This window comes from Scomber japonicus, chromosome 4, assembly GCF_027409825.1.
Source record: "Scomber japonicus isolate fScoJap1 chromosome 4, fScoJap1.pri, whole genome shotgun sequence".
Taxonomy (NCBI): Eukaryota; Metazoa; Chordata; class Actinopteri; order Scombriformes; family Scombridae; genus Scomber; species Scomber japonicus.
Window position 1 is genome coordinate 8647377 of NC_070581.1, and position 144179 is coordinate 8791555.

At 39.6% G+C, this 144179-nt stretch overlaps 3 protein-coding genes and 1 non-coding gene across 8 annotated transcripts in view; 2 read left to right on the forward strand and 2 right to left on the reverse strand.

Annotated features, from left to right (window-relative positions):
• Positions 1 to 3487: 3487 nt before the first annotated feature.
• Positions 3488 to 75216, reverse strand: LOC128357858 (vitamin D3 receptor A). Of its 2 annotated transcripts, XM_053318253.1 has the most exons (10): positions 75135 to 75216; positions 73980 to 74145; positions 25592 to 25739; positions 23005 to 23135; positions 12904 to 13088; positions 10184 to 10283; positions 9228 to 9405; positions 6681 to 6832; positions 5907 to 6023; positions 3488 to 4917 (listed from the first exon to the last, which is right to left on the reverse strand). In XM_053318253.1, the coding sequence occupies exons 3-10, from the start codon at positions 25735 to 25737 to the stop codon at positions 4664 to 4666; spliced, it is 1263 nt and encodes a 420-aa protein (XP_053174228.1). In that variant the 5' UTR covers positions 25738 to 25739; positions 73980 to 74145; positions 75135 to 75216; the 3' UTR covers positions 3488 to 4663. The 2 variants fall into 2 exon arrangements, with proteins under 2 accessions (XP_053174228.1, XP_053174229.1); XM_053318254.1 differs by lacking the exons at positions 73980 to 74145; positions 75135 to 75216 and adding an exon at positions 41117 to 41630.
• A 25034-nt stretch (positions 75217 to 100250) lies between these two features.
• trnaq-uug (transfer RNA glutamine (anticodon UUG)) lies at positions 100251 to 100322 on the forward strand. The gene has a single exon. It is a non-coding gene; the product is annotated as a tRNA-Gln (tRNA).
• Positions 100323 to 101010: 688 nt separating this feature from the next.
• On the reverse strand, positions 101011 to 127948 carry calcrl2 (calcitonin receptor-like 2). 3 transcript variants are annotated; one of them, XM_053318252.1, is made up of 13 exons: positions 127863 to 127948; positions 112670 to 112727; positions 112326 to 112500; positions 110100 to 110207; positions 109833 to 109945; positions 108066 to 108157; positions 107770 to 107890; positions 107418 to 107571; positions 106072 to 106132; positions 105113 to 105179; positions 104746 to 104964; positions 104160 to 104201; positions 101011 to 103988 (listed from the first exon to the last, which is right to left on the reverse strand). In XM_053318252.1, exons 1-13 carry the CDS (start codon positions 127910 to 127912, stop codon positions 103692 to 103694), a joined length of 1557 nt encoding a protein of 518 aa, XP_053174227.1. In that variant the 5' UTR covers positions 127913 to 127948; the 3' UTR covers positions 101011 to 103691. The 3 variants fall into 3 exon arrangements, with proteins under 3 accessions (XP_053174227.1, XP_053174226.1, XP_053174225.1); XM_053318251.1 differs by having other exon boundaries at positions 107770 to 107896; XM_053318250.1 differs by having other exon boundaries at positions 107770 to 107899.
• A 1700-nt stretch (positions 127949 to 129648) lies between these two features.
• itchb (itchy E3 ubiquitin protein ligase b) overlaps positions 129649 to 144179 on the forward strand; it is a 23332-nt gene continuing 8801 nt past the window's right edge. The window contains exons 1-13 of one of the 2 annotated variants that reach the window (XM_053317240.1): positions 129649 to 129784; positions 133157 to 133248; positions 134363 to 134504; positions 136849 to 136973; positions 138062 to 138193; positions 138906 to 138945; positions 139060 to 139241; positions 139527 to 139764; positions 140662 to 140757; positions 141915 to 142089; positions 142186 to 142255; positions 142647 to 142731; positions 142936 to 143064. In XM_053317240.1, coding sequence (XP_053173215.1) covers positions 133179 to 133248; positions 134363 to 134504; positions 136849 to 136973; positions 138062 to 138193; positions 138906 to 138945; positions 139060 to 139241; positions 139527 to 139764; positions 140662 to 140757; positions 141915 to 142089; positions 142186 to 142255; positions 142647 to 142731; positions 142936 to 143064 — 1484 coding nt within the window. In that variant the 5' untranslated portion in view covers positions 129649 to 129784; positions 133157 to 133178. Of the gene's footprint in view, positions 129785 to 131521; positions 131585 to 133156; positions 133249 to 134362; positions 134505 to 136848; positions 136974 to 138061; positions 138194 to 138905; positions 138946 to 139059; positions 139242 to 139526; positions 139765 to 140661; positions 140758 to 141914; positions 142090 to 142185; positions 142256 to 142646; positions 142732 to 142935; positions 143065 to 144179 lie in introns of those variants that run through there. The other variant, XM_053317241.1, reaches the window with a different exon arrangement.

Below are 144179 nucleotides of genomic sequence, written 5' to 3' on the forward strand. Positions count from 1 at the left end.
AAGGCTACTGAGGTGGAGCTGCTGAAACCTGGGTTGATGAGGAGGAGGGGTCGAGGTCGTGTGAGACCAAGGGGGGGGTGTCTTGTTCGGGTTCGGGTGAGCGCCGATGGTAAATCGACTTCACGCCCGAGAGATACACAGTTAGAAGAACTGATCTATTCGCTGTCAGAACCCTTTAAGAACCAAGCACAATCTCACCCCGTCACCCTGTTCCCCATTCCTTTTTAAAACTGATGATGTAGATAGATGCTGATGTTGCATGTAAAAAGTCCAGTTTTTTTTTTTATATACGTCTTTCAACTTTAACAAACGGTTAAAAATCTGATTTTTTTTTTAAGAGCTGCGATGGGAGACAGAGTAGAGTGAGAAAAAGAGTAATGTCACGCTTTGGGTTTTTTTAGGAGGCGACATCTTGTCAGTCACTGCACACACTTGCCCTGTACGGCTCTACGTCTGCCTGTGGAAATGTGAAAAATACTTCCTTTCCTTTAAAGATCTTCTGTACAGATTCTACGCAGTCTTCCGGAGGTCCGATACAAGGAAAAAAAAAAAAAGAAGATTTTTCTGGGTCAAAACGGGACAAAAAGGAGCCATTTCATTTCTGCATTGTCTTTTTTTTTTTTTTTTTTTTTCACAGTAAAGTGACACGTCCAATTCCACAGCAGCTGTCCCACTAAATCTCAGAATGCCATCAGCCCTTGGTGCACCACAGTTTTTTTTTTTTTCTTTTTCTTCTTTTTCCGAAAGCAGAGCCAAGACCGGCTGCTGAGTTAAAGCTATGAAGAGTAATCCTGCTGTAATTGGCTATTGTAGAAGAAGTACAAGTAGAAGAAGAGGCGGTTAGATGGTTGTTGGCTGATGAATGAAGAGGCACGCCCATGCTGTTGCTGTGACAGTTTGCCATTGGCTAATTCCTGTGTCAGTCAGTTGAGGCAGTGTTAGTTCACGATCACTTCATTGTGTTTGACATCCTGCTTCTTGGCAAAGCAGATGTAGCTTCTTTTTTTTTTCTCTCTCTACACAGAGCTCAGGGACTGCCTTTCCACTGACAAAAGAGTTTTGCTCCGCTTGTGTTCCTTCCGCTCAGGTTACAGCTCCAGGTGTGATACAGCTGCACCGACGAGTCTTTTCTATTCCGTTAGAGAAAAAGGGAAGGAAAGTAGAACCGCGTCCCTTCCCCTGTCCGAGCATAAAAAGTGAAGCATACATGAGATTGAAAAAAAAAAATTAAAATAAAATAAAAAAGGGCTATTCCGCATTCACTTGTTGAAATCAGGGTGACAAGGGGAAGGGGAGCTTATTCGTTTGCACTGGAAAAGCCTTCCAGGACTCCACTTTTGCTCATCTCTGCTTCATTAAAAATGATGTTCCAGCGCAGTAAGCCAAGCGCTAGCTAGACAGCGAACTCTGACACACATCAACATTGACAATCTTGAAAAGAACAAAATGAAAATAGAGAAAAAAAAACAACAACAAAAAAAAAAAACAACAGATTTTCACCAAAATGAAAATATTATGGATATACTGTATAATTGTCAAAAGCTTATCGATTGACTTACTATGAGAGAGAGAGAGAGAGAGAGAGAGAGAGAGAGAGAGAGAGAGAGAGAGAGAGAGAGAGAGAGAGAGAAAAGACATACATCCATAAGCTTGGAATGGAAAGAGAGCACACTTCCTGGTGTTAAACATACTGAGTTGTTGGGGGCGCTGAAAAACAGCCGCCAGGGAGTCGAGGATGTTCGAATTGGTGTTTTCTTTTTCTTTCTTTCTTTCTTTTAATGTGTAGATCGTGCATGAGACTCAAGCCGGTTGGAATGCTCAACACAACCACCACTGGGAATGTTCAGTGACATGAAGCCTTTGCAATTTTTAAAAACACATCAGATTAATGAATCCCATCACTGTACTAATAAATGTTGGCTTCGATAAAGAGCCTCATCCAAGAACAGGGGCAGGGCACCAATGCTGGCCCGTTTACTAGGTGTTATATTAGCCAGTAAAAACACCTGGAATCAGGATTTTGTTGTCTTCAAATTGGGGAAAATATTTGAATTTGCCAAATATTGGAAATCAAAACTTTCAGCCAAAAAATATCAGCTTTCAAAAAAGCTGAGTTGGCCAAACCTGATTCCTTCTCTAACACAACTCAGTCATGTGAACTCCACCAGGATTGCAAACTCTTTCCATTCTACTTGAATACAACATAAGAGTCCATCTCCTAATTTGCATATAGTGCTGCATCTCCAGAGCATCTTGCCGTCAACATTTGAATTCTCTTAGTATTTTGCCTACATTAACCTCTAACTATGTACAGACTTAGCAAGTGGTATTTACAAAGTTTGTCCACAAGGGGGTGATCCAGGCCTGCGTGAGGGGGTGAGCATGCACTGTGTCGACAGAAAAAAGTGATATGATATGTAGTGATGTTGGAAAAGTAACATCCTAAACCTCGCTTATGTGGCTGGTGTTGAAATGATATAAATGTGATAAAAATGTATGAGGCTTGAGTTTTAGATTTAATATAAAAAAGTTCTTTCTCATGTTTTTAGCATTCTTCCCCGCTGTTCAGAGCATCTGAAGGATTTCATACCAAAAAAAAAAAAATTACTATAGGCTATATATTGTTTATCTATATTGCTACCATCTGTAGAATATTCACTTTGCCCTGAAAAAAACCTTAAGGCTGATAAAAATCAATCTTTTTTTTTTGTTATTTTTTTTTAAACACAGCGATGACTGTCTTTTAAAATGTAGCCATTTCATGGGTATGTTAACTTTAATGATGATCTCTAATGGATTGTACGATCATGCAAACTGTTTCATAAGAGGAGCTTTTAAGGAGTTTTAATAGGAATGAAAATCTTGTAATTGTTATTTCAAAAAGTTTCACTTTTAGCTTACTTATACTGTTACTGTATTAAGTATGATTAGAAATCACAGTGATGCCTAGAGCTTCAAAAACAATCTCCGTCTTATGATTGTAAGCTTACGCCACACACACCATGAACACCAAGTACACAATATCATCAGACAAACGTTTCCCTGAGGCAACAGCAGGTAGTTGGCTTCTGTCCAACTATCTAGCTCTAACTGTCTTAGCAGCAATCTAACCAGCCGAACAAATATTTTGGATAATCACTATCCACGAAACATGACGATGTGTTTGCTTATGTCAGTCTACAAGCTTCACAGGTCCAAAAAACGAGAAAATCCAACAGAGAAGTGCTTCCCTGCACTAAACCCTCAGTCAGAGCCTGTACACACACCCCCTTGTGGTCCATCAATATTCTCATATACTGTACACACATCACAAAAATACAAGGACTCCTCACACACTTCTCAGCGCTTTCTTATGTGTGTGTGTCTGTGTGTTTGTGGGTGTGTGTGTGCATCTGTCTTTTAAAGGATGACACATACACGTGTGCACACACACACACACACACACACACACACACACACACACACACACACAAACTGAGGAGGGACCTTCAAATCCTCTACATTATACAACACTCAGAACTATTTGCTTCCATGGAAGCAACCATGTTTCGCTCTCTTAAATATATATATATATATAAATGTGTGTGTGTGTGTATATATATATGTATATATATATCAGCTTATACGTATCATTTAATATTCATATAGCATTATACATACATTCTTGATTCATGAAATACCCTTTTGTCATGTGAACAAATAAGGAATTTCAACTGTAGCAACTCTCTCCATCCATCCAACCTCCTTTTCTCACTCCAGAGGTATTTCTTCCCACCATTCCCATACTGAAACGTTTCCTACTTTAAACTTGCTTTCCTCACTTCAGCTAACCATCTGACACCTCTCCTTGATCATACAGATACAGAGAGCTAAGCAGGAGAACACACCTGCTAGACTCTGATCTTAATGAAGTACTTTTAAACCAGTAGGCCAAGTATTTCAATTACATTATTGTAAGCTTAGCCATGTTGATGTTAAATATATTTGGATATCTTTGCTGTCAACAAACTGTAAAATCAACAATAGCTTATAGCTATTTAACACTAATGAAGTAGCTGTACCTCACAAGTGCCAGCATTGTTAATAACTGTAAATCTGTGTATCTATTCCAATCTGACGTTGCAATGATGTGAACATGGAGCAATGTAATAAGGACGATCATAAAAAAGGGATGTGGCTGTCACATCCGTCCGTCACGCTGGGAAAACAATGTAAGGAATCTAGCAGTGATGCCCGGTAAGGTGGTGATGAGGAGTTTGTGGATGTGGAGAGATCCGCCCGTTCCAGATGTCAATGAGTCAGGATATCTGCGTGATATAATGAAATGTAACACGCTACTGTGTTTGCAAATCCAGCGGTCAAAATATATATATATCTTGTTATCCAAGTGCCGCAGAAATCCACAGCATATTCAGGTGTCATATCCATAAATCCAGAGGTCCAGGCATCTGACTCTTGCTGCTTGGAGGTGAGGAGGAAGAGAAGGAGTATGGCAGATGACAAAGAGGTGAACTGTCTAGCTATTTCATAATCCATCTTTCTCCCACATGTCCAGGGTTGTATCAAGGCCGGGGGTTTTCTGGGGGGGAAAGGCGGTACGGGTTGGTTAATCATCTTGTGTGTGTTGAGTGTGTGTATGTATGCACACGCGCCTCCGTCTCTGCTATGACACCTCGCTGCCGAACACTTCCAAAACCAGCGGGGTGAGCTGCATGCTGTGCTCCGGCTGGAAGGAGAGCGAGCGGTACTGCTTGGAGTGCTCCTCGTTCAGGCTGCGCAGGTCGGCCAGCTTCTGGATCATCTTGGCGTAGAGGAGGCGTCCGCCCGGATGGTTGACTCGGATGTAGGCCTGCAGCGCCTCCGACAGACGGTCCTGAAGCTGCTCGATGCGGGCGTGGTCTTGGACGCCGGGACGATCTGTCGTTGTAGGGCCGGATGGGATGGAGCGGAGGGCGGAGGCAGGAAATGGAGGACCATTATCAGTGAGGTCACAGAGTAGATAAGGGTGAGGTTGAGATGGGGAGGTGAACGGATGGAGAAGGAAAGAGAATGTCAGTCAGAGAAGGATATATTTTAATATTTACGATATACAATTGTGGTGTATGAACAATCACCTTCTTTTACTCCCAACTCCTCTTACTCCCTCATGTCATAAAAAGGAGGTGATTCATCAGCTACACTATTACAAGGTTACATAACATGTGCTTTATCACCCCCCTATTGACTTGTAATATACATTTTCTACAGTTTTTAAGGTTTTAAGAACACAAATAAGCACTTTGACATTGTTTTGAGTTTTCACTGTATGTCCACAGGCCTGGAACGCACCACAAATATTAGTTTATGATAGCACAGAGTGTCAGTGTTTGAGGGGTAAAGGTCACATGTTGTTGGGACACTCTGAGCTTTACAGTACTGTCAGCAAATGACTGACAGTGTAAAGCAAAAACAAAAAGACATGCCTGACATTTTATGTATTCCAACAGGTTTCTCCACATGCTTTGGGAGATTTAAATAGGGGGTATAAGTGTACTTTTCATACCTAAGACAGCTTCTGAACAAAATATAGTACCAAGTAGGATTTTGTTTGCATGTTATGTTTTGGTTTTGAGACTGATTCACATTGCTAGGTTGAAATGGGTACAGACACCAGTGCTTCAGTTGATGGTGTTTTTGCAAATAATCTCTTCTCTACTTTGGAGCAACTTTTCATTTAATTTCTCTTCAAAGGTTATAACTAGATAGAATAATGGAATAATGTTCCTAGGCACAGTTTGGCCTTGCTGCTGGATGGCCTCATTGTGATGAAGTTAATTCACCATCACTGAAAGCTCACAAACATCCATTTCTGAAGCTGCATTGCTATTTAACACCTTAATGTGCTGAAGGTGGCATTAGCGGTTTACCTGGGGAGAGCAGGCAGATGGCCATGAGCAGTACGTGTTCTTCCTCGTGCAGGTTGAGTTTCTTGAGACCAACCTGGAACTTCACCAGTGGCTCCAGCAGCTCCAAAGTGTGACCAGCTACATAGGCATAGACATAGACATAAGACAGAAAGGCACCGTTAAACACATTGCACACATTTTTCCTGTATTTACGCTACACTTTATAAACGAAAAATGCACTTTATACAGCGGCGGGCTTGAAAAATTGTTTCTCTCCGCGTGTATTTATGCACTGCGGACAGAGAGCATTACTTCCTGTCCTGCACGTGCGAGCGAATAAGAACTGGATGTTTGTTTGTGGCTGCTTTATTGCCTCCATGAAAATACCTGATGTTGAAACCTCATAGTAATGTGCAAGTGTGCGTAGAAAAGCAGTGTGTGGGTGATCCTTGTTATATATACTGGTTAGGGGAAAAAAAAAAAAAATCACAGCTGTGTCATCAGCTGCCTTGTGTGTCACTGTATGTTTGTGTGTGTGCGCGCTTGTGTTCACAGTCACTTTTTATTGTCGTGGCACTTTAAATTTAATGGAAACTTCCAGAGCATCATGTACGCTTGGGAGACGGGGAGCGTGTGAATTGAGAGCATGTGTAATCAATAAGCAAGGGCCTCTTAAGTGCTGTGTGTGTAGTCATGTGTATCAGAGTCTGCTCATGTGTTAATGCCTAGGAGTTAAAAACACATGACATCGAGCCACCAATCGTGTATTTATTATAGTTCAGAGATGCAACCGACCCTTCGTAACGTCATTGATGCAGTATTTGAAGTCAGGTCCTCCGCAGCTCCAGGACATGTCCTCCAGACTGAACGACTGGTTGGAACGCAGCATGATGATCTCGATGGCGCTCGACTTGAGCAGGGCGATCTGATCTTCTGCTGTCAGCTCTCTGGAACACACACATGCAGTTGGAGTATGAGATACAAGAGCAAACCAGATGGACACTGCAGAAAAATGAGAGTTCCATAAAAAGGGGAGTCTGTGCTAACTTTTGAAATCAATCTTGACTGTTCGCGCATATGATGGTGGGTGTGTGTCGTTGGCTCGCTACGACAAATGTCTGTCAAGTTGTCTCCCTTGGCTGTGTGTGGCAAGTAAACACAATCTGTGAAAACACTCAGCGGCTGAAGTGGTGCAAAATAAGTGGGATAAAAATTCACTCGACACACCGGTAAAATGACCACTCCAGATAAAATGTCCCCCCCCCCCCCACACACACACCCAGAACATTCTCATTCTCGACACACACACACCGCATTGTTCCATCCTACAACCAGATCCATTTAACAGATAACAGGTATTTATCTGTCAGAAAGTTCTACTTACCCACCTACACATGCAAATGTGTGTGTGTGCCTGCGTGTGAGCGTGTGTGTGTGCCTGCGTGTGAGCGTGTGTGTGTGTGCCTGCGTGTGAGCATGCGTGCGTGCGTGAGGGGAGCCTGATAAGCGCAGTGTGCACAATGAATGTATTATTTGGTTACTGTGGCAACAGAGTTTCCAACCCCGGGCTTTGTGTGGCCACAAAAGCACGCACAAACACACACTCACACACAATGCATGCAGACATCGCGTGTCTTCAGCAAACCCCTCCTCACAACACTCAAGACCCCTATGTTACAGCAAATATTTATCGTCTAAACAGAGTGAAAGAAGTGGCGGCAACTTAAACCAAAAGTCTCATTTCAAGCACTTATCCACTTGTTTGATCTTGATCATTTGGTAGCTGTTGTGCTAAACAGAGTGTCATATCATTCATGATTTCAGCGTCAGTGTTTTTCCGGGGGGGGGGGGGGGGGGGATTCATATAGCTTGAATGACTGCAGTGTTACACCATGTGACTTACAGATGGAAAGTAGTAGTAGTTTTCCAAACACTAATACCTAAGGAATGGCTTAGAAACTAGATAGGAGCAGTGTTGACAATTTTCTGTGAGCAAACTTTTGGTGATGCCAAGGTCTGAATCTCCTGCTGAAAAGCCTGCTGAATGAAGAAATATCCACAGCTTCTATTCACAGAGAAAGTAAGGTGGAAATCAATTGAAGTTAAAACTCAAGGACACCATGGAGAATGGACATCATGTCCCAGTTTATCTAAAGGACAACAATGAGAAAAATGTGAAACCTTCTAGTTCATGCTTAGATGTGTATAAAGGCTCTAGATTGTCATGTTTTTAGAGTCTATTCTAGAAAAACAATGCAATCTCAGACTCATGTTCCCGTAGAAAAACGACACACACCCGAGACTCGCCTCTAAATATTTGAACAATATACCCATGACGCACTGCAACAAGGCCAGCAGGAGGAATAAATGTATACAATAATAAAGCTGCCTGGACATCAACAGTTATTATGCATGTTCATTTCTGTGTCTCAAAACATGAATCCAAATAACACTTGTATGCGTTACGGCCATATGGCGGATACGTCTTCTCTATTCTTTTATTATGTGATCTCTGTGTGTGCATACATTTATAAACTTATTTCTCAGCCGGCTCAGCGTGTGTTTATGAAGCTACAGCCTGTTCCGGCTTATTCTTGGAAGAGCTTGTTTGTTTGGGAGTGATAATAGCATCTCGCCTCACCCAATAACATCCAGCGTACACGTAGGCTGCAAATCAATGTGCCCTGAGTGTTGGGGGGGGGGGGGGGGGGGGGGGGGGCTCGTTCAGGCAGCTAGCCTTTGTGTCTGTACGTGCTACTGGTTGGACGCGACTACATTTTTGCCAGTCAACAAATTATTACTAGATGCAAGGGTAATACAGCTTACTTTTCAACATGGCTACAATATTAGTTAGGACACTAGAGGAATATAACATATATTGCAGCTCTTCCAAGGGAATTAAAAAGGTCTTTCTGCTGACCTACAGGTACGAGTCAGTCTAAGCTGCTATGTGTCTGAAGGAAGTAAAATTACAGTGTAAGTACACTAACAGCAAACCATTAGAACTATTCATTAAATTACATTTGGAACTAGCAATTACTATACTTTCCTTATCCATCAATCTGAAAAATATTCTCTTGACAACCAAATGACAAGTTAAATGTGACATAACGGTTTATAGTCTTTTTATTGTATTTGTTTTGATGTTTTCAAATTTTGTTTGACTTTATTTTGTTATTATCAGCTTGTCAATCAACTGTGAAGCACTTTGAACTATATTAACCTGTAATGAAAGGTGCTATATAAATAAAGTTTGATTGGTTGATAGGCATTGATCATCCCGTCCTGAAACCCCAAACTCTACCTATACTTGACTATTATTGCAGTGCATCTAATTTGTACCTGAAGCCGGGGATCATCTTGGCAAAGCCTATGACTTTCTGAATGCTGTAGGAAACCAAGTCAGCCAGGTGGGGCAGCATGGAAAGCTTTGTGTCCTCCTCACTAGAGTCTGGACTACTAGCGCCATCCTGGTACATCATTAACAGGTTGCTGAAGTTCATCTTGGTGTCCACCGACTCTGTTTGACGAGGGGATTAAGGAGACAAGACAAGGACGGGGGAGAAAAACAAGTAGAGGGGAGGGGCAGAGTAAGGAAGTGATTACAAGGAAGCATTTTAAACGTACGGAAATAGCAAAGAGCCGGTGAAAGGTTAACGGGCCTCTCGCAGGCGGCCCTGAACTGGCTGCGAGAGGTCGTTGTTTGCATAATCCTGTTTAAATTGTTCTAAAATAAAAAGAGTAATAGCTAGAAGACATCCAAAAGGCATTTTCAAACTCTTGAAGACCTGAGGATATGCGGCTATGCTCCACAATGAGCAGCTGTTAAAGGAAGGCACAAAAGCTTTTTTCTATTTCAAGTGACACTCGTCACTCTCCTCACCTTCACACTTAAAGTTGGACATTTGACCTTTTTAGTAACAAAGAGCAGCAACAAGGACATGCAAAAGATAAATACACATATATCTTAGCAATGAATACAGTATGAAAAAGCAATGCATTTTATGTCATAGGTTCAACAATTATACATGCATGTGTGCATGTTTCTGAATGGAAGGAATTGAGGAGCCTTACAGGGTAAAGAGTAGTGGTTGTATAAGTGTGAGTGTTGAATGGGTTTTCAACTGATACGCTGAATTGACAGCAGAGGCAGATAGTGAGCGTAGAGTTACTGCTTATTTTTGTTAGTGTGTTTAAATTTAATAGCTCTCTTCAAGGCTATATCTTTTGTAAAGACAAGCTCGATGCCTGAAAGGGAACAAGGATGAGAGGAGAAGAGTCTTGTTTGTGTATCTCACCAGGTGAGTGGTTGAATGAGTCAGAGGAGGCATCAGACAAAGAGTGAAGGGAGGCGGCTCTGCTGGCACTGCGTGTTACTGGGCCTTCACGCACTGGAGGCTGTGAACACACACACACACACACACACACACACACACACACACACACACACACACACACACACACACACACACACACACACACACACACACAAAAATCAGACATTAATATCCTCCTCACTGTAGTACATTCACATCTCTGTGCACTGCTGGGTTCCTCTGTGGTGCCTCCTGGTGAAGAATCAAATAACGTACAAGTGCAAATAATCACCACACACCGGGGGGACTGTTTCACCAAGCAGAGTTAGCTAATTACCTGGAAATCTCTGCTGAGGAAAACCTGGAACTGGTCTTTATTACTTTCATTTTTTCTTTGAGTGGGTTCTGGGTCTTTACTCAGTGACCTGGCTTTGTGAAACAAGGCTCTAGGATTAAGAACATCTCTTACTTTTTTTAGTAGGCTACATAAAAGGTTTTCAGCAAACCTGATGATGTGCACAAAAGTGCTGGTTAAACACTTGTAACCTTCTAGAAAAGTCAAATAAACTCTCTAATCCTAATGTGTGCTGGTTTATTTGTATGTTTGCACAAAGATTAATGTTAAATGACATCATTGTTTTTAAATGTCCTCTATGACCTTATTAAGTCTGCATCCATGTTATTTATCTTACAGACAATCATTGCTGATCATTTCAAACGCTTGTTTTTTAAGGACTAATTGACTTGTTCATTTTAAAAAAGGTTCTCATTCAGTTCAGAGTGACAGCTACAACTCAATATCCGAGGGGGAAAGAAAGAAAAAAAAAAGAAGCTGTTTTTTGAGTGTGGTTGTGGCTGTCTGCACAGTGTGTGCTAGAATCCCACTTGACACCAATAAATCAAGGACAGAGAGAGAGGGAGAAACGTCGGGAGACTTTCATTCCAATCTGTATCCTCCGTCTCATTCGCTGGACGACCCGATTGTTGTGGCCGTTTGCGAGGAGCGCCGTCTAAAAGTATCAGGTTCGTGACATGAAGGGAGAAAATACGACGCCTCTGGCTGGTGGTTAAATGCCTTTGGTGACTCGTGTTACTGGTGTCGAGTATATTAAAAACACACACACACACACACACACACAGGCGGTGGTAGCTGACGTGTTGGTCTGAAGTAAATATGACTGTGGTTGCAGACATTATTTACAGCTATCTCAAGATCAAAAGGCGTGGTGCTGACTCTCATTACTTGTACATACATAGTGAAGTTCCCACTCTTCCCCACAAACGCACTACACATATGCTCAAATACCACCCATTCATAAATCTGGCTGTCACCACCAATTCTAGCAGCATGTGTATGAAAAACTCATGTGATCGGAATAAAAATTAACACGTGGTGGTTTTTCCGGTGTTTTTAAAAATATATACATTTTTATGTATTCATGTTCCTCAGTTTTTGACTTTTCCTAAAATAATGTTGTGAAGCACCCCCTGTTGTGGTGAATCCAGATTTAAAAAGTGCAGCCAGGTAAAAATTGACCTGTAAATGAAATGCATTTATTTTCACACAGCTCACGTTTAAAATAAGTTGCTAGGTAACAGCATTATTTGGAGTGTGTAATCTGAAAGCTACGTCAAGTCATAATAAATCAGAAAAAAATAGAAGGAGGAGGATAGCGGAAGTGTAGGAAAGCTGTGTGTTTGAAGGACACATGTGTTCTAATGAAGATGATTTAACCTCTATACAAACATTCATTGTGTGTTAAACCAATTGATAGTTCATTGATTATTCATTTGATCATCCTTTTATCTGTTTTTATGAATGGAACCAAAAGAGAAATATATATTTGTTTATGATGTTTGTTATGATGTAAATTTAAAAAAAGAAAGAAAAAAAAAAAAAAAAAAAAAGCTTATATGCCTAAATGAATAATTGATGAGGTGAAATTGTGCAGTTGTCTTTGTTGATTTTGTTGCAACATTAAATCACACATAAGTGCAGTGGTTGTTTATTGTTATTAGGGCTCATTATTGTCCATTTAGGCTACTTTGGTAATTTAAATAAATGAGTCATCTCATTATGTGATGAATGTCGTTTTATGTTGATCTCACACCACCCAATTATGCATGTGTTTACTTGTAACGCCCATTTTCAGTGTAATTTTACCCTCATTTATACTGATGGCCAAAAAAGCAATCAAATACGATACTTAGATTATAAACAAAGCAATAGAAATGCAGTAGCCAGGTGAATGAGTTAATATTAACAATTGGTGGTTTTAGTTTTATAGAGCCCCCTGGCTGTTCTAGCGTTAACTGACATGAGGACACAAGATACTACACCAGAGAGCATATTGAAGCCTTTTATGGTGTTCGAGCTGTAATTGTAGTCTACTTTGACCAATTACAGTCATGGGTACAAACTAAAAGAGAGAATGGTGTTGTGGTAAACCAGAGCAGATGTTATCCTCATCCTATTATTACGTTTTTTGGTTAAACACCAGTTGTTTAGGACACAGAAACCCATCAGATTTTTACTGGAAAACGTAGCACTATTGCTTGATACCATACCCACCACCCCACCTCCCCACCTAAACATCAAAACCTGCTCCAGCCATATTCTTAACAAACAACAAAGTGATTCTGTGCCAATGATAATGAGAGTGTGGATTTGGTAAAAGGAAGAAACTTTGTAGTGGACTAACCCTGAAGCGAGAGAAGTCAGAATAGGAGGCATCGTAGGTCTTGTGGTGAGCTTCCACCAGGCTGGAGATGATGCGAGCCTGCTCATCATTCAGCCGCGGCCTCATCGCCTCCCTGGCTGCCTCCTCCTCCTTCCTCTTCAATATCATTTCTTTCTTTCTCTGAACCTCCTCATCTGTCAGGATGACTGGAATATAGAACAAGAGAGACAATTTGTTAAAATATCTGTCAGGAATAAACATTCACAAATACTAACAGAAAGTGATGAAAGGATGAAAGATACAAACACAAGGAAATCATCATTTGTGTTTTCAATCAACACAACAAACCACATGCATAAACTGTTGAATCGTCACTGTCAATCAAACATTAAAAATCTGGATTGTGGAATGAGAATTTTTCCTAGTTCGAATCCATCAAAAGGAAAAATGAAAAAGAGCCACGGAAAGGAAAGTTGCAAAAGAGTCTTGGATTTAATCAAGTGGTAACTCCATTATCAGCAAGCATCACTCGATTGTAATTGATCTGGGCTCTTCCCACCGTTTGTAACTCTCACAGCTCCACACACACACACGTCACATAACCTAGTGACACCAAACTCTCTTTTGTACCATCTGCATTACAATGTTGGTACACAGGAGATCATTTTCAACCATTCCTGAAGTGACACTGGAGGAGCTTTAAGTGTGTTAGCAGGTCATAAATAAAACTGTTTTCTATGAAGCTGAAACAACTGTGTGTGTATGCCTGAAAGTATGGAAACCAATACTGCCTAAGCATCAAAATAAAAGCCTGTATGTAATCTTTAAAAAAATAAGTATATCTGCATCAAGACATTTTAAAAAGAGATATAAGTTAAGGATATTTATGTCCCAAAAGTATTGCCTGAACTGTTTAAGATCACAGCAATAATGATCCAGATTGAATTGTGACTTTAACTGTGAGACACGGAGAGTAAAAGAAGTGCTACTAGTCAGCAATTAAACTAAAGTTTGCTTGTCAAAACTAGTTGAAGGAGCTGTAATTAAAGCTACAAATATTTCCATCCTGGGTTACATGAAACATACATTTCCTCAGGCTGGCACACAGAAAAAGACCTGTCATGTCTGCTGCCCTTTCATACAGCTGATGCAGCGGGTGTTGGATGTTTAAGTGCCTTCTGCTTTATTCATGACTGCATGGGAGGAGTGGAGGAGACTGTAGAATGGATTAGACACACTGTTTATAGTGACTCTCTTAGGGTTGGATGACATGGGTGGATCTTTTGGGAATTGTTGGGGTTTGCATGCTGCGTGTCCCACATGTCTTGGTGCATCACAGTACTTCATGGTTTTAATATTCCCTACACTCATTATTCATCACAGATCCTAACAGATTTACATCAATTATATTCAAGTACTTGCTGATATGCTCTGCTACTATTAAAATAAAACGGTTACAATGTCATTCTTTTTGCAACTTTAGCTAACCTGACTTGGCTTTGCTACCATTTCTTGCAGTGGCATTACAGTAAAAGTTGACAACCACTGCCTTCATGTCAAAATGCTGGAATTGTGAAGTTTATCCTGAAGGTACTGTCAATCACTCCTATAGCTTCACACATCAATATGAGCATGTTGCTGCAAATAACAAAGCAGAACCCTGCAGTCAAAACACAGTGTGGATGACAGAATGACTGCAGCCGAGCGATAAATAAGGCACTCTTATGCACCCGAGTAGTTCTGGAAGGGCTGTGTTGGGGTGCCACGCGTGAATGACTCGAGCAGATGCACTCACACGTTGGCTACAGCATCTCAGTCTATTGCCTTTTTAAAATTTTAATTCTAACTCATAGTTCAGGCCTGCTCTTTGGAAGAAGGCTTTAATAGCTGGTATGTCAGAGCCCTCTGAGATCTACCAAAACCTTCACTGAGCAGCTGATGTAGAAAGGCCACTTTCAACAGTCAAGCAGGTATCACATCCTTTGGGGTTTTTCTGTATGCATTTTAATTCAGTTAAGCGTGAGAACACACAATATTTTTTCTCTTTGAAGTTAGACATCAGTCAGGAAAGGTCTAATATCTCAATGTGTGCTGCAGAGTGGAAAGTGTGAAACAGGAAACTTTAGATCATGAAAAAAAAAAGAGATTTTAGAAAATGAGAAGCAGGCGGCATAAAGTTTCACTGTGTGGTTATGACAAGTACAATATGTGTCAGGAAATGCTCAACCTGAAGTAAACAACCCCACCGACATACACAGTGTATGTGAACCTTTCACATACTGTACGTGTGCAGTAGTTAGTTATGCATGCAGTGTACCATATTCAGGTGTGTGTTTATTATATATACTACAGTGTTAATGCTAGAGAGAGAAGCAGTGAGTGTGTTATGTCATCAGCATTACCCTGCTGACAACAATAGGAACACACTGCAAGCTTCCCAGCACACACAGACAAATTATACAGAGAATAGAGATAATAACACACCAGGCACACACAAGTGAATATTTTTAGAGCAAATACTTACAACTGAAACCATTTTTTTTTTTTTTTAAATAAAAAATTTGCCACACATTTCACATCATGACCGCAACGCATTAATTACACGTGGCTTTTCATCTTCAGACTGTGGCACTCTAATAATAGCGCACACAAAGGGAACAAAGAAATTGCCCAATTCAAAAACATTACAGATAATTAACTACTTCACTGGTTATTTACAGTTATTCTTGTCATGCAGGTCTAGAGCCCGGCTCTGTCGCTCGCCCCATAGTCGCTGCTGGAGTAAAGCGCTGACCCCTGAATGCCTCGGCCCGTATTATCGTTTTTGACTCTGCCACAGTGACCGATTACCCGTGAAGCGCTCGACTGTGCAGGCCCCGACTGACAGACGGCAAGACTGCCAGACAGACCGCGGTTGCCAAAAAGAGACAGGCCCCGAGCCATGAGGTCACAAAGCATGCGGATACGATGGGAAAACTGTCTAACTATTCATATTTTATAGACATTAAATTTAGCTTCATAAAATGATGCTATTTGTTTAGGGTTTATGGGTCTGGGTGTACCATTTTTACAGAGATAGAGACCTTGCTCATGCAGTCTAAGTGCTCTCTTATGTCCTTACACTATTACTTTTTCATATTCTGAATAGCCTGCTCTCAATTAGCTGTTTTTATGAAGTTATAATAGCTTAAACAGCAAATTCTGGTTTCCCTGAGACCTCCGAGAGCGCCTCGTCTGTAAATAAAATAAAATATGTCATCAGGTGGCAAGCAACGTCTACGTAGCCAGGTTTTTTGTGTGTGTGTGTGACGGTCAGCACATACTGCATTTGGATTAAAAGGAATAAATAAACCAAACTGCTCATTTAAATAGACAGATGAGTTACCGTGGATGAATAAATAAAATCATTCTCTTCATACTAAACACCGGTTGTTTTCCTGGAGGCCGTAAGCTGTAAACAACTATATTTAAAGTAGATTTGCAGTGATTGCACCCTGGATTGCAACCACAGAAGTGGCGTTACATAACCGCATGATGTGGTGATGCAGGCAAACAAACAAAAACGACAACAACAACAACAACAACAACAACAAGAGTTTGGCTACACGGGCTTAAAAAGGCAGCTGAATGAATCGGACTGCTTAGCTAACCAAAAGGATTTGCTTGGCTTTCATCTCCTTTAACCCCACCGTCATTAATTAGGCTTTGGCAGCTCTCCAATGTCCATCCAGTCCCCGATGCCAGGAGCAGACTGCCTAGAACCACTCCTTGCGGTGAGGACATCCAAGTATGTGGCACGAAAAAACCCAATCATGAATAGGCGCAGTTTGGTCAAAGTTTGGCACGGGGCGTCAAAGCGACTATTCTAAGGCTGGGGACATGATTGAACCAGTCAGCCTCAAGCCAAGTTAGAGCCCTTGGATGGCATCATTAAGGCAAGAGTCCACGAAAAAAAGAAAAAAGAACACACAAGAGACCATCAAAGGAACATCTTTGACCACCCCACTGCGTTTGGCAGGCGCTGAGTAGTTCACCAAAAAAAGAGTTTGCTGTTTTGGATGTGGTGATGTGGTGCTCCTGTATGGCAGAGAGGAGTAATGAGAGAAAAGAAACAGGAGAAACAGTGAGAGGTGGTGAGAGGGTGTTGATAAAAAAAAAAAAAAAGAAAAGTTCGGTCAGCACCGGTAGTGCCAGAGAGTCGCTGGCAAAGAGGGAGAGTTACAGAGGGCCCCCCCTTGAGTTTAACAGCAGGCTTACTCATTAACCGGTCGGCCAACCAGCTAAATACATGAGACGCTCAGATTTGTGTGTGATAGATGTCAAGCTGGGTTTGGTGTGTGGCCAAATATTTCTCCACTATTGCCCCTGAGGTGTGATCTTCCTGGAGTAAATTTTAAGTTTCAATCACGTGTCAGGGTGCCCACATAGCTGAGTGTGATGCAAAATGGCTTATCAACAGATCACGATGGAAGTGTTGTACTGCTGCCAGGCAGACGTGGGCTGTGTAAACATTAGGTGACACTAGATTGTATCTACTCTGGAATTTAACCGGTAACACACCTGCTTCTTATGAATGAATACATCAAGATCCTTTCCTCATTTGCTAAAAAGCTTTGTTTCACCTACCTCTAATGTGATTTTGGTCTGTCCCGACTACAATTTGAACATCTGGCACTTATGGTAATCAGGTGTAAAAAGGTTGTTAGAGAGGCAGAATACAAAAAGACTGGAGAAAGAGAGAGAATGGAGAATACAAATGAGGGAGGCAAGTGGAGGGCATCGCCGCGGGAGAAGCTTTGCCACCGACAGACACCGAGTGCGGGAATTCAATGGTCTGAAGGCAAAAACGTTTCAGAAACCCGCCTTGTGATTCTAATCCTGTTAGATACTCGCCTGTGCAAATATACAAACATGGCAGGCATGCAAACACACTCACAACACACATATAAGGGCTATTCTCTTGGCTTCTCTCTAACTTCAAACAGGGACAGCACAGCAGTGTTTACTCTGCAATCAGCTGGCACTGCTCACTCACAGAGGACACACACACACACACACACACACAAACACACACACCTCTAATCTGAATGCTTATTAAACTTAGATTATGCTACAAATGTAAAGACAGGGCAGCATAAGGAGAGTCAAACACAAACATACAGAGTGCCTCAGTTGTAATTAATATTCTGTGATGCATTCATGAACACTACGACTAATAGCTATTGATTTTTTTTTGTTTACCCTCATCAACTGTACATTAGGGAATTTTAATTACAAAATAATTAAAATCTCTTTCAAGAAGCCACTGAGTAACGAGGACATAAATCTCATTCTAATTATTTTATTTTAAAGTAGTTTCAGAGTAGAAGTTTCTGGCACACCACCTTTTTTCTGATTTTTAACTAAGTGCTGTTTGTAATGTGTTGGTCTAACAATAACAATTAAGATGTTCTGTATACTACAAGTGATGCTAGAGCTTTGACTTAAAAAAAGTTATCCTGAGAAATATGTCATATTTTCTGCATACAAACATACTGTACTGCAATTGAATTAGACTGTACATTACTTCAGGATACAGTCAAGGACTGACTGTTTTTACTGTACACACAAATAAGAGACTGTTGGGATCATTGTCAGTAGTTTGTCATATGAGCAACTTAAACAAGTCACAGGACCAAAAGGCAGACTCCCCAATGATAAACCCAGACAACAACAACAACAACAACAACAACAACAACAATATACATACAGACAAGTGTCTGCTTTATCAATATCACATGCTTCTATGTATGTGTATGTGATCCTTGGTCAGACCCAAAAAAAAAAACCCACTGCTATTACTGTGAGGCTTTCAATTCTCCACTCACTGCTACACCTTTATCCTGGCTTAAGCATATATTTTAATTATTATTAGCTCATATAATGATCAAACTGGCTCACAGAACAAAACAAGGACACACACACACACACACAGTGACATGGATACACTGTTTTTTTCCTGGTTCAACCATGACCTACTTAACCTGAACTTGATTTATATATTTTTCATAGGAGAAAAAGAATAACCTGGGTCAGGTCATGAGCCTTTTGCACAACATCACGTCTGTAGAGTGAAAGGAAGTGAACTTTTAGTACTTTTGTGACTTGTGACTTACTTCTGATCTCTTTCTGATTATCTTTGTGGTTTCCTTTTCTTTATGTTGTCCTCAGTTACACCATGACTCATGACTTTTGATGTTTTTTTGTGTCTAATGTTGATTAAAACATTGTACAACATTTGTAGTTAACGTTATACAACAAAATAAAACATTTTAGAAACAATTTGTTTTTCAAGTTGTCTATTTTTTAAAATTATTTTACATTCTTTGTATTTAAAGTTGTCTGATGTTTGTGGACAATAATATAAGATATGGACATATTTGAAAATTCATCACGTACAATACTTTTATACAACACACATGCCCATTCTTCATAAATCAAACCATATATTCTATACAGTATGCCTGTAGCTCTTGTTAATCACTGTATATTATTTATAGTAACATTATCCATTCAGTACAGTTTAATGTAGGTGGAGAATATGAGCGACTTGTTCTATAGACTTTTAGAAGCGGTGATCCTCTATAGCTGTAATTCTTCTGTATTTTCCAGTTCATTAAGACTGTGTGTTTAACAGCTGCATGCAGATGTAATGAGGCGCTGTGTTTGATTTTACATTCTCAAGTTGTTTTCGAAGTAAACACACTGCTGGCTGAAGATAATGTGTACATTTAATGAAAGTAAGGATGGAAGTAAAAAGGATTACATCTTTAAGACGCACTTTATATCAGGGCGATGCTGTAAGTAGTGCTTAAGTGTGCCAGCATCACCTCAACCATACCAGCAAATTTCTAAATAGTCTGATTGATTTCCTTTACTCTAGTAGGAGGAGTCTGCATGCATCCACTGTCTCCAAAACTGACAAGTGCTACATAAACCGAAGCTGTTTAGAGTACCGGGATGTAAACAACCAGTTTAATGCAAACAAGAGCGCAGAAGTATGCGTGGGTTATTTTAAATCTGCCTTGTGTATGTCGCACTATATTAAATAGATATAACCAGAGTGGATATGTTGCCCATAACAACTTTTTCACTCAAATTAAGACACCAAACACATGCAGTAACTGCTGCCTTCAGATGACTATGACAGGAGTTCATAAATGATGCTTTTAATGTTTGCTGTTTCTTCTCAGCTCAGACTGACTCAACCTTTGGAATGGCAGAGAGCATCGATGCCACATTGTTTATTTTAAGTTTACTATTATAGATAATGCTCCGATTTTGTATAAGCAGTACAAAATACACAGACGCATAGAAGAGATATTAGGCAGCTGTGATACTCCAACAAACCACTTTACACTGATAAGAATCTCACTCCTCCAACTTGTTTTTTGCTCATCTTCTCTCAGTGAAGTACAGACACTCCAGCCTGTCATGTGGCTATTTCTTGGTTGTTTTCAGCCTGGACCCTGCCCTTCATCATCTCTGTTTCACACAAACACACACACACACACACACACACACACATACACACACACACACAGTCTATTTATGAATGAAATGTGGGCCAGGCCATTGTGTGTCTCTTTGAAGACAGGGAGCTATTGTTGAAAAGGATTTTAACCCCCCACCCCCCGCCCCCCGCCCCCCGCTTCCTTCCCTCTCTCTCTCTCTCTCTCTCTCTCATTCCCTTCTTGTCATCTAAAGCTTGTCATGGCTCTGTGGATGCAGTGCTCCTACTGCTGGGTGAGTTTGCAGAAAATTGACTTGCAATCCAGCTATAAGAGAAAAGTGGTACTTCCTCTATATTTTACAATGAAATAAGAGGCGTGCATGGCCGCTGATGTAATAACTACTGGATAATGTGATTTGTCCCCATACAAAAGAAAGTTCCCCCCTCGATGTTGGTTATTATGAACCAGTTGTGACAACGTGTCATTTTGCATTAACAAAGGGTGAGGTGATGTCTCATTCTCCCTTCAGAGGCCTTTCTACTTGTATTACACCCTGGTACTATATGCATAACCAACAGGATTAAGAGAAAGGGATTGTCAGATATCCATTCAAATATATTACACAATTTCAACTGAATGTTTTCAATGAACTCATCTAAACTGCAGTGCTAATAGAGCCATCTTCCAAGATAAAGGCAGGATTAAGCACACTGCCGATTATTTGCAGCATCTATTTGAACCCAAGCCTCAGTTTGCCATATGGTTCGACCTTCCCTATGCATATTCAACATTGTCTGTCTCCTTGTTGCAAATCAGATCAATTTACACCCTGACACTGATTCTATTGGCTGCAGTTCCTTCTGAATGTTGTTAAATATTTGATTAAATGCTATGCAAGCAGGAAACCAGTTTACTGTCAGCAGCAGCCAACTTGATGCTAATTTCTCCAGGCAGTTCCTACATCTAAACGTTATAGAGCTTTAGGTTAGTTAAATCCAGTTGTCAGAGTATGAGTGAGTTGTCTCATTATGGAAACATGCCTCCGTGCCTATTCCTTAAGAAGAAGGCAGGGCACAAAATTAGCAGCAGCCACCAGCTAAATGCTGATAAATATGTAAGTGGCTGGCTACTATAAGAACTGACTGTAGTATCTTGGGTGCTTCCATGTCTCCATCACCAGTAAATCAGCATTGGTGCGATTAGATGAATGCTGCTGAGGAATACACAGGGGTGCATATGCAATAGGGAGACATCAAATCTAATACCATGAATGAGAACTTATTGAGAATTTATGGAGCATTCTGTATTCACACAGATCACTGGAAAAAAGATCATGTAATCAATTATATATACACACACAATTGTAATAATGATGATGACAGCCTAATAAAAAGCATCAATTAAACAATAACAGTTCTATACAACTAGTAAAGTAACTTGCAATAGAATATTATTATCTGAATGTATTTACAATACAGTACTTAGATGAGACTCCAGAGACAATGAAGTGATATTTTGGGTTGAGTATTGCATCAATTTAAATACTGAATAACATTGGAAGCTTTTTTTTTTTTTTTACTTTGCTGTCCTAATTGGAAGCTGAAATGCCAGAAATATATAAAAAGAAGGGGGGAAAAAAGCCCTTAGGTGAGCCAGCCTCTATACGCTCATTAAATATGCTGCTATAACACCAGCTACAGATATGTTTCCATTTGTACTGTGGGCTGCTTTCCTCTCGTTGCCGTTGCCTTTGCCTTTGCATGTAAACACAAGAAGAGGTTGAAATTTTGCTTTACCTAAAATACCTTTTGAGTACAAAAACATAAGAATTAAAAGAGGTAGTTAACTGTACTAAATTCATTATTAGCTGTGCTTTTCAGGGCTTAACCATTTTCCTGAAGCAGCATCAGACGCAGCTGCTCTACATCGGCTGCATTAATATTAATATTACATCAAAGGGACATCGAGAGGAGGCAAACATTTTACATCCTGCATTAATATCATCCTCAGTGTCTACCTTTAGTCTCATCTGTGTCAGTTTTATAATATTCTTATCTTCTTAATGTCTTTGTGGAGGCCTCTAATATACACAAACGTTTAGCAACTAATTTTCATTTTAAAATAGATCAAGAATTTTTTTTTTTTATCGTGTTCATCATGTGATATGAGTTAGACAGTACTAGATTCATCTCAGGTACAGTCGCTTGCTTCAGAAAACTGTCCAAATGAAATTGCATTGAAAATAAATTAAATGATCTTATTAGCAGGGTTCAAGCTCATTCTGTTTGTCAGAACAGTGTTAAAGCACAGCTAGAAAATTCAGGATGTTTGCAGCTAAACTTATGTTACCATCTCAAACTATACTACAGTTAATTATATTATACACATGTGTTAATTGCCTTGGATGCAAGAACCCCATACAGACACAACACACATGCACACACACACACACACACACACACACACAAACAAAGCAAAACCAGGGTTATTTACTGTTTTTGCCTCATGATCCATAGAAATGAAATACAAATCACTGCTTAGGTTTTGCCACTCTGCATACATTTTCTCCGTGTTTGCTTGCTGGTGCATTGCTTTAGTACAATATCAGAGGTCAGAGAGGTTAACTCACACTCTTTCATCATGCCGATGTCAATGCAGCGTTTGAGACGACAGGCCTGGCAGTGACGCCGGTTGTCCTTGGTGATGGTGCAGCTTCCGTTAAATGGGCAGGTGAAGGAGGCTTTACGCTTCATACTGCGCCTGCAGGAGTGAAAAAATGAAGACTGTTTAAAAATCATTTTCTGTCTGAGGTGGTTAAAATATATTACAAGGACAGAAGGAGGTGGCTTTTCCTGTGTCTTTCCTGTGGCACATTAAAAGGGATGTTGACAAAAATTCAGATACAAGTATTTTTAACATCCAGATGCATTGTAACCACACATTTTATCCATTTCAATGTGAAGCAGTTGAGATGAAATGAATACACAATGTGATGTCTTTATTCTTCTCCCTTTAGCTGATGGGATAAAAATGTATTTCAATATTTCATCAGTGAATCCAATGGAGAAATCCTGTGAGAGTAAGCAAAAAAGGAATAGAAAAAACAGAAGTATTATGAACACCACTGAATAATGGATATTGTTCTGAAAACATTGCAAGCATCTTCATGTAGAGAACATACCGTTTTATAACCGTAACCCCAGTGTATACTAACGTCTCTAAAACAAGTAGTTAAAATCTCACAGTCTGATTGGTTGATGGCCTTGGTGTAATGATACTAGGGCTATAAAGTTTAATGTCTTAATTTCAACTAACACTCAATGGCTGCTGTTAAAATGTTGCCTGTAATCTGTAAGGAAGCAGGAACGACGTGGAGCTTCTCCAACCAGCGACTTTGATGCAAAAGCTTTCGGATGTGGATCTCCAAGCAAGGGAGATAGTGTCCATAAGCAGCAAGAGAGATAAAGCCTGTAAGCCAGACAGATAATGTCTGTAAGAAAGAGAGATAATGTCTGCAAGCAGAGTCTGAAAGTGACAAGAGAGACAATACCTGTACTCAAGAGAGATTATGTCCGAAAGCAAGAGAGACAATGTCCAAAAGCAAGGGAGATAATGTCCGTAAGCAGCAAGAGAGATAATGCCTGTAAGCATGAGAGATAATGTCCATAAGAAAGAGGGATAATGTCAGTAAGAAAGAGGGATAATGTCCTTATGAAAGAGGGATAATGTCCTTATGAAAGAGGGATAATGTCCTTATGAAAGAGGGATAATGTCCGAAAGCAAGACAGACAAATGTCCGTAAATAAGAGATAACGTCCGAAAGCAAAAGAGATAATGTCTGTAAGCAAGAGACACGATGTCCGAAAACAAGACAGACAATGTCCGAAAACAAGAGAGATAACATCCCAAAGCAAAAGAGATAATGTCCATAAGAAAAAGGGGAAATGTCCATAAGAAAGAGCTCTCTCCAGAACCACTGGGGACTGAAGCTTGCTGTCCGGAGAAGGTGGAGCAGCATCGTCGCCACACCAAGTGATCCATCTCCTGACAAAATAAATACATCTAACGTGATTGCAAACATATTGCAACATGACCCCTGTGATGTGGGACTGATTTGCCATAATGGTGCATAGAAACTACAGGCTTTTTTGTAAATGTCTCTCGTCATAAAGTTTGATTGTGTCTATTAGAACTTGACCGATACATTAGTCAGCTGATATTATCTGTATTGGTGAATATGTTGTCTGATATGTGCTGATTTTTTAACACAGTTAATTAGTTTTTATACAATATGTTTAATAGTTTATTGTTAAACTGTAAAATATCATACTATCATTATATCAGTTGAGGGATCATTGCAAAAAAAAGTGTGTTTATGTTTATATTATGTGTATGTAATATCATCAGCCAATATATCAGTATTGGAATTATTTTACTCCCTAATATCAGCATCGGCCCCAAAAATCCAGTGTGGGTCAGACCGAAGCGTCTATATCATTTCTATATTGTCCTGTTAGGTAACCATCTTATAATAGCAATACACTATTATGTCATAACTAGCCGAGGTATATTGTGATATCAGAGTGAAGGGGGTTGTCAGAAAAACAATTCCCCTGAGCCTTAATATACAACAGCCAGTCATGAGATATTGCTTATTGAACATGCATGCACACTCCACTGAATGTTAATTTGCTGTTAGGCAAGAGTAACATGTTAAACAGGGGCATAGCAGCCCATGTACTAAAACATTTGCATGTATTCATATTGGCAATATCAAACAAAAACATGTTTCTCATGAATACATCAATGTTTTAGGAAGTAAGAAAATAGTAGGTGACTATTTATTCATAAGTGCATTACAGTTTTAAATCTATGTGGAACCTAAAATGTAAAAAAACATAAGCCTCATTTTTCTAACCTAAATATACAAAACAACTGAACAAAAATGGACTATTTAGTAACTGAATGTAAATGAAGACAGTGGTGAAATGTGAAAAGTAATGAAAGGTTGGCAGAAAAATCACTGCTGAAGCACAGAATGCTCTAATTAAAGCATGTAGAACTGCATACTGAGAACACCTCTCTGCATGGAAAGCCTGCTAATTACACCTCATCTCCTCCTATTATCCCACCGCCTGACGCAGTAACACACAGACTCCAAAGATACACAGAGACAACTAAATAGTTGACATGAGTATGCACAGGCTGACACCGACCTGAAGAACCCCTTGCAGCCCTCGCAGGTCATGGCGTTGAAGTGGAAGCCGGTGGCCTTGTCGCCGCACACGCCACAGATCCGCGGGGCGTTGCGGTCGAACTCGTCCGGTCCGACCACCGACGTCGTCACCGTCATGGGCTCCATCACTGAAGAGACAAAGAAAGAAAGAAAAAGAAAGAGTGGAGATTAGAGCCACTTTCTGACACGGTGATGCCTGAAAAAATGATGCTGCTTGTCCCGAGTGAACGACATAAACACAAAAAAGATAAGTTTACTTTGTGCATCCATCATTTTCACCAGCTGCGAATGAAACTTAAAAAATCAGTTTGTTTCCTCTCGTCGTGTGTTGTGTGGAAGTGTCTGACTTTGTGCTTGTTGGGGAGGTGTGTGTTTTCCTCTTATACCAACAGGTGTTGGGCTATTAGCATATTTAGCAAAAGGCATTGACAGCCACACTCTCCATCTCGCAGCTATTGGCTGAGTGACTCAGCAGAGATGGGCGCACACACACACACACGCACACACACACACACACACACACACACACATCAGAATGCATACACATACACCGTTTTAAGAATCGTGAAAATACAGTGTTAATGGGAAAGAGAATTAATGGCAGAAAGAGGGCTGTTTGCCAGAGTCTAAGAAATGACGGATACATTTAATACTGCCAAGATGAAATATTCTCTACACCGCTCATTTTTCCACACTAACACACACACACACACACACACACACACACACACTCACACGGACCATCTGGCCGTCCCTTATGAAATAAACAGCAGTAGAGTAACACACACCGACAGGCCGACTGTGAGCAAACTAATCCATATTAATCTGTACAGAAAGTGCCTCTGTCTAAAGTCAAATTGAAGAGGTGAGAATACTTTAAGGAAGTCAAAACAGGAGAAGAGAGGAGAGGAGAGAAGAGAGGAGAGGAGAGAAGAGAGGAGAGGAGAGGAGATGACGGAGGATGAAAGGAAGACTGCAGCGAGCAGGCAGGTTTATGAGTGGATTCAGGTGTGACGCATGTGTAGAATATGTTATAGTAAGAGTCTCCAATCATATATCATATCTTAATGCATGTACTGATGTGAACTGACTGGACTGCATAAAACCCTGGAGGGACACACACAGAAAAATATGTTAATCAAGTAGTTTTAGTTGCCTAAAGTTGGTTTTTGATCATACTGACAAATGACATTTTTTTATTAAGGTATTTATTATGTCTTAAGATTTCATTTCTGGCTGGATAAAGCTCATTAAAGTTTCAAACGAATAACGATGGAGCATAAGATGAAGGAGGTTACAAAATTTGGAAGATTACTGTACATTAAAGATGACAATTGGTGTTTTTGCATATGTATAAAAAGGTGTTAAAAACTCTATTAATATGTCATTTCTGTTACACAACTGTTCAAGAAATTTAAAAAAAAACACGAGGGATAGTAAAGCTGATTGATTTGATGAAAGAAGTAGAAGCATCACTTAAATAATTAGTGATGGCTTTATTATTGCCTTCTAGTATAGGATGTGGTTTCTCATTTGGTTGAATGTATTTCTCATTAAGACAACAAGCAGGAAACAGTGAGCACAATGTAATCGTATATTAATGGTACTCGTGTGTTGTGGCTTACATGTCGAGCCAGTACTAACAACTGAAACATGCTGAGCAGAAATGTGTTTGGAAAGAAAAATGGAGAGGGAGAAATAAAGAGTTAAAAGAAAAGAGGAAACAAAGAAAAGATTGAAAATGTAGGAACTCCTCAGTGCTGTTATGCTTTTAGAGATCTGGGCCTGTAAGCAAACAACACTATGAAGATACTGTATGTGCAAGAGAGAGAGGAGGGGGGGGGGGGGGATAGTGAGGTCATGTGAGGGGAAGACGACCAATTGAGAACAAAGAGAGAGGGGAGGGGGTTCACGCGGTGAACTTAGGCACAGCGGAGAAAGCTGTCACGTGGCTGCGAAGTACGGCCGGTGGAGGGATTTGATGTGCGTGGAAGTAGGTCTCCGATAATGTCAAACCAGGACAGAGTGACGGGAGGAAACGGCCGCGGGAGGATGGTGGGGGTGGGGGGATGGGGGGGGGGGGGGGGGGGGGGGGGGGGTTGGGTGCTCGTGGTTTGGTAAGGAGAGGCAGGTGAGAGTGTTAAGTGAAAGATGGGAGACAAATATAGCTGGACTCCATTATCTCTCATTACATCTTGGCTTAAAGCTTCAGACACACGTACGCATGAGCCAGGAAGCATCAGTAGCGTTACCGAGTACACACACACACACACACACACACACACACACACACACACACACACACTTCAACGTGGGTGGAGTATCACCTTAATGCACACCATTTGTATGTGTGTGTGGGGAGCTCACATGTAAGCACGGGGTGGGGGTGGGGGGTGGGGGGTGTGGAGGTGGGGGATCCTCATTCATAAACATAGCAGTGATTTCAGGTTACAGTGTGTGTTGTGGGGGCAGGTGATGTGCATGTTGACAGGACACACAAAAACAAGACATGGACCATTATTCATAGGGTCATACACCAAAAAAAAAAAACAACAACAAACAACAATAAATAAAACAGGCTTTTGAATAATGAAAAAAATTGGAGAGGTTGTTGTCCAACTACGCGACAGACCTGCGTGCGACCGACAAGCTGCCGTTTCATTAGTGGTGCTGATTAACAGCGCTGCGATCAGTGCTCCGGGTCTGTAATTAACATGTCTGATAATATTTCTGTTTTAATCACTACTTTGTCACTTGTTTTCCCTCTTTATGTGTTTTCTCTCTCTCTCTCTCTCTCTCTGTTGTTTCTCATTTGTAACACTGCTTAATAATTAGCGCTTTTATTTATTCATAGTCCGCGTGATTAATTGGTCGCTGCCAGGCTGACGGGTTAATTTCATCTCTCTCCCTCTCTGCTTTTTTTTTTCTCTCTCCATCCCTCTCTACTGACTGCATTAGTTCCACTTTAAAAAGAGAAAAAAAAAAGCCATTAGTATCTTTTTCCTCACGCAGAATGAGTACGTGTGATTATAAGAGAGACAGAGGGTGTTCTGGTTCTAGTGACTGATTTCTTTTTTTAATATCATATTTTTATTAAAATTCCTGATTATGCAAGTGTAAACATGATGGTTGAGACAAGGAGGTTAGTTTATCCAAGTGATCCAATTTGTCTTAATCCAAGCTGTTGCGATTTATTTGTACTCGTTTATTCAGTTTTTAAGTTTTAAAGACGCTTGGGCAGCTCTTAATACGACATCTGTGCCAACAAAACAAATTGAATTGAACTGAACTGTAGAGACAGGAGAGGTAATGTTGTTGGACAAAACAGAGCTCAGCTGTGCATAATGGATTCTTCGTGGATCCATTTTCATAAAAATCAAGTGTGAGTATCGACACTGGAGACTGATTTATTCAGTGTGTTGCACGGCGAAGGTCAGATCATCTCTATCTGTAGAGGACACAGATATATTGTATGCACACAGGAGTGTGTGTACTAAGCAAAGAACTGGCAGCAATAACTAGAATAAATTACAATCACTGCTGCTTTATAGTAAACTTCATGGTTTATATTATAGTTGCATTATTGTGAAAATGTACCTATTACTTTACATCTGAGCTGTGTCATAATCTAGAGAGAACTACAGGTAATCCAAATGCCACATGTATAGCACAGTAAACTAAATATTATCTGTACTTTCTCAAATAATGATACCAATATGTGATATTGATATCATGACCTCAAACTTACCTTGTCATATCTGCCCTGTAGTATAGTAGAGAGTTGTTTATTGGTCATTATAAACACAGATACCAATATATCTGCAATAAGATTACATCAGATAATATATCACCAGGGCTTATTTATCTGACTAGCTTGAGCAGTATGTCATAGGGGTTAAAGGTACACAAAATCCACAATTAGGTATGAAGCTTGGTTTTAGGGTCAGGGTTCAGTACATGTAGAGAATAACATTTTGGTCCTTTATTTTGGAAATTGTAAACATCCAACGCTGGCTTATTGGCTTCAGTATTACTGAAACAGTTAAGCTGTGCTGCAGTTGAGAAGGAGGACACTTGTTGACAGCTGTTTATGATCTAACTGTATATAAAAGTAGTTGAAACTATCCACATCCAGCAGCTACAACAGTAACATGCTGCTCTACCAAACAGTTCCGGACGAATACACAAACTGTTGCTAGCATGTCCGTGAAGAGGGTTGACCAGCTGACTGCACAGTGTAGAAGTGGAACTGTGTTGTTTTTGTCGCATGAACCCAGCACTGTTTACCTTGTACCCCCCCCACCCCCCCCACCCCCCATTACAGCCTTGTGACTCCTATCACTCGCTGCACCTACAGTCCTCGCTGGCGTTGACCAAATAACAAAATTCAATGTCATGTCAATAATGTTGCACAACACTGACTTTTGCAAACTTTCAGAAGTTTTTGACCAGCTTTAACTGAATGCAATCAACAGGATGAATTTCCCATGTCGAATTTCTGGTGTCATGGCAACACCAGTCCTTGGCATCCTTACTTGTGTCTCATTTCTACAATTTTCTCTTTCACTGCTTTTTCTTTGCTGTTTGTTGCTCCCTTCCTTTTTCTCATCTCTCTCTATCCATCCTCTGCTGTAAACACACTCATCTGTGGTGTTTCAGAGAGCTTTGCAGAGTAGGCTACAAGACAAGTGACATCTAATGTCAACAGATGAAACATTTAGTGAGAGAGATAATCAGGTTGGATTACGGCGGTCGCTCTTGTCTGTTTTGGCTGATGCTGATGTTATTTTCCCCTCTCTGAAGCGGTGAGCGATGCAACTGAGTGCCATCTCATCAAGTTAAAATTCACAACACCCACTCACCCCCAACCCCATCCCCTCCCCATAGCATGTAAACAGGTCAGTGAAGGATATTTGGCATTCCTTCTTGAATCACTGAGAATAGTTTATTTTTCTGTTTCCACAAAAAATGACGCAAGTACTTAATTCATAAAATGTAACAAAATCTGTTTTTTTAAAGCAGGGGTTTCAAAGCAGCAAAGCAACGCTCTCCAGTATAATAACATCCACTGTAGGTCTCGCCAGTAATGGCTAATATAACACTGCATCTGGTACATCTGTAAAAGTTATTGAAGGGGTGCTTGTTGCCCACAGTAAAAACATGTTCTTAGTTATTTTGGGCTCTTTTTTAAAAATTGAGTAATGCGTCATACACTTGAAAAATTATATGAAAAACAAGCTCTGCACTTACACACTGTACATTAATGATTTTAACAGAGGATTTAGCTTGATTGTTGAACTATAGCTGCATAATTAATGGCAGTTAAAAGTATATGATTAGAGCTAATTGGATAAGTAACACCTTCAAAGTGCTAAATATATCTTAGAATCTGCTTTAGAATATTTTAAAGGCTTTAAAAAGGGAAAATAAACACCAAATCTGTTACATTAGTGCTTTACAACATATTTCAAAGATATAAAACTATTTTTTAGAATATCAGCTACTGTCCTAGCAGCTCTCTTACAACCAATAATGACTATATTGATATCCAATAAACACTTCTTTGGTAATCACTACACTGGAAACATAAAGGAAGCTCACCCGGTCCCTCCTTGAAAAGCTCCATGTATTTCTCTTGTTGTGCTTTCTTGTCTGCTTTACTTTTCTCTTTCGCTCCAGCCCCTCCTGTGCCCCTTGGAGGCCAGTCAAACTACTGTGCTGCGTTTGTCTTCATGCTTTCCTGCTATCATAAATCTGATGTTGCAGTTTGCAAAAACCTACGCAGCCTGAGAGCCGCTAAAACAACAAAGTCAGAGGAGGAGGAACATGCAGCGTGCTATGTATGTACTGTAAATACTGTAATGGAATATCTACCAGCCTGTCTGTGTGTGTGTCTGTGTGTGTGTGTGTGTGTGTGTGTGTGGCTTTTCGTTAAAAGTGGAGCACGAAGGTGGATTTTTCGATGTATAGATTCATCTGTGGCAGTACCTTTAAATACCATCATCATGATGATTGAGCATTTTGCCACTACAACACTGAGACCCAACTCTGATGATTAATAGAGATCTGCTGGCTCTTAACCAACAGTACGTGCTGTTTTCGCAAATCGGAGGAATGCTTTCTGGAAACAAGAGGGCCGACCGAACTGATTGTAGTGGATTTTTGTTGAGACGGAAAGAGCTGCAGTGGCCGAACAACAAATTGGATCAAATTACCACGGCTTGGGCCACAGTTCAGTGGATAAAAAGCTTTTTGACCATTTCTACTTTGTCTCAATAACTGCTCTAATAGAAGAAAATTGGCCATAATGTAGAAGGGAAGTTTGTCAAGAGAAAAATAAGCCCCGGGTTCCCTTTTTTATAATACATTGTCTATATTGGCCCATATAGGAAAATGTAAATCATTGATTTAGTATTGAACTGTACTACATTAATGTTTTCTGGAGGTTGGTGAAGTCCCACATTTAACTAAAACACCACTTGTATCCTTGGAGAGTCATTTGAAACACTCACCTAAATATCCCGTATCATAAAATAGCACTAAAGGAATGTTTGGGGCGTCCTTGTTTGCCTTGTCTTTTCCTCACATGTTTACAGAGTGGCCTCGTGCTTGCTGAAGTGGTTTGAACTTGGCGACAGGGCTAGCCTAGAGGTCAGAGAGAGATTGTCTCTAAAATTGAAGACCCTGAGTGCCCGCCGGCCTTATCAGCGAGCATGTGCAATGCCGCAAAGTGTCTCATGCTGCCAAGCTACAGGGCTGCTGCTGCTGCTGCTGCTCCGTGGATGACCCTGACCTCTGACCTCCCGGTGGAGCTGGCGAGAGAAAAGACAGCTTTTCCCCAGCAGGGCTCAAATGAGTATCACACCATTGTTTGAAAGAAAAAGGCTCCTAATTTTGCTTTTTTGGGACATTTGCTGAGAAGATGCAAAAACAACATGCTGTAGGTAGTCCTTTCTGAGCTTTGTTTTGTGAAATTCAACCACTGTAGCTGCAGTATGAATCAGATGAATGTCCTCACTCCTGGAATATTGAATTACAATGTAAGCCGATTTAAAATTAGTAGGCAATTTATATGTTTGACAACTAAAAGCCTGTTTGAACGGACTTGATTGTACTGTAGAAGGATTATCTCTGCTGGACAAGCCTCCTCATCCTCCTTTCTATCTTTGTTACTACAGTTAATAAGTCGAGTCAACACAACATTTCTCGCTCTCCGGTTCCACTCTCTTCCAGGCTCAGCAGTAATCTGGTACTGCTCGGGTCCTGTGTGAGGCTCAGTATAGGAGGGTACCACAGGAAATGGAATCTGTTGCGTACAGAGGGGTTCGCTCTATAGGCGGCACAACAGGGAGCATGGCCTACTTTTACCACCAGCTGCCTCACAGTGGGCCTCACTAACAGCTAAGCACCACACACACACACACACACACACACACACACACACACATCCCAGTCCTGTACAATACAACAAAGCAACGGCCCCAACCGGAGCTTAACATGTGTTCTCACACACACACACACACACACACACACACACACACACAGTATCCCACCATTCAAAAAAAAAAAGAAAAGCCAACGGCAGCTTCTTATGTTTCCTCTGATCAGACTTTCACACGTGTCATCTTCTGCTTTGACTTCTTCATTCACTTGTTCCAAATCATAGTAGACAGGTAAAAGTTGTTTTGAGGATGGATTTTCTCTTTTAAAAACCGCTGTGGGTTCGTCCTCAGGTATTTGAGTCCTGTTCGGCCGCATAAATCCTGGACATCAAAGGTAAGGTAAGAAATCACTGAGGACTAGTAGCATGTGAACCCCAACAACCTACTCTGGGTCCAAACCTCAACGTGGGATGCAAACATCAAAGCCAGAGGTTTTTGGGTGATTTTTTTTCCCCGGCTCAGTTTGTACCCAACAGTGGGTTATGGGAGAGATTAAAGCGGGTCCACAGGTATGCTCCGAAAGCCATGCTAAATCCCTCTAATCTCAGGTAGGCTCAACAAAATACTCTAATTTGGTTTTAGTGCAGTGGAAAGGTCACTTGCAGCATGTTGTAAACAATATGAAAATGAGAGATGTTTAAAACACAAGGGCGTGAGTGAGTGCATATAGCATTTTCTTTTTTTTCTTCACTGGTGGAAAAAAAGTGCTGGCTCTGTGCTTTAGTGCTGTGAGGAAAAAAATGGCAACTTAACGCTACGTTAACAGACGCAGCTAGCGACGAGCTGACTCATAAAAGCACATCACTCACCAGCAACATTCAGTGTCCGGCCAATCTGCTCCCACAAATGGGCTTTTCTGTCCTTGTTATGATAGTTCCTGTCTGACATGTAAAGCACAGGAGAGACCGACACGGACAGAACAAGTTTCTCCTCCATGTTCTCGTTTGCAATGGTAAACGGTCCTGTGACATCTCATGTGTGATTGGTTGGAGTAGTTACACAAAAAAGTAGGAGGGCTCGGAAAAAAAAAAAAAAAAAAAAAAAAGCTACTGGGTTGTAACATACTGGAGCAATATGGACACGAGCGCTGAGGAAAAGCAACAAGTAAAAATGTAAGGAATGTAAGGAAGACATATACGCTAAAGAGTGAAACATGAGATTAAGTGAGAAAGTTATACACACCCACAACGTAGTTTAGTAGTGTATGAAGACAGACACATAGCTGTAATCTAGTAAATTGTCATCTGTGAGGCAGTGAAACAAGACTTCCATGAATGTCGGTATCAATAGGCCACACTGTGCTTCATTCAGTACAGTGTGATATAATACACGGAGGAGGGTCATAAGGCGTCCAACATGAACAAGAGAGAAGGGAACGTTCCGATTTTTTTATCCAACCAGACCAGATGCCTGCACAATCGAACAAATGAGCCCGGGGCCATTAATAAAAAGGAAGAGGGGGGTCCTGAGTTCATTTACAGTGTGGTGGGATTTGTGGGAGTCTTTGTGCATGCGTTATGTCTCTCTCTCTGTGTGTGTGTGTGTGTTTGTGTGGCGTATCATAGGCTACTTTTGGGGACAAATTTCAGACTTGGGACGAGTTAATTGGGGACGGCTTGTCCAGTTCGGGACAAAAGCCGTGTCCCCAATTGGTGAAACACTGATTTTTGGGTCAGTGATTGAGGTTAAGGTTAGGGTAAGGCAAGTAAATGAATGTAAGTCTATGTAATGTTTGTGTCTGTGTGTGTGTGTGTGTGTGTGAGAAAGACACTAATGGGTTGTCCCATTTGGCTACAGAAGCATGCTACACAGATGGGACTGCTGTGATTGGTGGGTATGCGGCACACACACACACACACACACACACACACACACACACACACTATAATTCTTAACAATCCCAAATGTATTGTACCATATCAAACAAACATGCACTATCTTCATGCAATCCATCCCTGGGAATCAGACTACAGCGAGATCTTTGTCAAAGTCAACACAAAATACTTCAAATCAAAAAGATGGTTTTATGTTTTGATTCTAAACAACATGACTACAGAAATATATCTCTTAAATTCTGTAGAGAGTCATATCCTGACTTGTAGACGCATGTTTGTGATTACAGCTTTCAGACTCTGACTCATAAAATATCCAGATGGTTGAAACATTTGCTGTATATTCAGTCAATGCTAATTTTAAATCATTTCCTCAATTTATCGTCTACTTCTGAACGTTTTCATTTATTATTTTAGCTGTGGCAACAAAGTCATAGCTTTGCTGAACCAGCTGCTCTTATCAACACACTAACTATGTAATTGTGATATTAAGTAATGCTTTAGAAGGATGTCATTATGAAATAATCAATTCTATTTTAAAAATGGCCCTTCTCTTGTTTTGTCCAGACCAACAGTCTGCTACCATAGTACATTTAGTTCACTATCACAGGACTAAACACTGTGATTGAGAAGCTGAAGCAAGAGAACTTTTTTTTGTGCTATATGAAAAATGACTCCAAATTATTGATCAATTACCAATATAGTAGCAGCTTTAACTTACATACTGTAATATTAAGAACATATCTCCATGATAAGAGGTGAGAGAGTATGCACACCTGCTGAAAACACAGATATGGATAAAAGTGATGTTATAGCAGGCCTCTGCTGGGCCCAAGCATAGGGGTCACCAAAAAAACAAAAATAGAAAGAATTTTAACATGTTTTCTAAACTGTGGCATACATCCTTTAAATAACAGCCCAGTATAGTAGCATAAGATATTAAGAGGAGCGGCTGCTACACTGTACTGCCACTTTGAGTTTGTAATTTTAGAGTCTGTTGCTTAATACTTAAACTGACCCAAATTGATGAACATGGACGCTGATACATGAATATGAACTCAATTTTGCGCACTGTCAGGAAACACACTTTCAATCAATTAAATCACTCAAAATTCATCTTTTAAAATCACTTATCCATATATTATTAACACCCTGACTATTCTCTAATGCACATATAACATTAAGCCCCTCAGCAGTTCATTGGTTATAAATACAGGCTCTACTTGAAGGTGCTGACCCTTCATTTTTTCCTCAAACATACAACCACATTCATCACATACACACACACACACACACACACACACACACACACACACACAGCAAAACCAGAGCAGGTTTTTATCTCCTTCACACGCCCACTCACCAGCAGGAAAAGTGCTGAAGATGCTGCCAATTGTGTGTGTGGTGTGTCAATGTAAGTTAGTGGGAGGGGGGTTGTTTTATATAGGTACCGCAATGATAGAGCCTGAGGGAAGCTCAGCTGGGATAAATACAGGTGGACACAATGGGTAAAGACTCTCTTCTCTTTCTGTTAATGGTACAAGCTCAGTCACACACACACACCTCTGCCTTTTACATAAAACACGCACACGCAGGTTTTAAAATGAGAATGAGAACAGTCTGTACAAATTGATAATATGTTAATGAAATGAAATGGGGCACCCGCATATACACAGGCCTTGTGGGTGTACAGTGTGGGTATACAGTGAGCGCTTGCAGAACGTGGGAACGAGCCCATCAAAATATAATGTACCTCACTTATCAGACTCAAAGTACCAAGAGAAATAGTTTGTGGTCACAGGGAAAGAACTGGGGCATTTCATTGAGGCTTCAGGTGTGAGACAAGCTCTTTCCTTTCCCATCACTTCAACCCGCTCTGACGGCATCTGTCTACTCAGCCTGTTTACTGTAACATCTGAATGTGTCCAGCATACACACACACACACACACAAAGATATCAACATCAGGTATTCCCTGGACTGATTATGAAGAGGAATGCTGAGGTTAGACCAATTCGCTTCTTGGCATCGTCGAAAAATTACGCTAATGATATAAGTGTGTAACTTTGTTCTTAAGGTGTAAATTCTCTGTGTTTAGTCACTGAAACCAAAACCGCAAGTCACTTTAATCCTTTCTGTCGTGAGGTAATCAGCCCTAAATTTTTTCTTTTTTTTTTTTTATGTTATTCACAAGTGATTACATGAACCGCAATTGAAGCGTGGCGTCTGATTAGATTGAAATTCCATCTATTCGAGACGATATTCAAATGTGTTTTGACCCGGGCCTGGCCCCTCCTTCTGTGCCCCCCCCCACCTCCCTCTCCCTGCCGCCAATCCACAACAGCAGCTTTGAACTTTAGACCTTGTTTTCTAGGCAGAGGATGAAAACGAACAGGCCGTCGGGCTGTTGGCAGACTGACAGGGAGACGGGGAGGGAGGAGCGAGAGGGAGAGACAGAGAGTAGCTTGTAAAGAAAGGAATGAAGTAATGAAAAAAAAATTAAGGCGGGAAGGAAGGAATGAAAGGAGAGGGAGAGAGGGAGAGAGGGAGAGAGAGAGAGAGAGAGAGAGAGAGAGAGAGAGAGAGAGAGAGAGAGAGAGAGAGAGAGAGAGAGAGAGAGGAGAGAGAGAGAGAGAGAGAGAGAGAGAGAAAAAAAAACGGGGAGAAGGATTTTAAAAAAAAAAGAGTGAAGGAGGAAAGAAAAGAAGGCAGACTGGGGAGAGAAAGAGAGAAAGAAAAAAAAGGCAGGTGAAGAAAAGAAAAAAAGCACAAGGAATCTAAGTGGAAAGGAACAAGATTGAAGAAAATATTAAAAGAGGAAAGAAAGCGCGAAAGAGAATAAACTTTCCATTACACATTACATGAGCTTCCCTCAAGTGCCACCCTCAGGCAAGAGTGTCAGCTTTTTGCACACAGCGTACCATCGTTTTTGCAAGTGTGTGTGTGTGTGTGTGTGTGTGTGTGTGTGTGTGTGTGTGTGTGTGTGTGTGTGTGTGTGTGATTGTCAGGAAACTGTCTTCATAGTTTACAGCTGCTCCTCGGTGATAGATTTGTACGGTAGAAAGTCTCTCTCTCTCTCTCTCTCCCTCTCTTTCCCCCCTCTGGAGGGTGTCACGTGCTCTGTTCCCGGCATCTTAATTGTGACGGCTTATACGGAGAACTGAAGCTGTAATAAGCAGAGTACAAAGTATAGACACTGGAAGATGGACGACATATTTCTAGGACGTTTTGTTGTGTCTTTGTAGTATTAAAAAAGGAACGTAGAGGGATGTGTTCCTGGCACAAATCCAATCACACATCTAGTAGTATAGTACAGAGATCAACTGTTTACATTCTATGTAGTGGAGTTCATACTTCCCTTATGTTAACACTCTCTTTAATTATGCTTTATGTAACAGCCTGAGGAGCTTTTTTTTTTTTTTGCTTCAGTGAAACAGCAACAATTCTCTCTGTTTTCACACACACACACAGTCAATCAATACATTGTCGTTGATTGCTGACCTAGAATATGTGTGCAAGGTCAACAGGACACCAGCTGATTGAGTGGACGTCATGTCGCGCGAGGTCGAAGCGGGTCGAGGAAGAAGCGATCCGGATGCGAACAGGCTGATAATGATGAGAGCCTGGAGTCTGAAGCTAGGTTTTCTGCTTTCTGTATTTACCGTTGAATTGAAGACTGGAATAAACACATGCAATAAAAATGCCATCTTCTGTTTACAAGTGGAAGTCCGACTGTTTTTATTATCTAAGGGTAATTTTGATATGTAACCCCTTATGTCACAATGCCAGCTTGCCACACACCCCAAAATAATACGCTGAATGTTCACCGTTTTACTTTTAAACCACACAGAGAGGAGCCGTCATCCTGCTGTCGACTGACTCTTAAATGATGATACACCACTTAAAAATTGCCTGATTGTCCTGTATAAGACCATTATGTCTCTCAGATTCTACCATAGAAAGAATGTCTGTCTCTCCACCCTCCCTGAGAGGTGAAGCCACATAAAACAAACAGATAAATGCAGGCCAGATTTCTGATGACGTCAAATGTGATCTGGTGGACAGCAGACGGCTACACGCATGGAGCGCGGCGGTCATTTTCATGTATGATTTCACGAGCCTCGAAAAAAACAAAAACTCCACATTCAATTAGTTAATTTTCCAGCTGTTTCCAGTTAATTACATAACAAAACGACATCAAATATGACCTTCTCCTACCTAACAAAACGAAGAAGAAAAAAAAGAAAAAGCCCACCCACTAACTTCATCTGAGAAACATTTCCATCACGTAAAAACGTCGCTCAAGTGCGCACTCAAAACTGACTCATGATTCAAACTCCCGAGATTATTTTAATTACATTAAGATAAACTATTAGTTATTTTTCTCCCGAGGATTTGTACAAGCCTTCGTTTCTTCTGTTTCTTGCTCCGGCTTATAAACAACCCCCGAAAGGAAAAGGCGAGGGTCGTGGCGGTATATTCGGGGCGAGAGGAGAAGCTGTCTGAGCATTCATCCAGTGAAGCTGTCAGGACAGAGAGTTTCTGTGTGGTCCAAGTGTGCGCGTGTGTGTGTGTGTGTGAGTGTGTGTTACAACAGCAGCCTGCAACGAGCGGGCCCGGCGAAAGCAGCTGGATGTGTGTATTCGTCTTTTCATGGAGCGACAACTGAATACCAAACCACCTAGAGTAATGAAATTCCTATAACGACACTCTTATTACTCTAATTGCGCTCCGGGGATAATCAGGAGGAGGAAAAATAGAAAAGAAGCTTTTCTATTTTCACAGCTATAATCTTGCAGTCATTTACGGATAAACGCACTAAAAACTGCGAAGAAAAATGCTTTCTATTACCATTTGATGTAGGCCTGATGAAACATTAGGCAACAGCCGCATAATGTAACACTGCCAAACACGCCACAATAAAACAAAACAATGTTCAATCACTTTCATCGTTCACATTCTGTGTTACTACAGCTCAGGTTCTACTCCATACATTGGCTTGTATTCATACAGCCAAAAAGGATTCATTTCCAAGTATTGTTTTGCATTGCTTTTCTTAGGGTCTGGCAATTTATCATCATTTTCTGCTACAAGCTACCATTAGCTTGATTTTTTTTAAACGCTACCTTCCGAGGAAGCATTTGATTCTTTTATTATTTAAAATAACAGTTATCGATGTTGACCTTTTAGCTGGAACATTATTTATTGCTTGTGTTTCCATTGCTGTTTACAGAATGGCAAAGTCCAAAACCAGTAATGATTTCAGAAAAAAAAAAAAAAAAAAAAAAAAAGGTCAGTCTCCTACCCACCATGTCTTGGACCTGCAGACTGAGTGACGCCCTAGTCCTGGCCAACGCAGCCAATATGATGTAGGCCACGGACCTCATTGGCTGGATCCGATTGCTTTTTTCCTGCTGAAACCCCTCTCGGCTCTGTCATGGCTATGAAGAGTATGAATACTGTTTACAGAGATAATGTTACCTTCTTGAAACCTTTTTGTATGCCACTATGCATCTTCTTAGATCGGTACATATTAGGTAAAAAGTGTACAACTAAAGAATGCTATTAATTTATCATCGACTCCATAAAAAAACATCCTTAAAAACTACTAAATATTGCACCATCACTCAAAGTTAGCAGCTTAAAGTCAACACTTTAAATAACATGAAATGGAAAGTGTCACAGTAAATATGTAGTTGTGATTGATACTTCCAACATGAGGTGAAAAACTGAAGTAAATAAGTTGTTTGTTTCAGTTGTGCTCCTGTTTGCTTTTGCTTAATGATGTCTGCTTCCCCGACACCGGCATGCCGATTTAATTGCAATCATAACAGACGACGGTCCTATTAAAGTGCTCAAAATTCCTTTGCTGGCACATCCCATCATGAGTCACACATGACTCGTGAAGCACAGGTTTATTACTCCACTATTAAAAAAACACACATACAAATCAACAACACCACCATATCAGTATCTTTTTTTTTTTTTTTGCATATTCTGTATATTTTTGCTGGTTTCCTTCCTGAAATTAAATATGTATTTGTAACATTATTAAATAATTAAATGTAATGGCCTAAAGCAAAAAAAAGAAAAAAAACACACTGCTGCTGATTGAGATGAAACCTTTAGGGTCAACTCTCAACAGAGTAAACAGGCTTGAAAAAACTAAGACAAATAATTAATATCTCCTATAAAAACAACAATGTGACACATGGCTTAACCCGGCACTGACCTTATAGTACTATGAGAGCTCCTTCCATTTTTTCCTCCCAGTACAGTAGTGTACAGTCAACACTCCTCCAGTAAAAATAGTGTTGGGTCCAAAGGTATAAATCCCACTTCACGCTCTTCCTCTACCTTTTCTCTCTCCTCTGGGTTTAAGTCTCGAGCTGTTTCCGATGATCCCTGTATTTACTGATACTCCCTGCGCTCCCACGCTTTGCCTTCTTCCTTTACACCTTGACTATTTCCTCCCTGCTACTCCCACAATACAAATAATTTCCTTTTATTTCCCTTCCGCTCTCTCTCCCCCACTCTCACCAGAAGCTTCCATGTTCTGTGTGGCGAAAGCTCATGTCGCCTGTAGCTATGTCACTGCTGACATGGATAGTGTGGGGTGGGTCGGGGGGGTGGAGGGGGTGAAAGGGGCAAAGGGCCATGGAGGTGAAACCTGAAGGTAAATGGTTAACCTGATAATTGGGGTCAGCAGGATGAGGGCAAACTCCACAAATATAGCACAAGCTGTCGCTAACATGAGGAAAGAGTTTTTTTTGTTTTTTTAAAGGGAGAGAATGAGAAGAAAGAGAGGGTGGGGGGGGGGGTGGAAGTGGTGACGGACGATGTAGGAGGTTAAGCGGAAGAGAAGGATGAAGATGAAAATTTAATAAAAGAGATATAAAAGAAAAAAAATGGAGGGAGGCAGTCAGAGGCAGAGACAGTAAAGAGCAAATGAGGACACGAAGGAGGGATGTGCATGAGGCTCAAAATTGGGGGAAAAACAGCAGATTAAAGTCAGATATCAGGCTGGGAAGATGGACAGAGAGAGGCACGAGTAAAGAAAGGAAGGAAGGAATAGAAGGAAGTGAAAGAAGGTAGAAATAAGGAAGTAATGAAAAACAAAACAAAAAAAAACAAAAAAAGAAAGAAAGGATTCCCTGAACTCAGCGTGAAACCTGACAACATTCCTATACCTCCTACTGCACAATAGCCATAATCTCATCCAATGTACCACGGCTCTGTGTGATGTCATCGAGGGAGTGTGATAAAAAGGTTACACAAGTTCAATGACACTGTTGACAACCCACAATTCAATTAATTTTTCCAAGCGTGTGGAATTAGAAAAAAAAACAATGCAGTAGATAACACAATGGTTTGATTCACATGCTTAAAAGCTTGCGGATGTTTTGATGTTGCATCAATTACAAGCTTTTTGAATCATTTTGAATACAGAAAAAACAAATACAAAAAAAAAGACTTATGTGTTAACCTATAGTCACCTGTTTACACGTTCACTTTACCTGCTAATGAGCCATAAACTAATAGCAATAAAGATACCGATAACACGTCAGCAAGAGGTGAAGTTAGTATCACACATTCCCTTTGGAGCCACCTTTGGAGCCATATGACCTAAATAATAAAAGTGGATGACAGGTCTGGTGACTCCTTAATGTTTCAGAAAATTGGCCTTATAAGCTAAAGGGTGCAAGCCACATGACATTGGAATGCTGTAGGGCCAGTGAGCTTTAGGTATTGGGAATTTCCTAAGCCTCAAATAGCCTAAGGAAGTAGCTGAGATTAGCCATTTTAAATTAAGACATACTGAAGATAAAAGGGGGTGTATGGAGTATGGCGTGGTTGAAAGCTGAGCCTCTGTATGTATGTAGCACTTATCGCAATGGAAAAATTCCGACCGATCCGACAAGTACCTCATTTACTTTGTTTGGATTCAATTCAATCAGTATTATGTTAGTAATGTGAGGTTTTTCCACTCTCAAACATCTCATCTGACATGGCTTTTATCTGAATATTAGAAGATTTTTTCTATATAATGACAATATTTAGACAGCTTGCTCAGGAAAACATCACATCATATAACTGTATGAATTAATGCCAGATACAGTAATATACTAAGATAATAGTCAAACATTTCTTGTCAATTATAGAAACATTTATAAATATTGTATAATAAGGTTACTGTAGAGTTTTACACCAGCAAAGGCTACAGATTCAGTTAATGAAAGGGTTAAATACTCAACAGCAAAATCAGTAGACATCAGTGTGTTGCTTCTGAAGTTAATCTAATGTGCTATACATTATACATTAAAGTGGCTTTTGACAGAGAAAATGAGACAGCGTGAAAGATTTAAAGTTGAATTAAAAGGAAAGCTGACACCTAAAATGCGTCAATATAAATGGTTATTTCATTTATTGACTTTTTTCACACGCTTTTCCTTCAATGTGCTCATGTTTTAGTGGATGAAATCATCACTAGTTTTTTTTTCTTTCTTTTTAAAATATTATAGTAACATTTTCCCTACACAGACGTACATAACGCTGTTGTGAAATGAAACCCCATGGCAGCAGAGTCCCTGTGATTTCATCACCTCTTTGCGGTCAAGAAAGTGAAGCCCTTTTTTCTGCCCTCTGCCAAAATCTCCATGTCCAAGTTAAAAAGAAAAAAAAAAAAAAAGGCAACAGGCCAAAACTAACATATTAGCTCATTGAAATGTAAAGTGCTTAATGTGGCCAGACAGCACTCAGAGGGAACCTTCTCTCACTTAAACTGGCACAACAACCTGCTTTTTTAGCATCCAAAACAAACTCATCAGAAAAACAGTCGCCTTTGACTAATATCAAATGGTTATTGGACAATTGCTCCATTAGCTAAGCTCTGTGTGGCATATCTTAAAATGCTATAAAAGTTAATGCAGCCTGTTGCTCTGCTGAGAAGAAGGCCTACAGCATGTTAGATAAAATAGACATCTTGCTAAGGCCATTTCTTGCTATAAGTTTCCATTTAATACTTAAGAAAAAAAAAGAAAAGATGTACGTGGATGTGAGTCAGATATTTCATTGAATTACAGCACACATTGTCAGTTGATGCTAGAGCAGGTGCCAGTTACATTAATTGACTGTAATGAGAAAGCTTTTTGTCCAAAGGTAGCACATTCTTATGACCACTGTTATTCTAGAGCGTGTTCATTTATTTTTTTCCTGGCACAAAACTGATCATGTTCATGCGGCCTTCTTCTACCTGATTGTACGTAATTGATGACCACAACTCGTCTTGCTGTCTGATTAAAATAGATTGATGCTGTGACTTGGTTTGCTGCAATTGAATTGAATATTAGAATCACCTGATCACCCCCCCCCCCCCCTCCAAAGTTTTAAGATTACATTTCGTATTAAGACTTAATAGAAAGATTCTTTAATGTCCCGCTTTTGAGTTGGACTTTGAAAGCTTAGTGCGCTGTGCTTTTGTGTGTGTTTGTGTCTGTGGTGGTGGTGGTAGTGGTGGTGGTGGGGGCATTTGTGTAGGAACCGCTAACAGCAAAAAGGACAGGATAAGCCCACCCCGGTATGCAACATTAGTCTGTAGATGCCTTCATCCTCTCTAGAAGAGGCATAGAGGTGATTTCCTTTGTGTATTATTTCCATGTGTTATTGGGAGTGGGTGGTGGGTGGTGAGTGGTGGGTTGAGGACAAAGAGTTCAATGGTAAACATACTCACACATAAACAATGAGGGTAATTCATACCACCGCCGTGCCAAAACCTCATTCTATAACTCTGTGCTAGGGGTGTAATGGTATGTGTATTTGAAGTATCGATGTTATGGTTCACTGCACTTAGTAGTAGGAAGGATACGCTCCATAAACCAAACAACTACTGTCAAACTAGCTTATTAGTCCACCAACTCCGACATGCAAAACAACAATAATCCTATAGTGAACGTTTTACCCAGATCGCTGTAGCTTAGCCAAGGTAGCCTGGTTACCCTGGTTACCGTGGTTAGTGTCGCTGCCGTCAGAATGACAAACACCAACAGAATGCACCACTATTTCTAAAATGTGTATGTTTTCCTGATGGAGAAAAACTTACAAAGCTATGCAAAGTAGTATAAAACAATAAATAGAAAAATCTTTAAAATGAACACAAAAGTCAAACATTGGATGTAATGTCCCCCTGCGTCCCTCCCCCGTCTGTGACAGCCAGTTCATCAGTCCACCTTTGAGTAAAGCTGTTCGGAACAATAAAAAATAAAAAAGTGATTCCTGTTTTTAGAACCAGATCTGAGAGAGAAAAATGTAGTTAAAAGTATAGAAGTAAAAGTAGTGGTTTGCTCACTGATGTATTATTAATATATATATGACATAAGTAGATTATTAATACTGAAGCATCAATGTATAAGCAGTATGTTACTGTTGTAGCTACTGAAGGTGGAGCTACTTTCAACTACTTTATATACAGCCACAGTGTTAGTGCTTTTAGTGTGGCTGTGGCACAACTAAACTGTTTCAGTAAAAGTTTCCATTGCAGCAACAACTCCACTGTTTAACTTACAGCCAATGAGCCATTGTTGGATGTTTACATTTTTCAAAATGACAGACCAAAAATGTTATTTTCTGCCTCTCTTTTTTTTTTCTTTAAATTCTGCTGTACCAAAAATTGTACTGGACCGTGACCCCCAAAACCGAGGCGCATACTGAACAGTGAACAGTGTGTCTTGTTACCCCCCTACTTTGTGTTATGACACAACATAACAACAGACCTCCCGAAAAAACACACACATAACTCGATGAAAAGGCACGTTGAAAAACACACGTGTACATGCCTAACTAACATATGCCTCCATTATTTTCCCCTGCTGCTGATTCCACTTTCCTGTCATTGACACACTGGGCACGGCGGTGCTTCTGTGTACAGCTGCCAGCACCTTTGTTGAGCAGGTAATAATAGTTATAATGGCTACATTAAGCCAAGTATCAGTTTATCTTCCACAGGCTGTATTGTGTGTTTGAGGGGGGGGGAGCGGACTCCTCCCAGCTTGTCTAGACTGCCAAGTATGCAGGTGTAAATCAATACACTTCATCCGACCAAACAGAACCACGCACACACACAGTTCACATTTAAACTTCAGTGGAATCTGAAGTATATTTAACGGCATGCTCTCAGAGCTCTTTACAACAGTTAAACAAACATTCAGTTTAACTAGAAAATAAACAAACAGAGAACACAGGCCAGACACAAACCTAATAGATATAAGAGCACCGCCTTGTAAAAAAAAAAAAAAAAGCAGGTGATAGCGATAGCGGACAAGGGTCAGGGTCAGAGAAGGGGGTTCGGATATAATAAACTGAAGTGATGGATCTTGAGTCCCGCGCTTGAAAAACAGACTCTTTCACATTCCCTGATGTGGCTTGGCAAGCTGTTAAAAGGAGAGGAGCTCTGAAGGAGAAGAGCCTGGCACTCAGCAGAGCAGAAGGGCCTCTTACTGAAGGAGAAGAGCCCGACTTTTTCAAGATAATAGGGGGTGTTAAAAATCCAGCTGCTGCTGCTCATAAATTTAGGTTTAAACTTGCAGCATCGGACCAGAGTTTTTCTTTTGTGTGTGTGTATGGGGGGGGGGGGGGGGGGTCATGTATTTGTTTCCAGTTTGCTGACTAAATTCTCATGTACTGGCTGACACTGTAGGCACGGTGGATTTATAAGCCCCTTTGAAAAATATAGGCTCCAAATAACTGACGTCACAGGACAGAAGAAGGTGGCTGTAAACATCACATGTACAGTTACATATACTCAAGGCTATATGTAGGCTTAATGCAGAATGTAGGGCATGGACAACAGAGGCTGGGTGTGACATGTATGATGAATGACAGTGGACTGTGGGATGTAGGACACAGCATTTGTAATGTTATGTAATTCAGAGAGATATGCACTTGATATCTATCTAATACTTTATCTAATGAATATGAATTGATAAAAGGGAGCACCCTTACTATCAACCACAAACCTTTTAGCCTGTTTACTTAAGTAAAACAGTGTCAATCTGAATCTGATGGAATGAATGACTTGTTACAATCAATTCAAATACCTGCTGTGCTCATATTCTTTCACTACATTTACAGCTAGGCTATATACAGTATGGATGCAATTCTGCACTAAAAAGTAATACTTAAAGTGTTTGCTATCAGTTCAAGTCAAAACATGCATTTTTTAATTAAGGGTGTCATATTTTTTTGGCTTATCCAAAACCAGTAGTGTTTCTGTTCTGTTCTCTGGAGTCTGAAAATTGCCATGTTTGTTAAGTTACAACGTTTTTATTTAGTTAGTTATTAATTTATTTAGTGAGTCAGAAGTGAGAGGGCACAGAAAATGCAGCATGAGCTTAACAAGAGGTCAAGGTAAATTGAAATAAATTGAAAAATAGCATACCAAAACAATAAAGCAATTTCAATTGCGAGAAACTGAATTAAGATGAGATGAGAAGCCAGCTGGTTTCCATCTATTAAAATAAAAAAAAACCTTTTAATCAGACCTCCATATTCTCCACGAACAGGTGAGAGCAGAAATATTAAACAGGATAATACAATATAAGCTGCTGGAGTATGTGGGTGTTTCGTTAATGAACACAGAAGGAGCTGATGGGTAATATCTGCCGAGCCACATTATCTGCTCGGTAGAAGATTAGATGTGTGTTCAGATGGCGCGTTGATCGTTTAGAGGATTCATGCTCCCGAAACAGGCTGGCGGGAAAATTCATTGGAGTTCTTAAACAGGTTGTAGTCACAAGTGACGATGACACAGAGCCTGCTCATGTTTATTTGTTTGAAACCTTATGACTGTTTGCTCGGGTAATCCTGAATAATTGATGGTTGTAACTCCGCAATCAGAAATGTATTACTATAGATAAAAGGATGAATGTCATGTTTCACAATAGCTCCCACTGTGAACCGCCGGTACGTAATCTTCTATGAGTCAGGGCAGCAGAGAAGTGGTTACAGTGCAGCGGCCGGTCAAGAGATAAGCTAGTGAGATATTAAAAAAAGAAAAAAAACTCTCACAGGCGGCTTAACGGAGTGCAAATGGCCTCTTGAAAGAGCTCCTGCGGACCCAAACACAGACATAAGCTTCCATTCAAGCCCCTATTATCCAATTCAGTTCCATTCCATCTTTCTTTTGATTCAGTTCAATACGTTCTGCCTCTAATCTAATACCATTCTTTCCTATTCCGTATCATAGAGCACTAATCAAAACAAACCAAAAAATTTAACGATCAAGCGTGGACCCAGCAGAGGTTCCTGTAAAATGAATTATTCACTGTTTTCTAGAGATCAGGAACTTTTCTGGTGTTACTGCTGCAGAGCTCGGTTTTAACTGAAGACTGTGAATTATATTTTTGACAGCATCCTCAGGAGACATGTCACTCTATCAAGCAGCATACTTAGTCTTATCTTCAGATTGATGGGCATTCATTCTCTAATAATTCTCATAAATTGTGAAGAGGTTTTATGGCTTTGACAGTTATGAAATAAGCATGTATGTGTCACGATAGCTACTTTTATTGGACGATATATAGTCTCAAAAAGAATCGCGATAAACGATATTATCGTCATTTTATACCACTGACATAATGATAATATAATAGCATAAAAATGCAAGGGGGGCGGGGGGTGGGATTGGAGAGTGGGCACTACGTTTCAGTTTACTACCTTTAAATTCCATGTAAGTCAATATATAGACATGATGATGCTGATAATTACGTTATTATATAAGTTGATGTTATTATTGTGACAGGCCTAGTTAATAATGAAGGGTTAGGGTTAGAAAAAAAGGAGAGAGAGAGAGAGAGAGAGATGGGTATGACATGCAGCAAATCTCTCCAGCTAGAATACAACCAGTTATGTTGAGGTTAAAGTGACCTGCATTTGCGCACAACTTTAAATAAATATAAATAAACACATGGTTTGTCATAGCCGACACCAAATGGATAAAAAGGTTCTGTAGTGCTTTGGCTAATGCTTTAAATGCTGTGAAGTCCACCGCAACCTTCTGTTGTTTGACTTGAGATTTAGCATCAAACCTGTGACACGCTGGCAAAGAGAAACAAAGCTCAGCCACAGGTAACTCCCCACCCAGCTCCGCCCAACCTCAACAGAAGCAGAGGTTGAATTAACTAGATTTGGTAGAGCCTTTGAAAAATCTCCGATGCCTCTTTATGGGACGTGGAACCTGCGCAGTGTTTGCATTTTTCCACATTGTACAAGAGTTCAAGAAGAAAAATAAAACATAAGTCATAACGGGACAGACAGGGAATTTGTCTTGTAAAACTATGAGCATTTCCGCAAACCAAATATTTTAAATCTGGTGCCAAGTCGTTTCACAATACATTTTTTGGGTCTATATGGAAGGAGGGAGAGAGGAGGGTTAAACAGGGACAAGTCCATGCAAATGTTTCAAGTTTTAACCACAGTCTGCCCCCATTATAAAATTACACCAAATGTGAAAACAAAAAAGAGACTCTTTTCCACCCACTACCTGGCATCCATTTATGAGAGAAAATAACAGGGCTTAGTGGAAAACAACAGTGTCTAACAGAGAAAATGACTCATCTCTCGCTCCATCTCTCTCCCTCTCTCTCTCTCTCTCCCTTCCTCTTTTCTAGTTAGCGGCTCCAGCACATCCTGTACATAAAAACATAACTTAACTTGAACGAGAACATAAACACTGATGCCGTGCACAACATGTTCGCCCCTGTGTTCCAAGAACTGATGGGGCGCGGGCCGACAAAAAAAGTTGAAGAAATAAACACGGCGTACCGATGTTAATGTAATGTACTATACATGTGGCGCAAAACTAAATGTCCTTAATGACATTTTTTTGGAGTTTGTTGAAAATTCAGGAGAAAGGGGTAGAAAGGGAAAAGAGAAAGAGAAAGAAAGGACACTCATTTCATTTTCAAGCCTATGTCCATGTATTAGTCATAGGAGCGGGGATGTATAGTGTCCACATTACTCGCCAAGGTTGCTGACGTCAATAATGGAAGGTATAGAAGAACTATAGGCACAGTTTGACTGATATAAGATCAGTTTCCTCTTCCCTCACAGGAGCCTTTAGAGTTCAGCCTTGATGCTACAGAAGTTCAACCTCAGCTTGAACTGCAAAAAAAAAAAAAAAAGATGCACAGAGAATATTGTGGAAATCACAACATGTCAGTTGTCACTGCTGAGGAGTGGCAGCAAAGAAAGAGGCCAGAGGCTCAGGCTGCTCTGGGGGAAGCTTGGAACTTAGTTAAATGGTCTAGTCAAAGAAACAATGGTGACTGGTAAAAATAGATTACTTAACTACTGAGTAGACTTTGGCTGTGTTCATTTATGGCCAGTGAAGTAATAACGCAGCAGCAGTAAAATGATTTATGTTGTGGCTTATGTCGAGTGTTAAAAGTGGCCGTCAGCTATCGAGTTAGAGGACGAGCATCTCCATTAACGAACGATGTTGTGGTGTGCGTGTTGTTTTCGCATGTGACAGACGAGCACAAATGCCTGAAGAAAAGAGCTCAGGCTGACTGGACTGGGGAACCTCTTGCACAATGCGTACTGGTGACATGTAGTCCCAAGTGAGCAGGAAACTAACATATATCTGTTACTCTGGCACCAAAGTGGCTGTGGCTCTGAAGACCACCAGCACAAGAATGGACTCTACAAAATAAGAGCCAACTGTCACTAAAGCTGGTTCACACAAGTTTTCATTGTAAGCTCATTGGGCTGAGCTCAGAAGGCAGATTTTAGTTTAATTTAGTATGACATGAAAGAAACATCTGCCTATGTATCACAGTAAGAAATAAGACAGGACAACTGTTTAAGCTGAGTAATATTATCAGTTATTTGGCTAATGTGCCAGCTATTGCATGAGGAAAGGTATAAACTATTATTTTACAATTTGAAATATTTGCTTTTCCAATCATCAAATGTCTCATCTCATAAATCCTACTCCAGAAAACAGACCTTGAAGGCAGCATATAAGCCACTGTAACTCTATGACTGGTATTTTCAAATCACAACGTAATACTAAAAGGAAGGTTGACAGGCTTGAAAGTGTGTGTGTGTGTGTGTGTGTGTGTGAGTGTGTGTGTATCTGTGAGTTTGTGAAAGAAAAAAAAAAAAAGAGGCTTGTGAGATGCTTGTTTATGCTGATACACTACTTAGATTAGAGAAGTTCCTGCAGATTGCAAACAGCGGGACATCGCTGCGTGTGCGTGCATGTGTGTTTACAAGTGCATGTATGTGTTAGAGGCCCCTGCAGAGAAAGCCGCTCAGCAACACGACTCCAACCTCGGCTTGGTTTGATAACTGCGACTTTGTCCTTGTCGGCATCCTTGCCTCTTGGCCAGCAAACAAGCGGGGTTTTTGGTTGTTTGTGTTCTCAGTTTGAAAAAAAAAGGGAGGGAAATGATACTTTTTCCACTATATAGAAAAAGAGAGAATCTGCAAAACAGAGCAGGAAGAAACAGGATTTGGTTTCCTTTAGGGTTGCATGAATTTCGAGACGCAGGTTTTTCAATCACTCGAGCGTCGCGTCGTATTTTGTGCGAGAGGGATGAATGGGCGACGTGATAAAAAAGAAGAAAGGAAAGGAAAGGAAACATGAAAAGGGATTGTTTTGCCAGATTAGAAAAGCACATCCTTGAGTAATCCTGTCATCCCTCAACCAGAGAAATAAGAAACCTCACACTTAACGCACTGTAAATTTGGATTTGTACTGTGACAGCCATGCCTTTCAAGGATTTAACCGCTAACTTGATCCAAAGATAATCTGTTCAAATCATCATGTTCTACTTACATTTTCACACATCAACTTTGTTTTTTTAAATGTGAAAAAGTGTGAAATCCTATAATTTTATATCAGTTAACACCAGCGTGCTTTGCCAACAAGTCTAAAAACATCATGATCATGTCCTTTAAATCGCTCCTATTCTTACTCTACTTCTCTATATCCCTTATTTTATTTGAAGAGTGCCAAAAGAAATAAGAGTGTCAAAATCATGCTGTCCTGTGTGTGAGCAGTCTCAAGCATTACTGGTAACTAGAACTTCTTCTGATGTTCAGCTGATGTTGTTTTGATTGAAAATGAAGTTCACTTTTTGCAAACACAACTTTCTTCTAGTGGTCGATTGATTCACCGGTTTGATATTGGTGGATTATTCGGTGTGGATAGGATGTCTCACGAACTATTGGAAATGGTGGAACTTGGCTCCAATAGTGGCCGATGGCTTCTAACATTTTGCATGGAGGATCCATACATGAAAGTTAAGGTAGTCAGATTTTTTATCAAGCTTCTCAAAACTATGTTGAGAATTCTCTACCACTGACATTTATGGTCACTAGTGAAAGCAACTGTACACTTACACAAAAAACGTAAGCTGCCTTCCATTTACCTCAGAATTTGGAGCCAGGAATAATGTCACGCCCAAATTTGAATCGTTCCAGTTCATGAAGTCAGTAAACCAGTTCTAGCCAGGTTAGCCAGTGATGTCAATACCCAGCTGATAAAAACGCATTTCGCTATATTTTGCGTTCATAATCACCGTAGCAACATGTCTACAGATAGAAGTTGGACCGTCCTGTTACGGTGGTGTCATCTTGGATTTTGACGTCAGGGCTGGTGAGGTTCTTCCGATCTCGGAGAACAGACATCAGGGAGCATTCCAGTTCAAAAATTCCGGCCGGGAACATGGAAATTCCGACTTCCGAGAACAAATGAAACGCACCATTAGCCGCTGCTCCTGAGTCACTCCGTTGCTTCCACCAATGGCGGGACACACGGACACACACACAGACACACAGACACACACACACACCGAGAGAGAGAGAGCGCAAACAGAACAGCAGAAAGGGGAACCAAGTGAAGTTGACAACAACTACTTTAACTCTAAGTGCAATAAAACCTGTGGGAGTAAAAAGCCAATAAGTAATTTATCCAACCACCTGATCAACAAGCAAACATGTAGAAAAGTGAGATGTTCAACTGTTTCCTCCACAGTAACGAAAGCTGTCTGAACGTAGTCTGTTTATCGGAGTTTCCCGTAAATCTTAAAAAGTGGCAAATTCTTGTAAAGTGGCTGAGACGGCAGCCCCTCCTCCCCAAAGCAGCAGCAGGGGGAGGAGGACAGAGGACAGAGGACAGGAGGAATGACTGACATTGACTGATATCTGTCTTTATCATTCTTTTTAAACTTCATTCAGTATTCGGATGTCAGGATTATTCATTTTATTGTTTTTTTTTGTGTGTGTTTCCAGTGAGATATTATGACGTTTATATAGTGATTTTACTGTTGTAAACATTACTGTTGCTGCTGTAGAAACAGTATTTAGTTGTGTTTATAATATAAATCAACCCTGTCCTGAATGTTTAATTTAAAATGATAGTTTAAAAAAAATAGTAATGAAAAAGAGTTGGTAAGAGTACTGAAAGAAGGGCTGACATGAACATGGATAAAGTTTTTAATAAAATCAAAAGATTATTTATTTCCAAATGTCGGAAACTTTATATTGGAAATTAGAAACGGAAATTACTCGAGTTAAAAGTGGCTTTTTCCTGCTCCAAACTGTCATTATTATACAATTCGCCCTCTACTTTCTTTTTAGGAGATGTCGTTCAAGTTGAAATGTCTGCTGCTGCCTTTGTGGATTATTTTCCTTGACATTTTCTGCTACCTAAAAACAAGGAAGTGGAGAGAGGGGGAAAAAACAAAAAGCAACTACAGAGAAAGAAGATGGCATTAGAGATAATGACAAACCCTTTTTAAGTTACACAATAACCTCACCAGCCAAAACCTCCAAATTTTCCGCTATTAGAACAGAAATACATAAAGACAAGTACAAGCAACTGTCAAAATAGGATTTGTGAATCAAGTCTCTGGCAAAGCCATCGCGAGTCCACATCTGTCAAACATGTGAGCCGTTTCTCAAAACAGGCAGTTTGAATCACCACATATGAAAGCGGGATCTGATTCTGAGTGACAGTCTCAACTCCGCAGTGACCAGCACAACTGTAAACAAGTGGGGATGAGAGAGAGCGTAGCGCGACAGACAAAGAGAAAGTGCGTGTGTGCAGACGTTTAAGTCGTATTCCGATCTGTTTTCTTCATTCGTGGACTCCTGTCGGGTGTGTGATCGCATGTGTGTGTACGTGCGTCTTTATACAAACAACAAAAAAAAAAAAAGAGAGAGAGAGAGAGGAGATGAACGCTCTTTATTTCCCAGCCAGGCATAAGATCTTCACCAAATCTCTACATACACACAGAGCAGCAGAATGCAAAAACCACAACCCACCGACACCATGTGGAGAGGAGGGAGAGAGAAATGAGGGAGGAAACTGAGGGAGTACAAATCATTACTGTACCTCTGTTTAGACTTGTTGTGGCTGTTGTTTGTTGCCTGGTTTTTTCCTCTCTGGGTAAACTAGCATACATCCTCGGAAAACAAAACCACTGTGTGTATACATGCACACACATACACACACACACGCACAAACTTTGGAATGAAGCTGTACGTTTTCTTAGGCAGACAAACAAAACACTCCGGCTGGATCCGGCTCAGAATTTTGTCAGTTGAATCAGATTTGGCTGTCTGATATGAAGATTCCTCTATTAGTTTCTTTTTTGTTGTTATTGTTTTTTTGGGTGTTTTTTTTTTTTAACACGCAGACTATGTGGCAATCAGAAAATCCGTTGGCGTTAGTTTCAGCAATGATTTCAACCACATTAACATAGACAAATGCAAGTGGGGGTCATGGGAACATATTTTTGAGCATTGAAAGAAAAAAAAAAATCAATAAAAAGGAGACAGCTGCATATGATGCAAGATTTGAATTACTGTCATAATATGGGGCTACTATATGGACTTGTCAGCATAATGAGACTGATAGCACACATGTATTTCTGCTCATTAAAACATTAAACAAATAAAACTGTTTAAAAGGAAATCTCTTGTTCAGACTAGTCCTACTTCTTTATTTTCCTTTTAAAAAGACATACAAACTAATATATATATATTTTTTTAAATACATTAACAAATGAAATGTCTTAAATATTTTCAGGCCTACAGTTTTCATTTTCCTCTAAAACATAATTAAAATCTTATCTACTTTGACGTAATAACTTGTCGCCTTCAACATGATATGTTCTTTAGTCTACTCTTTTTCCCTTTAAACATAAAATAAATAACTCTTAAGTGGTATATAAACAAACAAATTAAACAAGATTTGACTGCCAGAAAAAAAACAACAAACAAAAAAAGACATAAGATTCAGATATTTCATCACTAGCCAAAAGTTACCAGGTTGGGACATGAAATGATACATGATAAATATAGCTCTGGGTGCTAAGCAACACCACTGTTTGACAAAGCAGTGTTTATCATAATGATTCCCTCTAATTAGTATGAAATTTTGAATGATTCATGGTGAGGACAACACCCCAACAGAGTTGATCTCGAGGACACTCCCTTTGATTAATCTCTTAGTGAAAAGCAAGGCTAACAATCTAAAAAGATAACAGTCCGTCATTTTTATACATTCACATGAGGACTGAAAGAGAACTGATCCTTCAAGTCCATTCATTAGTGCGTCAACACATTTAATACCAAGACTCTCCTCAAATAAAAGAATAACTCAATTCAAAGAAAAATGTGTAGGAAAAAAAAAGTTACATGGTATTCATGGAATGACAAGGTTATGTAACTGACGCTGGATCTAGTCAAAGCTGCCAGCAGGGAGGCTGGATAGAAAAGAAATGTGAGGCTGAGCGGGGTTTGGGGGTCTTGAGAGGGTTTATTTTTTAATTCTGTTGACTTTGCTTCTGACTGTGGGACCACTTTTTTTTTTCTTTTTTTTTTTTTAAAGAAGTTCAAGTTAAGTCATCAACATCATACTGGTACACGTGATGATAAAAAGAATGCTCACAAGACAAACATTTCCATTGAAAAATAGTTTCCCCTCTTTCCTACAGTAGAGTACAGTAGAGTAAAGTGGTATTTTGTGTGCAGCTTTTGGCCATATTCACCAACGCATCAGTTATAACATTCTCTAAACTTTTCCGATCTGATGACACATTTATGCCACATAATGGAACAATACAGTAGTCTCTCCTTGCATCATTAAGTCTCTGCTCTTTTCATTACCTTCCGTACAGTACAGTCGATGTAAACCTTGAATGGCCTGATCATCATATCATATTTCTCTTCCTCTAGTCGGAAAGCCATTGTACAATATGCTGTTATGTCAGCACTTCATTATGGTGATATATATATATATATATATATATATATGCTTCTCCCTTCACCGTTAAGCCTATCGATTGTGTGTATTATAGAGTGTTGCACTTCATCACAGCTGGTGGATTTCTCCCACGTCGTTGCATCTTATATATGAAATAAGGTGGGATTGGGTGGGATTAGGTGGGATGGTTGTATGCTTTTCATCTATGCTCCACTGCTGTTTGGTCACATATATAGATACAGTACTTGCAATGTCAGGTTACAAGATATTTTAACATTAGCTGTAGCTCTTCTTCACACTGAATTTGGAAAGAAGTGGGTTCAAATGCTCTGTCTCTGAACTGTGGAATCAAATGTGGAAGTGCAACATAGAACTAAAACAACCAATAACTATTTGGTTAATTGGTATTTTTGAAGCATAGTTGCTATTCTCAGACTCCAGGTCTTCATTTGGGAGGCTTTGCTACTTTTCTCTGTGTTATGTGAAGGGATCAGGATACCGGAAATGAACATTGTGATTGTGCTATCAATCGATTAAAATACTTAATTGCGATTAATTGCATGACTGGCCGTAGTTAATCATAATTAACAACAATTACAGCAAACTCAAGCTCAACAGGCGTGAGTGGGCGCGTTGGCCGGCTAAATTTTGACTTCAGTAGTGATTAAAGATCATTCCGTGGATCCCTCATTTCAAAAAGTAAATCACACAAGGTAATTATGTCCAACCTCACATGGGCAAAACAAAGGCTCATAAAAAAACATCCCCTTGTGCTATGAGATTAGAAAAAAATACGGTGGTGGCTCTCGATGGCAATTCAAGTGCAGTCATTGGATGCTACACGCGGATCCTCGTCCTCCACAATGTTAATTGGCCTCCATGCTGTAGCCACTCATGTAGTTATTGCTGGTGAATGCTTGCTGTTGGTAGGTTTGTCCATCAAGATTTCCCCTCGTACACAAGCATGGTTTGCTGTAGGATGGTTTGGTGCTAACAAGGCTGACTGCATTAGCAAAAGCTGTGTGCTTCATTAACAAATAGTATTAAACACTATATGTACTCCAGTGGAATCACATCACACAGTGACTATTAGTAACACTGGTCTTATTAACAGACCCATCTGATAGCTTTCCCATTCAAAATACCCTTTTCTTTATCCGTTGCTCCTTGTTAGTTACCCTGCGACTTAATGCTATAGGGCTAAACTACAGGTGAGGAAAGGGGTTGAAACCAACCCTGCAAATCTCTCTCATGACTGTTGGCATCCAGATTACTGGTGCATTACAGAGTGTGGATCAGACAACTGACTTACAATCTAAATCCCCACAGCAGAATCTACGTTAATGGCAAAATGACTGACATTATAATGGATTTGTGTTATTGTATTAACGTAACTTATATAAACAACCTATAGGTTGGTTATATGACAATGTAGTCCACAGCATCTTAGTTGGCAAAATAGGATTATATGCTGGATTTTATACATGCAACACCTTGCACTAACTACACATGTGCTTGGTGTGAAAACACTGCTGTCATGTTGCTGCCCCATAGCATCTGTTATTTCAGACTAAATCAAGTTTTTCCTGTGCACACACAACTTCCACATTGTGCAGCTTTGTTTCTGTTCTGTTGAAACTTCATATCAGTAGGTGTTCTTGCGGCTTCTCATGCCACAGGTTTTATTACACATCCGGGACTGTTTTTGCTTATTCTTTGTTAGATTAGCTCTGTCCAATGGCATCCGTGTTGTCACTAAAGTTATTTTCATTGTTTGCTTCACTCTGGTGCAAACAATTTCCTTTCCTGGCTAAGGTGAATTAAAATACCTCACCTCCCTGCTGCCCCTGGCTTCCAGCCAGCTGAGGGGCCTCTCAGCCTGACTGATGGGGACTGAAAGCCTCTATCTTTTACTCTAGCTGAGTATCACTGGGCTGCCTTCAAAGGATCTTTGTGCAATTTCTGGTGCATTACAAAAAGAAAAAAAAACAGTAGACACTTTTACAAACCATACATGACAGCATTTTTATGCTTGCTTAATGTCTTGCTTTTTTTGTTAAGACCATTTAGTCAAGTTGTTTTTTTTGTAGTCTGTGTAATACATCCCCTCAGAAATGTATTAATCCTTCCAGGTGATTTCTCTGCCAGGCATCTTCGCTCCCTGCTCGCTTCAGGACTTTTTGTCTCCATTCTGTTTTTCAGCGAGTGAAAAACATGTTCAGTTGGACTGAGGACAGGCGACCTAACTTGACCAGTCAAAAACATTCCACTGTTTGGCCACAATAGAAAAAAAAAGACTCATTGGTTGTTTTTGCCGTGTGTTGAGTATCACTGTACTGCTGCTTTGTCATAAAATTCAGAACTATGCATAATTAAAGGGCTTCAAGCAGGGCTGTGACAACAACTGCATTACCGCAATACCGCGGGCATGTGAGCTCGTTACCGTCGTCACCGCAACACGAATGGATGAAGATGCATTAGAGAGTCGGTGTTGTGTCGGCTTGCTCCGGGCACCAGGCGGCAAGACCTCGGCGTCGCCCCGCGAGAACGACCACGCGGGGGCATCCCGAAACGCAGCAGGCGCGTCGGCTTCGACCAGCTCCGACTCCACTATCCAGTCAGCCAGGCTAACCGCTCTCCATTGGACAGGACTGCTACGATGACAAACGCAGCCGTCGTTCTCTGCACAACGCTTACCATTAGTGGAGGCTCTAGCAGTCAAATGTTGACCTTTTTAAACCATTTTTAGACTTCTATTGAAATTCTTTTTGGACTGTAAAGCCCAAAAATAACCGTGAGAACAATGTTCACCCAACATGAAACACTATTAAAAAAAAGAGAGGGGCTGAGCCTTTTCTGTCCAGGCAGTATCTTAAGCAACCAGAATCAGTTTCATCTTTTAAAAATCACTGCTTTAGACTCACTTTTATACAAATGCTAAAACACACTACTCTTTTTATTAGTTGTTTTAAATTTGATATTTTAACTAACTATTTTCATGGTTTGACTGTTCTATGATGTGATGTTTTAAAATGATGATTGCTCTTTTCATGTTTTCATTTTACAGAAAGCACTTTGTAACATTGTTTTGAAAATGATTATATTATAAAACTGAAAGCTCATAGCTGTTGTATTATTTCAATGTGCTGGAGCACAAAGCCGAAACTATGAAAACATGTCGCCGTCCTGCTAATTTTTTCCTTATTGCCAGCTGACTGAAACAAATGGATTTCATTCTTGCTTTTGTAACATTTCTAATGTTTGCTAAAGAAATTCACAGCTGGATGAGAGAGGGGGGTTTTTTAGCCAACATTATTATTCCATGGATTTGTTGACTTCTTCAGACTCAAGTGTGATGTTTCACAGGGTAACAGTTCATCAGCGAACTGGGAGTTGATGACTTCCATATCATTGTCACTCCCACAGAATCACTCTCACAATGTACGCTCTTTGTGGTGCCCGCCAGTTCAACCCACTTGGTTCTAACGCTGCTTCGAATTATGAATGGTCGGAGAAGGACATTAGAAATTCATGGAATTGTTTATTACATTTTTGTGTTGCCACCACACACACACACACACACACACACACACCTGCAGCTCTTAAAAACATCGATAAACAGAAAATGGCTGCGGTCTTCCTGGGCAATGACGTTAAAGAAATTCTCCATCACTACAGCCCTTTAGAAGAACTTAACTATCCAGGGAAAAGCACTGAAACAAACTATCATTATATCCTACTCACTAGGTTTTAAAATTAATTTTGCTCACTGGGTCTCATGTGTTTCTATGGCTTGTGTTACCCATTTAAGCAAGCCTCCTGACAGCAAGGCATCTGACATAGGTGATATTTAATCCTGAAGCTGTAATACCGCAACTCATTTGCGTGCTTTACATGCAGGAGGAATCGTGTATTAAGACAATAAAAACAACTAGTGGATCGATAACTACGGAACACCTCTGAAGTGGTTCAAGTTCGACAGTTTCCATCCAGTTTAAGAACAAAAAAGGAACCCCTATTGACCAAAAAGGACAACACATATCTGGCCGGAAAGAGAGAGAGTGTGGGGAGGATGGACAGAAAGAGAGAAAAAAAAAAAAAATCAGAGAAGGGGAGAAAAGCGGTGATAGAGGTAAGTGGCAGGAGTATGATTGGATGAAAGCCAGGGAGTGAAACTGTAGATAGTGTGGAGAAACAGTGCGGTTACTGTGAAACAGCTGTGTCAGCTTTCAGCGTACACACTGGACCGGACACCTCGCACGCACGCGCACACACACACAGCATGGACAAAAATCAAACACGTATGCATTCCCTGTGATAAAAGTTATGGACATGGACACACACACACACACACACACACACACACACACACAGTCACGCTCGCAATGTTGCACGGCTGCCAGATACATGCGTGCGACATCTTGCGCACCCCCCACAACCACCAACACTGACATAAGTGTCATCCCCACACAGTTTTATCTGACAGCTCTGAAAAAAATACGACACACACACACACACACACACACACACAGATTTGCGCAATATACACAATACACATCCAACAAATCTGACAGAATACTTTGAATGTGCAATGTAAACAAAAAGAGAGGGATGAAGGGTGGATGAGTGAAAATGAGAGGCCCGGCCCGGTAAATAGGCCAACTGCGCTGCTCCGGGTCTAATTTTGGAAAGGCAGGGAATGAGCTGAAACGACCGGGGTCAAAACTCCCGTGAGTAGCCGGAGGAGACGAGCACGAGTCTGTACAGTAGAGATGTGACCTGACATGAATAGTGGGCGCTCTACCAGTCACATTCGATACAAAAAAATAGACTTTTTCTGCTTCAAATATCAACACAAACAGTTAACGTTGAGCAAATATCAGTGTTTATGCACCCATTCAGAATGTTCTAGATTTTTTACTGCCTCGTGGCGTAAAGCGAGGTAAACCAGTAATGCCGCTGTGCTTGCCAAATCATGAAACAGTAGCATTGCTTTAGAGACATGTGGGTTGGGTGATTGTAGAGCTTCTGGGCTGGGGTCAAACCTGAAATGTAATCTTATTTGTTGGTGGGGTGGTAGCCAGGTTAACAAAGAGAAAAAAAGCAAAAAAAAAAGATATTTATAGATGATATAAATGATTTAATCGTCTGTGGTAGTGGCTTTTTTTAAATGTCTTTGCTTAGTTTTTTTTGTTGTCTCTGTTTGTGTGGGCTGGGAGAGGATCCCTGCTTATGACCATGCTCAGTCGCAGCTGCAAGTAATAAGTAATTAGGAATGATGACAGTTTATTTCCTTTCGGTGTGGCTGGAGTCACAAGACTGCCAACTACACACACACACACACACGCACACACACACACACGCACACACGCACACAAGCCTGTCAGGAAAGACAGCATTTTGCAGAGAGAGCTTAGCAGAGGTGGGTCAAACGGTCTTAAAATAGCATCACAACATTGCATCAATACTTAAGTTTAAACTAGCAGACTGTGTTGAGTAAAAAAAGAAAAAAAAAAAAAAAAAAAAAAAACGTGTCCAGCAGCTGGTGATTATCAAACTAACTTCGGCGCTGTCTGCTCTCCTGTGAGCTCTCTAACTGACAGTGACTGACTGCACAGTTAAGTCTCAACTCTTCCAAACTTGTTAAGAATAAGAATGTTGTATTTTTTTTTCTTTATAGAACGGCGTGTGGCTTTTATTACCGTAATATGAGCGTACGGTGTCACGATCAATCAATCGTTGTCACCTGAGCTGAATCACCACTTGTGGTCGGTTTGTTTCACGGTGTAGTCAGTAAATGACGCAGTGCATCTCTGGAGGATCATCCATCAAAGTGTCCACTGCCGCTGAAGTTGCTCCGTATTACTGACTACGCAGCAGCTGCCACGCATAGTGACTACGTGAAAAAAACAATAATAATACGGCACACCCCTGCTCAGTTTTTATGATGCCGATCGCTCCCGAGATCTGTCGAGATTGCCCAAACTTTCTTTTTATTCTTCATGTTAATAACACGGGCTAGCTGCTCACTGCCAATGCTCTCTCTGTGTGTGTGTGTGTGTGTGTGTGTGTGTGTGTGTGTGTGTGTGTGTGTGTGTGTGTGTGTGTGTGTGAGTGTGAGAGTGTGTGCTTCTGTGACTGTGCTCTCTATCCAACAAACAAACAAAATATCCAATCAGATAATGTAAAATGAGGGGAAAGCCTACCAACTGAATAAAGGGTTTCACTGTTTTCATAAGCATGTTGATCCACATTAAATATGTGAAAAACAAAGTACTTGCTCTGCAACATTAAAATAACCTCACTTTCACTCCAGAGAAGGAGTAAAATATCTAAACTAATTACCAGCAATTCACATAGTACATCAAACTATCTCAACAAAAAGGAAAAGCAACACTCTAATAGCAGCACTAACATCAGTTTTAACACTCAGCCAATTTCAATTTTCATATGACATCTAAAACGTTCAATATATTATTAAAAAGCTTCCTTTTCTGTCCTATTCCTTTGCTGTGTGCACAATCTGAAGAAGGGAAAGCATGTACACACACAAACAATACACATGTGATACAATGTAGATTTTATGGTATTCAGGTTGCGTCATTTTCCTGAATGATTCAGGCTAAAAGGCCGGGCAACATGCATACATTAGAGAGCGAGAGAGGGACCATCTACCAGAGTGTTTTTCCTCTCCTTGCTCCTTGCTGCAAACACACACACATACATACTACAGCCACGATCAATGTAGCACTAAGAGCAAATCTGACCGAAGCAGACACCAGCTCCTGCCAAAGGCCAACAGAGTCTTAAACGCTACATAATAAAGCACACACTGGGAAGAGAAGAAAAAAAAAGGGGGAGAAAAAAAAAAAAGGGACTAAAAAACCATAACAAGAACACACAAAAAAAGCTGTACGTAAAAAAAAAAAAGGAAGAGGACAGAGAGAAGGAGAGAGTGTGGCCAAAGAGAGAATAACAAGCGTAAAAATGCTGGCAGTGGAGGAGAGAAAGAAGGGCAAAGAGACAACATGTGGAAATGAGGCAGAGACAGACTGCGAGGGGAAGGAACGAGACGCAGCATGTTTAAAAAGGAAACCGAGACGTTTACGGAGTTTTAATGCTACCAGGAATCTGATTTAAGACCAATTTAGGGGGCTGGACCGAAAATACTAAACAGGGAGAACTGTGTTGCATTAACCCCATCCTGTATTTCAAGCGTGCAACAAGAACTTAGCAAGACCGTAGTAATAAAGTAATGAAAGACTAAATCAGCACAAGAAAATACAAATAACAGTCACATAAAATAAAGGTTTTAAAAATAAATCTGTGTTAACCCTCACATACTGTTCATATTCTGGCATTTCTAAATATCCCCTCATAATTAGTCTCTATACATAATGTCTGAACTAAAATCATTCATCATTCATTAATTCAATTGGTGATTTATCCTTAATGAAGCTTTTAGAGAGAAGAGAGTTTATTATTTGGTTTTTATGCTTTTTTATTGATGAACAAACTAAGATAAATTGGACCAAGGTTACATAACATACACCACAAAAGCATGAGCTGCACAGAAATGGTTTTAAAAAGTTGAAATATTTCCATTTGTTTGTATATTCTGGGTCACATTAGAAGAAGTCTAAGTCTAGCTAAAGTTTAAAGTTTCTTCTCTCAAATTAGACCCTGAACAGTAAGTTAAGGGTTAATTTATTTGCCTTTAATTCCAAATAAATATTAATTGATTGAGAGTTTTCCACTGACTTCTATGATTCATTACAATATAATTGACTTGTTTATATTAGTGACTTTAACATTACCATGACCTTAATGTAACAGTACTGTAAACACCACAGTATGTACAGCATGTTCAGACCACAGAAACAAATCACGGATCCAAAAGATTCATTGAGTAAAGCTTCATATTCTGTCTTCTTTTTTTTTTAACATACTGTTTCTGTGCTGCGTGATACGAAAATGAAAGTGATGCAAAATGAAGGTGGGTATGACAATCTGGACGGGAGACGACGACACTGAAACAAAAAAAAACACAAAAAAAAAAGAGGAGCAGGTGGTTGGATTCTGTTTTAATGATCATACAACCCACACACGCACGCAGAGCTTGGCTTTTAGAAGGAAAAAGTAAAGAGCAGGTAAAGAGAAGAAAAGGGAAACGGACAATTATTGGAAAAAAGATGGGTGTGTCCCACAGAGTGGAGGAGGTAAAATAAATAAATAAATAAATAAATAAATAAAATACATAAAAGTATAAATGGAGATATGAAGAGTGAGCTCCAGCTTCCTCCTCATTTCACAGATTTACAGAGGAGGATAAAGAAAGCTGCTTTCAGGACAAGAACCATTTTAAGACTTTCCGAGACATTTGTAATTCTGCCCGGGGACCTGACTTTAAGACCAATTACAAATCTAAAACCGGACATAAAGCTGTCAGATCTGGCTCGTCTCTGGTAAATACAGAACATGATGAAACTATAAAACGGACGGTAAGAAAAAGAAGGAAAAAAAGACCATAGGTTGTAAACAGGCCTCTGGACTGCCACCGTTTAGTCCAATTTATATGCATCCTAGAGACAGCTCTGCGTGTTTATAAGTGGTGACCAGACATTTGTACATTGAGTAAATGTCAAATGTAATTTAAAGTTTGTAAAGTTAGATTTCTCTCCATTGGTAGTCATGGTGACAGACAGTTTGGAGCTCCATGTTAAGAGACATGATGTCCTGAAGTGTTTAGTTACACAGACTGCATGCAGACTCTCTGTTCTGGATTTATTTAGTATGTAGCAGTCCAATGATACTTGTGATTAAATGGGACACCTCAAGTTTGTATCCAATGCTTACGGACTTATAAAAATAAATTAAAAACACAGGAATATTGCTTGACAACTAAAATTAGTTATAGCTCCTAATTTAAACATGCTTCATCCTGTCCTGCTGGCTTTGGCCTGCTGCTCTGCATTAACACTGCATCTACACTGTGTATGTACACATGTCAAAAGGATGCAGGAGGACACAAGTGAGAGAAACACAATTGGAATAAATGATATTGACTTGAGCTGCATCAGAGTGTGTGTGTGTGTGTGTGTGTGTGTACACGCAGCACAATGCCCGGTCATCCACAATACTTTTGGGTGGCCGACAGTTCCCAGAAAGAGATGGGTGGAGCCTTCTGTGGGGGGCCTGTTGAGTTACAACCAATCCCCCCTTAGTGGGCTTGTCTCTTCTCTCTGCCTTCTCTCTGTGCTACAGTAGCATCAGGAAAGAGAAAATGAGGAATGGAAAGGAGGGGGAGGGAGGGGGGGGATTGGAAGCTGGGAAGAGGAGGGTTAGCTTCTCACTGAAACCCCCCCTTTCACTGGGCCTCCACAGACAGACACAGAAAGAGTGAGTAAGAAGGAGACAGAAGCTGAATCTCATTTAAGAGTGTTTTATGTTTCCTGCTCACTCCGGGGCAATTCGCTTGCAATATCCAGACATGTTAACACCCCGTTTTTGCAGAATATTAGCACACAATAAGGTTCATTTCTTCCTATGTTATTATATATTGTTAAAAAAAAAAAAAAAACACTCAAATTGCCTGTGAATTTAAAACCTCCAACTAATGCAGGTGTATGTTGTAGCCTTCCATTAGTTCTTTTATTTTTTGGCCGCTCCGGGGGAAGAGAAACAAGCATTAACTTAACTTTGACATATTATCGCCTTATAAAGTTGTTGTGGTGAACGTGTTAGCGAAACAACCTCCCCTATTCGCCACAACCAGCAGACCAATTTCGCAGCGCCGACTCCTGGGGGAAATATCTGGATCTTTAGCCACTAAACGCTCTGCAATTTTCATTAAATAGTCACTACCTTTTTGTCTGTCTGCCTCACGGTGGGTTTATCAGAGAGGGAAGTAAAAGAGAGGGCTGTAAAACTGCAACAATGAGCTAAAAGCCCCCCCCCCCCCCCCCCTCGAAAAAAAGTGCAGAAACAAGCTACAGCTTTTACATTACACAGATAAGACATTTGATCCGATGTTAATAGGAAAATATTGATTAGTGCAGCTTTAAGTCATATTATGGAGTTAAAATGCTGACTTTCTTGCAATTTAACATTACGCAGACCCTATTCCACTCACACTGGACTTAATCCTTGGAGGCAATGTCAGCCTGTCACTCACTGTTCTCTCAGATCATCCACAGAGCAAAGACACATACTGCATGGACAGACTTTAATTTACTTCTTATTATAAAGATCTGTGTTTGTGTGATACAGGACATTCTGTAGTTTCTGCTCCTTTTTGACAACAACATAAAGGCTTTTTCTCTTGACTTTTTTTTTTATCATGGCATACAGCAGAACCTGCCTGAATAATGTGTGACTGGATTATTGCTTAAATGTATTTATTAATTATTTGCTACTGAATGTCTCATTTGAAATTGTTAAAGTCTTATTTAATGGAAGAAAAAAAAAATTCTGCCAATTTGTAGTCAAACTTCTCATTTCACTTCTCTGTCTGATTTTTTACAAGAGCTTTTATTTATTTTGTAATACTTTTTAAAAACAGCTCCAGGAATAAGGTTGGTTTAAATAACTAAAATACATACAAACACGCCTTTATACGACAGCCTCATTATTCAAGCCTCGTTCAAAGCATCAAAAGGTGATGCGAATAATTAAGCTCTAAAAGGGTAATTTGTGTGGCATGAGCGGTGGCAAGGGAACCACCAATGTGGGGCTTAATACTCTTAACAGTCCGTGCCAGCGTAATGTCCCGCTACATGAAAAGAAAAAAGAAAAAACTCACTTTCAGCGCTCTGCTCTGGCTTTTCAAAAGACATCACGTTGGTTAGAATTAAAAACAGTGTTCTTATTGCACAATAGGTTTTTTTTTTGCTTGTTGTCTTGCAGTAGTAAAGCAGAAGTTTAAAAAAAAAAAAAAAAAGTATCTAGGGGCAATGTGATGTGTTTCTTGTATTAGGTCTTTAGTGTGCTTGCTTGCTTCCATTTATAATTTTAGGACTTGGCATATGTTGCTGTCAGCTGAACGCCGGTCAAGATCTGCTGCTGGCTGAGTTACCTCTGTAAAAGACAGACTGACGCTGATTTTGGTTCTCTTGTTAAGCATTTAAGCTGTTCCCTGGCCATGTTAAGCCTCGCATGGACTTGCTGAAAAGCGGGACTGTGCCTTTATCTTGAGTCAGCCTGGCTAAATGGATAAAGATACAGATACTAGAGATATTGCAATACCCTACTGTTAAAAATGGTACTATACCTTATTTTATTAGTAGTGGTACTACTTTATTAGTATGAAGTTTGGCAATATACCCGCGCAAACCAAAGGAGCCAACATGCAAACTTAGCAAAACATCTCGTAAACAGACCTGTTTGAATTAAAAAAGCGACAGGTTAGCAAATGTGATCCATAACATTATTAGATGCCTCAAACATAACTGTCATTTATTTGGTATGAGCGAACTTTCTTCACCAGCTGAGTTTCATGAAGCAATTAAAAGGCAATGATAACTTTTATTATATTTTGCAAGCCACTAAAAAGTCCATTTTATTCCTATACTTTTCTTCATGTTTTAGGTTTCATACTGAAGTCATAATTTTGATATCGTGACAACATTAATATAAAGGGCAGGCTGGTTTCAGATCTGTGCCTGAGGGGACAGTTTGGTAACCATGGCAAATATTCACTAGACCTCCAACTGATTCAATTTGTATAGATTTAGCTGGAATGATTATAGAGTGGAGTATGGAAATGATTCAATCCATGCATTTTAATGTTTCACTATCTCTGAGCACAACGTGTGGCCTAGAATGAATATGTGCCTTAAAACATATTGTTCAAAGAGTACAGAACTACTGGCCTGGCCCATTTTCCATCCATCTTATCCTATAAACCTACATAACATCAAAAATGGCTCAAGAAGAAACGTTTTATAATCAGACAGGCAATGAAGCTAAATAAAAAATAAACTGCTGCCTTTGTACACAACAACACAGCGTCAGTGAACTATATCACCAAAGAGCCTCATGTTTACAATGATGAATGTATTCTTGGCCTCATGAGAATTGACTGTGTTATGATAAGTTACCCGAAACCACAACACATCACATGAACCCTGAGATCTGTGGTCTCTGCCATTGTTTACCACCACCAGGTCATCCATGTGATGAAGGCCGAGAACTTGCGTTCTCTGTAAGCGCTACTTATGGTAGCCTGTGACCTTAAACTGTGAGTTGAGCCGCTATTGACGTTTATCTCGCCAAGCCCCTTAGGGGCTTCAAACAAGACCTAATCACAGCAGCCACAACACCAGAGCCTCCACTACATTTATGTTGTAGCTACACAATTACCTCTCATAAGGAATCCATTAGCCCCTGTTTAGCACGTTCACATTAAAAGAAGCGGGAGTAGGAGGAGACCATGGCTGTAGGAATAAAGTTTTTTTTTTTTTTTTTTTTTTTTTTTTAAAAAGGAGTAATCTGGAACATGTGAATGCCACAGAGTGGACGAAAATATCTGGTTTTCACCTCTCTGTTGCTGATTTATTCTTTACAACCTCTGGCCAGTTCTCCAAAGCTTTTACATTTTTGCCATTGTAAACTTCTGGTGTCTGGTGGGTCTTTCCTCAGGGAGAAACCTCTACCACACAGGGAGTTATTTGTTGTGTTTGTAATAAGCAGAAGAGGAACTGGTTTAACAGACAAAAGGGAAAATTCAAGAGCAAAGACAACAGAGAGAACGGAGCTGTTTGAATGACAGGAGGACTCAGAAATACTACAGCAATCAGCACTTACAACAGTCACAAGAGAGAGACTGAAAAGAATGATTATTTATTATCAGTCAATCAGCTGATTACTTTGTCAATAAACTAATAAATTGCACGTCAATAAAACATCTGAAAACAGTGAAAATGTTGAAAACTATTAATCATCTAATCAGCTCTAGTGAGGTTACTGCGTGTCACTCCTCTTCAAATTCACCTCTGCATATCTGTGATTGTGTGGCATAGGTCATGTCCTCTCCATTCAGAGGACACTCAGTTTTTAAAATCCTTGATAGCAGATGTTATCGCTCCCTGTTGAGATGATGCAGCAGAGGAGGGAGGACGTAAGGGGCAGGGAGGGGACGACTTTTTTTTTTCTGTCTTTTTTTGCCCCAAACATCCTTCAGCTAAGCCCGGAGCCTCTGTCTGTCTGCGACAATAGATTGTGACAAGGAGGGACCGTGTACATCTGAGGGCTAGCGCAGATTAAACCGGAATGAGTATCTAAATATTTGTCTGAACTTTGAAAAACCCCTAACTACAGTGTTGATTCAGGGCAGGACCTTGCCAAACCACCATCCCAACCCGCTACGCCAAATATAAATAAATCACTGACTGACATCAATATGCCCTGAAACAATGACCGGCTCTTTGTCGCATATAGTTGACGGACAACCGTGTCATCCATCTGTACAGGCCTGGCATATACCAATCCCTCCACTTGTCAATACTGCTCTGTATCTGGTGGAAAAGGGGTGTATACACCGACTTGTCCATCCACCAAACCCCCCACACACCTGATGCTTGAAGGACAGGCTGAGCGGTAGCTAAATAGACTCAATACAGCCTTAAGATTCTGTTCACTAGATGAAATGATGGGATATACAACATCCTCTGTAGTTAAATGATTAGTCTACTAATCAGTTGCAGCAGAAAATGAATCTGTATTTAATACTTAATTAATCAGTATAAGCATGTGTGAGAGTCTACAGCTTCTCTTTGTCTAGAGCAAGAGTAAACTGTTAGTTTTCAGACTTGTTGTTGGCGTCACTTCAGCTCAGAGAAAATTCTGTTTCATTTTTTCACTATTTTTTGACATATTATAAACCAGATGAATCAACGATGAATCAAGAAAGTCATCGTTATCGACCGATAATAAAAATAACCCTTACTCTTAGTCGCTACTAGTCTCCAGCTGAAAATCATCCTCCTACTCTCATTGCTTAGTGAGGTTTGGATAAAAACCGCAGTTTACAAAACCCGAAATGTCTATAAACATCTGGGTGAAGACTTGTTTTAAACGCTTCCTCCTAAGATTACTTTCACCAACTAAAAAAAAAAAAAACAAAAAACAGAAAGGGTTTAAAAATGAGCGTGTCTTGTATTGTAATAAAATGTGACTGCGCAAATCACTCAAAGCAAAATGAGAAGCAGCACTGACTTTATCCTCCGTGAACTAAACAAAAGACACTGGAAACATTTTACACATAGCAACACAGTGCGTGGGCATGTGTGTGTTTGTGTGTGTGTGTGTGTGTGTGTGTGTGTGTGTGTGTGTGTGTGTGTGTGTGTGTGTAGACCTGTAGGTATTTGTGCGAATGTGTTATGTGCATCGGCGCACACGTGCACTCCATATTGCCGGGAATTAGCTTACATTTCAAAATAGTGAGCAGCACCTTGAGGCCCCCATGCATCTGCTATCATTTTACAACCTGCCTGTAACTCAGCAGAGAGCAAACCTCCTGAGCACAATGTGCTACACTAAGCACTACGGGTGGGTGGAAAAAAAAAACTGATTCACATAAGAGTAACAATTCTTCTCTCCTACAATTCTGAATCAATTCACAAATGTTAAACAGCTTTTTTGTATTAAATTATAAAAAATCTAAAAAGAGCCAATGGTTGCAGACTTATTTTTTTAATTGAACGACTAAATAATTACCTTTTGAGATGAACCTGACATGTATTGTCAACATTTTCTACCCCATTGCTCAGGCTAACTTTAGAGAAGCAGAGCATTAACAGTCGAGACCGGCCAACCGAAGCACACTGCAGCATTAAAAACAATGTAAACTAACTCTGAGGTAAAGAAAATAACTCAGTGCTCCGTCTGTTTCACCTCAGAAAACCCCTGAACCCGCTCAAGCGTGTTGGACAGTGACGTCTTTCCCCAGAGCTAACAAACGGTGGAGCAGAGACACTGCTCTGCACTGAGACATGACGTTAATAACAGCAAAGCAACACACACACACACCTCTCTCAGTCTGTTATTCTCATACAGGAAGGAGACTGTAAGATGCTTTCAAACTAATTCAGTCATTAATTAATGCAGTTAACTTTTCAAAATAAAAGGCTATTACTATTAGGATTTATCATATCTGCCTGTTATGTTTCATATTGTATTCCAGTGGACTTTGAACACCAGTTAATGGTTTGGCACACAGTATACTGGTACATGAGAAAGAGAAAATAGTCCCCCCCCTTTTCTATTCAGTCTGTCGTGAATTGGTTTTGATTCAAGAATCACTTGTGAATCTAATCGGACACCCAAGAGTCACAATTAAAAATCGTGAGCTTCCAGAAGATTCTCACCCCTACTAAGCACCTCATTAGGGAAATAGGCCCTTTGTATCCCACTGAGTTAAAACGTGGGTGGGAGTAACCTGTAGATGAAACAATCAACACAGCAAAGCAGAGCTTTTTTTTTTTCCTTTTCATGACAAAATAACCTCTCAACCTCCAGCTTTTCTCTTTTCTTTCTTTTTTTTTTTAAACAGACGAATAAAACTGTGATATGCTCTATGTTTACTCCACAGATTCAGCACATGATGTTGACCTCCTGCAGGTAACACTGAGAAACATAACTCTGTATTCCAGTGGGCATCATACCATACAGTCTTGTAGATACAAGGTTTTGGCCCCAGAGAAGTGGGAGGTAAATGGAGAGGGAATCATGTTATTGCAGGGTGTACCGTGGTGTGTTTACTCACAACAGCCCAGTAAAAATTACAATGTGCCAAGACAAGTGGAAAACAAACATACGAATAGTCCAACCAAACCACTAAGTGGCAAACAACATGGCCTTTAAGGCTGGAGAGCAGGACTTTAAGATATAAATGAACATCTGTTATATTCAAGCCAGTTCACACAATGACGATGAAGCCTATCACCAACAGGTAAATCCCTCTGTATTTCACAGTATACAGAGTTTTAAATCTGGTTTCTATGGCAACATTCTCACACTGGCACACCCTGATGCATTTTATGTCAAAAAGCAACGACTGGTTTGCCAGAGCTGAAGGGCTTTAGAGATTTCCATTGTTTCCAGTTTAGCCCTCCGCTAACATCGAGGGATAAAATAATTTAATCACGCTTCTCTTCTAGACTTTCCAAATATTATCAGACCGAAAAGATCAAATTCTGATAGCGAAACAAGTTATTTTGCAGAGGTTGTGACACTCAAAACAATTTATCCCACTGTCTTTACAGCCACAACAGTAGCAACGGGTACCGGCTAACGCATTATACCTATAGAACATGGAGTTACATGTAGGTAAATACTGTGTTCTGTCACTGCCAGAGGGGGGAGACAAAAGTTCCACACTACAGGTTTAAAAGGATGAAACATTAACTTTCTAATCTTATGGTTCACACACATGGTACACAGTGTATCATCATATTCAGCAGAGTCAACAGTACAAAAAAAAAAAAAAGACTGGAATAATAGCTGTAATTCCAGTCAGCACCACAACTCGATCATCATCTTTACAGACCAGTACAGATATACTGTTTTTACAGTGCTAAACAAAAAGGTCCAGGTTCAACAGCTGCAGAGCTGTGTAGTATTGAAATTCAATATAAAATAATATTAAAGCAAATGAAAAATGTTGCTTTGGGTTATGTCCAAGTAATGAATTTACTTTAAAAGGTCTTATAGAGAAAATCAGATCACTACACTGGTATCAAAATTCCAATCAATAAGACACAAAAGGGGGAGAAAATAAAAATCTCATCACACATAAAACTTGTATTACATAAAATCTAAAAGCAGTTTAATTTCTCCCCAGTGAAGGGAAACATGTTCAGCCTGGCTGGAAATACTTAAAAAGAAATCCATTATGTTTCTACTGCAAAACAATGCTACCCTTTCAATCATACTAAAATAATACAAATTCCTACTTTAAAAATCAGGACCAATGTTTTTTTTGTTTGATATTCAGCCTCATAGTGAAACACATATACTGGAAACTCATTAAATAAAAAGCACTTAATTGTGAGCAATGGCCAGGAGAAGCAAGAATTTAAATGGCCACAGATTCCAGTTAAGTCTCATGTATAAACAACAGATTAACTTTCCAACCCAATACTGTCTGTGTTTCCCAACAGTCCCAAAACAACATTTTCCAGTAATAGTAGCTGACTGAAGTCTATCCGGGTCTATTCTACTCCACACATCTCCATGCTCATCTTGTCCCTTTGTCTTCCCCGCCTGCACAGAGGAGCAGCCTCCCTCCTCTACCCACCAGAGACTGACAACCTCCAGGAAGGAAGACATGCAACACCTCCGCACACTTCTCCCACCACATCACAACACAACAAAAACAACACCCATTTGCCTCAGTCACGTGAAATCGCGTTTTCAAGAGTGCGTGTTCATTTACTGCAATGCAATCATCTCCATTTCGGTTTGTTTTCACCCTTCGGCGTTTGTGAATTTGCAGGGATTTGCGCACTGGCCCTGCTGCAGGCAGGCAGGCAGGCAGGCAGGCATACACATGTGGAATGTGGAGGGAAGCACCCGCCTATAACAATAACACCACACACAAAACATAACCGGGAGGGACACGGCTTGTGTAGAAGTTGTGCTGAAATGCGAAATGCCATGTGGCCTCTCCGCGCGTAAATAAGGTATAGCATGGAAACAAAGAAGGAAAAAAAAAAAAAAGCTGCATGATTTTTTTTTTGGCCCATGTGCAGCGGCTAGCGCCTAACGCTAACCGAGTACATTTTTTTCTGTCACATAATCCAGCCAGTGAATTGTCTCTTACCTGATGTGGCATATCAACCTTCACTTTTGTGCAGTAGCAGAGGCAGAGGGGGGCCCCCAAAATGTTGGAGCCAGGTCGCCAAATTTTCCGAGCCAGTGGAGTTGAAGGGGCGGCTTTTTAACAATTTCCCCACGCTGAAAAACTTTTCCTCGGCATTAAAACAAAACTGTCAACAGAGAAGAAAAAGGAGGAGTGATTCAGACAGGCCTATCTAACGGTCAGTGTCGGGGGCCGGGAGCTGGGTAACGTTAGCCCCCCGGTGACGTCCCGTTATTTCTTGCATGGACTCACTGTTACGCCAAACGTCATTCAATAAATCTGGCAATTCAATAGTTGCTTTGCTCGGACTGATGTAAACGCCTCCGACACTTTCGTGGAAATTCGGCACACGACTTACACGTAATTAAACACTTTACCTAAACAAAACTTTTTTTCCCCTTTCTTTAAAAAAAAAATAATTGCAGCTAATTGTTCACACTTCTCGCTACTCGCCTAAGGTTTTGTAAGCTAAACGTGAGATTAAAGTGAGTATGTTGGTAAGGACGTCCACCCGAATTGAAGAAAATGAGTCCCGAGCATTTGTGAAACGTCTTAAGTCGTGTTACTAGATTTGTACATTTGCCAAAAGGCACGGCCATATTCATCTGCCACATTTCTTAAAAGGAGTTTCGCCGTCCCCCTTTTCCCCCCCTACACACACACACACATACACACACACATACACACACGTAAGAGAGGACATCACCGGGGCTCGGACACTGGCTAACAACAACGCCATCAGTCCCAGCAGTTGCAACACGAACATGTCATTTAATGTCCACACGCCGTGGACATTTACTGTGTTACGGTAGCGGCGCGGCTGTGAAATGGCCTCTCCACAATGACATTACGCCGAGGCTGAATGGATACATTGTTTGTGTCAGCGGCGTGTCAAAATACTGCAGCCCACTAGAGAGCAATAACAGCAGCTAACGCTACGTTAACAGCAGCACACTTTACTGGCCCTGAAAAGCGCGTGTGCCACTCGGCCCTGAAAGCACTTCTCAGGAAAAAACGAAACGAAAAAGAGCAAAACTACAGTGCTAATACACCGCTGCAACACCTTCCGCCACACGGGGAACTCCAAAAGAAACAGAAAAGTGCAAAATAACTTACATTAGTCCATGCGAAGAGCAACGTAAGCAGACACTGTGTTAGTCCAGTTTTTTAGATCTGTATCAACATAGATGGACAGCACTTCTCCATAGTCCCGCCCCCACATTTTAGCAGTCAGGCATATCTATACATATATATAATCCTCGCAGTGTCCAATCACAGCTCTCCACTCGGGAATGGTGTCTCTTCCTATTGGACGAGACGCAAATCAATCTCGGGCTGAGTCTCCAGCTGTCTCCCTACCATATAGGGGTGTGTCGTGACGTAGCAGACAGCCTGATATATAGTAAACAACTTCGCCCAAAATCATAGTTAATTAAAGCAAAAGAAAATACATAAATATGCAGAAAATGTTTCATTATATCTTCCCGACGCTTGTGATGTTCAGGGCGTTTTCTGTATTCAGAAATATACACAGAAAGAAATGGTGAGTAATGACTCTTGAATCTATGTACATTTTGTGGTATATTTGTTTGTGTACGTATGTGTTTAAGTAGCTAATGTTTAATTTTGACTGCTAAATTAACTTTGCCACTCCACGTTTTTCTCATTGTAAATTATTTATGATTTACCTATACATAATATATGAAAGTTCCAGCATCCTCTCTACTCTCTCTAACCTGTCTGTCCTGGAAACTGGTGGTAACTGATAGTATACACATGCAGAGAACGTGAAAGGTCAGTGAAAACATTCCCTCTAACCCACTAACTGCATAGTGTCCATAGTGTATAAATGGAGAGACACCAGAGCTAATTTGTCTACTTGGTGGAACTATTCAGATGGATGATGGGGCCCTGTGGTGCTATAATATGTCTCTCCTGGGGGGGTTTATTATAGCTTTTCAATCACCACATTACTCTGTAATTAGGAACAATTCTCTTCTTAGATCCATTTGTTGTCATTTCCCTGGATGTGCCAGTGCATAACACCAGCCTGGGGGACCTATGTATCTTTTTTCATCTGGGGTATGCCAGCAGGACTGTAGGCCATTTGGAACTTACAAGGACCTTTCAGTAATGACAAGGCCCATGTTGGCACAGCAGTCAATCCATAACTTGCCATACATTTCAGGCTATATGATACATATGAGACAGGCAACATTAGCCCTCTCTGACAGGCGGAGGAAAAAAAAAAGGCAACCTGAAGCCTGCTTATTGGTGGCTTTGAGTTCTCTGTGAAAGGATTAGGGTGTTTCAAAGCTTGCTTTCTGTGCTGTGTGAAGGAGAGTTTTAAAAACCATTCATGTGATATACACTATGGCTTGTTATTACTATATGTTGAATTACAGTATGTTGTGACAGTAGCTGATTAGAAATTACTTTATGTCATCATACGAGCCTCTCTAAAGGAAGTGTGAATGAGTTCAGAACTAATGCTGTTGCATATATAAGAATTCCCTTTTTTCTTCTTTCTCTGACTGGAAATGACTGTTGTCAGGCAGTGGAGATGTCTTCATCGTGGGTGGAGTATGTTACTTTAATATGATTATCACATTAGGCTGCATGGAACATCTACTCTGACTAAAAGCTGTAATGTTGTTGTAACTTTTTAAAATGTATGTGTATTGTTATACTTTAGTATACTATACTATATATGTTTATATTATACTATACTATGCCCTACACTCTTCTAAACTATACTATATTACACTCTTATATTGTATACTATACTGTAACATTACATTGTTGTATTGAACAATACCTTATACAATACAAAACTGTACTATAGCTATTATAGTATATATACTGCATACTATACACTACTATACTATACTTCATTATGCTGTTATCCTATATACAGTTATATCATACAGTTCTATTCTGTACTTCATTATATTGTTAATCTGTTTACTGTTACAACATACTACATGTACTGTGCTTCATTATATTCATATCTCTTATATTGCACTATACCCCACACTATAGAAAGTCTCTGATTATCCTGAATAGTGCTCTTTAAATACAATGTAGTATTATTATTATTATTTTAATATACTATGTTCTTTACAATACTATATCTTATTATAGTACTACTGAAAAGTTTAATTAATTAATACAGGGTCAGTTCACCCAAATCAAACCCAAAACCCAACATATTTTATCCCCTTCTCACTCACAAATAAAAGGCAATTACATAAGTTGTATTGTGAAGAAGGTACCCTAAACCCTGGGCAAATGAATATAAGTTGATCTACATAGCTACATAGTAGTATTGGTAAATGCTAAATGCATTTGTGAGAAAGAGAAAGACAAAGAAAGAGAGAGAGAGAGAGAGATTTGGTTGAAGTGACCCTTTCTTTTCTTTTTTTCCTTCCAGTTCTTCCATTACAGGAAAGTTGTCCTGGCTCTCTGGTTCTAATGTTAACTTCCTTGAGGCTAACTCAGGCTGAACAACTGCTGCAGTCATTATGATGTTAATCTTGTAAGATTGTCTGCAAAGTGCTTTAATATAAATGTCAAACATAAATGGTTACAGGCAAATGCATTATAGTCATACAATGGTAAATATGTAGTTTGAATAAAAGCTGTTATGTCTTAAAAACCTTTTGTAACTCCATTAAATGCACAATGTGATTATGTGTAGATTCACACCTGTCCATCTGCTCAGAATGCTATAAAATAACATTTTCTGTGTGTCCAAAGCCTCCAGTGTTTAAAAAAAATTAAACACACCAGTTGTATCCACAACAACATAACAGCATTGACTCAGCTATTGTGGAATGAATATACAAAAAGAAAAAGTAACCATGAGTGTATACACTACCTATGTACTTTATATTCACATGTGTATGTGTGCATGATGTTTTTCCTTGCAGCCTGCCTGCCTGTGTGTGCATGTGCTGGAATCTAGGCCATCCCTTGTGGCTTTGTGTCTGAGAGGCGGATCAGTCTATATGAGGGGCAGCCAGGCATATGGGCGTGTTTGTGTGGGAGCATGCGCACACGAGACTACATCCTCCTCTGTGTGTGAGTGTGTGTGTGTGTGTGTGAGGGAGAGAGAGAGAGAGAGTATATAGTGTATGTTGTGTCTTGGTTGTCGCGGGGTGTTTCCACTGTGCAAACACACATCAACATAACAGGAACAGGAGGCACTCTCACTTAAATTGTACATACACAGAAACACACACTTTCTCTGTAGCTCTCTCTTCCTCCCTATCTTCCTTCCCGTTCCCATAGTCTCCATCTCACTTCAACGCCCCCCCACCACCACCACCACCACTCTCCTACCCCCCCCCACCCACCCCCTCAAACCAACACACACACACACACACTCACTACTCTCTCTCCCACTCACAGGGTGAGTCTAGGAAACAGCTGGAAAAGCAAATAGTCGCAGGCAGGCCGAGCCCTGGCCCACTGGCTCTCACACATGGCTGGACCTTTACTTGGATGAATGCAGTCCTCACACTGATTTTTCAGCTGCAGTCAAAAAGCACAAGGAGCGGCGCAATTGCACAAACCTAAAGGAATGCTGCAGCAGTTGGCAAACACACTCTTTGATCAACTCGCAGTGTGTGGCGAGAAGATTGGTAGCAGTGTCATCCTCGTGTGCCACAAGTCTCTCTCTCTCTCTCTCTCTCTCTCTCTCTCTCTCTCTCTCTCTCTCTCTCTCTCTCTCTCTCACTCTCGCTCTCTCTCTGGGATATTTTGGCAGCTTACGGCCACACAGAGGATCACACAGTCCAGGGAGGGAGTTGTCGCAGGAGCAACCGGGCCCTTCCTTGTCCCCCCACCCACCTTCCCAAACCTCCCACCCCACCAAACCCCCCCCCCCCCTTTTTATTAATATATATTTTTATGCTCCTCGGTTCGACCCCTTCTCCTAAGTCTTCAACAATGTCATCATCATTTTTCCAACATCAATAAACTTGACCCATATTCACAACAAATGTGCTGCATTCTTTCCAATCACACATGAGTGAATTTGATAGCTGAGCAAAACTGGAACATGGGGTCAGTAAGTCAGCAAATACTGGAGACTGCATCCACTAAGCCTTGTTTTCAGCTGACAGTCTCCTTTGATTAGAACCCATAATATCTGACGCAGTATTACATGTTTTAAGTGTTGGGTAATAGATTGAAATTAATATGAAAATGAATTTAATTAGTAGTGGATTGCACATCTTTCTCACTTGTTGTTTTCACTTGATCTGTTCAGGAGACACAGTTAAAAACACTTCATACTGACAGTGGATGTGTAGCATGTGTATGGGTGTGACCTCCCAAAATGAAAAGGCTAAACAGAGCAAAGCCAGACCACGACCTGTCTCGACTCAACTACCTAAAGATCGTTCGACTCTTGTCTTCTATTGCTCTTTTGAAACGTTACAAACCCAACGATGTCCTCAGCTCACATCCAGCAGGCATCACCTGTTCCCACACGAACCGCCGTCGACTATCTGCTCCTCTTGTGGACATTGCTCTGTTCTAAATCCCGAGATAAACGGTACAATAAAACAGAAACTTTTGACCACAGCGATCCCACTGACTCTGCAGTCCACTTCACGGAACATAAACACCAAACCACAGATTTTTATTTGTTCGAAACCTTTTTGAGGCCGGGCCCTGTTTTTACTTCATCATCACCCCGCTTTTATTTCATCTTTTTGCGTTAGTTCCCGTACTTGTGCTTGTGTGGTGTGCTTGTTTTGTACGTATTTTTATTTTGATTATTCAGTTGGTTACATCTTATTACCCCGATGCGGTCGGTTGGCTGTTCTGTAAAGTTCATTGTTATTCTTGTCTTGCCCTGGCACTCCGTTCGAGATGTTTTTACTTCGATTTCCCATTTAATCTGTTAATGTTTATCAAATGCCAAAGTCATTTCGCTGATGTCATCCTTTTGTTTTCAAGTGGCGTATAAGAGATTGTACCACTTGACATTTCCTGAGGAAGTGACACGGTGTCGAACGTGTCACCTGTGCAGACCACACATTGAGTAGAGCTCAAAAATCTCATATTTTTGTGCACAGTCGGAGTGATTACATATGTTTCCTTTTGCATTCAAGGGGATTCCACATTGTTTTCCTTTCGCAGCCCATCCAAAACAAAATCTGACTAAATACCAATACATGTTGCGTTATATCCACTTGGCCGAGGGGGGGAAATATATTTGATGGATTATTTCCACTCATTTGAGCTCTTCAGGAAGCGTTTAATGTGAAGTGGCTGGGCTGAGGAAAGGATACACACCCTGCTCCGAAAGCTGCGAGCCTGACTGAATGCAGCCCGCTGCACAAAGCTACACAGTCATAAATCAGCTCTATCATAACACACCACCTGTGTATAGCAAATGTCAGCAAAAATAGTTTCCGTCAGTGTCCCTACCGCTGAACAGAAACGAAAAAGTTTCTCATGAAAAGAAGAAATGGAAAATTGTGTACTCGGTTTCTTTATCTGCAGGAAAAAAAAAGGAGCACTTGTGGAAATACTCTACACCTTGTTGTTAATCCCGACTCAAGAACTGATTCTTATGCTGTGTGGCACTTTATTTTGAGTTGGCATGCATGATGTTTTTTTCTTTTTTAAGTTAACTCATACAAACATGTTAAATATCACCACATTTGAACCTATTTAATCAAAAAAATATTAGCCTTCCAAATGTAAAATTGTGGAACTCTTACTACATACAACCAAATGCATGCAGACAGTTAAATGACTTGTATACTATCATTTATAATTATATATATATATCCTGGACAGAAACAGGAGACACACTATACAACAATCCATTTAAAGAGTACATTTTAAAAGAAGAAAAGTTGAATTGAGGACTGATAACAAAACCATGTGCCAGGTTCAGTCTGTGCTGTTATAACAATGACTCAAAGCTGTGAAACTTTGACTAAAGCTGCATCTCAACCATGCAGAAGAATGATAAAGTTGCCAAAGAGGAAGAGAGAAAAGACAGAAAACAGAGGGAGAGGCTGCAGACTGCAAACGGATGAGACAATAGACTGCCGCGTCATCGTTCGACAACCCTGATCAATGTCAGGCTGTTGCACAACACCGAACCCCCTCGCCTTTTGTCTCCCTTTTTTTTTTCTTGCTTCACTTCTTACTGCCCTGCGCTCTTTCTTCTCTGTCTCGCTCCGCTCAGTCCGCACGGCAGCGACAACAAGAATCGTGGAAAAACTGCTACAATGTGGCATTAATGAGGAACGAAAATGCTAAATGATTCATGTTATCAGTATTCAAATTGTTTGCAGTTGCTTCAAGTCTCCCCCCCCTCCCACCACCACCACCACCCCCCTCTCTCTTCCAGCATTTTAATTCATTTGGTCTTTTTCTCATTTGTGAGGCGATTTAAAGAGAAATGACAGGCACAGGGTGACAAGGGCAAGGGTCTCCCCTCCTTTCTCTGCTTGCTTGTTTTCATTCCTGCCACTCCTCCCTCTCCCTTTGGTCCCTCATGAGTGACCTCTGCCCTAGTGGGATTTGTCACAAGTGGGGAAGAAGAAGCCTGTATCACAGCTTCAAAATGAATCCATTGGTGATTGGAAACATTGAAGATCTCCTACCACAACAAACAGATAGGAGCTGCACGGCTTCTGAAAACACAGTTGAAATTCCACTCTGATTACTAGGCTCTTGTATATAAAGATGTCTCAATTTCTCTCTTTATTTACTAAATATTATCCTCTCAAAGCATCCCTCATCATTGAGTTGATCCCTTGTTTCATATGACGCTGTAATGTAATGCTCCTCGGGCATCGCGTCAGAACCCCAAAATGGATCCTCACATGACAGGAGTGCCAGTGTTAGAAGTCCAGGTCCCGAGACGACACACTCAGCAACTGCTGCTATAATATAAACTTCATGTATAAAAGATGAGGATTGCCTTTTTATAACACAGAGCAAGCAGAGCAGCCTGGCAGGATAAGACTTTGTTTTTTTCCTTTTTTCTGAATGCGTTTCTGAGTGCCCACTATTTCGGATTTTTCGTGGAATTTTTTTTATCCACTTTTGATTCAATTTCAGTGAACTATGAAATCATACACTTTGACTCCATCCCGGCAATTTCCTACCACTGAGATTTCTGTTTTCGTGTCATGTACCACACATCCCACACTTGTTCCCCACAGCTGGAAACTGGGAGCAGGTCTCAAAGAAGAGATCGGTGCCATTCTCCTTTCAACCAGTCTGTCTTCAACCTACCATTGTGGAGGTTTTTTTTTTTTTTTTTTTTTACCATATTTGCTTTTTTATTTTCTGTTGACACAGTGGTTTATGTTGGTCGGCATTTCCTACCACAGCTGGCTCTTCTCTCTGTATCCTGTGTGCTTGGAGTTTTCGCTGCCATTTTTCTTGCGCTGAGAAGCATCAGCGGACACATTCACATATCGCAGTTCACAGTTGTCACATTTATGTTCTAATATTTGACGCACCAACAAGGTTTCATACAAGAAGACACATTTTGCAACCTTAGTGTTAAATTTCCATTGACATGTTTTGGGCATTGTAGATTTCAAGGATATCTTTCCCAATCACATCCCAAACAAACAATCAGAAACACACATAATGCACCATAGATCCCTATTTTCTAAAATTTAGTCCCAAACACCCATTATGCTATATCCTATTTTATTACAACAGCCTATAGTCAGAGTGCACAAACAACTTCCTCTATAGGATTCAATGCAACCACTATAGGTTTCACTCCAACCACTATAGGTTTCACTGCAACCACTATAGGTTACAATTGCTTTTGTCCAAAGCAAAGAGTACAATGCACAACTTTCCCTGGTCGTGATGCATAACTCAGTTTTTTCTAGCATGACCATTGGCCCATTCATGAGCAGATGCATGTGACACAGATCACAAACATCCCAAAGCACATGCTTAGCTGTAGGGGTTAAAGAGAGCACCGAGCATGTGACTGCAGGATCATACATGTGGATAAGAAAGCTAGGGTGATGATATGGATTGTTATTGAATGTGCGCTTATGATATATTACTGATATTTATTGCTCATTAGTAAGTGTTGATGTTAATAATATTAGTCCAGCTGGTAGTGTTCAGCGCTTGCAACGTCTTTTGTGGTTCTATACTATACCATTAAGTTTGAATTGATCTGACCTAGTTGGAGCTGAACTGAGATGAACTGAATTGAACTTCTCATTTGACTTGAGATTCCACACCAATTCAACACATTATATCTGTCACACTGTTTATACATGTGACTCTGAAATACTTTAAGCCTCTTTCGCATTGAAAAAAAATATCACACAATCTCGAGGAGTCATTATTTCATGAAACTATGATAATCAACTAATTATTTAGGTCGTTTTATAATATAAATGTCATTGTCTCTGATTCCAACATTTCTAATTTGATGTGTGTCTTTTTTACAACTGTAAATTGCATATATTTTGATGTCTAGTTATTGGCATTTCTATGATTCTCTTTTGTTTTGCAAATTAAAGGATTGATCATTGAATTCAATATCACAATAATCTATAAATTGCAGCCCACACCTTATTATACCATATGACCCCAACACTCTAAAACTCTGTGATTATCCAGCATGAGGAATGAAAATGTCTCGTCTTCAGCCTGTGCATGTGTGAGAGCAGATGGCTCCTGCGTGTCTGTAAGTGCACTGTTTGGATGGATGGATAGATGCATGTTTGCATGACTTTGGTTATGCATCACAGGACATCTGGGTGTGTTTGTTTGCAGCCAAGTTGATGGCGTTTTTCTATAGGTTAGCCCTGAAACGCCGAGGTTATTTCCCTTCCCTTTGGTAATACCCCAGTAAAATCCAAGCTGTTTTAGTTGGTTTTGTTCTCCGTCCAAAACAACAGGTGCAAATCCGTACAAGCTCAACTGCTTTCTGCATTATCCTCCATAATTTGCCCTGAGAGAGGGAAGACTTGTGCAACTCTTCTCCAACTGCTCAGCCAAACTGAAGACCGTGTGTAAGTGTGCAGCGTGTGTGTTCCCCGCAAAGTCACATGTGCATATACGTTTGTGTCCATATGCTTACACTTTGTGAGAATCTGTGTGTTTCTTGATTTGTGTGCGTGTGATGTGTGTGAATTTGCATGTGAGTGTTTAGATCTTATTCTTCAAAAAAAAAGGGAAAAAAAAGGAAAAAACATAAACTGGCAACCCTGACCATACTGCCTCGGAGCCAGAGTTATACATAGAAAATTACACACTGGTGTGCCAACCCCTCCTGACTCAAGCCTGCAACAACAGGATACAAAGAGACACACAGATACTTATAGAAACAATTCTCCACACAGTAATGCATACATTAGATGTAATATTGAAAAGTAAATGACACAAACACAATGCCTACTGGTGCAATGTTCTCTCCTTATTTTGTCAATAAAGGAGCAGTACTTTGCCCTTTATGCCCCAGCGTCATATTTACACCACGGATGAGGGTCTACTGCTGCTGCTCCTGCTGCTGCTATGTAACCACCCAAATGTTACGCAAGGCAGGCCAACTTGATTTTAATTTTTTAAACTCTCACTTTTAAAAAGCTATGAGGTAAAAGAGGAGACGCAGGATTTTTTGGAGCTCTCCGGGCAAAGCAATAATATCCCTGATACGCCGGGCAAAAGGGAGATGTTTGTGTGTATATGTGTGTGTGTGTGTGTTTGTGTGTGTGTGTGAGTGACATATGAGGGCAGACCAGATAAGCTCGGTCAATCTGTGAATAAACATTAAAGGTGATCTTCAAATCGTCAACTTTTAGGAAAAGCAATTGAGAGCTGAGAAGTCATTTTTTTATGTAGAAGTGTGACTAACTTAAGGTGAAATGTGCAAATCTAACAATTTGACTAAGGAGAAAGAGTGGAAACAGGGTTGGTGAGGGCCCCCCTAGACAGCTCTGTAAGCTCCCTGACCTGCCTTGGGTAAATGTTTGACTAAGAGAGTCCCTGCTTGCTGTATTTGTTGCACGCTAGTGTGCAGAAGAGGCCTGAGGGGGGGGGGGGGGGGGCACACACACACACACACACACACACACACACTGATGTCACCAAGAAATCAAGACACGGGGACAGAAAAGAGACGTGCAGACCTGTATGCATCAGACCTGTTCAGAGATTCATATGTAATTATTTTATCTATAACTGCACGTACTGCACATTTTCATTCGGTGGTGTGTACTTTTGTGGTTTCTTATTTACTGAATCATTCCCTTATGCACTTACTCACCAATTCACTGCACACTTGCTCTTTTATGTGTTTATTTACTTACTTACGCACCTAATTTTTTGCTCACTTACCGTATGTACTCAACTACAGTAACTGTGTACTTGTGTTTGCATGCACTTAATACTTACATACTTGCATTATGTAATTACTCCACTACATACCAGACTCACCCTCTTTAATCAATTATGTGCTTCCTTTGCCGGTTGTGTATTTTCTATAATGCTCATAGAATGCACTCCCTTATTTACTCATTACCAGTAAGTCTTAATCCTCTTGGCTACGTACCAGCTGATTCGTGCGCTGAGTTGTGTACTCTTATTTATATCATGTTTCATTAAAAGTGAACTCAGTGTGCTTGACACTGAAATGAAATGGATACACGCATGCAGAACGTAATCAGGAAAGAAAATATTAAAGTTTGCAAGTTTTTTTGTGCTAATTTCTAATTTCTAACGCTAATTTCTAACAAGAACATTTTAAAACTACAGTTGACAGTATCTTTGCTTTCCATTTGACTTTATAGGCTATAACAGGCAGAAGTAACTTGCTGCGGTTAGTCTGGTTTGCTTTCAATGGGATGAGATTGACAGGAGGTGGTTCCTGAGTTAACCACCGAGAATGTTTGTTATTGGTTGAAAGATTTATTTTGGAGATGAAACTGGACACACGGTGAATCGGAAACTTCAAGCTTGTTTTATTTACCCCTCCAGTCTTTTCTCAGCTTACACCGTTCCCAAAAGTGTGAGCGGTGAATGGAGCTTTTGGGGGAAAATGTGAGTTTAGTGCCAGATATTAGCGGCACGGTAAAAAGGAAACACCTCGACTGCACGCAGAGTTGGGGTTAATTACGCTTTCGTTTTTGTTGTAATGGCCCAACAGAGTGGTGCTTCAGCTGACCTCAGAAGCACTTGTCCTGATGTGACTCTCAAGTGTCACATCAGGACAAGCAGAGAGGCATGAGTGGAAGCAAGGTACAGACGTAATCTGGGTTAAAAAAAACCCAGAGGCCTACATTAGCTGAACAATACGATATCCAAAATATACAGCAAAAGAATCACCAAATTAGTAACAGAAGTCAGTCAGTGAAGCAGCGTGCGTTCAAAAATGTGGCCCTCATCCGAACTTAAAATAGCTCCAAAGGCACCTTAAATAGCCCTCATTTCTTATTCAGGTGTGCTTTGAAGTGTCTCTTGAGGTTTATACTGTTCCCTCCATTGCTATTTTATAACCATGCAGCTTCTTTCCTGAAATGACAACACACTCGTTCCTTCTTAGGAATTATAAGTGAAGTGTGTCCAAATATCAGCCTTTAAAGTCACCATGCATTTTATCTGCCACCCTCTCATGTTAGACAAGCACTCGAAAAATGTACAGTGTGTCGTTCCAGCACTGCTGGTACTGCAGGTGATACAAGGGAAGAGGAAATTGTGGCCAGATTCCAATGACAAAGAAACACAAAAGAACATGATTGCTTGCACAAACAATGGTCTCATCAACTGCCACCTACTTTAATCTTTTACACAGAATGATTTTATACAGAATATAGTAGTGGTTTGATTTTAGGTATGCCAGCAATGTTTTTTTTTTTTTTTTTTAGAGATGGCACTGTCAGTCCACCACTTTGGTCCAGACTGAAACAAACCAGTATCAGATGGATTGCCTTTAAAATTTTGTGCAGATATTCATAGTCCCCAAAGTATGAATCCCACATACTTTAGAGCCGGCAGTAGGGCAGATTTTTCACTTCTCCACAAACATATGTCAGCATCTACTTAATGAATAATCACAACATTTTGTGAAGCATTTCATTGTCACTATTGGTTGGTGCTACTAGGTGGTTTTTGAGCAAAATGTCTCAGCAACTTTTGGATTAATTGTTACATCTTTGGTACATTCATTTTCCATCTAGCACAATCATCAGGTCGAACTTTTCATTTGTCCAATATGGTTTATAATTATATTCCCAACTGCCTCAATTTAGTAGGATACGAATTAGCATGCTAACACGTTAATCTGAAAGGTGACCATGGTAAATATTGCCAGCTAAATATCAGCATGCTGAAAGATAAAAAACCACCAACAATAAGTAAGCGGACACTGAGACTTAAACAGGTTTACACACTGGAATGAGTGACTACAAGTCTGCAACTGTACCTGAGTGTTTAACTAAATAGTAACAAAACTGTTATTATGATGGAATACCCCATAACTTTCATCGTTATAGTCCTCTGCAATTGACAATGCATTACTCCCTCTGTAAGGGTCCGCTTTTATTTTATCTTTTCTTTTCTTTATTTTTCTTTTACTCTCTGTTTTATTTTAAGAAATCCTATGTCAGGGAATGTTTTGTTTTGCTCTGGAAAATTGAATAGATTTAAATAAAAAGTTAAAAATAAATATCAGCATGCTAGTATTGTCATTGTGAGTGGGTTACGCTACTGCTAGCATTGTCATTGTGAGTGGGTTACGCTAGTGCTAGCATTGTCATTGTGAGTGGGTTACGCTACTGCTAGCGTTGTCATTGTGAGTGGGTTACGCTAGCGCTGGCATTGTCATTGTGATTGGGTTACGCTACTGCTAGCATTGTCATTGTGATTGGGTTACACTAGCATGCTGACATTAGCCTTTAGCATGCAGCACCATTGTGTCCAAGAAAAGTCTCACAGAACTGTTAGCATGGCTGTAGAATCTTAGGTTTATTTTTTTTTCAAATTCCACTTTTGTCTCCTTGTTATTATTATAACAATATTATGAATTTGTCACAGTTTAGATAAATAAATCACCAAAATATGGACAGTTTATTAGCAATGGCCCGACACAAGTCATGAAACTCAATCTGCTACCCAGTGTGTGTTCTCCTGTTGATCTGGATCAGTTCCTACATTCCTATGTTGTTTTACCACACTTTGTAGTCTACATGAACCCATGTGATCACTCCACCACAAAAAGGGTTCTGCAATGAGGCAGTAAGCCCAAAATGTCATTTTCATTTTTCAGCGCTATGGTGAATCCTTGTGATTAAGAGCACCGCAGTGTACCATGTATATTATTGGTGTGTCCTCCTGCTGTGTCTTTCCTTGGCTGTACACAGTGGCTTGGTTGTGACTGTGACCTCACATGCTCCGATTGAATCCTGCAACCTGACTTCAGCCTGGCAGAAAGGCAGGGACAGTGTTTATGTAACACACACACACAGCCTCAGATTAGCACCTTTGGACCCCTGCCCCCTTCTCAGCCTTGCTCTTATAATCTTTCTTGATCTCAGTTTGACACCTCTCTCACTCTCTCTTATACTGTGGGCAGGATGTGGTCACATGGTGACCCACATCTAATGATTATTTTTCACACTGACTCTCCACCTGCTGGCCACTCTCCTGTTTTTTTTTATCCCTGATGATTCTCATGCTTTCTTACTGAAAACCAGGGACAGCCCATGGCGTAGGCCACACAGGCGGTTGCCTAGAGCACCGAATACAGGAGGGGGCACCAAATGAGCGGGATATGTTTTTCTTTTGGTTTTTTTCTTACCGACAGGTGTGCTCGCTTCTGTACAGCGTTTGGAAATGCACACTTGTTCTTCCTGTTTTGATGTTTTTCCTCTCCCCCCCCCCATTGACTTACATGAGTTTTCATGTGGCTCGATTTTCAAAGCCTCACTGGTTGGTCAGTTTTCACCAGGCAGCCATCAAATTTAATGTGCCACCTCAGGCCATGCCACACCAACAAACACTCTAATGAATGGCACCTTGAGCCCCCCCCCCCCCCGTCCCCCCCCCCCGTCCCTCTTGCCTTTTTGTCAGGAGGACTGGGAGGACTTTGTCTGGAATGAAGGTACCATTGTCACATTTCATTTTAGCATGAATTCATTTTTGAATTTCTTAGACTGGAGGAACTGTTGTCGCACTTTTTGAGTGCTCCAATCTAAAATCTCGCCTAGGGCACCAACATAAACAAGGCCACCACCAAGGCCATGCTGAAGACCAAACTATATGTATTATCGTATATACAGTTCTTTATATGTACAGTCACACACGCACACATACAACTACCTCCCTCTTTTTCCTTCAGTCCCCCTGGGCAGTGACTGGCCTTTTCCCTTCGTGTCTCCAGATATTCTCCACTCCTCCTTGTTCTTTGTTGTTCCCTCCATCATCGCCACCCTCCTGCCTTTCTCTCCCTCCGCAGTGTTTCACATGCAAAGTCTCTTCACAGCAATTCTGTCACATGTGATCTTGTCACTCAGCGTTCTCGCTTCACGCCTGCATGGCTGTGGTGAGAGCCGCCCTGTCCAGCTTCCACACAGGAGACAGCAGCAGTGTACAGCAATAGAAAACAATCAATTGAGTCGTGGTGGAATCCTATACACTTTTATATATGATAATTAACATGCTACTCAGAGATCAAGCTGTCTTGCTTTTGTGGTGGTTGTAGCTATTTTCAAGCCAGTTTTACTGAGACAGTTTCATAACTGTTATCAAACATTTTGTGCTTTTTGATTGCTGCATTGTTGCTTAAGAGTTTACCTTGGCTAAGTCTGACTGTCTGAACTTCAGTCACAGTCGGACACGGGCACTGTGTGTTCTGTTATAAGCAATAACGGCAACTGCATTTCTACTCAGACATTGGTGTAATACCACTGAGGGGACCACAAGGACGTTTCAGCTTCTAATCTAATAAAAACACGATGATGAAAATACAACATTTCACAAGAATTCACAATAAATAATCCATTCATCTGTGTTTCATTTGTCCCAGGACTTTACTCGGTTCCTGCATGGCTGCTTGTATTTCTGCTCTCTTTTGTTCCAACTCTCTCATCTTGTTCCTTTTTCTACTGTAGACAATATATAGAATAGAAGTTTGCAGCAATGCTTTAGAGTAGCATTGTTAACCTGCCCTGACACTTTGATTTGTGTAAAATTGAGGCCTGCCAACACACAAACATACATCAGCAACATACTCACTCATACTCACTACATATTATATATATATATGTATATATATATTAACTTAATGTTACTGTCAATTTAAAACATACCATTATCATATTTGGTTACTGATCATGTTGCAGAATAATATAAGTTAAAAAAATAGAAATAAATGCATTAGATTGCTTTGCAGGGTGCTCTTTGATTTAAAATGTAAAGGAAGCATTTTTAACTTTCGCTGAAGTGATAATGATTAAATAATGGCTCGCTCAATATCTTATAGCATTTTTTCCTGAGTCAGTCGATTCATGACATCATCTTTAGGAACTATGAGGGGAGCAGGACCAAAAGCATGGATGTGTTTACAGGCAGATACAGTGCTCCAAGATGGCACCCCATTAATCTCAGGGAAAATTGGCACGTACTGGGAACATAAGCTGAAAAGATTTTCACATTTTTCACACAGCTTCCATATTTTTGTGGCCCGTAGAGGCCGGGCCAGCTGACAGCCGTACACATGAATAGCATTAAAAGAACATAATATTCTGGCCTTTGAGTCTGTTTCATTTTAATTGTACCTAATTGCTCAAATTGTGATAATACACAATAACTTTGGAAAGATTGTAACACTAAGAAAGTCATATTATGAATTGTAAAGGAAAAACCCACAACATTCACACAAATATCAAATTTTATCACAATACAGACACAGTCTGTCACAGTCATGATTTTGCTCTGGATTTGGCTGTATGTGCAACAATAATGATATAATAAACTTAACACATTATGGATTCATTGTAGTCTTTTAATAAATATGTTGCAGTGGACACAGTGACTCATACTGTGGGTTATTAAAAACAAAAGCCATCTCAGCTGGTGGAGAATCAGGCTTCAGGTTTACAATTTCACCAGCCAGTCATCCGGAGTTAATATTAAATGTTGATCGTGGTTATTAAACAATGGCCTCTTTTTTTCTTTATGTTGAGTTAATGAAGTGAACGGATCACGCATTATCACACAGCCTGGTAAGAGAGACATGACGCTATGCAACAAAGGTAGAAATCAGCATAATTGATGATGTTATATAAGCACTGTTGTTATGCCACCTACGGAGGCATGTTAAAAAAATACTGTGGGAAATTTTGCAACCTTTGTTATTTCAGAGAAGACAGGAGAGAGGTGACAGAAAAAAATGAGGGCAGATAAACGGAGTGGGGGAGGGGGGGTGAGGGGGGGGGGGGGGTAGATTGCAGTATCCATGTTCAGTGTGTATGTAACTGTATGCAATAATCCATTAGGTTAGTTTTATGAACTGTTATTTTATAACATCTGTATGAGTGTAGTCACTGTAGTATGCCATTATATAATTCATTAAATTACATGAAATTGTAACCACATGTACTACTGCAAAATAAATAAGATTTATAAGTGTAATACTCACATAATTTATAAACATTAAATTCTAACCATATGTAAAGAATAATAAATGTCCCTAACAAGGTGAGGTTTTTACGAGCTACCTGCTTTAAATTTAGTTTCAATCTCAGTCAGCCTGACTAAATTTAATCAGTCACATACTGTACCAGGCACAGAAACAGGCCTGTGACCTATTCTGGTACCCGAACAATATTTTAAGAAGACACGCAGTTCTGTAACAGACAGCTGCAAAACACATGGTTGTTTAATCTGCCCAGTGTTTTGTACACCCAGTACATACATAAGTATATATGTAAAGTATATACATATATATGCCTGGAGCAGTGTTTTCATTTTTTTCATTTAACTGACACATTTATGTGGCTTTCATTTCTTAAGTGCCCTATTTTCCCAGCATTAAATTAAATGCTAAAAACCCAGGAAACAAAAGTAAGTGGGAAAAAGAGCTCACATGGGAAGAGTAATGATCCACAGACAGAGGACAATTTTGAATCCAACAGTGTTTTTTAAAAATATGCTTTTATGGTGTTTTGTCATTTCTCTTACTCCATTAAAAGCATCTACTCTGCAGAGAAAACTTTACAATTGACAGAGTACATTGTTGGGAAAGCGAACATTTTGCAGCAGGGGACGCAGACAATTTAACACCAGCTTTTGATTGAATATAATTAACTGAATACACTCAAATCAGTGTCCATCCTGCTAGGTTTTTGTTAGTTTTGTGTGTTGACATTTTACAGATGCAAGACTTTTATCCAGCGGCATCATTATGCATCCTCACACTCCAGGAGCCACTTACCAATGGGAGGATCACTCCAAAAAGAGCACTATTCAAACACTGTGCAACACAAACACTGCTCATTCATTCCTGCGGAGCAGAAAGAGCTCTAAATCTGTCTGAAGCTGTGTTTTTGCTCCCAGACTCCCTCCAGGTGGGACGCCTCTGATAAAACCCACAGACTGCACACTGTACCGAGGAGAACTCCCACAGACAGGCTTATACTGTAAGCAAAAACTCTGTGTGTGTGTGTGTGTGTTTGTGTGTGTGTGTGTGTGTGTGTGTGTGTGTGTGTGTGTGGTGGTGGTGGAGGAGGAGGGGGGGGTATGAAGAGAGAACAGCAAGACTGTCTGACAAATAAATCAGAGACATAAGAGAAAGCATGTAAGGAAAAAAAACATAATTACATTAAAGATAACTGAAAAATTCTTAGATGTGAAAGAAGTGGATTTATAGGTAAGTAGATCATATAGATTGTTGTAAGGACTACTAGACTACATGACGAATGCAGGGCTCAGTCACATGGGAGACGGTTGCCAAAGGAAAGCACAGAGCAGATGAGATTAGTGATGGATAACACAGAGGTTAGCTTGTGAACAGATGACTATTGTTTTAGAAAGCCTCTATGACCTTCTGGGAAAGGAAGGCCAATCAATGTTGCCCTTCCCTCCCTTGTAGCCACACCATCACTGGATTGTACTACTATATATACTACTGCCTGCTCATTTCAACAGCGAGGGTTATGGTGCGTCGAGGTACATTTCAATTTTCCAGATTTCATCTGTGAAAATAAGCAACTGGACTTTAAAGATGCAGTAAACCTCCAGACCAGTGGGCGTTAAGGGTATAAACAGAGAGTCCAGGTATTAAGAGTTATCCCCAAATTTATTGGACTGTATCACATTTCAAGTTAAACTCAACTCAACAGGTGAAGCCAAAGATCCACAGTGTTTCAAGGGAGTTCAAATCTGGCTACAGGCCTGATGGCAATACTGATGCATTGGATGAAGCTTGACATGTGATGAGCACAAACATAGACAGGGGTGCTGTCAAGGATTTTGGGCTCCATGGGGGGTGTTTGGACAATATAGAGGTTAATTGGATGGTTAATTTTTTTTTGCCAAAAACAAGAAAAATAAACTGTTAGTTTAATGAGCACACTTTAATGTCTATCAATAATGAATTGTTGATGTCACAAATCTTACTTAAAAACAGATTTTTTAATGAGCTCAGAGACACTTTGAATGTAAAATCAACCATCTAGTGTCAAACTGTGAACATACATCATTGAACATAGTGCAGCTCAAACATTCAACTATAGGAAGAAGAAGAAAAACATATTTTGGAGTGGAAGAGGGAATTTAAAGGAACAGTTCAATATTGTGCGGAATTATTCGCTTTTCCTGCCAAGAATTAATGAGTATATTGGTACCACTATCATGCCTGTATGCTAAACATGAGGCAGATGATTAGCTTCAGTTAGCATAAAGACAAAGCTAAAGAAAGCTCCCGCACGTATCTCCTTGTATAACCACAAATTGTTGTTTTATGTTGTGTTTTCTCTGTATATTAAATGAAGTGGATCAAATGTGGTAATAAGTGACCTTATACAAGTGCTGGTAGTCACATTGTGTTCTTTGGGCAGAGCTAGACTGGCTATTTCCAGTCTTTATGCTATTTTCAGGTTTTGTATCTTGAATTTTACAATTTCTTGCTTGACTGTTGAGAGATTAACAATAATAATAATAATACATAAAAACAATCAATTATTTCTTGCCAATCTAAACACAAAACACAAAACCACTGAATCCCTTCACCTGAAGAAACTCCTGTATCAAAACCTGAAAGTTCATTCTTAAACGTGGGAATAGCACTTTGACAAATTAATATTAATCTTGACTTGGGCCTGACTGCTACTGGATTTAAGGAGCTAATGCCGTTATCAATAGGGAGCAAAAAAAAAAAAAAAATTCTGATATCGATATATTGGACGATAATCTTATATGTACACAATATAAACATAAACACACATGTTTTTGCAATGATCAAATGTGACTATCAAACACTTGTAATAAGTAATGGATAATGATATACTACAGTTTAACATTATACTTTATGGTATAAAATGACATCATGAGCTATGAAAAAACTTAACACGCAGAACAAAAAAACATACATGTATTAAACTTGAATTAAGAAAAAGAATCAAATATACATAAAATTCTGCCTATATAACTTTTAAATAAAAATGTTAAAAATCAGCACATATCGGACAGCATATTCGCTGATACGTTATATCTGTGATAGGCCAACATCGGTCAATAATATCGGCTGTCTGATATATCGGTCAAGTTCTATCCCAGATAGCATGCGAATGTGGGCCACTTGAGGCAATGATCCGGCACTGTAGGCATTCTTCTGGCCCGGACAAAACAGACGTGAACCTAAACTGGCCCATACATTTGGGCCAAATATCACAAAACGAATATGGCCCATCTTTGGCCGAAATATGGCAAGTATGGCAATGACTAATCCGGATGTGAGCCTAAAGAGGCCCACATATAAGGAAACATACTTGGCCCACCTTTGTTGAAACATATATGGGCCAGTCTTGGCCGAACTGGTTTATTTGGTGTGTTTTTGGTTGACATCTAGCATTGTGATGGCTTGGTTATGGCCCACTTTTGGCAAACATGAGCGGACCGCCCAAGTGCCATCATTCCATGCTGTATGTGGGCCGGATGAACATGTCAGGTGTGGGCCAGATATGGGCCAAAAGAATTTTGCTATCTGGGATTCTTGACTCATAATATAATATTTTGCCTACATCTTTCCAAAAAAATTTGATTTCTATTTTAGATAATTTGGCTCACAACATGGGTTCAACCTATACAAAGCACTGATATATCACTTCCACCTTAATTCCTCTTGTCTGATTGGCTTAGAAAGTCTTGGCTGTAATCCATTCCAGGTAAGGGAGGGTACATGTTAATCGCCTTGTTTTAGCATTTTAAGACTTCCTTGTAGCCACACACTTAATGTCAGGATTTCAACCATGATTAACCCCCCTCCCCACATACACACACACACACACAAATTACAAGAAGTCAGTGTTTTCTGTTGGGGTGGAAAAGTCTCTGGAGCAGTATTCAGACCATCATGAGACATTAACTTTCCACTGAAACACACAGTAATGAGGTTTCTTTGAGGTTGGCAGCTCCTTTAGGCAGGGTGTGTGACCCCCTGCAACCATTCAAAGGGAGGAAAACTCTCAGATACTCTACTGCCTTTAAATAAAGAATTCATATTAAAAAAAAGAGAAAAGAATCCATCATTTATAAATGAACAGAGCAGAAACCTCCGTTGTATCATTAGTGGATGAAATGACTCTGAGCCAACATCCAATATTCATTACAACGCAAGAATCACCCCAACACATCATGACTCCAACGCATAATCTTACAACTAATTTCAAGCCTTGAGGTATGGCAGTTATATTCTGTCAGACTTTGGTTCAAACTAAAATAGATGGATTGTCATATTTTCTACATTCATGGTCCACAGAGGAAGAATCCCTCAGACTTTGGCGATCCACTGACAGTTTTGGTTTTTCGGGGCATGTTTCTACTCAACTATTGAATGGATTGCCTTGAAATTTGATACATATATTCATTGTACCCAGAGGATGATTTTTAATGACTTTGGTGATCCCCCAACCGTTCCTGTAGCACCACCTGATGGTCAAAGCTTCCACTCATTCAGTGAAATATCCCAAAAATCTACTGATGTTTCTTTATGACAAATACCAGCAAGACTACTAAGCTACTTACTGTTTAGAATAGTACTTATATTCATTGTACCCAGAGGATGATTTTTATTGACTTTGGTGATCCCCCAACCGTTCCTGTAGCGCCACCTGATGGTCAAAGCTTCCACTCATTTAGTGAAATATCCCAAAATCTACTGATGTTTCTTTATGACAAATACCAGCAAGACTACTAAGCTACTTACTGTTTAGAATGGTACTTGCCAAGGTTACAAAATGTATTATAAACCACTACGTAGTGTTTTTTGGGAAATCAGTGATTTCAATCTGAACGCTTTCTTCATCTTGTTAAATTGAACCTTTACTTCCAATAACATAACAAATCTTAAAGTGTGTGTAACATCATGATAAGTGTAATGGCTATAGTCCAAACAACACACAACCAAAGCCCTTATCAACTAACTGATAGAATAAAGAAACAACAGAGTAAACCGAGATAGTCAAAGTAATTGCTTATGTTGCTTGATGCTAATTATTATTAGCTGGGAGTCTGTTTATACCCACTGCCTCTTTAGCAAATCTGTTAGAATAAAGTTTACTATAACACTGATAAACACTGCTAAATCAACTACCGTTTATCCAAGCTGAAAACCTCATGGGGTTTTACATATGAACCAGTTTCAGCCAACATCATTTCAGGAATCCAAATGTTTTAAGAAGAAAACGGGCTGAAAAGATCCCCATAATACATTTAACAAGCCTTTAAAACAATTTATGTCTGTCACATCTTATCATATATTCACAATGGAAAATCACATTTCTTTTATTGCCCTCCTCCATTTCTTCTTTTTCTGTAATTGTCTTGAGCAATAGTGGTGAGGCTGACGCTATTATCTTAATGTTCCAGTCTGGGGTTAAAAAGATACTGAAAATGACTGACATATCTTTTTTTAGGCATGATTTCTAGCTCTCGCTGTCGAACATATGACTGCACTGCTGATGCTTCAGTCTCTATTAAATTAAAGAAAGAAAACAGTTCTAATACATTACGCATGTCTTTATTATGTATTTTTACTAATGCTATATGCTTCTTTCAATGTTTAACACTTAATCTCCATATCTGTTAATTGTTTAGTTATTCAGTTTTCTGCTGCTGTTTTCCATAATCTGAGTACTTTCATATTATTTACACTCAAGTATTTCTGCTGATTATGTTCTAATGTGTTAATAGGCAGTTGAATTTGCCCATTTTGATTCATTGTATTCTTTGTTGTAGATATTATTTGCTGCTGTACAGGAATGTGTCATCTCATTGTAACTAAAGTAAACAGGTGGTCAAATCTATAGACGTCAATAAAGTTTTTGTCTTTTTTTTTCAAAGGTGACATGGAACATTTGTAAATGATTTCTTTGGTTCTCCTCAGAGTGAGAGGAGTTGTCATTATCTCTCTCTTGTCCCACTGACAGTCCAAATGTTTCCAGTCAGCATAATCTGGAACTGGAGCAAAGGGGAATCCACTGATTCCGTGTGACCCACTGACCAGCAGTATGCTCGGTCTCTCTGTCGGGTTTGAGGCAGCGTAGCGGTGACCCATGAGCCAACATAGAAATGCCTCACCATTTGATTGACCAAAAGATAAGATTAACAGTTTTTCCACACAGGGAATTTTGAAGCGTCACAGCAGCACAAGTACAACAACAGATGCATAGAAAAGCTTTTAAATCTAGAACACTATAAACATCTAAGATATACTACTGTGTATACTACTGCCTGCTGATTTCAACGGTGAGGGCTGTGGTGCACGGTGGTTTCATCTGTGAAAATGAAAAATAAATCTGGACTTTAAAGATGCAGAAAACCTGCAGACCAGTGGGTGGTAAGGGCATGAACAGAGAGAGTCCATATATTAAAAGTGTTATCCCCAACTTTATTGTACTATATCGCATTTCAAGCCAAAGGCCTGTGCAAAGGCCCATAAAAGGCATATGCAATATACACACTTACATGCATTGAGAGTATCGAGTGCATTGCAAATGAAGAGGTACGTGAACAGAAAACCAGATGGAGTTACTGAACAGAAAATGGAATAAAGGATTAAGAGTTAACAAGACGTTATCAACTTTCTTTTGTATCTTAATGATTCATCTATATGGCATACAACACAATCTTATCTTATCTGGCCTCTGCTTGTTTATCAACCTCAATTAGGCAAAAGTTGAGATTATCAGTAAAATAGGATTTAGCCCAAATTAGACAGACTGGGATTAGATGGGGGGGGGGGGGGGGGGGGGCAGGGAGGGGGAAGGAAGAAGAGACCCATCTACTCCTGTGTGTGCTTATGTGTGATTAAGTCTGTACAGCATGCATGATGTGTTTCTGTGGGGTAGATTCAAATCTCGTACACACCAATGTTGCTCTCTTTGAAGCTTCACGCCATCTGTCAAGGACACAGAGCGATGGGAATTATGTTATTAAAGTAAGAAGACATTTCATTTACCCAAGTCTTTTCAGCTGCAAGGCCATATTCCACATTTCAACACTGTGCTTAGTGACTAATTTTTCTCCTTGAAACCTTTCATAACAGTATCTGAGCCATATGAGACTGTACTTTCACAGCATATTGAATCATTTCACATCTTTTATCGTAGGTGAAATGATTAGCTGTTGGCATGTTCTTAAAGGGGATTGATTGTTTTGGATCATCGTGTGAAATAATAAATCACATACTGTACGTGTTCTCTGTCATGCCGCGAGACTGAAAACAAATAGTCATGCAATATTCATGTCTTTGTGTGGTTGACCTATTCTTCCAGCATCTAGGATATAGATTTAACCAGCAGTGACGTTCTGTACAATCAGACAGCCTTACATCTCCCTGGATTGATTTCAGTCACATTCCTGCTTCCAAAGTCTAGCAACACATTGATTTACCGCCAGCCCTTCTTAGCTGGTGAAATGTGTGTATGTGTGTGTGTGTGTGTGTGTGTGTGTGTGTGTGTGTGTGTATACTGGTCTTTAATGGGGCTAAAGGAGAGCTGGGCCAAGTGGGAGTGGTCTGCTCACGTGTTAGGGATTGTGATGACAGAGCTGAGTGTGTGTCCATAAAGCTGTTAGTATAGACTAAGCTGTGGCACATCAGGTTAATGTATCCTCCCAGAACCTCTCTTAAGCTATGGCTGGATGGAGTTGTATGGGAGAGACAGAGAGAGGAAGAGAAAGAGAGAGAGAGAGAGAGAGAGAGAGAGAGAGAGGCTGAGCCACCGCACTCTGTAATTATCCACATCTGCACAGCAGGGGCAAAAACAATTACACTTCTTTGCCTGTAACGCAGAAATTCAGCGACTGTGGTAATCTGGACGTAGTGTAGAATAAACTGGATGAAACTTTAATCATCCACATGAAGAAAAAAAATGTGGTATGAATAGCAGCGGAGTCTTTTGGAGGTAACCAACATTTGTCATTTGAGACACAGTCTGAGTACATATAAGAGCATGTTATTGTACCTTCAGATAAAGCAGGCCAGGAAATGTGACACTGTCAATGACTTCACTACACAACCCAAACATAGAAGTATATGGTTTTGTTGAAACTGTAAAAAGATACAACACAGATGGATGCATACATAAAGCCTATGCTGCCCCCTGGTGGCCATACCCTCATCCACAATCGGTAAGATAATAGTAATAAAAAGAAGCGATACATGTCCTCTATAATATATCTTATTCTTCTCTTATTCTTGTACAGGTCTTTATCTCTATTTTTTAAATGACTTTGTACTTTGTTTTAGTTTTATCTTACTTGAGTATTTTTTTTAAATTATTTTCATTGGTAATGGTTACAGTGTGTTTGTCGTTTAGTACAATCGTGGCTGTGTCGTTGTACAACAGCTCAGTAAATCTAACATTACCCGGTTTACAATTTTTATGATGCATGTAACTGGCGAAAATGACCGTACACCACTAACGAAACGTAGTTAGTTTAGCTAGTTTTGATAGTTTTATAGATAGACTGGCCAATATGGCGGTACCATCCGGTCCCATGGTGTAATGGTTAGCACTCTGGACTTTGAATCCAGCGATCCGAGTTCAAATCTCGGTGGGACCTCATCCTTTTTCTCCATTTGAAATACTGTACACATTTTTGCATGTGCATGTAAACAGCAATAGCTTATACAAAGCAGCTGTGTACGTCCCAAATGACAATCGAACATCTGTTAAAACCACAGACTTCATAACAGTACTATAAACAACGGGACAGTGGTAAAATTGATTTATTTGGGCGTATTATTTATGTGCTTGTGCTTATTATTTATTTTCCTTACGTGTTGCTCAAATGTATGCTGGTTTTAAAACTTCCAATATACCTTTAACAGATTTTACAGCAGACATTTTGACAAGTCAAAGTAGGACAGCAGGTATGATGGCTAAATTTCATTTAATTTTTCCTTGTATTATCTTCACTAGTATGGCTTCCTTGGACAATTGATTGGAACTGAGCCATTGTTAATATGATCAGTTTCCCTGCTTTGACAAGTCAAAATGCCTATCTATTTAACCAAAAAGACTAAGAAGACAAAGCTTTAGGAAGTCCAATCTGGTCCCATGAGTATGTAGAAGTAGCAATAACACAACTCCGTTGGTTAGTTTAATAAATGGATCTAAACTGTATTGATGAAAATCTAACTGCAAAGTAACTAATATTTAAAACGTAAATAAATAATCATACTGTGGCACAGATAAAATACATTATTGTCAATAACTCACACTGAAAATCACAGGTTTATGTTCAAACAGCTTTATTTCCACTCGTAGATGACAGTCATTATTAAAAATATATATACAATAATATGCTTGAATTGAACATTTGATGTTTTATTGGAATGTTTCTCAGATTTCTTTACAAATATGTCTGTGACAACTGTTTTCTCTACTGGGCAGCATTGGCACAGACGTACAGGGTTGGGTCCCTGTGCACAATCAGTTGAGATTCACAGCTCTTTAACAGAGCCTTCTCATACTCTGTGTTTTCTCACCTCTTTTGTGTTTTATTCCCCATGCATCATGTACCCTGTATCCACACAGGCACACTTGTATTCTCAGTGCAGTATGTAGTGTGTGGACGTGTCCTTGAAGGATACAAATTTGCTACAAGCTCACTTTCACTCAGGAGACTTGTTCAGTATTCCAATGGAAACTTGAAAAGGTGCTGGCTCTGTAGCATGCCAGTGTGCATACAGTGTGTTACATAAGCAATGGAAAATACAGTGAATAATTTCTCCATTAAGTGTCAGTAAATTATATTATGCATTTGAAAAAAAAAACATATTGCAACAATAGCACAGTCCATAATATTTTAGAATTTTAACATCCACAATAATAATAACACAGAATATTAAGAAGCATTAGGAACACTATCATAATAAAGACATGCCAGTTCTGACACCTGTCTCCTTCCCATGCTGACTGAAGTTAGAAAAAAATCCCAAACTATTTATACACTAATTTGGCAGTCTTGTTTAAATACCTATACTGCATTTGTCACAGAAACATTTCACAATGGAATTCTGAATGGGCCTTGCCTCTATTTTGATTTCAGTGATATCAGTGCTTCAGTTAAGATTTCATGACTTATTGCAATAAAATGAATGTCATAATAGCAAGAATGGTGGGAGATGGTGGCACCGGAAGAAGAAAAACATGAGCAATGATTTATTCTAAGAAGTAAATCAGCTGGAATTAGACGAAGCTCATAAGTAGATGCACTACTTTACATGCAGGTTTAGCTGTCATGTAGCCAGGATGTTACATTATGGAGAAATGTCATTATTACATACAAATTGCCACTGTTTTATCTCCTACTCATCTGACTGATCTATTCTCATGGACCATAAAAGTCAGAAGCCCTTTCTTGTGCTCCATGAGGTCGGTTTATTTGACATAAGAGAAAACCTACTTTACTAAAACCAACTAAATGTGTGTCAGCAAACATGGTGACCATAAAATTAAACCATAAACCATGTATAGTGAAAATGAGATTTAACCAAACAAAATTGAAATATGAATTCTGTTTTTAACATTTCTGCCCTATAAAGGCAAACACACAAAATTGGGTCAGTTTAGGCTTAGAAATCATACAACCAATATAAAACCTATGCTTTTGAATAATCCTCACGAATTCAACAGGGAAAGGAAGTTCTTTCCCTGTTGTTATCCACTTTGAGAAAATAAACTTTATTTGGATTATGTAGGGCCATTCTGAGACAATACATGTATGTTAACAGATATATTTCTGTCCATATATTTATACAGAAACCAATATGGTGAATTAATTCACAGTTTACTACATTTAAACATGTAATTTAAGGCAACCTATCCTCACTTGATCATATGGATTCACACTTGACTCTAAAACTGACAGCCACTGCTACTCTGCTAAGCTAGTTAGCCATAGTAGGACTTTAGCTAGGTTTCAGTTTTTTGGATTGGATTCAGCTGCTGCCTCATATAGTTATATGGAATACTATATTGTCAGATAAATGTCAACATATTGATATATTTATTTAATAACAGCTTGGTTAGTTAGCTCACTTGCTTAGCTGTTCAGTTTGAGAGTTAGCTATCTGTGACACACAGAGTACAGTAAGGGGCATGGGAGGGCTTCTAGAGACCACAGATAATTAAACCTCATTTGGATTTCTTTTGTCTTCACTTATTTTGACCCCGTTACTTTGCCTTTATAGGGCAGATAAGTACAAAATCATTCCTTTCCTTTAACTGAGACTAAATGTTTTTTTCTATTACATGTCATCAGCAAATGTGAAATGAATTGGGAATCACATTTGCTGTGTTTCATCCTGCTAACGCCACGATTCTCTCATTGTGGTTCTCATTGTCAGAAACAGCTTAAATGGGGATGCTGGCTTTCCGCAGGCCATTGATGACTGTATCATCATTCTCAGATAAAAGCATGCAGAAGTAGACTTGTGATCACATCAGTAGGCTATGACATTCATTGGTCACAGTGGTGCACAGGTAAAGCATTCAGAAGCTTAGGCAGATTATGCAAACACACATCTCTGCCTCTGTAATATCAAAATGGCAGGTTTGAGTTATACACCTCTCTCCATACTTAAAAAATAGATGCTAAAAGCTAGGAAAACAAACAACCAAAATATGTAAGTGAACTTAATTACAGCAACAGAGCACAAAATCCATTAATATACTCGGATTACAGAATGACAATATGGTATAAATGATGTTGTGCTCATCGGTTCATATGAGTCCATAAAGTAAAGCTGTTGCTGTAAAAAGTGTGTGAACATCATAAGCTTTTTAAGTGCTCTTCAGATATTTTATACACTCTTCCATCAGTGAAACTTTATTTTGAATTCACCTGTAATCTCTTTTTTCTCTTTTTTTTTTTACACTTCTATGAGCGTGCACATTCGGCACCGCAAACATCACCTCACTGCTTTCAGATGTAAGTGGTCTCCAGGTTGTTCAGCACATCCACCTCCCCATTACTGCAGGTCTTGCTGTTCTTTTTCTGCCCGTTGGCTTCCCCTTGCTCACTGGACATGAAGTGGTTGTTATGCTCTTGTTCAAAAGGCGTGCAAGGTTGCTCCAAGCTGATGGTGGCGCGGCTGGTTTCCGTGATGGAGGAGTTGGTGTGGTAGTTAAAGTGATTGTTGGTGATGGGTGTTTCTCCCCAGCCGGTCTTACCCCAGGCAGACTTCCACTGAGCCCATTTCCTCTGCAAAGCTGTTTGAGCCTGGACATCAACAAAGATGGCCAATTAGACTATTTCTATTAGATGTACAATCCTGCATCTTGTATAAAACCCAAAAAGAGAAATCTCCAAAATACAATACAATACAACCAAAATCTCTATTAGTTTTCTAGCAGCTGATAACATCTTTGAAACATTGGTTCTTTAACGTACCTCAGCATTGCAGAAACAGAATATAATTGCCACCAGGAGTCCCTGCAAAGTAATAGGTCATAGATTTAATATTAGTACAGAAACAGATCAGATCAGTGAGTGAAATCGTCATGTAAACAATAAATGCAAATTAAACTGTAAACTCTCTCAGTGTATTTGTAAAACTATGACCAGTGAGATATGTCTTCTTTCTCTCTAGTTACTGTGAGATTGAAACTGGCTATCAAAAGAAACCTGTTTTACCAGCACTAATACAAGGAGCAGCCAAATGCCTGCTTGCCAATAGTAAGAGGCCAAATAGCACTTCATTATTCAAATTCAAGAGCAGAGAGTGGCTTTATCAAACGCTGAAGTGCTCTTTAGTTTGATGTTGTTGAGTTTAATTGTAGGAAAAGCCTTCACACAAAACACCAGCTCTGACCAGAAGATTAAATATCTCACTGAAATATATTCATGAGAATTACTTGCAGATTATAAATATATAATTTGTTATAGTTAACCTCACCACAGGATTTACATGAATACATCCATGATTTGAATGAGCAGGATCAACCAAGTTTTTTTATTTTTTATTCGTTGACTGTACCTGGAAGTGGCTGAAGATATTTATAAAGAAGTCATAGACGGCCCGGCTGGTGCGTCCCTCCGGCCTCGAGGGGAAAAGGATGTACTGAACTCCCAGCAGAGGTATGAGGATGAGGGTGGCTCTCACTGCTTTCATGTAGGCGGTGGACTCAGCGCAGTGAGTTTCCTTCAGCTTGGTGATCAGAACCCGGACAATGTTCAGGAGAAAGAAGAAGTTCACCTGGGTAGGGTGTGGGTGAGTGAAAGAAACAGAAAGAGAAATCTGTTCATTTTACTGCATAGATTTGACTTGAGTTGATGGGAAGGCACAATATACCTCAGATTGATTGATACAGTATGTACACAGTATACTTTTATTAAATACTCACAAGCAGTGCAGCTTGAATGGGCCCGTGAATGATGTAGAGCAGGTGAGTGTGGGCACTGATCCAACACCTGAAGGAGAAAAACTGAAATTGCTGACACCATTCCCGTGAGTGTCTTACATACACAGTGACATAAAAAAAAATCCAAGGGCTTAATGAAAGCCTGAATAATTCATCGTTTGCGCTACACTCTGTGGACAAAGAGCTTACACAAATTCCCCTTGATGTGGCAAATCAATATCTTTCAATTCCTCTCTGATGTCTCAAAATGATCAAACAGAGTAGAAGAAGGTCACAGGAAGGAGAGAGCGGCAGAAGAAGAAGTGCAGCAAATATGCAGCTCTGAACTGTATTGGTGACATCTTGGACTAACTGTGCATCATCAGTTTGGTGCATATACAGTATTATCTATATGAAGATCCTTCAGATACTGCAAAGCAAAAGTTTTCCAGAAGTTAGTAATCTAAGACAGCTAGTTTGTTCCTTGTGTAATTCAGTCACATTTACATCATTAACCTTTTGCAGGAAGTGGTAAAACATATAGAGTTTACAGGAAAGGCTCTGTTGTTCGAGGGAGCACTCAAAGACTCTGAGCACCAAGTAGGATTCTGCCGGGAGGGCTCCTGAATCAACATACATAAACGTAAATCTTAGGCAATCAGCATACCAAAGATACATAAGGAGGAGGTCGAGTTGGTGAAGGGAGGGATCAGTGTTGGCATGAGTGTAATATTCTGTTTGTCTGTATTGTTAATTTAACCCAATGCATTTATTTCTTACAATGGCAATATGCATACCTGCTTTTCTTGAAGCCTAACCCTAACCCAACCCTAATCCTAATAGTACGAACACTGTGATGGTATATGATAAATGGCATATCAATGAACAATGATCCAGTTATTGATAAATGTCAATAAAAAATGAAGATATAGAAGAAATGAGAAAAAACAACAAGATTTTACCTGTCATTAAAGAAGAGCCCACGAGCCACAGCGTACGTGACGGCAGGAATTATGGGAAAGCCTTACGATAGAGAGAAACAGTTAGTCGTTAACAGGGATTTTGAAGAACAATGTCCAAACCAGCAAGTGACATTTGCAGTATGTTGTTTTATGTGCTGCAGCTGAGCAGCTACTTAGCTATCTAGCTTGCTTAATGACATTAGCAGTGCACTTTTCCCCAATGAGTGTTTGTTTGGAGGCATCGTTCAACAAGCACCGTTGCAAGATAAGACATGTGGCGCTAATGTGGGTTGTTATTTGGCATCTCTGGCTCTTGTGTTGTGTAACAGGATGCTATCAGGCTCAGTGTGACCATGTGATCTTCCTTAGATCAAACACTATGTTATCTTTTTATTCAAGATTAGATTGGCTGTATCAAAACAAGGTATATAGCTTCCATAAGTGGATCGATAGGGGTTAATTCAACTACCAGCTACTTCTAAAAGCTATGTTTTCAATCTCATACCAAATGAATCATTGCTTGAGAAAGAGGAAGATGTTCCTCTGTATGTGCAGCAGGCCACATCTGTCTTATTTTTTTTTTAACTTTGTATAACTTACACAACAAATGGATATATGCATTGTCAGTTCAAAAAAAAAGCTGAAGTCACAAAATGTTCAGCTACTGTATCAGCAGGAACAGAAATTTTGAGTTCAAGCAAAGGGTAACATGTAGGACATGTACCATGCTCATTACAACAAGGCTATATGAACGATTTAAAAAGATCTGAGCTGTAGAGAGACATAAAAGAGTGTATTACTAATACATGAGAGCTTAGTTGACTCTCTAGGGAGACCAACTGAACGCCTGGATGACAGCTTCTCATGAAAAGCCCACTTATCTCTGCACAGGTACATACAGACTCCAAGGTTACATTTCGTGTTGAATAATGGTTGAATGTTCTCAGTGCAACAAAAACATTACAAAGACTAAAATAAAAGCAGTTGAGGAGCCTTTCATATATCCAGGTGTAAACTATTTATTAGCAAATTAATATTTTGGCACTTTAAAGATGAACAATATTAAAAACTTTGTAAACAGTGTATGTCGAGAGTAATTCAGTAACTCTAAGTGGTGCTCATGTGGTATCACGGAGCATTGCAAGCACATGATACTCTAGCATCTTGTGATCTGCCCGTGAATATCCTTGTACAATATTGTCTCTGTCCATATTGTTTGAATCTGCCAGGCCATCTTCCCAGTGCAGATCTATATGATGTTTAATATGGACATGACCACCAGATGGAAGCAGTTTGCAATTAGAAAACCACAAGATACATGGTTGGATATGTTCCTCTTGACTCACCCCATCCCAGGACGTAGTACCAGAAGAGCTGCTGCTCGCCCACAAAGACTGCCACTATGATGAGTGTGTGGAGGTAGATGCCTTCACACAACATCCAGAAGTAGTTGCAAGTAGACGTATACTGGACCAGTACAGCCAAAATCTTACAGCTCACCTGCCAGAAAGGAAATGGCAAGAATAACCATAAAAACATCATTCACCTACAATTTGAGCATAATGTTCTAAGCCATGGGTTATAATGTCTAAATTGCATGCTGTTAAATTAGATGTAGCACAATTCAATGTGGGGCAGATTGCACAAGAGAAGTATAATTCATTATTATGAGATTAATACAGTAATCCAGTGACTCACAGGGTTGCTGGCATTTATGGCCTGGGTATTGGCCACACTGAGCGAGAGCCACATTATGGTGACAATGGAGTTCAAGATGAAAGAGAGAAACATGTTCTTGTGGAGAGAGATTCTCTGGCAGCTAAGACTCCTCAGAGAGAGACAAAGATGGACAGAGAGGAGGGATGGTTGAGGTTACTTTACTATGCGTTTCTAAGACAACATACACACTTCATTTCTAAAGGAAAAACAAGAATTGACAAATTAGTGATCATGTACGTACAAAGACTGAAGACAGAAAAAAAGTCATGACTCACTTCAAGAAGGAGAAGATGATCAGAGAGATGATAAGGGAGACAATAGACAGCGCATGACCCACCATGGCTAGGTAGTAGAGACTGATGGTAAACTGCAGGGAAAGAACAGTTGATTCACCATTAAAATATACTGTGAACTTATAAATAAACACTGCATACATGTTTGACTCAAGACCACAAAAACAGTAGATAGTAAAGGAGCCGCAGTATGTTGAACACTCACATAGTGAACATGGTATTCATTACACCTCATCTCACAACAAAATGTTGACAACGCCCCATTACAGGTGAATCTTGGCTTATAAATTAAAGTCACATGGACCTCAAATGCTTCTTTTGATAACCTTTAATCCTTCCTGGTCAGATGGTTTGGAGGTTTTAAAGAAATCTGATCCAAGTTGGTGTGCTGTAACTTTAGCAAAGCATGATAGACTCATGCTGTTAGCTGAAGTTTACAGTCAACAGTACCTGGATCTTTTACTGAAGGCAAAGCAAGGCAACTTTATTTATAGAGCACATTTCATTACAAAGGAACTCAGTTCTCTACATTTTAAGTTTCGCTTCAAATGTCAATACAGTTTTTATAGTTCTCAGCTCGTCCACAGTGACTAAAAACACCTTTACCAGTCGCTGATCGTATTCTGGGCACAATCAAACAGCCACCATCTAAAGACCTGAGAGATCTGATGGGGTTGTAGTGGAGCTGAACCATGTACTGCCTTGAAAATCAAAAGGAGCACTTTAAAGTGAATTCTTGAAGCCAATGAAGTGATTTCAGTGTTGGTGTAATGTGATGATGTTTTCTTGTGCCAAAAAGAACTCTAGTGGCTGAATTCTGTTTGAGTTGAAGTCTTCCTGTTGAATGTTTTGATAATTTAGTAAAAAAGAGCATTGCAATACGGTTGGTAATAAATGCATGAACTAGTTTCTCTGAATCATTTCTTGATATATAAGTATCGACAGCACAATGAAAGAAATATTCAATTACAAGTAAAAGTCCTGCATTCAAAATCTTATTTAAGTAAAACTACATGAGTATTGTTTGCTAAATGTAATCGTATTAGTATCAAAAGTAAAAATAGTCACTATATAAAATGGTCCAATTAGATTTATCATACATGTCTATATATGTTATTGGAATATTAATACTGATTCAATGATGTACATGTGAGCAAAATTTTAATGTTGACAAGGTGGAGTTAATTTTAACAATGTATATCCGTAACATTGTATATGTAATAAACATATCATATATTTTACATAAAAAATAATGAAAAGAAATAAAAAGAAAAGAAACTATAGCTGTGAAATAAATGCAGTGGAGTGAGAAGTTACATTCCACCACTGTTCATGCCAGTCAGTCCACACTACAGTTTGCCCTCACTTCATTTTGTTATGCTCAGCTGTCAAAGCACTTGTAACTTCTGACTATCAGATATCAACATCTGTCACTAAGCCTCCTGGTGTTGTTTCCTGTGGTCGGTTCAGATTACATTTCTGGATCACGTCAAAAGAAATATGCACTGTTGCACTTTAGTGTTTCATCCTTTCACAGTTAACACTGTAGACTTCAGTAACAAATCAAACAAAAGAGCCAAACTAAAGGTGGAAACACAGTGAAGGAATCTCCATGCATCAGCAACTCGGAACTCAAACCGGTGCCTCAAACAGAAAGGACAACTGATTCATCAGATTCAAAGGTGGAAACGAGCCAGAATCTGAATAAACTGTTCTAAATTCATCTAATATGAAGTACATAGAGTTTACCTTGCGTTTGCCTATGGTGTAGATCTGACACTGGGTGTAATTGGACCAGACTCTGTTGCTCTCCGGGTGGTGGAACCACTGGCCATCAGAATTACAGACTTTAGTAACTTTCTCTGTTGAAGACAAAATTATCATTTAAAAATATTTATTCGGCATGTGGTTTTATTTAGTACTGAACATGCAATGCTAGTTTGAAACCATTCACTGGAGCTGCCATGTGGTTAAATGTTGTGCTTATATGTGTGAGTGTGCGTGTTAAGGCCTCACCAGCAGGGTCAAAGTCGTGAAAATATTCAGGACACATCTGCATGACAGTCCCTGGACTTGTATCCCCCCAGCACAGCCAGCCGTCCCACGTACGGTTACAGAAAGTACCTGCAGAGGGCAGTAGACATTTAACATTATGTTTAACTTTGCAGCCAGGACACATTAGAGATGTGAGTGTGTGTCTGTTTATGTCTGTGTCCATAATACTGAGAGCGCAGTTTTAATTGTGAAGCCTTCTATCTATAAAAGGCCCGCCTTGGCTTTTTAAAAGAGACTTTAATGTAATTCTGCATGCTGCAAATGGAGCGTCTTGATAAGAAGCTGATCAGGCAATCCCAAACAAATGTTGGATCAGAAATAAAGAAATGGGTGCTGTACGCATAAGTGAAGTAATGCTTCATGCTTCAAGCCTTCTTAGCAGTAAAACTGTTTAATGTTTCTGTTGTTGGTTGCTTTTTCATCTTCATCTCTAGTGCACTGAGCTAAGTCCTGAATTTTCCACTAGCGTTTTTAGTTTCTGTGGATGGCAGTGTGTGTCTGTTCAGCCACTGAGGCTTTCTTCTATTCAAATAAAAGAAGATTCCTCCCATGTTTCAGTCAATGCATGTTTAGATTAGCAAATGTAAAAGCTGGTGTCTTATATTATAAAAAATATGATTATCTCAATAATAATGATATATACAGTCAGTACATGACTATATCACTGTATACCTAGAGTACTTATAATGACAATCAACATTGATCAAGCAAAGAAATAATAGGTTTGGATTGCATTTTCTTCAGGACTACTTAGATATCTATTTTAGTGTTTGCACAATGAACATTTGAGTCTATTGTAATTCATTATCACTCAACACATTAACCATGAGAAATGTGTAATACTGTCAGTGACACCTAACCCTAACCCTAACCCTAACCCACATCAACAGAGAATCATAAAGGTATGTAACTGTATACATTTTTAATAAACTTCCTGACAGAATGAATCACATAAATTATCTATTCAACATAAACAGTGTCCTATGGTCGATAAACTGTGTGCGCAAAATGTCTCACCACTGCTGGCCCGCACAAAGCTTGTCAACAATAGACGGAAACCTGGCTGTACCAGGTTACACAGTGGCATGTTGGGAAGCAGAGCGCAAAATAACATTTCAAAGGCAATGCAGTACTGAGCGGGAGTAACAGGCACTGAGATAAAGACAAAGGGCAAGTTTCCTTTCTTTCAGACTCACATCCTCTCCCTCTTTCTCTCTCTTTTTTAGTATGTGCACACACTTTTAGCTGTAATAGATAGAACAACCAGTAATGCTTCGGTCTAGATCTGCATGTTGTGCTGATAGCAATTGGTATAATATTTACCATGTTTATCACCTCATTGTGGTGTGTTAACATTACCCTACTTCCTAAATAATGTCAAACCTAAAGAATAGCTGAGGTTGATGGGAATGTCACATACTAAAGTACTGGCCACAAAAGTCAAGAGGAGGGCATGAATTACTGTACCAAATTTCATGCCAGTGCATTGTACAACTTAGCAATATATAGCTACTAGACTTGCACTAATGCATATTCTATATTTTGGTATATTACGACCATTGTAATGTGCATATTCAGTAGATTTTAGATTTAACAGTCCTGTCTTTGGTATATTCTAAATTTATGTATATTTTTATATTAAATCAAATAGTTATTTAAGGATTTCAGTCAAGACCAACTCATGCTACTAGAATGACAAAAATGCACACATAGTGACTTTAAGTTGACATGAACCATTAATGTGATCAAGTGATTTTTGTAATAAGTACACTGCTATCCTTATGTGGTGAAAGAATATATTAATTCTTCTAAAAAAATGCTTTCATAAAGAGTGTTTTTATCTATTTTTTTCATTGATCATTGACAGATACTCGACCCTAGTCATACTTCACTCGTCTTTGTGTTTACACCAACACCGTAAATCTCAGCCCAACAGTGGTGCTACAATAGGAAACCACAGAATGAATTGAGAGGCTGAAATGAAAATAAATCATCTATCATTTATTTGTTTACTTGTGGTGTAAGCGATTATGATTTTATTAAAACTGTAAACTATGATTAACATCTTTATCTGACATTTGCCAGAACCAAAATGTGTTAATACCATTAAAGAGATGACAATCCCAGCTGGATGTGTTTTATCAGCTGACCTGTGAGTAAACGGAACAATAGTCACAATGCTCTCACCATCATCTGTACGTGGTGGATCATGGATGATCTTCAGGTAGCACTCATACTGAGCAGCCAGAATCTGGTGTCGGGAATTTCCTAGTATGGCGGATATGTCGCTGATATTGTGTTGCTGATCCTCCGACGAATTCTCAACATCCCCCGGGGGCCACACATCCTCAGCCTGGGACACCTGGGTAGTGTCCAAAAATGTAGACACTGTATATCAGAGTTATGACAATGGAAAATCTAATCTATAAAAGCTCATGATTAAGTCAACCCCATTACATTACATGTCATTTATCTCTGTTAAAATTAGACTCAAATCTTTCCATTACATTACATCACACAGTTGTACTCACCTGTGTGCCCAACGCTAGTGCAACTATCAGCGAGAGGGTTAGGGTCCTCCACATGCCTCTAATAGGGAAACAAGAACAAGTACACTGCAGTTATTATACATTTTTACACCAGGTGTCTGAGTAATCATGTGATTACAAGCGAGAGGCTGTAATTTATTCCAAAACTAGGAACATTTTTGGCATAAATTACATGTAAGAAAGTTACATCAGAGCCAGCTAATGTATTAAAGCTTTTATCTCTGTATTTTATACATACATTTTATACATTCAAATTGAAAATAAAGATAGATTTGCTCTGCAGTAGCAGGAGAGGACGTCCACATTACACATAGACAGTAAAAAGACAGAACACATACAGAGGACAATTTAAAACAGCTCAAACAAAGACATGGGCAAGTACTCACAAGCTTCACTGATCAGAGTAAATAAAGGTCCACTAATAAGGAAATTTGCCTGCCTGTTGTAATCTGAATTCCAATGTTTGTGTGTGTGTGTGTGAGTAAATGATTTTACAAGGGTCCTTGTAATATGTTTATTTACAGTCTTTGTGTTTTCTAATCTATCAGGACAGGAAGTTCATGCTCCAACAGTCATTCCTCTCCACTGTTCACTCAGGGTCAGAGAAACAGATGTGTGTTTATTATTGTTTTTGAGCAAAAGGGCAGCAAGTTCCCTTCAGTGTTTCCTCTATAATGATGAAAGGGATACTCAGCATAAGAGAGAGAGGGGTGACATTAGCAGAGTTTCTAAAAACCAATACATGCCACAAAAAGTGTTTATCTGATGGGAAAACATGAGCTTTATTTATCCCAGAAGGATGAAACCAACCACAATGTGTTTGAATGTTGCGACCAGCTTGAATTAATATATTTTGTTGTTGTAAATGTAATAAAAATTGATCCTTCTGTTAGTCACAATATCAGATGCTTATTTCTAGGTATAGTAGTATATATATATATATATATAATATATGTAATATAGTAAAATGCAGGAATGTGTTGTATGTACCACTGTGCATTGTGTTGACATGACCATGCCATCATCAGAGATGGAGATGAGATTGGAGATGAAGGCAAAGGACAATCTATTGGATTTCAAGTTTACATTGTTCAGAGATGAATGTTCAAAAAACAGTCTTTGGAAAAACTTAAACTTTAAAGATTGTGTTTTTTTTAATATAGGCAAATGTAAAGGCTACAATAATGCTCACTGAGAATTTTTCACTGAATGTAATGGTGCAGTCATGGTGCAGGAATTATAGCTTTGAATATGAAAGTGGTTTAAAATGTGTTTGGATTCCATTGGTTAAAGACAAATTGGTAGCAAGTTTTAATATCAATATTAGTTACAGTTCAGAACAGCACATGTCAAGAAGTGCTTCTATAATCCCCAGAATTATAATAACATTTTGACAGTTGAGAGTATGATGAAGAGTATGACGAAGAGTGAAGGAAATATAAAGAGGACAGAAATGTTGTGCGTCAGAGGTGTGAGGGTTGTGAGGGTTTTGGGAACAAGGTCTTTGAATAGACCCTTTGAAAAGATAACTATGAAAAGAAAAAAAAATTTTACATTCTTTGCTCAGTCTTCTTCCTTTCTATCTTTGGTTCTACTTGCTGTATCTGCTCACATAGCAAGACATGCAGGGAATCTACAGCCCTTAAAGTGGGAAAAAACAAGACAATGCCCAGATTGAACCAAAACAGAGCATTTAAATAAAAGATGTTTCAGTGAGCATTTCAAGCATAAATGAATGCATAATGTTCAGTGATTTTGTGTAATGACTCATACCATATGCAAAGGTTGGACCAAACCAAAATGATGTTCTCTTAACTCACCCTTAACACAAAGGTAATTATTAAAACATTTGCTGTAAATACCTTCTCACCGTTGAAGTATTTAATATTTATAGTCTTTCAGTAACTGTCTGCAGTGACTCATGTTTTGATGCTGGAAAGGCACAGAGAGTTCCACTTAGGGAAAAATACTTTTTTGTCTTCCTTCCACATAACACAAGCTGACCCTGATTGTGCTAGCTGGTGCTGAGGTCTCTGACTGTATGTGGACAGTCACACGTACTGTTATCATCTACACCTGTGGTTTTCCACGTACTTGATAAAGTAAATTTCCTGAACTGCTGGAATGTTGGTCCAAAGCTGAAGAATAGTGTTATTACCTCCAGCAATGAAGTGGGACAGAGGGTACATTTTTGCTGATTCCTTTGTTCTCTTTCTAACGGAAATTAGCTTTTTTTTTTGTCCCCTAATGTGCATAATTCAATATAACTGAAGGATATTTAGCTTGAATATTGATATCCTATATAAGGATAGTCTGGTTCCAGGAATACCAATCGGCTTAATGTCTGTTAGGACACATGAGGATTCAAGTCCATTCTTCTCATACAACAGAAGAAAAAATAACAATCTAGACATAATTCCTAATTCCTATAAATTGATAATCCAACAAAGATAGCTACACTTAAAACACAATACAACCTAAACATGGTAATGAGACAATAATTTAACTACAACTGGAACTTAATTAATACAGCAAAAAACAAATGATAAGCTACTAGAATGATCAATGCATTTTAAATCAGATAAAGTAGACTTACATATCAATGATTATAGACACATCAAACTATTAAAGAGATGAGTCATCCACGTCAGCTCCACAGTCAGCTTCCTTGTTGCCACAGGTGAGCTGGCTACCTGTATAGATTCTGGGGCTCCACCCATTCAGGAAGTAGTTAGGCAGGTAGAGGAGGGTTACAGTGGGGGCCGTGAAAGTGAAACTAAACATACACTAATGGTATCAGTGCATAGGGCAACCCATCCCATAAGCGTACACTGCAAACCATTACACTGCTATTTCACACATGTTAAAGATTTCAATATTTTGAGAAATACACAGAGTTGTGCATTATGGCTACCCCTCTCATATTCAATATGAAGATTGAAATACTATATTTAGTATAAAACTGCAGACTGAACTGCTTGTCGGATGGTGGAATAGCTTTTGAAACTTTCTAAAACGGATTCAACATTCACTCCCACTTCATGCTGTGACTAGCCAGCAGTGCAGGAGTGAGAAATGATCTATCGCTCTCTTTTCATTCATGACATTTCTATCACTTTTCAGGTGAACACTATGAATGCTTGCCAGTAGAGCCTGTCTATTTCGAAATAGATCTAAGCAAGCATAGATCAACCCTTCGGGGTGCTGTTTGGTGGATCTTGTTACCTTCACACAGAGCCAAGCGAGTTGTTTAAAGCTATCCAAATGGCGGCTGTATCATCACATTAACTGGTTATTGATTGTCCCATCTAGCTCTCCAGCAAAAGATAAATAAACACGTTTCCCAACATGTAAAACCATTTCTTTTAATACCGCTGCACCACTCCTGAAATAGATTGTGGTATTGTTGACTCTGCTAAGATCTTATTTTTTATTTGAGTGTGTCTGAATACAATAAATTCAATATTTCAGTATGTTGCATAATAATCATTTCTTCGTGACATCAAATTTCGTGATTTGACTCTGTTTGAGTTGCTCATCAAGTACACAACTACACACACATACACACACATGCACACACGACCAGAAACAGAGCAGAAATAGAAATACATTTGGAATAACCCATCAATAACTATTAAAAAACACCCAACAACACTGGGAAACGTGGACGAACTGTGGAATTCAGAAATTATTATTTTGAACAATAACTCAGTGCTTTCACAAAAGAATAAATATGAACTAAAAGACACAGGATTTTTGTAAGTATATCCAATTGAAACTTTGACCTAAAAAATAAAGTTTGAACTGAGAGAGGAGGAATTCTACATAAAAGGAGCAAAAACTGAAAATATTGTGCTGTGTATTATATATTCTTACACCGGCTGAGGGCCCTGAAGAATTGCTCCAAAACAAATAGAACAAACGGAATAAAATCTTGGTATATGATGGTAGAAAAACCTAACATCCTTCATGTATGTCAATAATTATGTATAACGTAGTTCAATCGTTATGCTGATGATAAGGTGGTATATTCTTTAAGATCTCCTGCAAAGAGCATAGCCTTCTTCACCAAATGTGACCTTATAACCATGCACAATGGACTGCCTGAATTAATCTCTTAAAGTAACTGATAGAAGTGATAAAGCGATCAAGTGTCTTTGTCAGAGACCCAGAAAGTTGCTTCTCTTGCCGCTCCCTGACAGATGTGACAGATTACATTACATTGGCATTAGACAACCTCTACTACCAGCGTTAAATGTCAGCGTAGACATTTCACATCTTGCCTTTTTGCCTCTCCCTCTTTCTCTCTCTGCCACACACACACGCTTGACACATAAGCATACAAGGGTCTGAACCTATTCTGAATCCAATCTATTCTAAATCAGCAATCTGAGATTTCTAGCACAACACCAAAAAACATGAACAAATCCAGATAAAAGCTCAATTCATTCACAAGACATCAATGTTTCATATATTTGTGCCCATCTTTGGAGCTCATGTGAAGTCTCTTCCCTTGACACACGTACACAGAGACATTCACAAACACCCACAAACAGACATTCATCCATAATTACAATTTCTATTCAATAGGATCCAAACAATGACTGTCTTTCTATCTGTTATGTACACATTTGCCTCCAGAAATGTATTGTTCCCGATTAAGACGTTGTAAATTCAAGGACACACACACTCACGCAGTAGAATACCTTGGCAGTACTTGCTGTAATACCATTGTCACCAATGAACAGTGTGTACAATCTATCTATGAGCCTTAGCCAAGCGGTTTGGTCTGTCTTTGTGTTCTGCTAACAAAAGGCTGTTGCGTTTGCTGCTTTCTTCATCTCCGTATTTTCTCAAGGGTCATCACCTCAAATTATTCATCCAGGTGATCAAAAGCATGAGACACTGGTGATATGCAGACACACATTTTTAGAAAGCACAAACAATGTCCTCCATTAGTTGAGTGGTTACAGCATATGTGTGTGTGTGTGTGTGTGTGTGTGTGTGTGCGTGTGGCTTCATCATTCTCTGGATAAATTACTTCTTTCAGTTCAGACATTTCCCTCAGGGGACATAAATAAAAGAGGAGTTTAAACTCAGGTCAAACAAGCATACCCACACAGACATACACACATGGACATTTTTCCTCCTCCCACTCTCTTGTTGTGTCCTGTTTCCCTTTCATTGCTGGCCTTTGACAGTCCCTTCCTCAGTCTCCCATGTTTTTTATCTCCCCTCACTCTGTTATCGGTCAACCTGTATCTCAATCGCTCAGTCTCATGTTGAATCTGTGTGTGTCCTTTACGCTACCCAGACCTTCAAGGAATACATCAAGATTTTGGGATATCGTTTTTTGTTGTTGAGCTCAGCTGTGGACAGTGATGAGGACAAAGAAAACTAAAAACACCTACGAGTCATTGACCTTTATTATTGACCTTTATTGTATTATAAGAAATTAGCTGATGTTTGGATAGGATTATTTTAAAGGGCATGATAGTCAATATTTTTCTTAATATAAAAAAAAAAAGTTTTGTCTAGTGTCGCTTCTTCCTCTCTACCATTGATCTCCATTGTTGTCCAATAACTATTAAAAACACATCAATGAGCCACGCTGTTTGGCATGTTTCTTTATTACAATGAGCATGGGCACTTAGGTTATTTTGTGATGACCACACAGTCCTGCTGCTAGAAATATTCTCTAGAGCGCCTAATGTGTATTAATCCGCAACTGAAAATAGTCCCCCAAAGATGCAGTTTATACTTCTGTTTGAGTAACATAAGCTAAAAATGACAGCGCCAAGCTGTTTTAGGAAATTACTTTTTTTTTTATAGAGAAAGTATATTATTATGACTTGCTTTTAAAGACTTCAGTGGAAATGAAGTTGAGGTTGACAGTCAGAGACAGGCTGGGGAAAATGGAAAGTACAGAGAGACAAACTCTTAATATAGCTTTTGGTCTTTTCATGGGATTTCTTGACAATAATAAAAAACGTATTATGTATTCTTCAAATTGTGAATGATGTGTATTTCCTAGATTATCTGTTTAACATTTTACAAAACCACAATACAGCCCTATTTAGATGTTTTGGAGGTACTATTAGTTCACATTCTGGTTAATTATTCTGGTTATATAATAGTTTAATAGCACCAAACCCAATGGTTTACAAGTATGAGTCATTTTAATGTCCATGTTAGATAGCTGATCTCCAATAGCTCACTGTATTCCTTTAAAAGGAGTCCTGATTTCTTTCTCCAGTGCGATGTTTAGATCTGAGAGCAGTCATTGTCAAACTGGAATGTTTGGTTTGCTTGTCTGGTAACAGCTGTAGAAACACTGAGCCACGAGTACACCACGTGCAGGAGGCTCGAACTTGTAATACCACGACAGAATAGAAAAGAAAGCGTCAGACAAAAATGAATTAATGAACTGTCAGTGCGTCAGAACACATTGGAAACACCAATTACTTGTTTTTGTTTTTATGTCAGATTTCAACACATGCAAAAACTGGTCTGGTATCTTTAAATGTAAAAATATTAACACGAGTATCAGCTTTCACCGACCTCTATAATTCCAGTCTTCTGTGTTATACGAACTGTCAAAGTTATTGCCAGGCGCTGAAACCAACCGCTGAGATATGACAAGGGCTGAAAGAGCTGCAGCGGTGTCACTTGGCAACAAAAGTGCTCCAGGTAATTGATGTTTCTAATGTGTCCTTTTTATGCATGAATCACAGACCTCAGTTTTGTAAGCATACACAACACACACATAAAAAAAACCCCTATCCTTTCCTATGATAGGGCTAAACTTATTCTTCACAAGGACTTCTGGCAAAGAAGAGGAAAGTCTGACACAATTAATAAGTGATTAAATGTCTTTCCCTGTAATGGAAAGAGGAGGGAGTGTTTGAGCCCGGGGATCTTTTACTTTATATTTAGAAAAATTCCAAAGGAGACAAACCACGACACAGGAAATTAAACACACATTTCCTGAGCCAGAAATTCATACGATGAATTGAGATCATACACAGGACAGGCCAATGCCAACGGTATTATAGAGTGACTTGTGGTAAGAACATATTTCACCTAAATAAGAACTGTGCTTCTCAACAGTTCATCCAGAAGCACACTGGGATGCACTGTGACAGACTATAACCACTCCCGGCAGCAGACAATAAAGTGGGAGAACAATATCAATAATTTAGAAATAGCTTTCCTGATTTGGAAATATCTAACAACAATCATGAAGTGTTGCTTTGGCCGGCGTTTCACCCTTTCATCTCTTTCCAGTGTTTAAATATCATCAGTATCCATTCTTTGAGTTATTTGCCAATGAACTGCTATCATTTTTCCACGTTCTCTCAACTTCCTGTCCATCTAAAGAAATTAGTCATTGCCTACATTTCCCAGAATGTATTTGGACAACATCCAAAGAATGGTAATGTTTCATTTAGCATTATGATGTACAGCGTGTGTGGATGGACAGAGCACTAGTGATTGTAACGGCAGAACAAGACTTTTCCGGTGGGGGGAAATGTGAGAGACACGAGGCGGCATATGGCTTTAGCTTGTTGCGTTCTGGTCTTTCGTGGTAACTGTTGGTTGGTATCAGAAATACTGTCCAGTAGGTGTCTCTGCATACTTTCACTCATCACTGCAGATGTTTAATGTCTGCGCAGAATGGTTGATTGCTCTTAAATCTGACACAAAAACCTGTTTTAGATCACTGAAACACCTTCTATTAAATGTGTGCTAAAAATGATCTCATGCCATCTATGTCTGGGTAGTATCCACCAGCAGGTACAAAAAATGGAATGTAAGGTTTTAGAGTGAATTTTCTATCTTTCTTTAGTGTACATTTATGTCATTTGTACTTTTAAAATAATCTGATTTGTTATACACCCCACATCCTTAAAGCACTGCTCTCAAGGGATCACAGGCCATCAAATGGGATAATGGGAAATATTGTTGTTTTGCTTTACCAGATTTATGTTTATTGGCCCTTGCACCCTGTTAAATGGACTGCAGATGTGTGACGTAAAACAGGGCTCTGTCCCGACCCCGGAGGTCATTAGCCTACTGCCTGAATTATGAGCAGCAGTAATTTAAAAGACAGCCTTAATTACAATAAATAAACCATTTATGCATATGTTACCATTGGGAAATCTAAATTGGTCTTAGCCAAGTAATTGCTTTTGGGAAGTATTGCACTTAGTTTTCGAAAATCCAAACTCACTGTCAGAGGAACAAGGATATAAATTAAAAAATAAATAAACACTGAAGCATAAAATAATCTTTACAGCAAATAAGTGACTGGAGTCCTTCAACAACAAAAGAGAAAATCTTTCTTTTCAAATATTTCTTTTCAAATTAGTTGTATTCTTTTAAGATAAGTAAAAGAAATAGCACTCAAAAGCAACACTTACAGAGTGTGGTGTAACAGATGGGAATGTTTGACAGAGATAAGATAAAATACCAGAAACAACACTGTGGAGAACCAGAGAGAGCAAATAAACACAGCTGCAACGATAACTTTCATTATCCAATTATTCGCTGATTATTCTATAAATCATTCTGTTTACAGTATGACAGAAAATAGTGAAAATTGGACTTTTGCTTTTTTTGTACTGTTCTGTACTGTACTGTAAATGAAACCATCAGAGAAGTTTACAGAGGAAATCACTTTGTGGTGGAACTGCTAACAACTCAGACATCTGAAACATGACAAAGGGACACAACTAAACGCTGCTTTTTTATAATGGGACACAAGTCAAACAGATTGGTCTTTAATTCATCTTTATTTTATAACCTCATCCTATGTTTGTTAATGCAAAATCTGTATCTAGCAACTGTATTTTTCAAATCAAAGGAAATGTATTTCCCAGTGAAATGTAATGAACCAAGTACCAAGTATTAAAAAAATGCAAATGAACAAGTATTAATTGTACTTGTAGTCCACCACTGTACACTATAAATTCACACTCATCTCCTTTTCAGTATCAGCTAAATATGATTATTTTCTGCTCATGCGGTTGCACTCACAGACACTCACAGTGTGACGTGTGTTCTCATTTAGTTCATCAGAGTCAGTGTACGATTCAGGACTGACTGAATTCCCAATGCAACAGTTTTCTCTGGTTCCTACTAATAAGCTGTTCCAGTTGACTGTCTTATAGGTCAAACTGCCAGAGCTCCCTCTTATAGCTACACCAGGGACCAGGGGATGGGGAGAGTGTATGTGTGTCTGTTGGTGCAGGTCTGCATGCATCTGCTCACACATTACTCCTATTTATTGTATTCCAGCGGGAGATCCAGAGAACCGCTGAGAAGCAACACAAACCCCAAGAGTGTGCGTGTATGTATGTGTGCCTGTATGTGAGATGAGGCTGAGGAAGGATAAAGGTTGAAGAGGACGCTATTATCTTCCTCTGTCATCCTGCAACCACTTCCTCCCTTCATTCCCTTCTCCCCTTCTAAACAGCCCAACAGGTTAAAAATAAGCCATTGTTACGGGTACACAAAGGGACATAGGAGGGGCTTTCATAGTGAGGACACACAGCTAACATCCTTAGCCTTTTGATGCGAAAACACAAGGTGTGTTAGATATCGAAAGGTATGGAATTTCATGAAGTCAATCAAATTATTTCTAATGAATCTAATCTAATGAATCTAATCTAATTCATTATTTCGGAAGATTGTGCTGTGGACTGTCTCCACCGCAATCACAGAAGTCAGAGCGCTCACTGGCACTGAAATAGAATAAGATTGTCCAAGAGTGTTTGACGCTCAAAAGACGTCAGCATCGAACTAAATAAGCATCTCCGAGTTAAAATCTTGATTTACAATATTTCTCTGTGTGCAGCACAGTGCAAAGCTTTGTCAGGACTGGACAGTAAGAGGGAGAGTTTACAGGCATCTGGATATGATTTGCTTAAAGTTGTCTCTCTATCATGTCAGGCAGCAAAGGAAAAAATGACCAAAGCTTTGTGGACTTTGGATTATTGGTCACCCCTACGAAATGATTCCAACATTTTGTCTGACTCTAGATTTCCACAACTCCATTAATTATTCTAACATCTTTAGCTTGTTAAGCCGCATTCATTTGACCACTGGAATGAAGACAAACACCAAAGGAAGCAGGCAAACGGCCCTATAATCTTTTAAATTGAACTTGTGACATGTAAGGTGTTATGGTTTCAATATGCGTGAAACAAACTAGTTCATACGAAGTGTCATGTGACCATGTCTGAAGGTAAAAAAGTCTACACCGGTTTCAAATCGAGTCTTTATGCGTCTTTGTGGTCTTGACACGATGAATTGCAGAAATAGGAGTAATGGTGCATAAGACAATCAGAATCATTCGGTTCAGCAAGCGCCCCAAAACAACATCTGTAGGTTCTGGTGACACGACTGTCTAGTTGCCATATTTATAACGGGAGCAAATGAAGGAAATAGGACGGCTGTCTATTTCCTGTTTCACAACCATGAGTCATTGTTTTTTTAATTTCACCATGATCCCAGCTGTCCCCTAACTGTAACTGTGGTTATTAATGTAACCACAAAGAAGAAGATTGCCAAACCTTAACAAAGGTCTAACCCAAACCATTGTCTTGACCTCGTGTCCTTTTTGTTTTACGAAATCTAACCAAAACTTAACTGTAGCATTGTCACATTATAAAACATATTTATTTTTACCAATAACAGGCATCAGATCAGAACACTGATCACAATGTGTCATTCTGAAGTGCATGGACCAATGAGATATGTTGCTTAATTTGACTTGACATATGTTTGGACAGTCTAACCTCAAGGACATTCATGGTGTAGCATTTGGTGGAACACACGGAAATGCTTAGATAAGCTGTTTGTTACCATTGGAACCGAAGTTAATGAGAGCCATGAGACTCAACCATACATCACATATGCTGTGAAACAAAAGCCATGAGCTGAAAGAGGCTAAACACGTCCATAGAGAGTAGGGTGATAATTCTCTGCAGGTGCCTCATGACGGTTGACCCCTTTCACATAGTTGTAACTGGTACCATGTAAAAAAAAAAAAACGATTGAAGATATTTAATAATGTGTTTTTAAGGCCAACTGTTTGAAATGCAATACAGATATAAAAAAAAAAACGCCAACCAAGTATGCTAACCAAGCATGTAGCACAGTGAGAGCCAACAACCAGTCTGTTATGCAATGACCACAAGCAGGTTCAGTTACAGATAAAGCAGAGTGCTTGAACCTGCAGACAAGGAGTGACTAAATAAGAATGATGCACTGCGCTTTCAAAGAACATATGCTTTCAATGCAGTCTCAAAGTTAAACTTGTGCACATGAGTTGATACGCATACAATTCACTGTCATGTTTCTGCACATCCCACATCATGTTCCAGGGCTCCATACCCATTTTCCCGCTATGAATGATCAAACATTTTCTGTCCATCCCACAGTTTATCTGGCTGTAATGTCTGTGGAAAGTAGTGTCTGATCCTGTGAGTCACTTACAACAGCTAGCACAAACCAGCAGCACCAGGATTTACAGCAACAGAGCAGTCCATGTATGAGTGATGACAGACTTGGTTATTTTCCCATAACGGAACCCCAAAATAGCTCCACCATTTTGGAGCTATGCCATAGTGTGTCCTTTTTTTTTCTCTATCTGTATTTTTTGCCCCTTGGGGTGTAAATGTAGCACAGGCCGTAAAACAACAGAGAATAGACTGAGGCATTCCTCCCAAGATGTAGTGGTCAAGCAAAACTTTCCCACCAGACAGCTGACTGCCAATGCCTGTGCTGAAAGAGAAGCAGATCATCCTCAACACAACAGTAACCATATCAGCCCCCCCCCCCCCCCCGCCCCCCACCTATCAATCAGTGTGGGAGCCAGAATGCCCTGACACAGTTCTCAGATATGGTCAGCCTGACACTACGTTCACCACTAAAGCATCTACTCTGTTCCTTTTTCCATCCCATTTCTCATGTCATCTCACTGAAATCTTTCCTCAGTTTCCCCCTGAGGATAAACAAACTCTGTCTTCCTTTCGTCTCTAGCTCTCTTTCTCCACTTACATAAAGAAAAAAACGCAATGACAAAAGAAATTTCATCAGTAAGAAGGTTTTCATTGTTTAAGTAGTCTTGAATACTTTACATGAGCAACAGGTAAGACTATGTATAGCTTTATAACATAAAATGAACATGGGGAGGTTAATATTGTATATACCTCTAACACAAAAATGTCATGTGAGTTCTGGCTCTTTTAAATCTTCAGTAGCCAACTTGTAATTCCAGTGGAGGATCATTTGCCATCATGCAAAATATTAGGAAATCTATATTCCCCTACTACCTCTGCACCCCTGCAACTATTATTTACATACAGTATGCAACCCTGACATGCCAGTTATTCTCCACTGAATCTAAAATAAGAACACGTTTTTTTTAAGGTACTTGGAGGGGGGGGGGGGGCATGTTGGCTTGTTTGTGTTATGAAAGAGGGGAGGACTGGGGAGCGAGAGGGGGATTGGGGACCAAAGTGGAAGCTAAAACACCTATTAATACACTGATAGCTGCCTGGCAAGAGCAGTCTGTTCCAGCCAAAGACACACTGGGACACAGGAGGGGTGGGTGAGGGTAAAAGTTTCCCACGGGCAGATGCACGCATAGAGAGTGAAGAGTCCAGGAATTATTCGGTAGGAAATCAAAAGTCAAGTAAGGTGCTGGTCTTAGATCAGTGTCTTGGGTGTGAAGATCACAACTTGGCAACAGAAGGTAGAGAGGCTGAAGGATATTCCTGTAGACACTCCACTTAAACGGAGCCAATTATAGATAGAAACACACAAAGCACACACGGAAATAGCCTCTCCTGGTGAAATAAAAGCTACCTACCAAATTTTGCAGAAGCTAGAGCATGGTTCAGGGTGGTATATAAAAATATTTGTCAGGATACACAGAAATGTATACTGCAATGAAGAACAGATATACAAATAAACTGTAGGCCTATATTGTTTGGTGTTGCTTGCTGAAAGTGGAAAGAAGCATTATATAATGTGAAGGAGTGCATCTCTGCAGGCTTTACTAGTGACTGCAAAAGCGTATATACATGTAAGACTGGACGAAAATGCAAATGATGATGAAAATGAGAAATGCAAACCAGTGCAACAAGCTTTCTGGGCACTGGTATGATGTAGCTTGGAATGGGAGGATGTAAGATGTTATCGCTAATCAGAATGAAGATAGATAAGATCATTTAATCATGGTGCATTTCCATTATCAGGATAATCATGAATTTCCTCATATGTCTGCCTCGAAAAAGCTGTCTGGCTCATTAACGAACAATCCTATTGATCTCCTGACTCATTTTTAATTGCCCATTTGCCTCAAGGGGCAGGCCACATCCTTCCAGTCATTCGTCACCATGGCTGAAGGCTCGGAATATGAATGCTGGGATATCAGTTTGATAGCTCGATTCTTTTTTAGAAACCGACCAATATATGTCAGCTGATATTATTGGCCGATATTGACCTATCACAGATATTGTTATCAGTGAATGTGTTATCAGATATGTGCCAATATTGTTTTTTATTTTCTAAAGTTATATAGACAACATTTTATGTATACTTGACCCTTTTTCTTAATTCAAGTTTTATTCATTTTTTGTTTGTTACGCATTATAATTTTTTAAGCTAATTCTAATTACATTACATTTCCAGAGAAGTTTACTGTTTTGGTGCACTGATGTCATTTTATACAATAATGTTTACTGTTAAACTGAAATATTATACCTTCATTACATTTGCGGGATCATGTGTGTATCTATAAATTCTGTACATATAAGATTATCTGCCAATATGTTGATATCAGAATTCTTTCACTCCCTAATATCACTATCAGTATCAGCCCCAAAAACCTAGTATCAGTTGGGCTCTACTCTTTTCATTAACAGATTTCCCCCCTCTCTCATTACGATTACCTACTGTGTGCAAGTGTGAATCTGAATTTGTCCTTCTTTGTTTTTCATTAAAAAGGATGCTCATAAAAAAGGGATGTGCGTCCTATGATGCAATAAAAATATTTGTTTCTCAACAAAACGTAAGGTTAGGTGGCTCCAGTATGCTTTAGTGCCATTTTAAGAGGTTGAAGCATATTTTGATAATAATAATAATTAATAATAATTATTTTGTCCAGGATAAATCGTGACTTGAAATGTTCATATTGTCTCATGTCTAAAGGTAGCCTCATTTATCTATACTGTCCAATATTGTTTTACTATTAGTGCTGGGAGACTGGACTGGATACTCAGCCAGTCGAATCAAGCCTACTTGTTTAATTTGCACTGTTTTGTTAGTTCATCAAACTGTACGAGTCTGTAAGTAAGTTCAATTTTAGCATCTTTTCAAGTGAGCATCAGTTTAACTGGTTTTAAATGGTTTCCACAAAAGCTCAAATTCCTCGAAAACATCTGCATAAAGAGCAGCTGTATTACAAACTGATTATAGCTGATTGAATTTGAAATGCCTGGGAACACCACCAACTGCCAGTAAATGACTATATCACTTAATTCTCTGTTGACTTAGACTACTGTGGGATTGTGTTGTTTTTGGCCAAGGACTCATCGGCCATCTGCTGTGTGTACATACAGAGAACTTCCCTGCCGTTCTATTCTATTCTATGTCTATTCATATGCTACTTAGAATTGCAACTGTAGAAGCAGGCAATAAGCCAGCTCAGGGTGTGACCTTCCCTCAACCTGCATTCATCCTCAATGATATACTTTACAACCTCATAGAGTAAAAACACAGCTATAACTTGGTCTGTGCCAGTCTGTGGTTTTATGGTGATAAACCAACCCAGTCTTCTTATCTGGAGGGGCTCAGTTACAGTATGAATTTGTAAATATCTCAGAGTACTTCAGTGTTGTGTTGCACTTTGTTCTATACATTTCCCATTATGCACCTACAGTCAATTAACTTTCCTTGTGTTAATTAGTATGAGTAGTTAATATATAGTGTATGAGTATTATTATTTCATTGAATGTTGCATCACCATGTTTTTCTACATACGGTTAAAACTGCATCATCCCCTCAGTTAATATGAGCACATTGAAATGAAGCCACTATAATAAGTGACGCCTCCACTATTCAAAGTACCTAACAGAAAGAGAAACAGAGAGTTGTGGCTCACCTTTGCTTTGTGTGAGCTGTCAAAACGACTTTTCCTTCAAATATTTCCATGCTTGCATGATCCGAGAAGAGAAGTGTCTCATGCTGCCCTGCTGTCAACACTGAGCGACCCTCAGCCGCAGCCGGGCACGTTCACAAATACACACCTTCCTGCTATCACTTTCAAAATAAAGCGCTCACATTGTATAGTTAATATGTTTGGTGTGGGGAAAAGTAAAGCTGTGGTAAATTGACACACATTAGACAACTGACCCCCATCTGATAAGATTTTGTCCCAGTGTCACCCATCTGATGAGATCTTTGCTTCTAGATGTTTTATTACAGAAAATGTATGAAACCCATGACACCAATAGTCATACATTGTGTTACTTTTAATGGAACTTTTTGCAGGAAACCCCTCAAGGACCCCTAGGGGAGGACCAAAGCGAAGTTTAGGGACTATTTTACAGCTCTATTGCATTGTAGTTGAACAATTTCTATTTGATTTTATGACATTGTTTTTGCTACAACAGTGTATGAAATATATTAAACTCATGTACTTTCACCAGTACTGAGTTCAGTTTTAGAAACACAGTGAGAATGACTAATAAAATATTGTCTCTGCTTTATTCACCTTTCACACTGCAGATATATTTTCCAAAATATATGTATTAGCAAAACACAGCTGTTCCTGTATCTGTATCTTTAATATTGTATAGGCTAGAAAACACAGAGAAAAAAAGTCTATCGGTATTATTGAATTATTTCTAGTTATTTAATCAGTACCCCGATTACAGAGAAAATGTTAATTGATTTAGGCCTAATGCAGCCAATTTGGGTTATTTGGTTGTGAAGTACAACAATGCCATCTGCTGGGTAGTAGCAAAATCTAAAAGCAGCAGAAAACAACAGGAATGTATAATGCTATAAAAGTAGATTATAACAGTTGATTTGATGCACCAGGTTGATATATGGTGGTGCATTTACGTGCGGCCTGTAAATGTTTCATGAAAGGGCAGCTGGAACAGTGAAATAGGCAAAACAGTTGTAACTATAAATACTATAAATAAAAAAAATCGTAGTTTTTTAGTTTTTAAGTGGGCAAGAATGTATCTCTGCGCTTTAAAAGATCACGACGGGGGTGTACATGCTTCAACCAAAAATGTACAAATTGCATAGGCGCATTGCTGTGGTGCATTTGACTTTCATGATCCTTGTAGATTGCGTTTTTTTTTTTTTTTTTTTTTACACCGGTTCCATAGAATAATAGCCGATTTATGGCTTTACAATACAAGATTGTAGGGTCCCTAATTGCGTCGATAGCTTGATCAATTTTCTATTTGGCAAACATCATATTCACAAGCCAGACCTCGCAGTTTCTTCCAAATAAAAGCCTGTTTTGAACTTCAGAACGTTTATGATTATGTCTGCAAGGTGTTTAAAAACAAAAAACAAACAAACAAAAAGACACTGTTTTATGTATATATATTTTCTCTCTTATTTTCTGTGTTATGTAGCCTATCTTTTAATGATAATTATGAATTATTCCTGCGTGTATGTTTTATTAATTTATTTCGTTTTCTCCAAAACTCCCTGTGATGTATTTTAAGATGTGTTGTTGTTTAACTGTGTTGTTAATAAAGTTTTTTAAAAAGGATTGTAAATCATGTATTATAATAAATAATGAATTATAATAAATACAGCCCATGTTTACTGGCCGTCCATTGGTGCATCCCGATCAGGCTCTGGTCCAATCACCGCACAGGGGGAGTAACGTATGCCCCACCTTGTTTCGGTCACGTGACCTGCGCTTACGAAGATGGTGGAAGTTTCTTCTTCCTTGAAGTGAAACCCCGACCCGAAACCCAAACATCCTGTACGCCGAGGGCTGGGACTTCACTGCGGCGTTACCAACTTTGTTTCATAGCCTCCTTTCGGTGCCGGGTAAGTGATAGAAACGGTTTACTAGCTCTGTCTCGGGTGATATTTTCTCCTTTTTTTCGCAGCCGCTGGACTTTTGGGATTTCCAGCCTGCCATGATGATGTGACCCGAGCTAGCAGGCTAGCAGTTAGCCGGGGCTGGGATGGCAGCGGGGCTGTCAGAGCCGGTGGCCAGCTGACATTCAACACGTACTCAGCAAGTCCTGTGACCACGGCGACACTGTCAATATACATACTGTTGAGCGCCAGTGTATTTAAGCAGACATACAGGACCAAGTGTTCCTCACTGTCCTGCTAAATAAGTTAGCGTTAGCTCGTTATCCAATGCTAGTTGGATTAAATTATGTAATCTTTAGCAACGCTTGTTATCTCAGCACATCAGACAGAGATGACGTTAATGAATACAAACAGGAATATGAGTAGTTAGTGTCGTTTCTCCTCAACTGTGTGTTCTCATATGAAGACAACAGCGCGTCTAAAGTCACTTTAATATCTGCTAGTTTGGTGTTGTCGTGCTCTTCGTTACAATTCACAATGAAGCGAACTGCTGTCAAAGTGAGTTATTGAGAGTATGGCACACACGGTGTTCGCCCCCCCGGTGTGTCTTAGCAGCAGCTGTTCTCTCTGCATAGTTTTGTCCATAGATAATGACAGCTACGTGGGAGAAACACACAAGCAAAGGGGGAAAGAGACAATGATATTTTTTGTTCAGTTATTAGTCATCAGCAACTTGACGCGGTTGTTGTTTTTCTTCCAGTTTGCGCCCTCATGTTTGTTGTTGTCCTCCTTACAGGCGGTATCGTATTTTTAGGCATCTGATGACTGAACACAGAGAGGCTGGCTGTTTGTGTTTATGTTGGTACACTTGGGGTTTTTTTTTTTAACGGGAAATGTTGTGACCAAAAATAATCCATCACAATATCTCTAACATGATCTTCCGGCATCAGTGACACATGTCATGTTTGATGTTAATTCGAGGGCCTAGTTTCAATCAGAGTAGACTTTCTGTGTAACTCATGACATGTATGCTATTGGTGTGAACTACCAAAAAGTCATGCATGAATTAATTACCTAGATGGTTGCCAGGTTTTAGGGTTCATATTTTGGATGCTGAATGTGTAAGAAGAAAAAAAAGACCTTTCACAATGTGGACACAGATTAGGACTATTGGGTTTGTCCCTTACAATCTTATCCATGTGGTCATCATGAAAATATGTTTTGGTGGCATGCACCATTGTGTTTTACTCAGTCACGGTGTTAACAGTTAATCTCTGGGAGTTAACCAAGCCAAGGTAATTCACGGCATAGAAAAATACAAGTTCATCTGATAGCCGATGAAACTATTAGCTGGCTTTAGAGATTTTACTGATTTTCAGAGAGCTTTAGGTCATATTTCTCCAAATGAACTGTTCATGCGCACAACACCGGAGACCATCAGCCATCTGTAGGCAAGCAAATTGAGCAATTTGAACTCAAATTCAATTTAAAATGCCTCACAGACCAACCAAACACAATTTTAGAGATCTGTGGAAGATGTAATTCTGGCCAGTTAAAAAAAACAAAAAAAACCCCCAAATTAAGGCAGGTCATTGTAGAGTTTAATATTCAGCGAAGGACCTCATCTGAGGAACTACATCAGCCTCGGTGCCGGCCTGCAAAGTCAGCAGTTGCAATGAATTATTGACAGAGACCAGAGCAGTAGCCAAAGTGAAAGTTTACCCAGGAGCTCCTCACTTTCTCCTGCCCTACCGTCTGCATACTGGACAAGACGGAGGAGCATGTATTATTTAATGATGCGTCGAGGTAACAAATCAGATTCTAGTAAAGATCACAGGACCTGATTTCGGATATTTTGCTAGCGTTTCCCTCTCTTCTTTCCTTATGATTGACAGTAGTGCCTTTTTTTCTGTCAAGCAAGATCATACATGATTTGACCTGCATCTACATCTCTTAAAAGGGGAAATTATTCCAAAAACTAATGAATGCTTTTGCCAGTGTGTTTTGAAAACATCAAGTGTTGCTGCCAGTCTCTTAAGGCTTCTTTAGAGCTGCCAGTCTACGCTGATGTTTCGAAAGATGGACAGGAAACAATCTATAACAGAAAGGAGGAAAATACTAATTTCAACATGGGTTACACCCTCAGCAGTGAGCTATGAATAAGCAGAGCAGCCATCATAATAAGCTGTGTTGCCAAATGATTTGGTCAGCACACCTTACAAGGTTGTTTTTGGCCATCGCACAGGTTTGTAGTCAGGACTGGAGGACAGTAGGCTGATGGTGGATACACGCAGCATTTCAGAGCGCAGGCCTGACCTTTGTCTCCATTTATTACCTTTTGGTGACGGTGTAACTTGTGTGCCTTTCACACAGCAGGCTGACAGGTGACAGTGTGCTAAGCTTGTTTGAGTAACTGTTGCATGTTGTGTGAGCTTCTCTTGTTTTCTTATTGCTGTTCCTAATAATGCAAATGCACTGCTGTTATGTTGTTTGGTGTTGTTGATGAGAGATTTCCGGAAGGAGAGACAACTTCTAAATACTGTATGCTCCAGATAGGGGTTAATCCATTACATTATGCTCATTAGGCACTTTTTTTTTTGTCCAAAGCAATTTACAATAACTGCATTTAACCTCCTAATGGAAAAAGCGCAAGGCTTCTATTGGTAATATTTCATGTAGCTGAGGGCTACACGGGGGTATTGTGGCAGCTCAGTGAGCTGTGTTTGACCTGGTTTAGACCGGGTAATTACTGTCTTTCTTGTTTTTCTTGTACTGTGAATACAGCCTGGAAAAAACGAGTGAAAGATAGCTTTATTTTATGGTTTAAAGTTGTTTTATGCTTCAAGGGGAAACCAATTTTATTTATTTTTTCCTGTGACTGCACACAGAGTTTTATGAGCATAGTCAAATGACATGAAAACAGGCCAGAGATCACATGAGGTAAATTAGAGGCAGCAATCAGACCATAATTGTATGTTGGTCATTTTAGCAACATGAGGAGATACTTATTTTAATGATAATTTGCATTATCATACTCTGCATTGTCAGCATTTCATTTTGACTGACAGTGCATAATAATGCACTAAGTATTGCTTCTAAATGTTGTTTTTAATACTTAATGGAAAACAGATGGTATTAGGAGTAAATCTCACTGTGCTTAAAGCAATTGTGATGTTTATCTATTTACTGTAAGCAGTAACAAGCTTTGAAGAGGGTTATTGGAGATAGATTTGTACTATGTTTTTTTTAGGCTGCTAAAAGTTTACAGTGGAACTATGCAAGTCTCTTTCATATAGCCGACTAAATATATTTGATCCAGATGACGTCATCTGTGTGCCTATGTGACACTGCCCTAATGATGTGTTGTGTGTGCTGCAGGCCTTCATCCCAGCCCTATGTCATGGACAGTGAAGTCGCCAAGGCGGGCACTTCCAATGGTTACCCTATGAAGGCGCAGCTACAAATCATCGGTAAGTGTCCTAATCTTCATCAAATCTTCTTCAACGGAGGTTCAAGTACAAATATATTACATTATTTGTATTTCACACATTTTCAGACATTTTTCTTCTTTCTATTTTAAAAAAACATTACTTATTACATGCTTTTATTAAAAAAAGCATAATAGGGCTTTTTAAAACTAAATGACAGCTGAATTATCTTTATCTGCTTCAGTTTCAGGGTTTGGTATTCATGCATGCTGGCTCACTGTCACCTTGACTACATTGACATGTGCACTAATAGTCCACTGTTATTCCAATTATTGACAATATTCTAAATTTCGATGCAATTCATGTAAACAGCATATTCCATTTAGATTAGGCCTTATTCTGAATGTAGCATTTCCCATTGAGACATGTGGAATATGACGCGATAATTTGAGCTTTAGGAGCATTCTTTGGACATGGATAGAGATGCGTGACGGCCTGGCTGTGTAAGGCACAGTCAAAAAGACAGACACATGCTGGAGCAGGAGGTCAGACGGAGGAGGGATGTTAAAAGTGGGATGGAAAAACAAAGCTTGTCCACAACGGGGACAGAGAGGACTGGTTATTATCTTGACATGCAGCCACGGACTAACGGTGGCGACTCAGTATGATGCAACAGTGTAGTAAACATCATGGGACAACCTAGGTACTGGATGTACCTGGAATGATACATTTATCATATCAGTCATAGGAGTATTACTTGTAAATATCAGGCAGCAGCCCAGCTTAGTAGGAATATTGTCTTTTTCAGAATAAGGGCAAAAATGTTGCATTTAAACGTAGTTACTACTTTGACCAGTCGAAATGTCTGCTGTGAGGAAAAAAAGCTTTTTTTCCCCTCTTGAGAACTCAGACTTCATTACCACACTGCTTCTCCAGCCAAATAGAACTTTGCACTGCTTTTAATTTGAAGTCGCAAAACCCTGATTCCACTGCAATCATGTTTCTCCTCTCTGGCTCAGATTTTCATTGAAATCAGTGTGCTACAGTTTATACACAGTGTGTCCGTATTCTTGAATGATTTTTCTTTGACCTTTTTCCTCTTGGCACCATGGTGACAATGCTGCTCTGCCTCTTCTCCCCCATCTTCCTGTTTCAGTGCTATCAGCAAAACTAAAAGAGAACAAGAAGAACTGGTTTGGTCCCAGTCCTTATGTGGAAGTGACAGTCGACGGCAAATCCAAGAAAACAGAGAAGTGCAACAACACCCACAGCCCCAAATGGAAGCAGCCGCTCACTGTGTGAGTCAAAGCTTTGTTACAAATACTGCACCCATAATGAAGTTTGATGATATCTTTGATAATCAGAACTTAAACGGTTCTGTTGCTACTCATTAAAAAACGATTTTACTTCAAACAGACCCGTATCCAGAAGATTGTAAATGCAAATGTTAGATCTGTTGTGCTGCCTGCATGGTGGGATTTTCCACATGGGACGACAAGGCGACTACCAGTGTTTGAATGTTCACAGAAAACATCTGCAGCAGCTGGACATTATACAGACTTTGTGATAGGGAGCTGGAGGGGGAAGTCCGTTTAATGTCCGGTCCATTCTCACATGCAGCTCCTCAGGGTGATATCCACATAAATTCAGGGTTGCAGTTCATGTGTGAAAGGGGCTTAACAGTCAATTTACTCAGCTTTGATAGCCATCTTAAACAAATGATCTCTCACCCTGATGTGTGATATGTCAGCAGTCTGGTATTCCAGTTTGCCAATTTGGAAAAAAACAACAACAAAACTCTTCTTTACAAAAGCTTCTTTTCTCAGGTTTGACTCAAGCTCAGATTTTATGTGTGTACAGATTGAAGTAAAAGAATTTAACCCTCCTGTTGTCCATCGATCAATTTTGACCCCTGAGGATAACAGGTGTTAACTCAATATAGTTTTATTTAAATGAGGCCTATTGGTCATAATTTCTAAAAATAGTTGTAAAACCTGTGGTAATTAGTTGGAATGAAGTTGGCTAAAAGGGTCTAACACAGAATTGGGTGATAATTTATACCGTATGCTTTATTAACAGTCAATGTGGACGTGGGAGCACAAAAGTTGCACAGTCGATGGGAAGACAACAGGAGGGGTTAAAGGAAATATCAGCACTCGGCACGTGTTGAATTATAGACAGCACAGCACAGGCATCTAAAACTATCGACCTTTATCACAAAGCTATTAATTTTACTGTACAAGCAATATTGAATGCTATTTAGAAAAAGTAAGAGCATTTCTATCAGTAACAACAGTTTTAATTTGCTTATCAAGAACATTGCCGTTGCTCAGATTTGCAGAGAAGCATGCAGTGGTCACTAGCTGTGCTACGCTGCTGGGTGAAGGGCAGTTCAACACAAATTTGCTAAACAGGCAAAACACTTGTGCAACTCTGTCGATGGTGTAATAAACCGAATAATGTGTAATAAACATTTCCAGCACTTTAAGTGATTCACTCATGAGAAATGGTAGCTGACTGTAGTTATTTGACATTACACATTCCACACTGCTTCTTCAGAAATCTGCTCAGATCATTTGGAGTTTCTCTTACGCGCATGAAAATAGACTTCCCTATAATTGTGCAAAATTGCTAGTGGAGCATATGATCTTTATCAAGACGTCTTGCTGCAGATGTGTTTCTCTCTGAATGAGTCAGCAGGACTTGGTTTTCGGGAAATGTAACTCAGGATAATGGGGCGTTTGTGTTTTTAGGAAACAATAAGCTGTCGTCTTGTGGTTGGCACATACAAGTCTCAAAGTGGTGAGAGAGAGAGAGTGTCTGGTTAATTTACAGGAATCCTGTTTCTAAACATATACTGTACATTTTAAGGGCGCCTGACTCCCCCACAGTCCAACACATTGACACATTAGATGTCTTCTTTTATTTTAGCCTCGCCAGGATCTTCTAGTGTGCACAGTGACCTTCTTAATATAGAATTCTTCTCTAGTTTCTCTTTGGCCCAGGAGGGCAGAGTTATTATGTAACAGGTGTTTACTATAGGATGTAACGAGAGCTGAGCCCATGCGTCCACAAATGTCTTTTCCTGCAGGCGCCGAGGGTGCTAGCTAAACGACTGTCATAGTGATAGTCATGGACACTCGTTGTCCCCGAATAGCTTCTGAACTTGATTGTCTGTTGGCTGCTTTTTAATGCAACACACACACACACACACACACACACACAGAGTGGCTGATGGATTTCAAACTGCCAGTAGCTTTCAATTTTTACCTGCACTATATGATTTATGAACGTAACCCCCAAACAGCAGCCCAACACAAGAGGATCAATACATTAGAATCATATTCACTTTATTTGTATTGTAAGCATTTGTTCTTATTGTTGTTGTTTTTTCACATTGTATAAATTGAGTTGGTTGAGTACAGATTAGTAGACATCCTGAAATAAGAGAGAGGCTGCTGAGCTCGATACTGTGATTTAATAAAATGTCAGTGAAGCCCTGACAAGTGAGTCCCTGGAGGGCTTTCTGAAAGCAGATCCTCTGTGGACAAAATGCAAGGCACACACACTCTCTTTCATCCAAAAGCATCAATGCATTGAATCGTTTTTTTTGTGTTTTTTTTTTTTTTTTTTTTTCAACAGGATCGTGACTCCTTTCAGCAAGCTGGTGTTTCGTGTGTGGAGCCACCAGACCCTGAAGTCAGACGTGCTGCTGGGCATGGCCACGCTGGACGTCAGCGACACACTCAAGTCTAATGATATGAAAAGTGAGTGGATTCTCTTTGCCCCCCCCCCTACTGCCCCGCATCGCTATTGACTTTACATACACTGTCACAACAATAAGAGAAATCCCCCCCAGGATATGTGTGTGTGTGTGTGTGTGTGTGTGTGTGTGTGTGTGTGTTTGTGTGTTTGTGTGCATCTGTAGTCTGCAACTGCAAACAGATTGTGTTAGATTGTTCATCAGGAAATGGTGTTTATCAGTATGTAGATCAGTACTTGAACGTGTGAACTCTCTACTTTATGAAACTGTCTAGTATCAAATCAGTGGCTGTCTGGAAAGCGGTGACACGTTATATATTTTCTCTTTGACATTTTGGATGCTAAACAGTACATGTGTTGGTGTGTTAAATCATGTTGGTGGTCTTGTTGTTGATGAAATGTAAGCGCCTGAGTGGCTCCCTGGTGTCATACTAGTTGATACAGCTGTGTTGCTGCAGTCAAACAAAATGTAACGGTTTAAAATGTATCATTTATTTATTTGAATGAGGTTGTTCAGGACTTTATTAAAAATCAAGCAAACACAAAAGAGTAAAATAATACATTTAAAGGAGTTCCACGTAACATTTCTGAAGGTGGCGACTACTTTTTCCACTTTTGCCTTTTTACTGTAGATTTTTAGGCTGTTGCACTTGAGTTTGTGTCTCTTAAAGACTCCATTCATTCTCCTTTCCTCCTGGTCATTTATTTTAGTTTTTAGTTTTAATGGTAATGAGTCTGCGTACAAATCACATGTGAAGAACAATCAAGAGATCGATGTTCCATGTCAGAGCAGGAAACTACACACTTTTAAAGTTAGATTAGTGGTACATTTGAATGTATTTTGTCTTTGTTACGAATGAGCCCGTAATTATCTGAGCAACATTCAACCTGAACAGCAGAGTTAACTGTTTTTGTCTCTTTCCTCTAATTTAGACAATTTCCTGTAATTTAAACTAGAATGTCTAAAAACTTCCTCAAGTTGCCAAGAAGTGACTTTATAGGCAAAAATAGCAACTTTCGACTTTTTGACTTTGCCTAAGCATCATTAATATCATTTGTTAGATTTAACCATCTTTTTGTGGTCTTCATATAGTCTCTGAGGTGGTGCAGACCTTACAGCTGTGTGACAGAGACCAGTCAGATGTGGTGGGAGACCTGTCCGTCTGCTTGGACGGCATGACCGTCGACCCCGAGATGTTCGCCTTGGCAGAAGCAGACCATCACAGTGAGTCAGGGCTCACCTAAAGGGCAGAACAGAGTTTACTTTTTAAAAGCACGCATGCTTGTTTGAACATTTTCAAGTTTGCATTTGTAATTTTGACTGAAAAAACAATGTAGTTAATCCAGTTATGTTACTGCAGTGGTCATGTTAAAAAAACCCTCTGTTTCATGCAGCTGTGACTGGTTGTCTCTATTTAGACAGTTTAACTTGTAAGTAAACATAAAAGATCTGTTCTGCAAATATACAGAAGCTTCTTTTTAACTGAGAAGCTCTGCCAGTTTATACAATTTTCACTCAAGAACACTTAACACAGCCTTGCCATTACAAAACACATTTAGCATCACAATCCTCAACGTGATCTTACCGAGAGACTTTGTACATTTAGAATGAGCCATGCTATCAAAGCTGCTTCTCCATTTCTGATTGTACTGCCAGATTATAAAAGTGAACCTTGAATGTTAGCCAAATGCTACAATGAGAGTCATGTGCTTTTTTTTGTTTAGCGCTGTTCAGTCTCATATGCAAATGTTTGTCATTCTTCGTTATTATATACAATACATTTGTGATGTTTGTTTGGTGTGCATGTTTAGTATTGTCATTTTATGTACATGTTTTTGTCAGTAACTGTTTTTTAGTTGCTGTTTTTTTACAGTATATGTGATGAGGATTCCTAGTTTTGCTACATTTATGTTGTCTGTTTTTGCTTCATCTACAGCAAATGGGAAATCACAACCTAATGGGGATTATTCTATCAGGTACAACACCTGTTCCTTCTTTGACTAAACTTCACCAGTGTCACACGTCTAGTTTCAGCTTTTTATCTCCACCCGCTTTATTTATTTATCTTCTTCCACCATCCCTCCTCACAGGCGGAGTAGAGACAGCTCTCCGGCTGTGGACGGGGTGGAGCACCGGCCTTCTCCTAGCGGCCAGAGATCAGCGAAAAGCACCGGCTCTCCCTCAGTGTCGTCAGGCAGCTCGCGGCCCCTTCGCCCACCCAGGCCCTCCAGACCTCCTCCTCCAACCCCACGCAGACCCACCTCTTCACCAGGTTAGACATTTACTTTCAATCTATTCTAGGCACTTTTCAACTAAAAATTCCGGTCTAAGGGAAACAAAGGTCAGGTGCTCTTCTGCCAAAACCACCTGTGTTCTGTTACAATCCAATCAACGTCAAACATTTACCCTAAAGCTAAATAAGCGCCTCACTGCGAACAACATTATTATATAACCAGTTTACCTAAATGTGAGCCATATTGACATGATTAAGATAACGAGTTTTGCCATCATTACTAAATCTTTCATCTCTCACTGAATTCTGGTTCTTTCCCTCCAGCATCTTCCAGCAACGGCTCTGGACCAGCTGATGCCAGTGACGCTCAGTCGGGTTCCGACACACCCGTGCACTCGGGAGCCTCGTCGGCCCCAGACGCCAGTCCTTCTGCAGGCTCAGACAGGGATTCCGCATCAGCCTCCGGCTCTGCACCCGCAGCGACCAGACAGTCCACCAGCAGCATCACGCCTGCTGCCACTCCCAGGGTCCCTGCAGTCACATCTGGACCGCTGCCTCCTGGGTTAGCCCTCATTTTATTGTCTTTGCAGCAGGAAGGGTTTGATTAAGGGGGGAAACAATGTTTCTGATTGCACATTGTGGCATCAACGTGGAAGAATAGCAAGTATTATCTGATTTCCAATGTCATTCTGAACAATTATAGTATAATGGCTCCTTAGGCAAACAGCTGGTTTTATTTTTAGCTTCTTTCTATGATAGTTTGAGACAAAGACACAGAACAGAGACAGAGCACAGGCAACTTGTTTCAACCTCAAAATCCAAGAAAAAAGAAATGGATTAAAAGGAGGATTAGCTCGAGAAAGGAATTGGGTCGTCTTTGACCAAAAAGTAGAGTGTATTGAAATTCTGGCCGACAGGGAACGTGGCATGCACAGTTAAAACAAACATTTATTCACTCCTGAATCCATCTGTGGATTGATCATGTGTGTACACATCGACAGCACAATGAAGTGTGAGTGTAACGACAACGACACTGGAGTAGGATTGCAGGTTGGTTTGGTTTAGATCTCACCACAAACCTTCATTATAATCAGAAGATATTGTGAAGGCGGTGACATGAGAAATGCTTTTAGACTTACGGCATATCTTTGGAACATGAAACTGTGTCTTAACATTGATTCAATCTTTTAGGTTGTCATTTATTACATTTTACATCTTTGTTGCAACACTCTGTTATCATCACCATCCTTCACTTGCTGTTTCTCTCTTTGGTTTCATGTAGACTGTGTAATTCCTTAAATACCTATTGTTGTGTTATCATTGTGACATTCACCAGCTGTTTGTCGCTTTTGTAGTAGGGTGACTCATGTTGTCACCGCTGTTTTTAAACCTATATATAACTTTCATGAGTCAGAGTCGACTTAACATCTTCAATTTTTATTATTGTTGCTTTATCTAGGTGGGAGCAGAGGGTAGACCAGAACGGCAGGATGTATTTTGTGGATCACGTGGAAAAGAGAACAACGTGGGAACGCCCTGAACCGCTGCCCCCTGGGTAAAAAAGTCCTTCCTGCTTGATCTTGCTTTTTCTCAGACACAGATAATGTTTTTCTTTAAGGTTCATAGGAATCTAACCTATGTGTAGATGGAATGAGACAGTCTTTTCATTATTTCTATGGTGATTGGATTCAGCATAAGATATGATTAATGCTGTTGAAATGTTTTGTTAATTACCTGTATCTGCCAACTTAGACAAAGCACATCATCATTATCATCATCATCATCAGAATCAATTGGTTAAGACACTGGCAGAAAGACAGCATTGTATTTGATCAGTCATTTGTGTGTATGCGTGTGCACGTGGGTGACAGTTCAGTGCTACAGTTAATGCATGTGGCAGTAGAAAGGCAGGATAGAAGACATCAGTATAGAATATATGCTTTTCATTAAGCTTCACTATATTCAAAAGATCAGTTTTACACATTTGTCTGGCCTCAAAGATATGATCCATTAGTGAATTTAAACTCTACAGGTTACCTTGAACTACCTTTTTTAAAATAGGAAAACTAAAAAAAACTAGCCTCTCTCCTATTACCTATAATCACAATTTATAGTCATAAATTCCTGGTTGTAACACTAAACTGTGTTTGTCTAAATATGGAGATGAACCTAAACTGATTGTAGTTAATCAATGTTCCTTATTTCTGTTTGTATCTTCAAGTTGTGCATAGCAGTGAGTTATAAACCCTGCAGACTATGTTGACTATAAAAGTCACAGCACTGAAGCCTGTGTATGTTTTTCTGTCTTTCCTGAGAGCAGCACACAGTTAGATCATGTGCCCCCCCTCCATCTTCCACATTGATGATTTACTTAATACCTGAGCTGTGACGCATTTACTTACCCAATCTTTTCCCATTCCTACGTTTGAACATGTTGGGCAGGGCAATGTGGACCCAATGGATCGTGTCCAACATAGCAGTGTATTATTAATCCTGCTTGTCCTACTTAGCCTTCCTCTTTTTCTGCCTTTAAAAAAAACTTTATTGACATTATCAGATACAGTCTTACCAAGTTGTGTACAAAATATTGTTCTTTTTAATTGTAGATTATTTTTTTAAATTAATTGGCTTAAGTGATAAATCATGATTTTAAGAAGTCTTTAGCTAGCCTATCTGTAATCACTCTCTGCCATTGCCCTTTTGCGTTTTTAGCTGGGAACGCCGTGTCGACCAGATGGGACGGGTCTACTTTGTTGACCACGTGAAGCGGACCACCACGTGGCAGCGTCCCACGATGGAGACGGTCCGTAACTATGAGCAGTGGCAGCACCAGCGCAGCCAGCTGCAGGGAGCCATGCAGCAGTTCAACCAGAGGTTCATATTCGGGGTGAGACTTCCTCTTTGTAATACGATGCTTCAGTGTGGACTCAAATCACAAATAAAAACACTGTCACATTAATTATTCTCCTTCTCCGCTGTGTAGGCACAAGAGCAGGTCTCAGCCACTCAGAATAAGGAGTTTGATCCTCTCGGGCCTCTTCCACATGGATGGGGTAAGATGCTTAAAGCTTTTCAATTCAAATACTCTTGAGACATTACAGTTACAGTTACAGTAAAACATTCATCTGATACTTGAGACTGTCTCTTAATATCTCAGATTTTGACCAGCATTTCAGATATACTGTCGTTGCTGGATCTGTGAATTAATCTGTTACTCAATTGGATTATCTTCTACTGGGATTTATTGGTTGATACTAGACCTTGATCTCTTTCAGTAGCCCGTTAGCTGTTAGCTTCTGAACTGGCTTTTTGTTTTGCCACCTTGTTGATATATAGTGGTACATCCTGATGTTTCCGTGGGACTCATTTGCATTGTTGAATGTTATTCTGTTAAACTCATATATCACTACCACTGATTGATACCTTTTGTTGATGTTTTTTCAGAGAAGAGAACAGACTCTAATGGCAGAGTTTATTTTGTACATCACCCTACACGGTCAACGCAGTGGGAGGACCCACGAACACAGGGGTTAGTTTTTGTGTCTTTGCATATTCTACTGCCATCATTTCAGACAACATGCACATCAGATGAAACTGATACTCATACTAGTATGACATACAGTAGGAGACCAAAATCTGGGAATGTGGTCTCTGGGAGTTTTGAATCCTATTGTACATTTGTCTACTGCTCTTAATCCATCTCTAAATGTTGATCTAATCTCATTTATTTTAGGTTGTTGAATGAGAAACCACTTCCAGAGGGCTGGGAGATGAGGTTCACTGTAGATGGTATTCCCTACTTCGTCGACCACAACAGGAGAACCACTACCTACATCGATCCTCGCACTGGAAAATCATCACTGTACGTCCTCCGCCATACTACTTATTTAATTCCTCACAATATTGACACTTTTGAGAATCATATAACAGTATTATTTTGTGACCTGATTTTATTCACTTATAGAATTTAGGAAAAAAAAGTTTCTAGCTGCCAACCATCTTTTTTAGACATAACCTAGCTACTAAATTAAACATACTCAACAGACACAACTAATGCAGAAGTAGTGTATGTCTGTGCCGAACACTGGAATAATAACCCTTTGTTTTAAGAGGTAGAAAAACCTGATCGTTGCACCGTACTCCATTACTGAACAGTTCCAGTTTCCAGAATGTTGTAGAGCTTGGAGCGACTTCAGTGAACACTGTGTTGGATTCTATTCTGAAAATTATTTTTAAATGGATAATTGACCAAATGTAGACGATGCATGATATGTTTCCTGGTTTTAAACGGCATTCGGGGAAATGAGGAAATCACTAATGGGTCATTGCAGATGAAGCAGGTTCATGGGAATTGGATACATCAATAAAAATAATTTAAATTGCAACAATGTGTGACACAATAATTGGAATTATTCATTATTATGGCTATTATAATGCGTTATCATTGATTGGTAATTATAGCCGTGAATGAGTGTGTAATGGGGAAGTTTTCTTTTTTAGGTGAAGGGGTTGATAGGGAACAAAAGAAGAGTAAAACACATGTACAAGTGACTCCTTTTGATTACATGTTGCATGGAGACAAGTTCTGGGTTTAGTCTACCCGGTGTTTCTTCAGGCTAAAAACAAATGAGTAATGGGGAGTTTCCATCCAGATAATACCACATTGTTTGTGCCACAATGTTATGAATCAACACATTAAAATTAATCCATAAAGCTGGTATTAAGACAAAAACATTTCTGGATGCTGATACGTATCTAATTTTTTAATATTTTCATATTTTCTCCAAAAATGTCATTATTTAATATGTAGCACTTCTTCAGGTAGCTCTTTTTTTTTACCTGGTGGTTCCATTTCGACTTACTGTGTCACTATTTTTAGAGCCTGTCACTTCTTTTTCCAGATGCGACTAAAGGGTCATCTAGTTTCTTTTGCTTTCCATCAGTCTTGTCTTTTCCTTCAGATGTAACACCTCAGCT

What these genes read in the sequence shown, in the direction of transcription:
- LOC128357858 (XM_053318253.1), bottom strand. Translation starts at nt 25,737, where the DNA reads ATGGAGCCCATGACGGTGACGACGTCGGTGGTCGGACCGGACGAGTTC. An exon ending in AAGATGATCCCCGGCTTCAG is followed by an intron (nt 6,833 to 9,227) that starts GTACAAATTAGA and finishes TGTGTGTTCCAG; the next exon opens with AGAGCTGACAGCAGAAGATC. An exon ending in CATCAATGACGTTACGAAGG is followed by an intron (nt 6,024 to 6,680) that starts GTCGGTTGCATC and finishes ATGCCTATGTAG; the next exon opens with CTGGTCACACTTTGGAGCTG.
- calcrl2 (XM_053318250.1), bottom strand. Translation starts at nt 127,912, where the DNA reads ATGGAAATATTTGAAGGAAAAGTCGTTTTGACAGCTCACACAAAGCAA. An exon ending in CCATAAATGCCAGCAACCCT is followed by an intron (nt 107,572 to 107,769) that starts GTGAGTCACTGG and finishes CCTTTCTGGCAG; the next exon opens with GTGAGCTGTAAGATTTTGGC. An exon ending in ATATCTTCAGCCACTTCCAG is followed by an intron (nt 104,202 to 104,745) that starts GTACAGTCAACG and finishes ATTACTTTGCAG; the next exon opens with GGACTCCTGGTGGCAATTAT.